The sequence below is a fragment of the Phoca vitulina genome, unplaced genomic scaffold (assembly GCF_004348235.1).
Source record: "Phoca vitulina isolate PV1807 unplaced genomic scaffold, GSC_HSeal_1.0 scaffold18, whole genome shotgun sequence".
NCBI classification, from domain to species: Eukaryota; Metazoa; Chordata; class Mammalia; order Carnivora; family Phocidae; genus Phoca; species Phoca vitulina.
Window position 1 is genome coordinate 18,436,611 of NW_022589721.1, and position 144,179 is coordinate 18,580,789.

The window sequence follows — 144,179 nt, forward strand, 5'->3', positions numbered from 1 at the left end:
AGGTCCACTCAGATTTTTGGTTTTTGTTTTTGTTTTTGTTTAAATGAGAGCTGCTCGGCAAGTGCACAGCTAAAAATAGTCCCTGCTGGCCCGGGAGACAGGCCACTGCTTCAGGGGTCCCTCAATCATTTATTCATTGAACAAAGAGAATTGGGCCTGGGTGAGAGGAGAACCCCATCACATCCACCCCCTTCTTTTATCCTCCCCTGTATACATTCTGGAACTGGTAAGAGGATGTGGATTGTTCTGAGAGTAGAAAGGGAAAGGGGAGGGGAGGGGAAGGGTGAAGCTTGGCCAGGGGAAAATACACGGACTTTGGAGTGACAGTGCCCAGGCTATGCCACTCACTAGCTGTGTGATCTTGGACACGCTACTCAACCTCTCTGAGCCTTGGGTTCCTCATCTGTGAAATGAGGCCCACTAATCTGTGTCTTCCTCAGCACAGATGGCCAGCCTGCTGCGAGCACTCAAGGATAGCCCAGTGTAGGAGAGGACAGGCTGGAATGTTCACACAGGTCTCAAGCACACAGTGTCTCCAACGTGAGCCTTGGAAATGGAACTTAACATGGCAGGCAATGGAGAGCCGCGGACAGTTTTCGAGCCTGGGTGTGAATCAGAACAAATCCCAGGGATCATTCCTCCCCTCCCCAGGCTGGTTTCAGCAGACTGGGCACTGGACATAGGTGACGCAGAACGGGAGAAGGGACTGAGGAGGGCCAGAGAGGAAGCAGGTTCAGAGGAGAACGTGGGAAAGAGGTTAAGTCAATCAGCATCAGCAAGAGTTGGCGGAAGGGCATGGAGCCAGAAGGGCACTGGGGAGAGAGTTTGTTAGGTTTGTCGTCCCGAGGGCTCCAGGGATTAGATAACCTCCAATAAAGGCAGGGTCGCTGAGGGTGTGAACTGGATTTCTTCAATGACCTTCAGAAGAGGAGAAGAAATTTCTTTTAATTTCTTTTTCTCTTCTTTGGGCTGTGCTTTTAAAAATCCTGCTCTCCCCCTGGATGGAGCCGCTTGGGCTGCAGCTTCGGTGGGTTACAGATGCTGACAGCGATTTTCCTCCAAATAGACAAGCCCCAGACAGACTTCTGGCTCTTCCTCAATGCCAGCCGTGCGAGGACCCCACAGTCCCAGTGTTCTGCAGAGTTCTTTTAGCAGACATTGTCAGGGCCCTACTTGATCCCCTTAGCCCTCCCCTCTCCCGTGAGCCTCTGACCGCGCCCCGGGGAGTCTGACCGCATGCCTCCTCTGGCTTCAGGGTTGTGCTGGGTGAGCACAGGGCAGGCCCGCCCCGTGGGGGTTAATGTGGGCCCAGGAGCAGCCCTCCGCCGATGACAAATGGAGGCTGGTAGATAAATTCTCACCCTTTGGGTAGGAAAATTCAAAGAGGTCCCCTAGACCATCTCCCAGGGGGCCCGGCAGGAATGACCCCAGATGGTCCCTCGATGTTAATAAATCCCAGATGGGCACCACAGTAGCCTGCTCGTAGCGTGCCCCGTGGTGGCTCCCTGCCTGTCCCATCCTGTCTCACTCCTCCCTCCCCGACTGGCGCTTCTTAGAATCACCTTCCAATGGGCTACTTATACTCGAATCCTGTCTCAGTCTGTTTCTGGCTGAACCCAAAGACAGACATTGCATTCCGCCGACATGGACTTGACCATGACCTGACCTGGAAAGAAAATGTGCCTTCCCCCTTAGCTGTTCCTATATTTCAAACACACCTGCTACCCCCTGCCCCTCCCGCTGGGAGACAGGTCCCAACGCCCCCGGGGCCCAGACACAAGGGTAGCTTCCTCTCCAGGCCCTCCTCCAAGCAGGTCGTGCAGCCCACAGACTGGAGCTTCTCTGGGGGGCTCTGTTCAAACACGACTGTGGCCAGCACAGTAGGGGAGAGAGGGAGCAGAGCAAAGCTTTTTCAGAGGACCGGAGGCCGGGAACTCGCTGTCTCTGGGAGAAGGGAGTATGCCTGGTGCACGGCTCTGCCTGGCCCGCGGCCAGCTTCCCTCCCCACGCTGGCGCAATCTCAGGGGCAACCTCTTTCCCCCGCAGGGGAGTTCTCGTCTTGCACCAATGGCGTTTGAACTGAGAGCACGGGAGGGGCCGAGGCCCCCGGGGGTGCTGGGAGAGCCTCCCTGCTCTGCATCGCAGGCCGGGGCCCCCGGAGAGTTGTGCAAGGCATGCGGGCCGGCTGCTGGGCGCGGAGGACGGCTCCCAGGGCTGAGTGTGCCGGGGCGTGGTGGAGCCGGCCCTCGGGCCCGCGGGCAGGGCGGTGGCACCCAAGATAAGCCAGGGCCTGGCCGAGAGGATGATCCCAGGCAAGTGTCGCTCAGGCCAGTGGTAAGTCACCTCGTTGGAGAGGGCGCGAGGCGTGGTAGGTGGATGCTGCGTGCTTCCCGGGAGCGCTGAGGGCTCCCCTCCCCGGTGGTGTGGCCCACTTGCCCTGACATCAGGAGGAGCTCAAGCCGCGGCCTCCTGCCCGCCACGACTCAGGGCCGGGGCAACATGAGCCGGTCCAGGCATGTGGGTAAGATCCGGAAACGCCTGGAAGAGGTCAAGAGCCAGTGGGTCCGGCCCACTAGGGCCGATTTCAGCGACAATGAGAGTGCCCGGCTGGCCACAGATGCCCTCTTGGATGGGGGTCCTGAGGCGTACCGGCAGGCGCTCAGCCAGGAAGGTGAGGTAGACTTCTTGTCCTCGGTGGAGGCCCAGTACATCCAGGCCCAGGCCAAGGAGCCCGCTTGTGCCCTGGAGCCCCCAGGAGGGGCAGAGGCAGGCCCCCGGGGAATGGACTCCCACTCCCTGCACTCAGGCACCTACTTCCCCATGGCCTCCGAGGGCAGCGAGCCGACCCTGTTGCACACCTGGGCCTCAGCCGAGAAGCCCTACCTGAGGGAAAAGTCCAGCGCCACTGTGTACTTCCAGATGGACAAGCACAACAACATCAGAGACCTCATTCGCCGCTGCATCAGCCGGACCAGCCAGGTATCCGTGGTGGGGCCTGTGTCTCCTTGGCCATGCGGTGGGGGGAGGAATGGTGCTGGCGGAGGAGGAAGAGGGGGGTGGGTCCTGCTCCAAGGCACGGAGTTCAGAAGACCGGGTCTGAGGATGGAGTCAGGGATGTTATTCTGTCTTGCCCTGGATCGCTGACTTTCTGATCCCACCTGTCACAGTCCACGTCCAGACCACCCCTACCCATCACTGGAATTCCTGCAGTAGCTTCTTGCCTGCCCCTCGTCTTCCATCTTGACCCCCACCCACCCAGTCTCCCTGTTGTAGTAGAGCACTTATTCTATGCTTCAAATCTAACTTGGTCCCTTCCCTGCTTAGAGCCCTCCATGGCTCCCAATTGCCCACAGTGGGAAGAGCAAAGTCCTTATGGCTCACAACCTCTCCAGCTCCTCTCCCAGCTCCTGCCACTCAGTCCCGAGGGAACCTGCAGACTCTCCAGCCCCCCTTGCTCTGTCTTCGGGGCTTTGCATGTGCCGTTCCCTCTGCCTGGGACCCCCTCACCTTCCCTGCTTTTCACCTGACGAAGGCCTACTCCTTCCTCAGGACGCAGCACCCATGTCCCTTTCTCAGGAAGGGTCTCCTGAACTCCCCCCTGGCTAGGCCAGGCGCCTCACCTCTGTGCTTCCAAATGAAGGGGCCAGTCCACTGAGGCACACGCTTGTCCCTTGTCCTCTCAGACTCAGCATAGACCTGTCTGCCCACAAATGACTGGGCAGCCCCTGAATCCAGCTGGTGGTCAGACAGAAGACAGAATAGGCAGAGAGAAGGTTTTTCCGCAGAGTATTTACATTTTAATAGATGACTTTAGAAGAAGAAAAATAGGGGCACCTGGGTGGCTCAGTCGGTTAAGTGTCTGCCTTCGGATCAGGTCATGATCCCAGAGTTCTGGGACTGAGCCCTGCATCCAGCTCCTTGCTCAGAGGGGAGTCTGCTTCTCCTTCTCCCTCTGCCCTTCCACACCACTCATGCTCTTTCTCTCAAATGAATAAATAAGATCTTTAAAAAAAAAAAAAAATTCATGGCCAGAGCTTGGCCGGTAGAATTTCAGGCACGGTGACGGGCATTTGGTCATCAGTTCTCCCATCCGGTGGCTTCCCGCTGCAGCTGGGGAAGGGGCAGAGGGACTCCAGCAATTGCTGAAGCAATCCCCCGGCTGAGTCCTCCCCTGTCCCCTCCTCCCCACCCAGCGAGGCTTCCCTCCCTCTGTGGCCCCGAGGCCCCTGATATGCTTTGTTTCACCAATACAGCATGTTATGAATTTAAGACAACACTTAAAATCCTGAAGATTTCATCTGAAAGTAAGAAGGTGGCGACCCCCTCTTTGGTGGGTGAGTCCCCTTTGCCACAGTCCCCACCACGCCCTCTTGTCCCAGGCCTTGATGAGCTTCCCCCACTTTGTTTTCTTTCTTTTTTAAAAAAAATATTTTATTTCTTTATTTGACAGAGAGACACAGCGAGCGAGAGAGAGAGAGAGAGAGAGAGAGAGAGGGAGGGAGAGCAAGCACAAGCAGGGGGAGCAGCAGAGGGAGAGGGAGAAGCAGGCTCCCTGCTGAGCAGGAAGCCCGATGTGGGACTCGATCCCAGGACCCTGGGACCGTGCCCTGAGCCGAAGGCAGACACTTAACGACTGAGCCACCCAGGCACCCCCCCCCCCCCAGACTTTGTTTTCTCTCAGGCCCCTGCAGGCAGAGTGTGTTGATAGTCTTCACACACACACACACACACACACACACACACACACACACACACACGGGCTCAGGGGTGACCTGACCCCACAGAGATGCCAGGGGGGCTGGAACCGCATCATAGGCTGTCCACGGAAGCAGGCTGTGACCCTGCCTCTCCACTCAGAGCCAGAGGGTGGGTAGGTTTGCATGTTCCCCCTATGGCTTCAGCCTCCTGAGAGGAAAGCAAACAGAGCTCCGTGTTTTCCAGACCAGTTTCCACTCCCTAAACTAGCAGGAATTCTCCCTCTTTCCCTCCGTGCTCGCATTCCTTTATTCCCCAAAGCCTAATTCATAGCCGGGCCCTGCACCCAGGATGGCAGAGCAGAACCAGAGGCCTCCCTCCCTCTGGGGAGCTCCCTGCCTCTGCCTGCCCATTAGGGGAGGAGAAGGGGACATGGGGTGGGAGGCAGCCCTGGGTGTGAGCAACCCTCTGTGCCCGCGAGGGGAGGACAGGGTGACTAAGGCAGGCTTCACGGAGGAGGGGGCCCCTGAGCTGAGTCTCAGAGGCTGAGTAAGAGGTGGTCAGGCAGAGAAGGAAGGGAAAGGGAGAGGGAGTCCAGGCAAAGGGCAGGAGGTGTAAGAGGGCTGGGTGTCCCGCCGGTGGGAAGACGTGCCATGGAAATGACTGGCAAGAAACAAGGAGGTTTTGCTCAGAGCTCTCTAGAAGCAGGGGGCGGAGCAGGCCATGCTGGACCACACAGGAAGCACCACGGTGCGTGGGGAGGCAGAAGGGGCCAGAAGAACGCATGGGCACAGGCCCTTACTGTGCTTTTGCAGGAAAGGGAGGGCAGGCAGAGCGAACAGCTTAGGACTGGCTAGTTGGAACAGTGTCAGCAGGCTCTGGGCTGTCGGTGGTCCCTCGTTGTCCAGGACCTCCTCCACCCTGACATTCTCGAGGCGGCAGGGTTTCCTGGTCCGGAGGAGCTCCCATCTGTCTGGCAGGGGGTGAGGGACTCTCAGCCAGGATTTGAGGTCCCCACAGGATGACCCTTGCCTGTGGGTAGAGCCCCAGAGGACCAGCATCCCCCTGGTGGGGCTCCTGGGTCTCTGTGCAGCTCAGATTCCCAGAGCCGGCCTGCCAGGCTTCCTCCTTCAGCGAGGGGTCGAAGAAGCACTTCCTTCGTCTCAGCCAACCCCACCCCAACGTGCTGGCCCAGTGGATTGGCCTACTTTATTTCTTTTTTGTGCCCCTAGAGGTGTCAGCACTAATTTTAATCCTTTTCCATACCCTGGACTAAAGCATGTTTACATAGTGTTATTCTAACATGATTCATACTTGCTCATAATGCATATAAAATCATAGTCATATTTTCACTACAAACAAGAATAAAAACCTTTGCTTTTTGCACCTGGTTTCATTTATATTATCTGGGCTCAGGGTTAGATGCAGCTTGAATGATAGCTAATGTTCTATTTTTGAGCAGTGTTTTATCGGTAAAGAAACTGAGGTCCAGAGAGGGTAAGTGACTTGTCCAAAGGCTCTCAGCTCATCGCCAGTAGCACGGCGGCTGGAGCCACGGTTCCCTAACACCCCGTAGAGCACTGTGGCCTGGACTGTGTGTGACCCCTCCGTATTAGTGTCCCAGGACTGCTGTGACAGTTACCACCCCGCTGGTGGTTTAAAACAAGAGATATTTATTCTCTCCTAATTCCGAAAGCCAGACCGAACATGAAGATGTCAGTTGGGCCCTCCTTGCTCTGAAGTCTCTGGGGGAGGGTCCTGTCTTCTGCTTCCAGCTTCTGGTGGCTGTGGGTGTTCCTTGACTTGTGGCCGTCTTACTCTAGGCTCTGCTTCTGTCTTCACGTAGCTCCCCCTCTTCTCCCTGTCTCTCCTCTGGGTGTCTTCTACAAGGACACTTGCCATTGGATTTAGGGCCCACCGGATAATCCAGGATGATCTCATCTTGAAAGTCTTAATTGCACCTGTGGAGACTTTTTCCAAGGGGGAGATCACGTCCACGGGTTCTGGTGGACATATCTTTCGGGAGGTCGTCATTCATCCCACGACACCCTGTAAGGTAGCATGACCACGCAGGGGACTGAAGAGGTTATGGGCCTTGAGTCAATCCGCCTGGGAGCCAATCCTAACAGGAGGCCAACAGGATAAACCTAGACATCGTGAGCCTGTTTTTCTAAGCATCCCTTCAATCATGACCTGGGATTATTTGCAAACATGGCCCCTTCTCTGTTCAATCTGTCACCAGCCCTGTCTCTGGGAAGCAAGGACTTGCTGGAACACACCTGGGGAGGATTTACTGACCTCCTGGGGAGAGAGAAGTGTCCCTTTCACCTATACCGCCCTCAAGGAGGACGCATTTCTCTTCCGGCAGAGAGGGCCTTGGTTGCTGTTGGCACCGTAAGTTTAAATGTGCAGAGACAATCATGTGCTGACAGGGCCACGGCTCTAAAGGAGCGTGGCCTCGCTATTTCAGCATCTTTTCTGACTTCTAACCTGGGCAGTTCCTTCCCCTGTCCGGACAGTCACATCATCTGAGCAGCAAGTCAACTCCACGTGGGTACCAGACATCTCCTTGGTCTGTTTCAATGACCCTCTTCTTGTCCTGGCTACTTCCCAGATGTTGATGGACAATATATCTACATATCTGTATATACATATATATCTCTATATTCCATATACATAATTACTATATATACTATATAGTAATTATTAGAAAAATGGTGGAACGTTATTACAGGTAATGTTGAAAACTGCCGTAGTGCCCAGTCCAAACGTGACTGCTCATTTTGGCTTTGTGCTCACTTATGTGTCTACACACCACTTTCCCTCACTGGCAATCATACCGGACGGACCATCATTTTGTGCTCTGTTAACCTTTTTCACCGAATTCATTCATTGCTAATACATCTGTGTCGAGCATGGATCATACAGCAGTTTTGCTTCAACATTTCGCCACGTCTCACAGTTTTTATGTGACCATTATAATTATCATTGCTAATGGCTGCCATATCCACATGTCGACATGCCACAATTTGGGTATTAGGACAGACTTTTGATTGGCTGACAGCCGTCTAATTCTGCTCTAATCCCACTGTGTGGGGGTCCCCACCACCGAGCAATTCTCAGCCACCAGCTGGGTGTCCCAACCCAACCCATGCCAGTCCCAAGCTCAGACTGGAGACTCCAATGACCCCCTCCTTGGGTTTGATCAATCTGCTAGAGTGGCTCACAACAAAGAAACATTTCACTTTCTAGATTACCAGTTTATTATAAGGGGTAGAACTCAGGAACAGCCAGATGGAAGAGATGCACCGAGCAAGGTATGGGGAAGGGCAGGGAAGTTCCACACCTTCTCTGAGCACTCTGCTCTCCCCAAATCACCAACCCAGAAGCTCTCTGAACCCATCCTCTTGGGTTTTTAGGTAGGCTTCAGTTACACCACGAATGATTACATCATTGACATTGGCAGTTGATTCAACCTCCAGCCCCTCTCTCTTTCCTTGGGGTAGGGGGTAGGAGGGACAGAAAATTCCAACCCTCTAATCACTTAGTTGGTTCCCCAGGCAACCAGCCCTCATTCAAAAGTCACCTCATTAACATAACAAAGGACCTTTATCTCTCCGCTCTCACCACTTAGGAAATTCCAAGTGTTTTAGAGCTTGGTGCCAGAAACAAGGACAAAGACCAAATATACATTTCTTTTTATAAATCACAATACCGTGGAAAACAACCCCAAACAAGTCTAAGAAGAGGAGCATGCATTGACATCTACAGTGGGAAAGTCAAGGGTAGGACTGGCTTCCAAGCATGACTGAAACCAGATGTTCGAAGGATGCTGCTGGCAATGTGCTTGGTCCTGCTTCCGCGGGGGTGACTTCATTTTCAGGCAGGCTGTCCCCACGTGGCGGCAAGATGGCTGCTAGCAGCTGTAGCTCCTCCTCCACGAGCTGAGCAACCCCCGCTCCTTTCCCCCAGTCCCCGCAGAAGTCCTGGGCCGGCCCTCATTAGAATAACTTAGGTCATGTGAGCAGCCCTGGGCCAATCTCTGTGGCCAGCAGGGGATGCCGTGCTCTCATTGGTCTGGCCTTGGTGATGTGCCCTCCCCGCGCCCAATCCGACGCCTGGCAGTGGCCCCGCCCAAGCCACGTTGCTTGTGGAGAAGTGATTGCTTAAAGTGAGATTGGCTGGCAACAGGAGGGGTGGGTCCTTTGCAGGCGGGCGTACGCACGTCTCCCCCTTTTGCTGGATTTCTAGGGCTCTCTGCCCCCCTCCCCAGGATTCTGTTATGATAGAGGAGGACTCCCTTCTGCATCCCACTGGGGCAGCTCAGCCTTGTCCAGTCGATCTGTAGGGTCTCCACGGGGATTTTGTTCGAGGCAGTATTCCGTGGCTTAAAAACATTTGAAAACCAGGGGCCATAGAGTGCCTTCGAGCTCCACATGGCTGAGCAGCCGTGACGTTGAATCCATCCCTCAGCTCTGAGCCTGCCTGGTCACCTCCTGTTCTCCTTTTCCCCTCCTTGTGCTCCGTCTCTGCCTTCGTCTCCTTCCTCCCGTGCATGCCGCACTCCAGCAGTGGGCCGGGAGGCCGGACGGTCAGTGGTTGGGCTGGACGGATGGAGTCAGGGCGGAGGCCTCCACTCCAGCTCTGTTCCCTCGAATGCTGCCCTGGCAGAGCCCCCCATCTCATGCTTTCTCCTCCAGGGCAGCAGCAATGGGAACTGCTCTCTTAGGGCCACCGGGACTTGGGAAGCTCTGCTGAAACCAGTTAGCACCTGGCCCCTGACTCTTTTTGGTTCCACCCCTCTGCCCTGGCCCAGGTCCTGGCCATCGTGATGGATATGTTCACGGATGTGGAGATCTTCTGTGACATTCTAGAGGCGGCCAACAAGCGTGGGGTGTTTGTCTGTGTGCTCCTGGACCAGGGAGGTGTGAAGCTCTTCCAAGAGATGTGTGACAAAGTCCAGATCTCTGACAGCCACCTCAAGGTAGGGGCCCCCAGTGAGCATCCAAAAGGGATTTTGTATTAGGATAGGATAGCTTACGCCATGCTAACAGAACCCTCCCCGCCCCCCATCTCAATGGCTTAACGTAGTAAAGGTTTATTTCTTGCTCAAAGTCCAGCGTAGGACAGACAGCCCTCCCTCATCCCGTAGTTACACCGTAAGGAATACGTGGCCTCCCAGATGGCCGTGGCAGGGAGAGAGCAGAGGGATGCTGCAGGACCTGACCTGGAAGAGATTGCCTTCACTCCTGCTTACAGCCTCACGAAGATACACGGGGGCTGGGAACCGAAGGGGGCCCATGGGTGTCTCGTGAGCAGCAATCTCTGCTGCACATGCCTTTTGTCCTCTTGGCTGAAGAAACCCCGTGGCCTCACTTCACAGGCCAGGGCAGCATCCACGAGTCAGCCCCGACGGGAAGCTGATCCTCTTGGACTGAACCCAATTCCCCACTGACTTCCTTCTTCTGGCAAGGAGAAGAGAAACCCAGAGATAAGGGTTCATTTAGTCATGTCAGATTTAGGGCAGCTAATTCAAGGTCCGATGTAAAACCACCCAGTGTTTATGAGCAGGCTCCGAGGAACAGTGGATGGGTGGGTCCCTTGGTGACCCCGCTCTAGCTCGGTCAGGTCAGCCTCCGGGAGACCCTGCCATCCTCCCTTTCTCCTGCGCGTCCCCTCCTCACTGCCTGGGACGCAGCTGAGTTCAGGCACCTCCCGGAGCGGCAGGCCTCGGTCCTGGGCTTACTGGGTCTGCTTGGCCAGGATCACACCTCCTCAACAGGAGGCCATCGACAGAGGTGCAGAGAGTCAGCGTGGGCCTTGCCTCCGTGGCCCATGCCGGCCACGCCTGCCAGTCCTCTGTCCCCCAAGGGACGGTGGGATTCGGCCCTCCTCTTAACGTGTCACAGAGCTTATGGAGGGGCTGGGAATCGCTGTTGGAAGCATTGCGCATCCCCTTCCCAGAGCCTGCCCAGCCACCAGGGACATTCAGGGGATCCCAGCAGTATCCTACCTTTCTGAGATACCCGTGCTTTACCCACCTTTTCATTTCTCCAGCCTCCCAAGGGTTCTGGCTGAGGGCTGGGGCAGCAGGTTCCTGGGGGCAGGGGAAGGGACAAACGGGGCCATGATTTGGGTTGTGGACACACCTTTCCTTAGGAAAATCTAGGGTCCACTGAGGTCTCTGCAAAGGTACCCCCTCCAGCTGCACTTCCCTCTGACCAGCTTGGGGTCAGGGACTCATGTCACTAAAGCCACTTATAGGGCAAGGCTGGGCTTGCCAGGCCTCTGTGGTCCCTGGGAGCCTAGATGGAGGGCTCCATGGACATTAGGCCCTCATCTTTCTTCTGTTTGCCACTTTGTTTAAATTCTACCATCTCCTTTTTCCTCCCCCCTTCCCCCGCCATGACTCAAATAATGTCAGGACAATGAAAAGAATTTAGAAAATTCAGCCAAGGGAAAAATAAAAATAGCCAATGAGCCTATGAATTAGAGATAACCCCTGCCTGTGTCTTGCTGAGCATCCTTCCAGATGTTTTCCTAGGCAAACGTGTATCTATCTATATGCATGTAATTAGTGAATGACGCCTTGACTGTCCTTCCAACAGAACATTTCCGTCCGGAGTGTGGAGGGAGAGGTGTACTGTGCCAAATCAGGCCGGAAGTTCGCCGGCCAAATCCGGGAGAAGTTCATCATTTCGGACTGGAGATATGTCCTGTCGGGATCGTACAGGTGAGCACGGGGTTTCACCTGCCGACGGCTTCGAGGAGGCCAAGGCTGAGCCTGGTGCAGAGCACCCCCAGCCGCTCAGGCACTTACCCCTCCCAGCCCTGGGCCACGCTGGGGCTGCTTCACATACATGAGGCTGGAGGCAGGACCAGCCTGGGCAGAAGGGGGACATCTGGACCCTTCGTGGAGGGGGCGGGGGGCTTCAGGGTAGAGAGGCACTTCCAAGTTTCCTTGCAGATTACAATAGGACACAGAATCTTCTTTTTCCCTCCTCAGCTCTCTCAGGCGTGATGGTAAAGCTATGCAATTTGTTTTGGGCTGTGTGTGTGTGTGTGTGTCCTACTTTTTTGCAGAAGTGTGTCCAAATTCCATGGACCTAAGGCTGGTGCTAGGGACTGGCCGTGGCAGCAGCCTAAACTAGGAGTCAGACAACAGAGGTTCAATTCCCGGCTCTGTAGCTTCCTGGCTGGGTGACCTTGGGCAAGTCACTGCACCTCTCTGTTCCTTCATTTATTCGACAGCTATGTAGAGACCCACTGGGTACATACCAGGCATGCTTCAAGGCTGGGGTGCGGCTCTGGAGCTCCCATTCAAACCAAGGAGATAAACAATAGCCAGTCGTGGCGGGCTTAGTCGGTAGAGCATGTGACTCTTGATCTTGGGGTTGTGAGTTCAAGCCCCATGCTGGGTGTAGAGATTGCTTAAAAAAAAAAAAAAGACCAGTACAGAAAAGAGACAGTCTGTATTTGCCCTTGTGGAGCTCATCATGCCGAGGTGGGGGTGGGGCTAGCTTGCCCTTGGTAGGGGCAGAAGGAAGCAGAACTAACCTTGTTGAGCTTTGTGTCAGGCCCTAGGCCAGGTGTGATCAGACCTTTAGGAAGGATTTAATCATGACAACCCTTTGAGGGAAGCATTATTCTTCCAATGAACAGATGGGGGAACTGAGGCACGGAGAGGGTAGGTGATTGACCCAGGGCCACCAGCTTCCTTGACGAGGATCCCCAGCTCTCCAGCGTCTTCCGGGCTTGTCACCCTAATAGGGGAGGGGCCAGGAGGAGGGGGGCGGCGGGCCTGAAGACATGCAGGGCCATTCCCAAGAACTGAAGAATCCAGCTCCCGGAGAGAGGGCAGGACAACTTGGTTTGCACTCAGCAGTCAAAGGTGATCTGCTTGCCAGCCTTGAGGACGATGCTTCTCCCCGGGTCTCTCAGGGTTGTCTCTAGTTAATACAAAACACAAGTCTCCATCCCATCTTTCAATGCAGCTGTCCCTGGGCTTCAGATATTTTGGCCCTGGTTGTAGACAGTTCTCCCAAACTGAAGAGCCCTGTGCACATCTTCAGCTGAGGGTTGGGGCTGAGGAGGGAGGGGTGTGCATTTCAACATTTAAGCTCTTGTAGTAAGTCTTACCCCAGCATAGGCACCGTGCCAGGTGCGGGGGACACAAAGCTTGTCTCTGTTATCAAGAAACATGGGTAAACGGCCACAGAGCGGTGTGGTGTGTGCTCTAAGATCAGCATGAGCTAAGAAGTTGCCCTGGGGCCAACCAGGAGGGAGCTCCGGCTTCTGCTGGCAGGTCCAGGAGGTTGGTGCCTTTGGGGTTGGGCCTTGGTGGGCACAGCATGAGAACCTAACTGGCCCTGATTCCTTTCCTGCCCTGACCCACACTTCCACCTCTGAGCTTTCTCTACCTGGAACAGAAAGATTTTAAAACACAAACCAGATCAGATCACTTGCATCCTTAAAATCCTTCCATGCTTGTCACTGCTCCTAGTAAAGAAAAAAAAAAAAATCATGCTTAGCATGGCCTCTGTCTGGGCAGGATTCTCCTTCCTCCCCAGTATGCTGTGGCCACACTGTGCTCCTCCAGGTCTCTCATGCTCTTTGAGGCCTCAGGGCCTTTGCACTTGCTGTGTATTCCCTCTGCTGGAGAGGTCATTCCTGCTGTCTTATCCTGCTAACTCCTTATCTTATAGTTTCCAGATCATCTCCTAGAGAGCCTCTCTGTGGACTTGGTTAGCCAGGATTGTAAACATGATGTCAGGCCCTGGATTGGGTCTGTTTTCTTCTCTGTTGTGTTCCTGGCATGAAGTACAGTTCATCCAGTGCCTGAACATTATATATGACCATAATATTTGCTGAATGAATGAATGAATGTCCACGTAAGGTCCTGGCCATCCAGTGTAGCTAGAGGAACAAAGTGTTTTCAAACCCTGTGCATCATTATCCGTTAGCAGGATATGAAATCAATTTACTGGATGATGCCTGGAATTTTTTTTTTTTATATAATGAAATAGGATAGAATAAACATACTGAGGGCACACTGAGGTAAGGAATGTTCTGGAAACTGTTGTGTGGTGATGTATGTGTTTGTATATGTGAGTAGGTCATGTATTAAATATATTTCTCCAAGATTAGCCATGATAAGTCTGAAGAAGAACAGGCAGGGAGGACTTGCCAGAGATCAGGACGCCTCGTGAAGCTGGAGTCATCATGACAACGTGGCATTGGACGAGGAGCAGACAGACTGACAGATGGAACAGAGCAGAAAGCCCAGAGACAGGCCCACCCATGATGGGGCGTGTCAGAGTGGTGGGGAAAGGAGAAACTGGAAAAAAAAAATAATTCTCTACACGGAAAATTGGATTCCACTTCATACATACACACACACAAAAAATCACCTTCTGATAGATTAAAAGGCCTGAAATGTCAAAAACAAACTTTAAAACTCTTAGTAGAAAAGAATAAATGAATATCTTTTAGACCTTAGCATAAGGATTAGGTGTCTTAACACAGACACCCCTCTTTTTTTTTTAAGATTTTATTGATTAGAGAGACAGGGAGCCAAGCAGGGGTAGTGGGCAGAGGGAGAAGCAGGCTCCCCGCTGAGCAGGGAGCCTGATGCGGGGCTTGATCCCAGGACCCCAGGATCATGACCTGAGCTGAAGGCAGACGCCCAACTGACTGAGCCCCCCAGGCGCCCCCAGACACCCCTCTTTTGTGTTAAACACAACACAAAAAAGCCTTGACTATAAAAGATTGCTAAACCCAACTATATTACGATGAAGAACTTTGGTTCATTGAAAGATAGCTGAAAGAAAGTGAAAAGTCAGATTACAGAGTGGGAGCAGGTTTTCATGATGCCCTGACAAGATTAGTGTCAAGAACCACAAAGAACTCCTGTGAATCATAAGAGCAAAGCAGCACAAGGAAGAGCAGGTGGGAGGCGGGAGTGGGCATTTCAGCCAGGAGCAAATGCATGTGAAAACATGAAGGGGTGTTCTGCATTATAAGTGACCAGAAAAATGCAAATCAAGGCTAGAACCGGTTACCATTTTATACCTTTTCAAGTAGCAAAAAAAATAAGACTGACAATACCAAATGCTGGATGTACAGGATCTTTTCTTTTCTTTTTTAAAGATTTTATTTATTTATTTGACAGAGAGAGACACAGCGAGAGAGGGAACACAGGCAGGGGGAGTGGGAGAGGGAGAAGCAGGCTTCCCGCAGAGCAGGGTGCCCGATGTGGGGCTCGATCCCAGGACTCTGGGATCATGACCTGAGCTGAAGGCAGATGCTTAACGACTGAGCCACCCAGGCACCCCATACAGGATCTTTTCTACATTGATGATGGGATTGCAAGTCATATAGTGACTTTCAAAAGAGTTTGGAATTTTCTCCTAAAGCTGACTATTCATCTGGTTTATAGTCCAGCAATTCCACACCTAGGGTTATTTCCAAGAGAATGAGTCCACGGGACAGTAAAAGATGTGTAAGAATGCTCCTTATAGTGCTGGTCACAGCAGAAATACTGTTGAAGCAATGGGAATGCTTGTCAATGGAAGAATGGATGAATAAACCATGATCTAGCCACTGGTGGAATATTATACAGCAGTCAAAAATGAATGAGGGACAGCAACCAGAGATAACTTGGATAAATCTTAGCAATATAATATTAAGTGGGAAAAAACCCCAAATATTACATATATGTTAAAAAACAACCAAAATATTTTCTTTCCAGAATACATAAGACATTTTTTTAACAGAGAAAGGAAAGTATGGGAACTATGACACAGGATTCGGGGTGATGATTCCCTCTTTTGAGGGGGACCTGGAAAATAGGTTGCTGGGAGGGACCATATGGTTAGATGCTAGCTTTTTATTTTAGGTGGTGGATTTGTTGGTGCTTATTACATTATTTAAAATAACTAAGTAAATAGCTACAAAAATTAAAAGGGGCCAGGAATAGACCAGTCATGAGAGATTGTGACGAAGTCAATTCCATGTACTAAGGGCCAGAAAGCAATAGAAATGACGTGTATTTCCTACCACGGGTGGTGATAAAGTGTAAAAGCTAGGGCATGGAATGAAGGCCACGCAGGGTGTGAAGGAGGGGAGACAGGGACACCAAGGGACCTGAGGGGGGTGCAGAGGCCCCTGGGGTGGAAGGCAGAGAGGGCGTGGGAGCCTGAAAAGTCTCCAGGGCACCCTTGGACCTGTTTCGTTGCGTAAAGCACACAGTTGCTTGGCCTAATCTAGTCTGATTTCAAACAACACAGGGTGACTGACATCTTAGTGTAGCCAAGAGTCCCGCTGTCCCCACGTTTGCCGCCTTCCCTGCCACCTGGCTGGCCCTAGGCTCAGCATCAGCTGCTCACCTCTCTGGGGTGTGTGGGTGGCTCCTGGTGGGAGGTGAGGTATAAACAAAGCCTCATTGTTCTTCCCAGGATTGGCCCAGCCTTGCTTGGGCCCCACCCTGCCTCACAGAGCAGGGACTCTGCAGGCTGGGCCGGGCTGGAGGTGGGGGGCTTGTCATTCCTGTTCCTGTGGGCCCGCCTTGTGTTCCCTCTTGCACCTCCTGAAGAGCATGGGATTCTCCCTCCCCTCCCACTGAGGAGCAGCCCACGTTTTGCAGCTGCCTTCCCCAGATCCCCCTTTGGTTAGAAGAGGCAGGGGTTCCCACACTTCACAGGGGGCTTCAGCAGCTAGGGGACTCATCAGCACAGAGTTGGGGACACTGGGACTCAGCTGTCGCTTAGCCGTTTGGGGCTTCAGCAGGGAGAGGTGAGGATCTGAGCACCAGGAGGGAACCCTGAGGCCAGAGATCCAATCTCTTGTCTTCACTGTTCACCTGCAAACATTTGCTGGTTTCTGCACCACGGTCTTGCCATCCGTGAAGCGGGTACCAAGGTGGCCCTCCGGGGGTTCTGCTGGGATGAAGTGAGCAGGCCAGAGGAGCGGAGGGCTAACGTTAAGTCGTTCCCCCGAGTCCTGCATGAGCCCACATCCCACCCCCCACCCCACCCCCCCGCTGCAGCAGGAGCCTCCCTGGTCCCACCCGTCACTCTCCTCCTCCCCTGCAGCTTCACCTGGCTCTGCGGACACGTCCACCGGAACATTCTCTCCAAGTTCACGGGCGCCGCGGTGGAGCTGTTTGACGAGGAGCTCCGCCACCTCTACGCCTCCTCCAAGCCGGTGATGGGCCCCAAGTCCCCCAGGCCGGTGGCGCCCCTGCAGCCCAGAGCAGGCCGCAGCCCCCCGCCTGGCCGCCTCAGTGGTAGTAGCTGCTCGGCCAGCGACCACACGTCCTCCGACCCCTTCAGCAGCCCCTCGACAGGCAGCAACCCCCAGAACCAGAGTCGGCCGGCGGCGTCGGCGCCCAGCAGTCCCCTGGCCCCCAGCCCCCCTCCGCCCCCCAGGCTTCGGCCCCACCATGGCCCGTGGGGGGCCCTGAGCCCACAGGCGCACTTCTCCCCGAGGCCCCTCGCCCCCGCCCCAGCTCCCTGCAGCAACCTCAGTGCCTACAGGCCCACGCGGCAGCAGCTAGAGCAGCTTGGCTTGCTGCCCCGGACGGGCCACATCTGGAGGCCATTTCTACAAGCCTCCCCTCATTTCTGATGGGTCGCTTCCCCCCAGCAGCCCTCCCAGGGCCGGGGCTGGGCATGCCTGGACTGTCTGGCCCAAGGACCCCACCTCAATGACTAGCAGCTTTTGAACTTGCTTCCCTTTGGACTAAAAGTGCTTGGACAACATCGTTGCCTGTGTTTGTTCCCAGGCCTGTGACCATTCACTTGCCAACACCCCCCAGTCCCAGGGGTTCCCTCTCTAGTTTGGCCTATGGAGCACATTCCAGAAAGTTCTAGGGAGGTGGGGGGGTGGGGAGCTAGAGGACAAAAGCATGAAAATAGAGTCCTTTTCTTCCAAAGAGCAGCCAGCGCTTTAATAATAATGTTTCCTGAATCTCTGTAATATAAGAAGGGGCAGATGCAGCCCAGGTTTCACATATGGGTAAACCGAGGCACTAAGAGGCAGACTGTGGGTGTGACCAAGGTACTCCTGTTTCCCAGTGCCCGGGAATGGCCCACTCTACAGAAGGTATGGGAACATTTCGGGATGTTTCTGGGAAGGGTGGTAAAGGCATAGTAGTGAGGTATCCCTGGGGCCGGTGAATTAGGGATAAGGCCCCAGAATGTGCCACTCTAAGTAGTGTGGGGTCGGTTGAAATTGTAGCCCCCAAGGATGGGGCAAGCCAGGGTGTCTATGGGATGGAATTGAGCCAGGCGGTTCATCAGCTCAGGTTCTGGCTTTGGGGAGCCTTGGGCTGGTCTCGAGGTCCCTGAGTCTGGGCCAGTCCCAGGGGCTTGTGTTGTCCAGGATCTGGGAACCGCCCTGCAGCAGCGCCCTGCAGCAGCGCAGGGCAGCCCGAAGCAACCAGGAAGGGTTCGGCATTGACCTTGCAGCCCCCTTGCAGTCAGAGCCGGGGACCATCTGGCTTGTTGACACCTGAAGCAAGGATGCTGGGCCCTCACAAGCCCCATCATTCATTCACTGTCACATTCACAGTGCGCCCTCTGTTCTGGAGGTGGTCCCAGATCTTGGGGTACAAGGAATACAGCAAGCACAGGGAGGGCCAGGCAGCCCAGTTTGGGGAGGTCAGGGGACACTTCCCAGAGAAGGGACAGTTAAGGAGGCCTGATGAACAAGGGCATTAAAGGTAGAGGGAGGGTTGGGGCCCAGGCTGTCCCAGCCTGACAGAAGTAGGCACAGAAGCCCCGCAAGCATCTTCCTGTTTCTGTGACCTCCCCCTGCCACCAACTCACCTCAGCAAATGTCTTCTCGTCGCTCGTCTCTGGCTCAGCAGCTTTGCCTTTGCCATGGAGGGCTGGGAGGACAGAGCCCTTCCTCCTGTTGGCTTCGGAACCCCAACAGCTCATGGCATCCCAAGTCACGCTCTCCAGAGGGTTCCTCCCTTCAGCCCATCCCCGTGTTGTCCAGTGTTTGGCAAAGGCAAAGGCGTCTTTGCTTCTGTTTTCTTTTACATAGCATTCCTGTCCTCATTTCACTTTTTTCCTCCTTAGTTCCTGAAAGTCCAACAACAGCAACAAACCCTTTGGTTCCTGAAGGTTCTTTAAACCCCGGCCCTGATGTGCTGTTTTCCTGCTGACCGCCGTAACGAGGTTAGAACAGTCGGGGGCTGCTGAAGGTTCTACACTGGATTCTGCAGTCTGCTGGGAAAGCTTCAGGAAGGTAAAGCTTGCCCGGGACCCAGAGCCCCCAAGGCCCGCTCTGCCTCTGCCTGCGTCTGGCTTCGTCTGAGCGGAGCAGAGCAGCCCTCCTGCCCCCAGGCACTCTCCACCAGCCAGGCGCCCCGCTGCGGCCTTCTGACGGGCTCACGGATATTGTTTCTCCTCCTCTGGACACTTTGTCGCGCGTGTGACCCCTGCCTGCCGGGACGTTAGCTGCGGTTTGCTGTGGCTGGAGGACGAGGAGCAGAAGTGAGGCTCACTTCCAGGCAGAGGCTCTAAGAGCCTGGGTGCAGTTGGCCATGCAGGAGCATGCCTCAGACGGAGCCCCCTCCACCAGCCCAGATTCCTGAGAGACTGGTGAGCAGGACCTCCCACTTCTTCCCACCGACCCCGCCGTGGATAAGTAGTAGGAGCCAGAAATAAACCTTTGTTGTGTAAGCCACTGAGATTTGGGGTCATTGATGACCGCATCATGAGCCAGCCTAGCCTGATACAACGTTAGGACCCGCTCACGTGAGGCTGGGCCGTTCCTTTGTGGGACTGGATTCCCAAGGGCCCCCAGCCCTGGGCTCTAACCCCAGACACTATTTCCACCAGACACTAGGAGAGTTTTACGCACACGGCAAGGGGCTGACTGAAGATCCAAACAAATCCTTATCCAAGTTTCCAATCCTCCCAAAGCCGATTTGCCCCGTCTTGAATTCTGCTCTGGGCTAGAATCACCCCTGTAGCTGCCTTGGCAGCCCTGCTCGCTGGGGGCCGTCCTGAACATACGGCGTCTCTACCGCAGTGTGAGATTCCACAGCGACAATGGGGTGCCCACCCGTACGTGCTGACACCATCTCAGCGCCAGGCAGAGACCCAGACTCACCTCCGTCTGGAGAACTCCGAAGTCGGCCCAGGCGCCAACACCCACCTGAACCACCACCACGAAGAACATGAGAGAATGAGAGAAATAGTATGATAGAGTTGCCCGGGGGGGCGTGGTGGAGCGGGGACGGATGGATCCCTAAACCCCACACCAGGGATTAGGGATCCCATTATCCACACGTGGGATTATCAGCCACCGGCTGCAAGTGTCGGTCCCCCAGGCCTCTCCTAGCAATTATCTGTTGTGTTCGTTTGGTCCTCACCAGATACTGATCTTTCATCTCCCAGTCTGCACTGTAAGAGCCCGGAGGCCAAGGACACTTTGCTGGCCCGAGGGACCCTAACCTCGGGGCCGGGCTGGTCCCAGCGCACAGTGAATGCCGACTGACTGGTCAAGGAGCTCTGCTCCTGCAGGGGACACAAACACTCAGCAGGGGACGACTTCTCTCCCCGGCCCTGCTCGCACCTTGGCGTGAGCCCCCCGCGCCCGTGCCCGGAGCGCCAGAGCCTCATCTCCAGGCGCTTCATTCTCTGGACCTGGTCCAAGAAGTTGTTGGACACAGAGCATCTGTCGTTCACTTTCTCAGCTTCCTCCTGAGGAGCGTATGTGTGTCAGAAAAGCTGGCAGCAGGGAGTATAAACACCACACACGCGCACGAGCACAAGCACAACCTCCTTTCTCTGGTGCCCGCTGGGTTTGGACTGAGGCAGACGTGGTGCGCCCCGAGCTGCTCCGTCCTTCTCTCCCCCGCAGGGCCTGGTGACCGAGGGGGTCCGCGCGCCGCGGGGCCTCGCAGACCTGGTGACCGAGGGGGTCCGCGCGCCGCGGGGCCTCGCTGACCCGACAGCCTGCAGAGAACGAGGAGGCTGACCCTCCCGAGCGAGGGAGCATTCCTCCTGCCCGACTCTGCCTTTGAACTGCGACACGGGTCTCGCCTGCCATCAGACCCGAACTGCCACACTGGCTTTTCCTGGGGCTTGAGCCTGGAGCTACACCCTGGGCTCGCCCGGGGTCTTCAGCTTGTCAAGTGCCCCCGCGGCCCTCGGGACTTGTCAGCTTCCATAATCACAAAGCCAGCTCATGTACTCCATCTCTCTGTACAGACAGGTGGCAGAGATATGGGTATAAATATGCACGTTGTTGGTCCTGTTGCTCTAGAGGGTTCGGACTTGTAACAGATTTGGCGCCGGGCGTTTAATGCCTAGTCTGCGAATGCAGCCCGTGTGAGGCACTGGGTGAGGGCTTCCGCATACCACCTTGGGGGGGGGGATGGTGCGGTGGACGGAGTCCAGCTGTTACAGGCCTGGCCGGTCCATCCGCCCCCCCTGCTGCCTGCCCCCCGGCTGTGCCCTCGGCACTCCTCTCCTGCCCTGCTGCGGGACAACGGACGGCCGAGTCAGCTCAGCCGGGCCTCTGGAGACGGCCGTCCTCCATTCCAGCTGCGTCTCTCCGCCGGCGGGGTCAGGGGCCTGCTTCGGGTGGCTGCGCTTCGAGAACGGCACTTCCCGACTCCCGACTTGCGAACCTCGGCGCGGGTGAGCTGCTCGCAGGCCCTGCAGCGCTGCCCGCCGTCGAGGGCCGAGCCCCGCACGGCCGTTCCGGAACCGTCCCTGCGGCCTCCGCGTGAACAGACGTCCGGTTCGCATTTCCTTGCCCAATTATTCTAGCCCAAGTCCTGGGCGGCCAGCCTTGGTTCCCACGCCAGAAGGGCCTGGAGTCCCGTATTTCACCGCCAGTTTGGCCCTTCGGGGGTGCCGGGAGCTGGGCGGCCCGTATGGATGGAAGCAGATGTGCCCCGGCTCTGAGAGCTTATCGTCAAGAGCCTCGCGGCCTCCAGCGCTTGCATGTTGCTAACCTGTGGTTTGCTGGGTCTGAGAGTGACCTGGGGGCGGGGGGTGCAGGCCTGTATGAGGGGAGACGGGAGCGGAGACTGGAACGTGAGAAGCCGTCAGCCATGCGAAAGGTGGGAAGAGTGTGCCCGACGGCCGGCAACCGCTAGCTGCAGTCGGCCTCGTTCCACGTGAAATGGGAAGCCCCGAAGAGTAGCAAACTCTACAACAGTGGGAATTGCCTAAGGCACTTGGGACATCTTGGGTATCCTGAGGCCACCTCCACCCTCCATGTTAATGCTAATATCCGGGGCTTTCCTAGACCCCAAAAACACATATTGCATGAAGCCCAAAGACTTTAAACATTTGGAAGTAAAATCAGATTTATCAGTCCAAAGCATAACCCTAAACCAGCCATTCCCCTGCTCAAGAACTTTCTGTAGCTGGTATTTGTCCCCTGAGCGAAGTCAAATTTTTGCCGTGGCATCGATGACCCCCCCCCCCCCATAACTGGATGCTGGCTCACCTACCGGGCCTCACCACCCATGTCCCTTCACACCCGCTCACCTGGACGACCAGCCTTAGTGTCCTCCAGGCCGTGGCTCTTTTCATCTCCCTACTGAGAAACCCAAGGTGCCTGCCTTTCGTTCCCCACAGAGCCCCGAGGTGCCTGCCTTTCGTTCCCCACAGAGCCCCGAGGTGCCTGCCTTTCGTTCCCCACAGAGCCTGCTACAATCTTTCCCCTTTCCAAGGTCCAACTCAGATGTTTCCGCCTTCCTGAAACTTCTTTGAAAGCCCAGCCTTCCTCTGTACTTCTGCAACACCCAGACCTCCCTCCTGCCCGCTATCTACTACTCACGTGGATGTCCCCTTACTTCTGCTAGAGAACGGAAGCTCTTGAAAGCAGCTGCTGCATTTTTGATTTGATACCTTCTACAATAATGTTCTATCAAGGTTTTAAAAAGGAAAGTCACATATAAAAGAAATAGCCTTCTAAGAAACAAAGCCTTATTCTAAAACCAAGATTGAAAGGACCCAAGTGGCCTGTCTTAGGATTCTTTGGTTGCAAGTAACAGAAACTGAAATTACTTCAATAGATTCTAGTAGATTCTAGCAAGATTCTTCAAGATTCTAGTAGCAGATTCAAGCAATCAACTTAGGACCACAAATGTTATAGCTTAAAACAACACAAATTACCTTACAGGTCTCTAGTTCAGAACTCCAACGTGGGTTTCACTGGGCTAAAATCATGGCGTCAGCAGGCCTGCGGTCCTTCCTGGACACCCTAGGAGAACATCCATTTCCTTTTCTTTTCTAACTTCCATAGGCCACCTGCATTCCTTGGCTCATGGCCCCTTCCTCCGTCTTCAAAGCCAGTAGCATAGAATCTCTCTGACCCAGACCCTCTCCTTTTGCCTCCATGTGATGGCTAACTTTATGTGTCAACTTGACTGGGCTAAGGGATGCCCAGATAGCTGATAGAACATTATTTTGGGTGTATCTTGAGAGTTTCTGGTTGAGATGAGCATTTGAATTGGCGAACTGAGTAAAGAAGATCACCCTCCCCAATGCAGGTGGACATCATTCATCCCACTGAAAGCTGCAATGGAACAAAAAGGCAGAGGAAGGGCAATTTTGCTCTCTCTGCTTGAGCTGGGACATCCTTCTTCTGTCTTTGGACATTGGCTCTCCCGGTTCTCTGGCTTTGGGACTCAGATCAAGACATACACCATTAGTCCCCTGACTTTCAGGCCATTAGACTTCTTAGCCTTGAGAAGTGGTCGAGCTATGAGAAGGTAAACCTTCCGTCCTCTTTCCAATTAGTTAGAGTCATTGAGTACAAATATGGCAGCCAGGTACCCACCTGTGTGGGTGAGAGGGTAGTTCCCAGAGATAGGGGGTGGGGTGGTTGTTAGCTCAAGGGCTAAGCAGACACAACACTGAAGCTTTAGGTGATGAAGTCACTGCCGAGGAGGGAGAAAAGGACAAGGGTGAGTCCCAAACAGATGCCAGTCCTCTATCTTCTCAGTTATAATCCTATATATATATATATATTTAAAATCCCATTTGGGAAAAAAAGCAGAGGCATTATGAAATTTAAAGGGGGACCTGAGCAAGTCTGGAATCAGGAACATCTTGTCTGAGGAGAATTCCTGAGCTGAGATCTGTAGGAAGGGGAAGCTGATGGCAGGATGGGAGATGGCAGAGAAGAATGTTCCAAGTAGAGGTAACTGGATGGGCAAAGGGCTTGGGTGGGAAGGTGCTTGGAGTCCTGGAGTCCAAGAACATGAGAAAAACCAGTGAGTTGGGGCGGGGGAGGTGGGCCAGGGCCAGACCACGCAGGGCCTCGAACACAGGCTTCATCAATGAGTTGGGAAGTCACTGCCAGACTGCAAAGAGTCTTTGCAAGATCCTTTGGCCACAGTATGAAGATTGTAGAGGTTTAAGAGTGTAAAGGAAAAAGGACTCTCACCAGTTCAAATACCAGGTACAAACTCCTCCTTGGGAGAAAATTTTGAAGACAGGCCTTTCGGGAGTCACAAGAGGCAAGAATTGCCCTTGGGTCCCACCCCACCCACCTGGAGTGTAGTCACCTCTGTGGTTCACCTTTGCTCACCTTCCCAGTGATTCATTCATTGACAAGAGGGTGGAGTGTCTAAGTAGACAGGCCTGAGATTTTTCTTTAGCATAATCATTGTTCAGTTAACGCTACCCTTCACCATCTGTGCTGGAAATGATCAAGATGACGTGTGTAATGAAACTCTGAGGTGCCCGGTATTCCTGAGTGCTCTTTCCTGCCCTGCATTACAGCTAAACATCACACTGCAGGCTTCTCACACACGTCACCACATTGCTGCCAGGAAAGTGAGGTGGGGCAGGTGTGTGGGAAGATTCCCGAAGACCACTCAGGCAGTTCGGGACAGCACAGATGATGGATCTGGGAGGACAGCCAGATGGCTGAAAGCTAAAAGCATGGACAAAGTTAGAAGGGCACTAGGATCGAGATGGGAAGCCAAGCCAGACTAGAGGGAAAAGGGCATTTCTAGGAAGCCTAGACTAACGGGAGAAAGGGGTTTAGCTCCAGAAGGAGAAACAGGCAGGGTGCTTCTGCCTTAGCACTGTGTTGGATCTCCGGGGGATTAAACTTTTGTGCCAACAAAATGAGATGCTGGCCAGTTCAGAAATTCAACAAATACTTCATGAAATGCCAAGTATTCTGCCCTGAGGATACCGATATGAAAGACAGTCCTAGTCACTGATTTTACAAAGTTTAAATTCTATCGTGAAAAACAAGCAAGCGATTACAATAGAGTAGGTAAGAACCAAGATGCAAGTGAAATAGTGAAGGAGCAAGAAAGAGGGCAACCTACCGCCACCTGGAGGTCAAGACTTCTGGGAAGCTGTAAGGAAGTGGAGACCTGGAAGGCGAAGAGCATCAGCCCTATGATGGGGGGTGGGGAGAGGTGCCAAACCAAACTGCCAGTGTGAAGGCCTAAATGCAAAAGCTACGGTGCCTCTAAAGCTGGGGAGCAGGGAAGGAGGGCGCCTGGGAACCAGAGGCTCTATCGTGAAGGGATTGGCAGTTCAGGCTCTATCCTGAGGGGCCATTTGCAACTAGACCATAAACTCCGAGACAGAGCCAGTGTCTCCATGGCAACCGCACAATGCTTGTCACGTCACAGGAGCTCCATAATGATTGTTCATGACTCCGTGAGTGGATGGAGGGCGATGGGGAGCTGTTACGAGGTTTCCATACTTTTTAATGGTTCCTAAAAATTACGGTGTCTATTAATCATACCAATCTTTTGTTTCACATTAGAGATAAATGACAACTTGCAATTACTAGTCAGGCTATAGTAGGTACTAAAAGAGCAGTCAAAACAGAAACAGAATCAGACGTTTGTCTGTTTTGGGAAGGGGCCTGCGAAGGGGTGAAGCAGCAGGTGAAGTAGAAGGGAAATCCTGAGGACCTGCTTCTTTGCCCAGGGCTGGAATTCTTTTCCCTCTGCTGAGAATAAAAAGCTGTGTGGGACAACACTTGAGGCAGTTTTTGGTTGACTACTAAATTCCACTCCTCATGAGGGAGCTCTTCCATTCCAGACGATGTGAGTAAGGTAACGGCCTTCTGTATCGAAGATGTCAGAGACTGTGACTATAATCCGTGTGTCTGCAAGGACAGGACCATCACCCTGTAGGACAGTGGCCCGCAGGCCTCATGTTTCTGTGCATCTGGTGAGCAAGGCACTAACCGCCCTTCATTCCAGACTATCTTTTCATCACGATGTCTGCAGAGCAAAGAGCCTCACAGGAGAGATGGCGTCCCCCTCTGCAGCACCAGGCAAGCGTGCTGACTGCTGCCCAGTAGAGAAGGCCCGAGTTTCTAGAATGCAGCCCACTCCATGTGCACGCTTTCATTTGGGCCTATACACAAACTCTCAGAGCCTTCGTAGACTTTGACACACCCTTCTCAGAAATGGTTTACTTTTTTTACATTTCAATATTCTTGTTCTTTCCTGATGACTTTACCTGAACAATGTGGATACTTTTACTGCTAATTATAACACAGTGCCTGTTTTTAAAAAAATATAATATCTAAGAGCCTCTTTTATTCACTTTCCCAATAGATATTTCCTAAAGGGACAGCAGGTCTAAGATAAGTGAATGGCAAAAGTCTATAAAGAAAACAAAACAAAAAATCAAGAAACTGAACACAGTAGAAATAATCTGGAAGAGAAGCTGTTTTTATAAAACATAAATAATCACTTTTAAATTCACTATATCCCATGATTAGCAGTGGATTCCTTATGAAATAAACAAGGACAATTAAAACAGTACAGGATGTTTTCTTTTGTTTTTAAAGGGACCACTAAGCCAAGATTTGTATCTCTGTATGGAACTGATTTTCAAAGGGACAGAAGTGGTCTTTGATCTTTCTGAACCACTTGTCTTCAAATTCTTTCGAAGATGCAATCACCAAGGCGGTCAGGGCTGTAGAGCCAACACATTTCACCTCTGTGTGAACCTCATCTTTTATTTTTTCTGGGACGATATCTTCTCCCATAACCTGCGAGAAAAAAAAAAAACCAAAAAACTATCCCAATAAAAAGGGGCAGCAGACGTGGAGTGGAAGACTATGCTATTCATCAAGGGTAAAGGATTTCATACCAAAAAACAAAACAAAACAAAAAAACCCAGCAGAAATACTTCAGCAGCCAGAGGGATTCTAACATATTGAAAAGAGGTTTGTTCAGAAGTAGCGATCCAAGGAGTACATAGGTAAAATACCCCATATTTCTCCTCTTATCTTCCCCCCGAGTGAACAAATCACTGAAATACTAATGTGGCAGCTATTCAGCCTACAGAGAGCGCCCGGTCAACATTCTTAAATCAAAGATCATCTTCTGCTGGCAAGAACGTATCTGCGAGTGCTTCTCCTCCTCCTAAAATAACCAGAAAGCGGAGCCTGGGCAGAATACTGCTGCTGGGGGGGGGGGGGGGGGTGGCACAGATTCTTCCTCTTAGAAGTTCCCAGAGAAGTCACAGGCAGCCAACAGGCGAGTAGCAGGTAGCTGGGCCTACCCCTTCCTGACCCAGAGAGACTCCATCCCTCGGGAGATGTCACAGCAACCTCCAGGACCGGAGGAGCTGGCCTGCCCTCTGAAGGCAAAACACTGCTCCCTACTGGTCAGAATCAGGCCCAGATCTTGTGTTCGTTTCTCTGCTAAGACATGCAAAAGTTAAGTTGTGGAAAGCTTGCACCTGAACCCACTAAGTGATCAGCCCATCTTTGGTAAGGACAGTGAACTAAAATCAAGTCCCAACACATTTCATATCGTTGGCACAAAAGGTTAGGGAGCCCTCTGGCAGGGATGCTGTAAAGGGAATTTAAGTCACTTGGATTTGGATTAGATGATGTCTAAGTTTCCTGAAAACCCTGAGATCCAATGTGTTCATGAACACTCAAATTATAATGCATTAGAAACCCATTCAAAGAATGGTTTCCACTGACTTTAAATCTTCAAAGACTACTTATTATTTGAGGCAAGAGCTAATGAGGTGAACAGCTTAACCAGGCAACTGTCAGCATTTATTAAAGCTTGGTACTTTCATCAATTCTTTTTTTTCATCAATTCTAAGACAATTTCTGTTTTGTGTTTTAACATCTCTGACATCAAGAGGTACTTTACAACACAGGTGTGGTATGGCATAAACGGCATCTTACTTTTCTTTTACTGGCCCATCAAATAATGATGTGTCTTACAACTGATAATTTCTGGGACTCAATGAAATGTAGTATTTTAAAATCTGGGATATAACACCAAAAGTCTTTTTTTTTTTATAAAAAAGAGAACTGAATAATAGTAATATCCAAATAATGCAATATCCCAAAAAGAGGGATTAGCAGGTGCATCATTCACAGCTGTCAAAATATCTGCAAAAATATTTGACCATATAAAAAAACTTAAACTTCTATATATCAAAAAAATCGTAAGCTTCAGAAAATACTGCAACATATAAAAGGTTAGTAAGCCTAGTATAGAGCTCTTAAAAAATTATTAAGAAAAACAGAAACATACGAATAGAATAATGAAGAAAAAGCATGACTAGGTATTTCACAAAATATAAATGGCCAATAAACATATGAAAAAACTGTTCATCTTAAGAGTAACCAAATAAGTAAATTAACACTAAAAAGAGCCATTTTCACCAATCAAATTGCAGATTTTGAAAAATAAGTTAATAGGTATAAAATTGTTTCTATAGGTCAAAATGATCAACTATTGACAATTTCACATGGTTCAACCTAATATCTAGGATTGGAGAAGGAAAATCAGTATTCTTATATATGATATGTAAATTGAACCAGCCTTTTTGAATCACAATTTGGAAATGAGCTTCAAGTCTTTAAAATGTCTGTATACTTTAACCTAGTGATTCTATTCCTAGTAGTCTATGCTAAAAGGAACAAATACACTGATTTTTTTGCAAAGAAATAACTTATTAAATAGGTACTTTATATCTTTTAAATGTTCAATATAGAGGACTTAAGTAAATAAATGATAGCTCATCAAAAGTTTTAACTGGACTACTATCCGGCCATTAAAAAGCACATACTCAAACAATATTTAAAGTTACGGGGCTAGGGCCCCTGGGTGACACAGTCTGTTGAGAGTCCGACTCCTGGTTTTGACGCAGGTTGTGATCTCAGTCATGGGATCGAGCCCCACATCGGGCTGTGCGCCCTGCGCTCAGTGAGGAGTTAGCTTGAGTTTCTCTCTCGCTGTCCCTTTGCCCCTCCCTAATATGTGTGCACTCTCTCTAAAATAAATAAATAAATCTTAAAAAAAAATAAAGATACAGGGTCACGATCACGTCACAATGTTAGGTAAAAATTACAGAGTATAAAGTGAAATGTACAGTTTGGCAATTCCTCCAAAAGTTAAACAGAATCACCATGTGACCCACCAAATTCCACTCTTAGGTATATATCCAGAAGAATTTAAATCGGGAACTCAAACAGATACTTGTACGCCAAAGTTCACAGCAGCATTCTTCACAATAGCCAAAAGGCGGAAATGATCCAAGTGGCATTTACCAGATGAATGGATAAACAAAACGTGGTGTGTATGTACATACAGTGGAATATTATTCAGCCATAAAAAGGAACGAAGTTCGGACACATGCTACAATATGGATGAACCTTGAAAACATTATGTTAAGTGAAATAAGCCAGACATAAAAGGGCAAATATTATAGATAGGATTCCACTATTTGAAATATCTAGTATAGGCAAATTCATAGACACAGAAGGTAGATTAGAGGTTACTAGCGGTTGGGAGGGGGGGGAAATGAGAATTATTGCTTAATGGTTACACAGTTTGTTTGGGATGGTGAAAAAATTTTGGAAATAGTGCTGATGGTTGCACAACACTGTGCATGTAATTAATGATCTGTATACTAAACCATGATTAAGATGGCAAATTTTATGTTATATATATTTTTTATCCTAAAAAAAGCAGAGAAGGGGAGCTGCTACAGAATAAAAGAGATATAAGAGACAGAAGAACCAAATACAGTCTGTGGATCTTATATGGATCCTTTAATTTTTTTTGTAAGTAGGCTCCACACCCAACGTGGGGCTTGAACTCACGACCCTGAGATCAAGAGTTGGACGGTCTACCGACTGAGCCAGCCAGGTGCCCCTAGATCCTAATTCAAATAAAACAACGATAAAAAGAAAAAAAAAAAGTATGCAATCAATGGATATTTAAGGACACAGGGTCATGCTCATGTCACGAAGTAAGATTAACAGAGCACAAAATGAAATGTACATTATAATCCCAATGAGGGCCTAGACATTTGTCTTTTTTAAAAAGCTCCACAGGTACTTCACATGCATTGTCCAAGTGGAGAACTACTATTCCATGCAGTCCACAGATACACTGAACATGGTAAGGAGAATGTCTTCTTTGTAAGGATAACCTTATTATAAGGAAACCTAAAATCTAGTTGAAAAGGTAAGACATATTCTTGTATTTTGTTGGGGGGGGGGTTGGCAAAGTGCTATCTATTCAAGCACTGACTCTCCCTGAGCTCAGAGGAGGGAGTCCTTGCCACAGACAGGAATGTTTGGGGAAAGCCTCCTAGAGGATGTGGGACTTCGGCCGGGTCTCTGAGGATGGGAATACAGTCAGTGGGTGGAGATGAGACTACCCATGGCAAGGCTGTTAGACGTGGCAGATGAATCTAGAGGATGCAAAAGATTTGTGTAAGGAATTACGAGGTCCTAAGTTTGGAGTTACTCTCTGGAAGGGCCTGGATATCATGTGGAGGCCCCTACACTAGACCTGACCTCCAAGGTGATGGGGACACACGTGCTGAGTTTTCGAGCAGGCAGGTAATACGCTCAAAGCGAGGCTGTGAGGTAAACCCCGCAGCAGCACTGTTTCAGACGGATCTGAGGGGAGAGAGCACGGATGCGAGGAGAGCCGAGCCAGGAGGTCACTGTGAGCCGAGCACGAGGTCGTAAGGACGAGCGTGCCGGTGGTGCAAGAGAAATGGAAGGTGGGCCTGAAGGAAGGGCGGCTGGGCGCCTGCTAGAGGTGAGACTGGAGAGGAGATGGCCCCCAGCTAGCGAGGTCCCAGCTCTGGATAAAAGAATGACAGACAGGACTGATGAAAAAAACAAAGTCTAGAATGAAGAGATGGTTCTCTCCAGCTCCTCTCTGCTAGATACTGACAGAAGACTGACCAGAAAGTGTTTTGATGAGCAGCTCCATTTTAGAACTTTGTACCTGAAGTGACAGCAGGATCATCAATCATTTCAGATGAGTCACTTAGGAGGTAACTAGTCTGAGATGTGAGACTAGTGTTTCAGAGATAGGACTAGAGATATAGATTAGAGGGTAATACCAACCCAGAGGTGACAACTGAAGCCATGAGTGTGGTTACGATTTCTGTGGGAGATGGCAGAGAGAACAGAGAACTTAAGTGGAACCTCAGAGAATGTCATGACTTAAGACACAGGAAACTAGGAAGTTCCAAGAGGCAGAGGAATATTAAGAATACAGGAGAAAATCAGACTGCTGTGGTCCCTCGGAAGTAAAGGGAAGAGTAAACAAAAAGCAGGTGGCCAACAGCTATGGACACCAGAAAGATGAAGGAAAACAAAGACTAAGGAAAGGCTACAGTAAACTTAAGAGGGACAGGCTATCTGCTGCGCATGTCTGTGGGCTCAAAGGAAAGGCTGAAAGAGGCTCAGAGAAAAGTGATAGGAGACTGTGGTCCCATAAGAGGGAAAAGGGGTCCAAGTGGGCGCTTAGTTTAGAGAAGGAAGAAAGAAGGCTGGCACTTTAGATGAGCAATAAGTATTTCTTGAAAGAATGATGTTAGGATGGATATGGATATAGACTTATTTCATGGGAAAAGTACCTGAACTATCAAGTTTCAGTCACATACTAACAGGAACTAGTGTGAATAACTTAAATAAAAACACAGATAATCTCCAAATGCTATCTTAAGTAATTTCAACATCACTTTTAAAAAAAAGCTAATAAAGTTTAAAAAAAAAAAAACCCAAAAACCCTGACATTTGAATTTCTCTGCAACCATCAAGGTAGCAGAAAGGTGGAACAGAAAGAAAATGGACTTGTAGTGGGCCAGGCTCCAGTCTAGCTCTGCAGCTTAAAATGTGGGGCAGGTGCCAACCTGTCTGAGCCTCGCTCCCAGCTCCACCTGTCCCCACAGGCTGTTCTGAGTGTTATGAGGACAAATGAAGGAAAAACGTACAGAAATGCTGCAAGAAATGTCAACATTCATTCATTCGTTTAATCAGCACTCAAAAAACAATAACTGGGCATTTATGATGTGCAAGCAGGCAGGTACTAACAAGCACGGACAGGAAAATGAAACAGCCCCCGCCCCTAGCACCCTGCAGGAGAAAGATGACGAAGAGGCCGCTTTCGCGGATTAAGTGATCAAAAGGCACGTAAAGCAGGGAAAAAGTCCCTTAGTAGAGGAGATTCGGCTATTTTTTAAAAAACGGTACTGGAGCCAGGAAATATACCTCTGCTGCCTTGGTTCACATAAACCCACCTCAGCTATCAACAGCAAAGTGTCTTCTTTGAAGCTGAACGCTTTCATTTTATCTTCAATTTCCTGCTGAGTCCTTAAGTTCCTCTCCAAAGCAAATGATGTTTGCTGAGGCTGAGTGAGCTGAAGCAAGAGCCTGAAAAACAGTAAGTCCCAACATGTGTGCAACAGGGAAGGCAAAGCAGTGAGGAAATGTTCGCAGAGAGCACAGGTATTGGGCTGGATGGGAATCCAACTAGGCTCAAGGAAGGTACTCACCTTCATTTGAATCCCTAAAGCTTCCCACTTGAGCAAATTGAGCAAACTGCACTGGAGAGTCATCTTTTCTAAAATTCATAGACCAATGCTTCTCAAAGAAATCTTTAGGGAGAAAAACCTCAAAAGGGCTTCCTGTAGAAGTCAAGTGATTGAAAGCACAAACAATTTGGAGTGAAAAGGACAAGCTTCCCAATCAAAGGCTCCTCCTCACAAAATGTCAGGATGTGCTCCTTTGAAGTCAGTGTTCTGTGACCCTTGAAATCCCCCCGAACCCACAGCCACTCGACCTCAAGGACTAATTAGATCCTGCAGCATACTTTAATTACCAGAAGCAGGGTCAAATCTTTGACAAGCCTCTGATGACCTCCTTGGACTGCCTCACCACTAACTTCCCATCATAAGCATAACCTGGTCTTCTCTTTCCTCCTCCCTCCTGTCCTTGCCACATGCTCCTTCTCTTGTTTTTTTAAAGTATTGAATGTGGGGACGCCTGGGTGGCTCAGTCTGTTGAGCAGCCAACTCTTGATTTCGGCTCAGGTCATGATCTCGGGGTGGTGAGATCGAGCCCCACATTGGGCTCTGTGCTCAGCAGGGAGTCTGCTTGAGATTCTTTCCACTCCCTCTGCCCCTCTCCAGGCTCCTGCGCACTCACACGTTCGCGGGCGCGCGCTCTCTCTCTCTAATAAAAAAATAAATCTTCAAAAAAATATTGAATGTGTAGATTTTCCAGTTTCCCTCAGGCCTCACTGGTCCCTATTGCTACTCCCACTAGCACTCAGCTCTCCTGTTCACTCATTCCATGTCTTGAATGGACCACTCACTATTCTAGGTATTGGGAGATACTGGTAGGCAAAACAGCTTCCTGCTTCATGGAATGGAAGGAGAGAGATCACAAATAAGATGATTTCAGGTAGTGAGGAGTGCTGTGCAAAAAAAAAAAATCCAAGCAGGGTGGATAAAGTATCTGCTTCAGGTGGAGCAGTGAAGGAAGGCTTTTCTGAGTTACCACTCAAGCTAAGACCAAATGATGAGCCAGCCACCACAATATCTGGGGGAAGAAGGCCCTGACACATGAATTAGCTTAATGTGTTTGAAAATCATGAAGATCACTGTGGCTGAAACAGAGAGACAAAAAACTGTAGTAAATGAGAAAGGTCAACATCTCGCAGGCCATGGAAAGAAGCAGGGCATTTATGTTCGGGCAATGGGAAGTCACCGGAGAGTCTGGTAGGAGAGCATGCTCTGACCCACATTCCCCCAACTCACTCAAACCTGCTTATGTTACCTACCTGACCTCTGGAAGCATGTACATTTGTGACCCCTTTTATCTCTGATGTCCTTGCTTTCCCCTCTTGCTCCTGAAAGTACTTGAAAATATAGCTTACACTTGCCTCTTCCGTCTCATGTTCATTCAGCCCTCTGCCCTATGCCTTGTCACCCACTGCTACTCAAACTGCCTTCTCAAGGGCTGCAAATGACCTCCTCACTTTCAAATCCTCTCCTCAGAGTCGATCCTACCTGACTTCTCACCATCATCTGGTTGCTCATCTCCTTCCTGAAACTCCTTCATCTCTAGCTCCCTTCTTCTGAGCTCAACTCGTCCTAGGGAAAAGCTCCAACGGGATGTCCTATAGGTACTTGAATCTCAGCACATTAAACCAAAATCTTTACTTTCACCCTAAGTCTGCTCTGCTCCTCCTCCTGTGTGTCCTGTCTCCTCAAAAGGTGCCACCATCCACCCATACACCCAAGGTAGACTCTTGACTCGTCCTGGACTCTCCCCTCCCTGTCTTTCCCACACCCTCAGCTGGTCACCAGGTTCCGTCTATCCCATCCTGCAGTGATGTCCATGTCCTCGTTTTATTACCAGTGCACTATCCTAGGTCAGATCCTCATCGACACCCACCGATGACTCTACAGCTCCTTCACTGGTGTCTCGGGATCCCAACTCCTTCCTCCAAAATCCCCTCCCAGCCACCAGATCTCTCTCTCGAAATCACAGCTCTTGTCACACCGCTTGGACATTTAAAACCTTCAAATACTATTCAGGCCTTCAGCATAAGGACCAAATCCTTTAAGATGACATTTAACATCTTAGGCTAACAGAAGTACAGCCTTTACTGAATGCTGCCCGTGTACTGGGCACTACACCAAGAGCTCAGACACGTGAATTCAAACCACTCCATGGACAAGGCATTTCCCCCTTTCTCCATGAAGATGAAGATGAAGGAACCAGAGAGCAGAGAGTTTAAGTAATTTGTGCAAGGCCAGACCACTAGCAAGGGGAGGGGCCACACCCGTTCACTCAGTAACAATCTATTAGGTTGCTTACGGTGAGCCCTGACCCCCCACCCCCTCACCGTGTCATCCTGGATCGCGGTCTGCGGCCCCCTCTCGGCTCCACCACCAAGGCTGCTGTCACCGCACCTCCTCTGGGACGACCCTGTGCCCCAGCGGCCCTTCCACCCCGCAGGCTGTGCTTTCCTCCACTTTACCTAGCCTGCCTCTTCTCATCTGGGGAATGGTCCAGAGTCAGCAAGATGCCCCGGAAAGCACACAAGCTGTGGACTCAGAGGCCGGGGTCCCAATCATGGCAGCATTTCATGGCTGTGCCACTTTGGGCGTAATGCTGAGTTAGTTCCCTGGTCTCTACAAGGGGGTGCCAACGTCCGCCCCACGGAGGGGTAGGATTAAAATGAAACAACGCATACAAAGCTCCAGTACACCTTTCTCTCTATAGCTGATGAAGGTTCCCAGAAACATCTGGCAGAAGCGTCGCTCCCCCAGTAAAGCTTCCTTCTTCCTGCTACACTGGACAGCTCCCGTAGGGGTCTGCTCCCACTACCAATACCCCGTTAGTGCCCGGGCCACCTGTCACTGACCACACGTGTACTGTCCTCAGCACACTGAGTGGTGTAAGGAAAGGGCCTTTAAAAAAAAAAAAGACTTACTTATTTTTAGAGAGAGAGCACGAGCGGGGGGAGGGGCAGAGGGAGAGAGAGAATCCTCAAGCCGACTCCCTGCTGAGCGGGGAGCCCGACTCAGGGCTTGATCCCATGACCCAGAGATCATGACCCAAGCCAAAACCAAGAGCCAATGCTCAACCAACTGAGCCACCCAGGCGCCGCTAAAAGGGCCTCTTTTTAAGAATCTTTATGATCCCAGCACCCAGCATGTGCCCAGCATACCACTGGTTCAATGTACTTCTGAATCAAAGTAATGTAGTCAACACTAAACATTTGCTGAATAAAGTTTACAATTTGCTTCATAGATAGCATTTCTCAGTAAGCCTCACTGTTAATATTTCTAGAATTCTCCAGAGTTAAAAACAATAACAACACCACCACTCTTTTGGCATCACCTGAGACCTAAGAGAATCTGTTTCTCTCATAAAGTATAGAATTTGGTCAAGTGTATGTTCCCCTTTCCCTTAAACTTTGTTTTCCCTTAAACTCTTATAACTACGGATTTAAAGTGTTTGAAGTCCCTAAATCATGGGAATTCTCTGTAGAATGAGTTAAACATTGTTTATTCATATTGTCAAAAGTGATCCAAACACAAGAGCCAATTTTTGTCTTTAGTAGATCTCTGTGGAACCTACAAGTGAAAAATTCCTTGTTTAAAATACTTCTTCCCCTTTGTCAATGTTTTATACATTTAATTTTCTTTTCCTAATTTTAATGTTTTCCAATTTTAACATTTTATCTTGAGTGATGATACAAATCATATTCTTGAGCAAATATAGTTTTGTTTCTAAATCTTACATACTAAAAGGACATGTTCAAAGGATTCCATCTAGACCATAGGGGAAAAAAAAAGCTAAAAAACAAGCCAAATGTCTATCCTAGGACTTTTTGAAGCTTAAAATTAGAAAAATCACACCTTTACCCTGGGCCTAGTACCGTGTGCTGTTTAATCCATTCTTCACTTACCTGGTTCGTATAAAAGAGGCACATGCTTTCATCTGAGTCTCTAGCAACTCTGCTTCTCTCTTCTCTGCCACGTGGTTTTGAGTATTTTTCAAAGCTTTCTCATTCTTCTGGTTATTACTACTGCTTGCTTCCATAGAAAACACAGAGCTCTCAGGCAACGTTTCAGGAAAACACAAAAGACAGTCTTTTCCTGAGTGTGGAAAGGAGGATTTGATAGTTTTGTCACTGGAGGTGAAATTGTTCTGTTTCTGAGATGACGCACATAATGTTGACAGAGCTGGCCCCAGATTCAGGTAAGCCTCTGCCAATTTGCCCCAGTTCCAAGGATCAAACGGATGCAAAGAAATTAGTTTCTGTAGGCAGAGAACTGTTTTCTCCAAGTTCGGCAGACTTGAGCAAATAGCCAACTGGAGGTACAGCACAGTGGTTAAATGGTCTGTGTTAGTTGCTTTATTTTCCTAAGGAGAAAAAACAATTAAAAACTTTATTATTTTTTTAAGATTCTATTTTTAAGCAATCTCTATACGCAGTGTGGGGCCCGAACCCACAACCCTGAGATCAACACTTGTATGCTCCACCGACTCAGCTAGCCAGGTGCCCAAGAGTTAAAAACTTTAAACTGCGGAACGTTTTCCATGTAAAAACGGAGATGCCTAAAAACCCAAGTTGTGTATATTGTAAATGAGACGTATCTTTCAATAGCTACAAGTAGAGACAACTGTTTGAAGCTATAAACCTAGAGAAACACATACTACCGACCAAAATAACCACCAGACACTCCCAAACATCCTGTCATAACCATAGCATAATTCATGTGACAGTGGCCTGACAAAATTCAGCACCCAAATCATAAATGTCAGTTTATGTTCAATTTTTATTGTAATCTTTACTGTCTTAGCCAGACAGCTGAAAGACCCAAGCCAACTTTTTTTTACCCTGGGGTAATGGTTCCATTTTAATATTCCAGGCTTCCTAATAATCCAAATGGCAGTTTCCTTGAGGATTCAAATGGACTCCATTTCCAAATTTGACTTGGCTTAGACATCTTAAACAGGATAGCCCTGAAGCTCTCAGTGTTTCATGAGGCATCATAATTGAATCCAAATGCCGTCCCTGTTAACCATTACCAAGGCCAATTATTTTTGGCCAGAAGGGGTTGCTTGGTTTCCTTCTGATCAGAAAATGCTTTTCAAGTCTCTTTAACCAGAGCCACCACCTCTTGCCTAACTTGACATATGGCAAAAGCCCTGTGGGTTAGGGAAAACAAGGCTTCTTTTTCTACGTTAGTCTGTGGAGAGCAGATGGCAGACTAAAATTACCTTTCAGTTAATTTTAAGCCTAAAGAAAACCTGGCCTACTAGTATCCAGATCAAGCTCCTGCGCACAACATTACAATGGGCGAGAAATGCAAGTAAAACTACCCAGTATGCAGCCTGAAGAAACAGGTCAGTGAGTGAAAGCTTGGGGAGAATCTAAATATTTATATATTAAGTGATAATACAGAAAATAAAGCTCCATGCGACCTATCTGGTGATACTGCACCTTCCCAATGACAGAATACAACTGGTTTTATTCATACTACTGTTTTGTATTCTGTCCTTCCTAACAGACCATTAGATTCCAAAAGGGGTTTTTGTTTTACTTTTTAAAATTCATTCATTTCAACCTCAATCAGCTCTGACCACACATAAAATTCTTCTCTGAGTTTTCCCTTCAGAAAACTTCTACAATTTTTTCTTTTTACTTTGTTTTAATTCCAGTTAGTTAACATACAGTGTTATGTTAGTTTCAGGTATACAATATAGTGATTTAACACCTCCATACATGCCCCTCTGCTCATCAAAAGTGCAAAAACCTTAATCCCCAACACCAGGTTCACCCATCCCCCCACCTCCACTCCCCTCCCCTCTGGTAACCATCAGTTTGTTCTCTATAGTTAAGAATCTGTTTCTTGCCTTTTGACTTCTCTCATTTTTTTGCTGTTGTTGTTGTTCATTGCTGAATTCCTAGTACAGAGCATAGCCCCTTGGACATAACACATGTTCAGTAACTAATTAATCTTCATGTCTTTTATTTATAAGGAGAACAACACATACAGATTTTAGGAAATGCTACCTTTCTTCTGCAACTAGTCTATAATGCTTTTTATGCTGTTTAGTAACATTTCATATCGAGAATGTATGTTGGGGTAGAGGCTGTTACATACAAACCATGATTTTTTTTTTTTAAGATTTTATTAATTTATTTGACAGAGAGAGAGAGCACAAGTAGGCAGAGCGGCAGGCAGAGGGAGAGGGAGAAGCAGACTCCCTGCTGAGCAGGGAGCCCGATGTGGGGCTTGATCCCAGAACCCTGGGATCATGACCTGAGCCAAAGGCAGACGCTTAACAACTGAGCCACCCAGGTGCCCCCAAACCATAATTTTGATGGGAGGGTTTTTACAGCATAAATAGTAAATAACTCTCTGGAAATTAAATTCCATTTAAATGACTTCGTGTTATTTTTCCAGAATAATGCAACTCCTTCTGAAATGCAATAATGATGACAAGAGTTAATATTTATTGAGTGCGAACATATGCCAGGCACTATTCTAAGCGATTTACTCACTTAATCCTCATGACAATCCTTTAAAATGGATTCTACCATTATCCCCATTTCATCGAAGAGGGAACTGAGTCACAACAGAGAAGTTAGGGAACTTGCCTGAAGTCACACAGCTAGTAAGTAGCAGAGCTACAGTCAGCCATACCAGAAGGCAAAGAACGAAGGGTACTTTAGAAGAGCTGACGCATGTTAGCTGGCTTAGGATTCTCCCTCTAGGTGAACAGTGTATGTGCACGGTATGGATATGCTTCATCTGTCACCTTAGCACTGAACCCAGAACCGGGCACGTGGTGAGACTGAAATCAATGTTTGTAGAGTGCACACATTTAAAAGAGTCATTTACCGTAGGAAAGCAATGTCCTTAACCACAGCTTATCACATAAGCGTATCAGTTACTGTAAGATGTTTAATTATTTAAATAAGAAATAAAATATAAGTTCTATTACAAATTTTGTCCAAAAATCATGAAGAAGAGAGATGAATTAGAAGTTGTGAGCATAAAGTGTTCATATGCCAACAGGCACTCCAGGACGAGCTGTCTATTTTGTTCAATGCTGTATACCGACCTGTCCCCCACAGAACACGAAAGGATGATAACTACCGAGACAAAAACAGAAACAGGACAGAGCTAATAACAAAACAGAAAGGTCTGTAAGTAGGGAAGAAATTTTAAAAATAAAACAAAACCCAGGGTACCAAGCAGTGAGAAACTGCAAAATTGGTAGGCTCCACTGAAATCATGTGAAGAGACCCAAAAAAGGGGGAGACCCACGGGCCTACACTGCTGGTTCCTTCCCCAACAGGGTGCCTAGAAGCCTGATGGGCAGTTCTCAGTCCTGCCAGGGGAGCTGAAGATCTTCTGACTGGTCCTTCCTCCTGCTTCGTAACATCCCAAGCTCTGGACACCTGGCATCTGCTGACAGGCAACAGATGTTTCTCTGAGCCGCAGAAACAGACTTCCGAAGCTGGAAGGAACCACAGGAATGATCCAGACGCTAACCCTGCTGCCACCACCTTCTGTAGGTTAGGCAGGGAGGAGCAGAGCAGTGACGTGCAAGAGATGCCAGGAAGAGAGAGGTGACAAGAGAGCACAGAACAGGAACGAAGGACCGGGGCCTGATGTCTAGAAAAAGGTACCAAAAGGGCCAACGCTGCGGCTAATTTGCAGACCCGGGCGACTGAGAATGAACGCTGTTAACGCTGTTAAACACCAAGTTCACTGTTTGGGCCATGTGCTTCCTGAACAAGGTAATCTTACCCTCCGGCTTGAGAATTAACGCACATTTATTAGAGGGGAGAAAAAGAACAAGACGCAGCTTGTTTTCCACATCCCAAAGACAATTTCTAAGGTTTGCTCTCACTGCAAGAGGCTGAGGTCGCAGGCAATGAACCCCATTGGCAAGTAAATTTAGGGATTTTTCTTAGTTAATGACATGGAGGAGGACGGCTCAATTGCATGCATACTTTAGGCTGACCTCTGGTCGGCCTGATCTGCAGGGTTCAAGATCAGTGTCTGGGTCCCTCATTAATTCCCTCTGAGGAAGAAAACTGGTCATCTATAAACTAAGATTGGTCAACTTAGACCAATCCTCATATAAAATTTAAACACAGAAAAACCAGAAGTAAATAAAAATGCCTTCATCTGAAAACAAAAACAAGCAGAATCTAGAATTGCAAATAACTGCTTTTCTTTACCCCTTTAAAAAAGGATTCTGCGAATTCCATTTAAGAATAAAAAAGGCTGTTAAGGTTGGCTTAGTATGATATTTAGGGTTTTTTGGGTAATTTTTTTCCTGTTTACAAAAGTAATCCATGTTCATTATAGAAATTTTGGAAAATAAAATCTTAAAAAAAAAAATTTTAAGAGAAAAACATTACTGATGATCCTCCTACTCTGAACACTTACTCCTAACAAGAGTAAAACCTTTTTTTTACAAATGAGATTTTCAGGCAATGAAGAATTTTGAGCATAACACAGGAAAGAAAAAAATATTACAAGAAAATGACTGTCTAGAGCTCCGAACTGTTCATCATTATAAAGTTCTTATACCACTAAAGATTTTCTTCTACTTAAGCAAACCCACAGATTTTGCTGCTAGCAAGTTTTTTTGTTTGTTTGTTCTTTTGTTTTAGAAAACAAACTATTCAACAATCCCAGGAAAGCGAAAGGAATGTAAGCAGTGAAACCACTTACCAAGTTTGTAGCAATCTCCAGTGCTTCTGTGTGCCTTCCCAGGTGGACCAGACACCGAACCTGGCCTTCCTGGACATCCCTTTTCATGGTAAAATTCGTAGATGGCAATTTTTCAGAGATACTGGAATACTCTTGCAGTGCTTTCTGCCAATTATTTGTTAAATAAAGGAAATGAAGAGAAGGGATAAAAAGAGAGGCAAAAATATAGAAGAAAGGATTCAGTTATAGGGATGATTTTTTCTTGGCAGAATATTATTATAACCGACTCTACAATGAACTGAGGAAGACTTGAGTATTTGTCAGTACTATTTTTCTAAAAGGTAGAAAAGAAATGGCTGGAGAATATAACCACTACTACCATGGGAAACACCGTGCAGTAGGAAGAGCATTTTGGAGCCAAACAGACCAGGGTTTGAATCCTGGTTTTGCCACTAACTTGCTATACAACCTTCCTTCTCTCATCAGCAAAACAACAACGACTCTTGTGAAGAAGAAATGAAATTTTATATGTAAAGCAACCTAGTATCTACTTGTTCTTCCCTTTTCTCACACATTTTGGGGTGCTCTGCCCCTGTGACTCCATGGGGCATCTGTGCTAGAGGCTCCCACAGAATGAGGAGACACAGAACCTGGGGAAACAGACCTGCAAGGATCCCAAAAAGATCACTATATTGTAGGCAAGGAAACAAAACAAGTGATACAGAGCCATGTAGAAAAGGACAGAAACTTGGGATTCTGAGATTACAAACACTTATCACAGAAGATTAAATTCACCCTCACAAACAACACGTTCATAACTAATATGCTATAACTGATAGAACAAGAGCCTATTTCAAGTAGTGCAACCTTATATATGTTGAATTCTACCTGATACTCTTGCCGTCTGTAGGCGAGGTCCCCTTTGAATTTCTTCAAAGTTAGAGCTTCAACATCATCACTGCTCTCTGTTTCTTCATAAAACCACTAGAAATTGTGAAAATAGCATATTACAGAGAATTAAGTTATGCTTTTCCCCCTCATACTCAAGTCAAAGCAATTTCCCATTCATAATTGATTAAGCCTCAAAAATTGACATACTTCTGGGACGCCTGGGTGGCTCAGTCGGTTAAGCGTCTGCCTTCGGCTCAGGTCATGATCCCAGCATCCTGGGATCCGAGCCCTGCATCAGGCTCCCTGCTCAGCCCAGAGCCTGCTTCTCCCTCTGCCTCTGCCCCTCCCCCCAACTCATGTTCTCCCACACTCTGTGCATGTGCTTTCTCTAATAAATAAATCAATAAAATCTTAAAAAATATATATATTTCTTTAGGATGAGACTCACAGGAAAACATCCAACAAGAAGAATGACAATTTTAGCAATGGCTCAGTTTTCAAATTGAAATTATCATGAGTAATAAACATACCAATAATAAGAAACCTCTCAACTGAAAAAGCAGCACAGACATATATGGTTCTATCTAGAGCATTTCAAGATGGAGTCGTGGTGCCTGGGAAGCTACATTTTAACCAGCACAGTTCCCATTGCTTCTTTAGACTGAGACAGGTTTCCCTGTAGAGACATTTTTAGAGTGGATGGAACAGGGATTGACAACTCTTTATGGAAAGGACAAAGGAAAGAGGAATTACCTTTGCTTATAGCGCTTTTATGAAAATATCATAAAAGCAAAAAGTAGAATCTAACCAAAGAGATTGAAATTAAGGCTACAAGGAGGTTTCCATTCCAATCAAATGCCAAGGACCTGTAGAAGAGAAGTCTGAGGAAATGCCCATCTGGAATATTTTATTCGCTCTTCTACTGATAGAAAGGAAAGCGAGACTGGCATTTCTCGGCTAATGAGTAAAGAACATTAAGATGAGAAAACAGGTGTAACAAAAAGCAGTCCGGGGGTGCGGCTGCGCGGAGGGGCCGAAGTTCAGGCCCCTGGGCCTGAGAGGTGCGGGGAGACGGGGAGACCCGGAGACTGGGCGCCGGGTGGGGGTGGGGGCGATTGGCGTCCGACAGAGGGTAGCGAGTGTGGGGAGGGCAGGGAGTCCCCGAGTCCCCAGTGTAGCCCGCAGATGAGCTCGCAGGATTTTCCTTATATGATCGGGCCCGTTGCTGGCGGCGCCGCTGGCCCGGAGCCTGAGAGGATTATGAAAACGTTTCAGGCGAGGTGTGGCTGGGGACCGGCGCGGGGAGATGAGGGGCCGCGCGCTAGGCTGGAGATGAGGGAGACTTAGGGACGTCTCTGCCGCTGTACCTGTGAGCCCTGAACTGTGAGCCCTGGTCGATGATGGCGTGACCACTGCGCAATCTGAGTTCTAGGAACCAGGTGATGGAGTGAGTGCTGAGAACTGAGACCCAAAACAAAACAAAACAACAAAACAAAAAACAAAAAGCAGTCCGTGTGCCAGTTTTTCCAGCTTCAAAGTAGTAGGTCAAGCTCCCTTTTACTCACAGTAAAACAACTGAGGCTGAACGTAGTCTATCCCCAGGTTAAGTGCTATCAAAACGCAACTGCATTTGTGGTGGTTCTACCATCATGTCAAAATCGCTTGGTTCTATTTCTAAAAGTGTTGCCTGGGTATCACTACCCTCCTATTATCTTAGTAAAAGTTTCTCTCCTTCGCCTGATCCATCACAGCGAAGAAAGCTGGTAACTGCTGTTTTTCTGTCGTCCCTGAAGTACCATGTAAGTCAAGTCCATGTCCTGAACCCGTAATTTCCCTTCGTGCTCTACGGCTCTCCAGTCACAATGCCGATCCCAGCTGAACAAGAACTGCCGAACTGCAAACCTTCATGCAATTCTCATGATCCCACTGGGAAATGATCAAGAAAAACTGGCTTTCAAATGATTGTTTCTATTCTCCCACATAACCTGAGGCCTGCAACCATTCGAACAGGGATGGCTTCAAATCCCCCTTTCTGGTACGAGAAAGGAGGGAAGAACTGTGAGCAAGGGTGGAACAAAGAGGTGAAGTGCTGGATAAGGCTGACCTCTGTCCCACAGAGACAACAGAAGTCTTCTAACCCAAGCTCCCGGTTTTATACCCAGGGAAATCAACATGACTTGAATAAGGCTTCTTTGAGTTTACGAGCAGCATCATACACCAAACAAATCCTAAAGACAAGTGATCTTTGGATTTTACTTTGTAAGTGTAAGCACATCACACCTGACCAAGTATCTCACCCATTTCACTCCACAGTAACCCTGTGAGCCAGCAAATATTATTTTTCCCAAATTACAAATAAGGAATTAACACCTTGGAAAGCAAGTGGTAAAGCCAACGCTGCAATGCAGGGTCCTATCTCATAACCACGGCTTTTAATGCTGCACACATAACTTCCCAAGTCCATTCCTGGTTTTAGTCTACACGATCAACTAGTATATGTAACTTTGAAAGAATGTATGTGATAAGGAGAAAAGATAAGTTAAATGAAACAAACATAATTCAGGGGCACCTGGGTGGCGCAGTCGTTTGGCGTCTGCCTTCCGCTCAGGTCATGATCCCAGGGTCCTGGGATCGAGCCCCGCATCGGGCTCCCTGCTCTGCGGGAAGCCTGCTTCTCCCTCTCCCACTCCCCCTGCTTGTGTTCCCTCTCTCGCTGTGTCTCTCTCTGTCAAATAAATAAAATCTTTAAAAAAAAAAAAAAAAATCTCATTTAAAAAAAAAACAAAAAAAAAAACAAACATAATTCAGTAATTACTGAGCACCTGACATCTTTAAGTACAATGGGTTTTTTTGTTTTTTGTTTTTTGTTTTACTTATTTATTTGACAGAGGGAGAGAGAGCACAAGCAGGGGGAGTGGCAGGCAGACGGAGAAGCAGGCTCCCCGCTGAGCAGAGAGCCCAGGACCCTGGGTCGGAAGGCAGACGCTCAACCGACTGAGCCACCCAGGCGCCCCCTAAATACAACGGTTTTAAGGAAAAATGAAGACAATACAGATAAAGGAACTTAGCACAGTGCCTGAAACAGGTTAAGTTTCTGATACATAGTATTGTAGTTCTTATACATGAGATGAGATTTACATACATGCAATAACACCAAGTAATATTCTACCAATTCAAAATATTCACGGAGTTCCTGTTATTAACGAAAACTGCCAGGCACTGGAGGACATAAAGTTAAGCCCCCACTCTCCTGTGATCATTTAGCACTCCGGGTCGAAGAGCTTTAGGTTACTGACAAGTGCTGTAATACAAACTGAATGGCGGGGGGGCGGGGGGGGCACTCCAAGTCAAACATATTTGCTCGGAAGGAGGAATCAGAAAATACTTCCTGGAGGAGGCGGCATTCAAGGTGTGCTCTAAGAAATGGATACAATTGAACGCTGTGACGATGCGAGCGGGGCTGACGTGGGTTGGGAGAATCATTGAACAAGGGCAGGCCCGTGGGTGGGACGTCGCTGTCTGGGGAGCAGAGAAGTTTTGGAAAGTGGGCGGTGGCCGGATTTCTGGGGCCCCTGACTGCCCGGCTGCAGATTCAGTGAGGGCGCACAGAGTTACTGAAGATTTCAGGATAGCGAGCCTTGGCGACACCCGCCAAACGTCCCGTGCGAGTTAATCGCCGACAGCTCGGGGCCCAGTGGGCCGAGCCCACCGGGTGGGGCTCCGGAAACGTCCCGGCCTCGTGGGGTAGGGGGAAGACAACGGGAGGGGAGGCCTGCGGGGGCGCAGGGTCGGCCGGGCGAGGCGGCGGGCACCGGCACCGCGAGGACCTGGGTTCCGTGGGCGGCGGCGCGGGAGCCGGGCGTTTGAAGCGCTCCCCGCCCGGGACCCGCGGAGGCCAGGCCCGGGGTCCGGAGAGAGGCCAGCAAGCCCCGCCCTCTCACCTGCGGCTCGCAGCGCTTGGCGCGGTAGGACGCCGGCGGTCCAGGCCGCCGCTCCCGCCTCTCTTCGAACACCGAGTCCTCGAACTCGCCGCCCAGCAACCAGCACCCGGTCTCCATGGCGCGCTCGCCGCCGGGGATCGGGAGGGGGCGGTGCCTAGAGAGGCGCCCTCGTGCGGGCCAACGCAGAAGGGGTGGGGCCGCCAAGGCCAGGGCGCGGCATGCTGGGACTTGTAGTTTGGGGGGGTGGCAAACGGGGATTTGGCCGGCTGCTGGCGTGGAGTCACGGTGGAACTTAGACTTTTATCTGACTCACAGACTGACCGAAGCCGGGGACAGAGTGTTTGACTGCTCGGTTTTAGGAGATGGACCCAGAGGTCTTTACCTGCACGCATCAAAAAGCCCTGGCTCCAGGGTAGCTTTTTAAAAATTCCTCCGTGGCACTGTGTTAAGCACATTTTTTGCACTTTGTATCCTCTTCCAACAATTTATGAAAGGCGCAGGGGTTCCCACTTTGCAAATGAAGCTAATGGGGTTTCGAGAGAGGTTAAGCAACGTGCTTAGGATCCATTTTTCCGTGGCTAAGAGCTGGGAAATGCAGAAATCAATCACTAGTCTCCTTGTCTCTAAAAAGAGACACCGCCACCACCACCAATAACAAAGACCAGAGAATTCACGCATTTATAGAACGGAGGACAGAATTTACTCTGGATGCTCCATCAAAGACTATTAATTCTACCTGGAGAAAAACACCAAATTCCAGAAGTCTAAAACTAATATTTACTAGAGTTCTTATACATTCCTGGAGACTAGAAAATTGAAATTATTGACAAAATGCTGGTCAATATTGCACAGCACAATATTACTGTGACATATTACACAGCAGGTTTTCCCTGGTTTTCCTCCTATTTCTCCTCACTCACCTGTTCCTCTTCCACCATTTGTCTTACAAGTTTCTTCCTCCAACCCAATCTTCTATTCCACAAACTCATCCTGGGAGAGCATAATCCACTCCCCAAGGTTTCAAAATCCATCTCTCTACTGATCACTCCTCAAATCTAGAACCAGCCTGTGTATCCAATAGCCTTGAGTGGAAGGCTTCGCCAGGACAGCCTCCAGACATTAGCTACTGATGCATTCATCCATAGAAGGGAGAAGAAGGAGGAGGGGGGGAGGGGGAGGAGGAGGAGGAGAAGAAGGAGAAGGAGAAGGAGAAGAAGAAAGTTTGTTTTCCCATCAGAGATGTAATAATCCTAATTAGGAAAAATTCAGAAATTATAGAAAAATAGAAGAAAAAGAGGTATCCATAATATTATCATCCAGAAGTAATGGAGTCTAAAGAGGGTAGAGATATTTGCCCTAATCCTAATATGCCCTGTTCTAGCAGAAAAGACAATACAGCATAATGTTGAAAGGGCCTCAAGCACCAGATTTGTCTGGGTTCATGATCCTGGTTCAGTTATTCACTAGCAGTGTGACCCAATTTGTGAAATGGGCATTGATTAAAATAATGCACGTAAAGTGCCTATCAGATAGCAAGTGAGTAATATGTGTTCATTCAAAATTCCTGTTTCAGGTGCAAAGTAAGAAGAAACCAAAGGCAGGCAGAGAGAACCTTTTTTCAGTTTTTTTCTTCTTTTTTAAGGCTGTTTAGTTTTGAAATGTCCACCCTCTTGGGTCCTGTGCCCCCCACCCCACCCCAGCCTCCTCCTGGCCCAACTACCTGAGCCAGATATTCTGCTGCAGTGGTCGAGAAGGCACAGCATGGCAGTTTATGAGTAAGAGAGGATTCTTTGCCCTTTGAAATCAGGATAACTGACCTCAGGGGTTTCTTGCCTTTTTACCACTCAGAACCCTTTATTTTCCCCCAGAGGGAAGGATTTGTGGAGGATTTGTGCACACAATAAAACTGCATTAATTAACTAATAATTGCTTCATTTTCCTTTAAAAAATTGAATCCAAGTCCTATATAACAGCCAATACAAGCTTCTGCCCAGCCCGAGCCTACCAGCATTGCCTCAGTCTGTGTTAGGGTTTTAGCTGAAAACAAAGAGGTAGCTGTTAGGGACCCCAGGAAGCCTGGGGAAAGGTTAAATGTGATTAACATTGGGCCTTTGGCAATAATGAAAACAGCTCAAAGGCCCCTATCAGTATTGAGGACCTGGCATCTGGACCCCAAGTTTTAAATCACTGCCTCATTTGATACAGAGACCCTAGGATAATGTCATTTTTATTTATTTATTTTATTTTTTTAAAGATTTTATTTATTTGTCAGAGAGAGAGAGGGAGAGCACAAATAGGGGGAGTAGCAGGCAGAGGGAGAAACAGACTTCCCAATGAGCAGGGAGCCTGATATGGGGCTCGATCCAGGATCCCAGGATCATGACCTGAGCCGAAGGCAGACGCTTAACTGACTGAGCCACCCAGGTGTCCCAATAATGTCATTTTTTTAAAAGAGAGGCGTGCAGGTGTGCCTGGGTGGCTCAACTGGTTAAGCGTCAGCCTTCGGCTCAGGTCATGATCCCGGGGTCCCGGATTGAGCCCCTCCCTGCTCAGCGGGGAGTCTACTTCTCCCTCTCCCTCTGCCCATCCCCAGCTCAGACTCGCTCACTCACTCTCTCAAAAAAATTATAAATTTAAAAAATATTAAAGAAAAAAAAAAGAAGGGGTGCCTGGCTGGCTCAGTAGGTGGAGCACAAGATTCTTAATCTTGGGGTTGTGAGTTCGAGCCCCACACTGGGTGTGGAACCTACTTAAAAAAATAAAAAGAGGAGACTAAACCAATAAGAGAGAAGGGCATTTTGTAACTATTAAATACAACTTACATACTTGGGAAAAGCTAGGTGTTGGGCACTGTTAGGAAGTAAAAGGGAATTCTGCAAGTGTTTAAGATTCTGTCGGTTGTGATAAAAATCTGTTTTTATAGATTTTTATTTGTAAAAATCTGATTTTTGATTAAGGGGTGTGATTGAGTTCCCTACTGCAAGATATCACCTCCTCCAGGCAGCTCTCCTTCCTCTTTCCTCTAATTCCTCCATGCTTTTATCCATTGTGGCATTTACCACACTATGGACTGTTGGAAACTAGAGATGGTGTCTTTCTCACCCTTGGAAACTCAGACCTCAGGCAGACCTTGGCCCAGAGCTGCTCAGTCGATGCTTGTTGAATAGACAGGAAGTGGCAGAAGGAGCAGACAGGAGAACTTCTCAGTCCTAAGTCACATATTGAGGTCCTTTCTGAGAAGGAGGGGAGAAACCAACATTTATTGAGCATCTATTATGTACTAGGTTGTGCTGTGGACACCCTATTAACTTCATTTTAAATAATTCTCACAATATCTCCCTCTGAATTAGACATTATAATTTCCATTTTTGCAAAGGAAATACGATCTGAGAGGTCACTTGTCCAGGGTCCCAGGTAGTGAGTAAAAGAGACCAGACTCAACATCAACTTTATCTGACTTCAAAGTCTATGTTCTTAACTATCCCCCAAAACCAAAATGGCAGGGTTTCATGAAGACATGGAGAACTGAATCCGAGGCTGGCTCTCCCTGCCTCATGTTCTGAAGGATTAGGGGCTCTCATTTCTTCTTTCTGTGTCTCTGCAGAATGGCTTTCTCTGGGCGCCTGGGTGGCTCAGTTGGTTAAGCGACTGCCTTCGGCTCAGGTCATGATCCCAGGGTCCTGGGATCGAGTCCCACATCGGGCTCCCAGCTCAGTGGGGAGCCTGCTTCTCCCTCTGATCCTCTCCTCTCTCATGCTGTTTCTCTCTTGCTCGCTCTCTAATAAATAAATAAAATCTTAAAAAAAAAAAAAAAAAAGAATGGCTTTCTCTGCCTTGCTTGCACACATTCCAAGATGGCCTCTGAAACCTGAGCAATTCAAGCCCCCAGAAGAAAATCACAAGCATCACTCTGTGTCTCCATTCCAGGTCATTGGCCTAGAGATTCTACTGGCCAAAGAGTGAGATGCCCTTGCCATTTCAAAGAGCTGAAGGCTGAAGGTTCTGGTGGTCTCCTGGTGGCTCAGGGGCAGCTGTGGGACTGGGAGGTGACAGGAAGCCAAGTAGACAAACATGTATGATCTATGGAATTGGCAGTCACTGTGCCAGGCAGAGTGCTGGGGGTCTTCGCTCTGGCCTTGGCTGGGAGCCCCTGGGCTAGACTCTAGTCTCTTGGGTACATCATTTCACAGCCCCAGGGGTGCTTCCAGAGTGTAAGACTGTTCTCACTATACTTAGAAATTACAGACCTCTACACCCATCCCAGTCTTGAGCCCCGCTCAATTTCTATTTCTGCCTCTCAAAGATACTCCCTTCCAGAACAACAAAATATTATCTTTGACCATAGGCTTTAACCAAGGGTGGGAAGACTGGTTGTTTTCAAATTGGTGTTGGAGTTACCCAGACATCCAGATGTTCTATGAAGCAAGAGGAAGTTTTATTCAGCCCTCAAAACCTCAGTGTCTGAGGTTACTACTTTCCTTCCTGGCCCAAGGGAGATGTTAGAGGTACTTTGAGAAAAGGGTGACACTTCACTAACTATACATTCCTTAGTCAGGCATTCAAAGCCATCTCCAGTCTGTTACCAAACTCATACTGTTTTATTATTTGTTTTTTTAGTGTTCTTGTTTCTACAACTTCATTGAGGTATAATTGACAAACAATCAACGGCACATATTTAAAATGAATTTTGACATAGGTATGTATCTGTGAAAACCCCCCCTACCCCACTCAAGATGATGAACATATCCATCACCTCTAAAGGTTTTATCCCTTCCCTACCTTATTTCTTTAACTGAATCCTGCTCTGCAGCCAGGCTGGTCCTCTCCAGAATGGGCCTCCCACATTGCCCCCACCCCCAAGTCCTTCCTTCATCTTGCAACCTTCCCGACCTTACCAGGTCCCAGCGCACCATTTCCTTCGTCAGTCCCGCCCAGTGCCCTGCCACCATAACCAAGTGGGATTTATCTTAGGAATACAAGAGTGGTTCAACATAAGAAAATTAATCAATATAATACATCATATTAATAGATGAAGGGGGGGATCCATACAATTATCTCAACTGACGCCAGAAAAGTCACTTGGCAAAAATCCAGCACCCTTTCACGATGACACCTGTCAGAACACTAAGACTAGAACTTCCTCAACATGATAAGGGACATTCATGAAAAACCCACAGATAATGATACTTGATAGCAAAACTGAAAGCTTTCTTTTATGATCAGGAAGAAGACAAGGATGCCCTCTTTCACCAGTGCTATTCAACATAGTATTTGAAGTTCTAGCCAGAACAATTAGGTGAGAAAAAGAATAATAGCTGTCCAGATTGGAAAAGAGTAAAACTACATCCATTTAAGGAGGACATGATCCCACATATAGAAAATCCTAAAGAATCCACAAGAAAACTACTAGAGCTAACAAATGAATTCAGCAAAACTGCAGGTTACAAAATCAACAAACAAAAATTAGTTGTTTCTATACACCAGCAATAAACAATCTGAAGAACAAATTAAGACAGCGATTCCAATAACAATAGCGCCTAAAAGAATATCTATGAATAAAATGTAACCAAGGAGGTGAAAGACTTGCACACTGAAAACTACAAAACTTGCTGAAAGAAATAAGACCTAAATAAATGGAAAGGCATCTCATGTTCATAGATAGGAATACCAAATATTGCTAAGATGTCAGCACTACCCAAAGCAATCTAAAGAGTCAACATAATTGCTTCCATAGTTCATAATTCAAATTTTCAATAACTTTTTTTCCAGAAATGGAAAAGCCAATCCTCAAATTTATATGAATTGCAAGGGACCCCAAGAAAACAAAATAATCTTGAAAAAGAAGAAAGTTAAGTACTCATACTCCTGATTTGAAAACTTACTATAAACCTACAATAATCAAAACAATGTGGTCATGGAAAAAGGATGGATATATAGACCAAAGAAATAGAAGTGAGAGTCCAGAAATAAACCTTCACATATATAGCCACCTGATTTTTGAGAAGGGTGCTAGGTCCATTTAGTGAGAGAAAGATAGTTGCTTCAACACATGGTGCTGGGAAAACTGGATTACCACAAGCAAAAGAATGAAGTTGGACTTCTACCTCACACCATATACAAAAATTTACTCAAAATGGATTAATGACCTAAATATAAGAACTGTAACTATAAAACTCTTAGAAGAATATGTAGGGGTAAATCTTCATGACCTCGGATTTGGCAATAGATTTTTTCTTACTAAGTAATCTCTAGGCCCAATACGGGGCTTGAACTCACAACCCAGAGATCAAGGGTCCATGCTCTACCAACTGAGACAGCCAGGTACCCCCGGCAATGGATTCTTAGATATGACATCAAAAGCATGAGTACCAACAACAATAACAAAGACAGATAAATTGAACTTCATCACAATTGAAAATTTTTTGTGCATTAAATGACAATAGCAAGAAAATGAAAATACAATCCACACAAGGGAGAAAATACAGTCAATTCTCATTCCTCTCAATAGTTATGTTCTATTATGTCACCATGAACACTGAATTAGTGAATACTGAACAAATGCTCCTAGGGTTAAGATCCTGGGAGCTTTTGATCATAACACTTTCGTAAACTGATCAATACATAACCTGTTCTATGTGTTTTTCTGTTTAAAAATACCTTATTTATTATACACTGTTGATTCATTAACATTGAACTCTCGGCCAAAAGCAGTATAATTCATGCCTGAATGAAGCTTGTCTAGTATGTATTTTCTCCATAAGGCACCTCACAGCCTTCTTGCATTTACAAGCACTAGACAGCACTCCAGCACTACACTTGGGGGTCATATTAAACAGCGAAATCACCAACAAAAGACACAAAAATACTTAAAAAGTGGCACTAACAGACTACAGAAAGGATGCTTTCTATAATCTGAGAGCTGAAATAAGAGGCAAAGCACCACCTTTTTTTTTTAACTTCATCTGGGAACATGCAGATTGGCAACTCAAATGTTTTGCCACCATTCACATGTGCATGGATGAGCACAGAAGTGCCATGAATATTTATTTGGGGATTACAAATACATTTTAGTGAGTAGTCAAATTTCTATGAACAGAATCTGTGGATAATGAAAATTGACTGTATTTGCAAATCATATATCTGATAAAGGTGTCATATAGAATATACAAAAAACCCCTAAAACTCAACAACAAAAGGCAACCCAATTACAACTTGGCAAAAGACTTGAACACACACTTACTTCTCCAAAGAAAATATACAAATGGTCAATAAGCAGATAAAAGATGTGGAACAGCATTAGTCATTAGAGAAAGGCAAATCAAAACCACAAGATACCACTTCATACCTATTAGAATAGTTATAATAATACTTTTTTAAAACTGAAAATAAAAGGTGTTGGTGAGATTACAGAGAAACTGGAGCCCTTGTATGTTGCTGGTGGAGTAAAGTGGTTACAGACACTGTGGAAAACATTTTGTCACTGTGGAAAAGTTTGATGGTCCCTCAAAAAATTAAACATAGAATAACTATTTGATTCAGCAATTCTGCTCCAAGATATATATCTGAAAGAACTGAAAACAGAGATTCAAACAGATACTTATATGCCCATGTTTACTGTAGCATTTTTCTAGCCAAAAGGTAGAAACAACCCAAGTGTCTGTCACAGAAGAATAGATAACAGAAGAATCAACAGAAGAATAGATAAACAAAATGTACACATGGGGTTGTTGAATCACTATGTTGTGTACCTGAAACTAATGTAACACTGTGTGGCAACTATACTCAAACAAAACAAAAAACAAAACAAAACACAGATACACTCTGGAATATTATTCAGCCCTAAAACGGAACAGAGGCACCTGGGTGGCTCAGTCGGTTAAGCGTCCAACTCTCGATCTTGGCTCAGGTCTTGATCTCAGGGTTGTGCGTACAAGCCCCACACTGGGCCCCACGCTGGGCGTGGAGCCTACTTAAAAAAAAAAAAAAAAAAAGGAACAAAGTTCTGATATACTACAACATGAATGCACCTTGAAAACATGATAAATAAGTCAGGTACAAAAGGAAAAGTATTGTATGATTCCACTTCCTTGAAATATCAAGAATAGGCAACTTCATAGAAACAAGGTAGATTAAAGGTTACCAGGGGCAGGGGGGAAGGGGGAATGCAGAGTTATTGCTTAATGGTTATAGAGTTTCTGTTTGGGATGACGAAAAAGTTTTGGAAATAGTGGTGATAGTTGCCCAACATTGTGAACATAATTAATGCCATTGAATCATACACCTAAATAGTAGCAAATTTTGTTATGTGTATTCTACCACAGTTTTTTAAAAAACTCAGTTAATAAAATGGGAAAAAATCACTGAAAACTACTAACCACTACTAACTTTTATTCTGTATTGAAGGACATAATCAACCGGGAGAAGAGGAATTTTGCTCTGTCAAATAAATATATTTAAAAGCTAGCAAACATCAGAGCAGAATGAAGTGCCAATTTATAAAAGAGACAGAGGGGAAAATTACTACTAGTTATTTATGGCTATACAAAGTTGACATATTGCAAGGGAAACATAATATAAATGTATTATTCAAAGGCTTCATTTCCAATACTTGACATTTCAAATTTGAAAATATGAAAATTGTCAAACAAAACTCAGACCACATTAGCAATGGTTTAAAAAAGGGAGCAATTTAATTATTATAATACAGAGTGCTTTAAGAAGTTTTTGAATGTGTAAAAGAAAGAACAGTTTAGTGCATTAAATTGTTACAGTCTTTACATTGCTTCTTCTTAAAAAAGTTAACAGTAGTATGAAAAAGCCACCCACAAAGCCAGCTGTCTGAGTGAAGAAATCAGCTAAATTGCAGCATTTTGGAATTACTAATAAAGCTATAGTTAAAAAATAAAAAGTTTATAAAAATGAAAGCAGCATGCATATTCAAGGCTTTTTCATAACATTTCATTAGCTGACAAACATTTAGGTAAAAACAAGAGCTTAATATTATTCATTAAATTAGACAAAAGAAACTGGCCAAGCCCACTACATCCGGTCATTCAGAAAAACATTTTAAAATCCAGAGCTAATTAAACTGAACATTTTTTCTATGAAGAAAGCACATTTTGAAAAACAATCCTATAGTCACAAAAAAAGGGTCCTTCTCAACATGAATGAACAGCACCGGTCTTTACAACGTTTATAAGTTAGTATGAACTTTCAGTCTCCTGATATGGCAAGAGTTAACAGTTAACACTCCCATGATTCATAAGTGAAAAGCTAACCTTTAACTCATTATGATCAGTTCAGAATTTTTTCTCTCTTCACTGAAATTGCTACATAAAGTAGAATTTCCCTGAAAGATAATTCTTGAAAATTCTGATCTGATAACTGTACAAACATTTCTGATTTCTATGATTGTAAGAAAACACTAAGTATATATTTACTATATGGTTCTTCTTCACATTTTTGGTAAAATATTTCAGAGTTTCACCCTATCCAAATTCTTATGCCATTTTCTTCTCCTTCTTCACTATTGATTATCTTTAGTTTAATACAAAGCAAATTCAGCTTCTAATAAAAAAAAATGAACAGATTATTACAGAGTAATAGTGGTATCCATGAATGTGTTCAATTAAAGATCCAATCATTAAGGGCCAATGATATCACAAAATCTTACTGTTTCAACATGTGTCAATAGGCTGTTTTTTTCACTTACATTGAAATTGTACAAGCCCACACACAAATTTTAATCTTAGTGCAGGGCCTGATAAATAAGACATAGAAATAAATCAGGTTTTTCTTTTTCCTGTTTCTAACAATTTTTACTCTGTAAAATGTTTGGTCACTCAAAGCTATAAGCTTAATCACATATCAAAGAATACAGGCAATAAGGCCCATCTTACTAGACATACAGTATTAAGCTGGACAAAATATGAGGACAAGCTCTAGTGGTCATTAAACCCCCTCAGAAAGTCTAGGAATCAGAACATCTCCATCATATCAGAATAAAAATGTACTATATTAAAATTCGAATTTTTACAAGTTGTTTAATTAGTGTTCTATTTACATTGCAGAACTTCCGCCAAATGCAGTAGTTTAACTTTGGCACAACATTAAGTTCCATTTCTTTTGGATATTGGATCCTATTTTTTGAGAATGTGTATGCCCCAAAACGTTTTCAGTGTCATCAAAGATTGGGCCCATTCACAGTAAATCAGACATCTTGCATTGAAGAGTTGATTCTCCTCCAACGTTTTAGGCAGCTATAAAAGAAAAACATAATAAAAAACTAAAATTTTAAAGAAAACCATATTTTAATGTTTATCAGTTATGAAACAAAAATTATACAAATTAGCCATGAAAATACATCCTCTGTATTTGCTTATTACCACTGAGATCACTTGTTATATACATCTTGTTTAAAGCACTAGAGTTTGTGTGCAACTCCTATGTATATGTTCTGCATATAGACATTTTCACCTATATGTAATAATTTATAAAAACAATTATTAGTAGGAAGTATATATTTCACTGTCAGTTTTTGTAATAAACAGACTGAAATCTAAAGGCTTTTGTAATTTTTTCTATTTATATACAAGTCTGGCTTGTGCAAAAGATATATATGTATTTCACTTTTTGCAATAACTATTTTGGAAAAATTTTGGTTACTTATTTTTGGTAAACTGAACCGTATTTAAGTGAAGAAATAGCTATTAAGAGGAAACTTACGGTGAATCCTTTTATAAGATGAAACATTTTCTTAAGCCAACAGTAACTTACTAATTAATGTATTTTATAATTTTAGACTTTTGAATATTTTTAAAAAGGCATGCCTGAATATGTACCATGAAAGTGCATGTCTAACATATATGATACGATTTTTTGAAAACTGTGGCTTTGTATGTATTTTTTTGATCATAGTATCATTAGAGTATCACTATAGAACATGAGAATTATCCACACAAACTTAAAGTCAAAAACTACAAAAAAGTTCCCATTATTTTTAAAAGATTGCAGCTCCTGCAGAATCACTGCTGAGGTTACTACAACCACAGGGACAATTCACTGCAGCAACACATTGGTTGATTTAATCTTGGCTGAGTGAGGATTCTTGTGTTTAGCAATAAAAAAAATGCCTGTTAAAAATATTTTATGCATCTGGGTCAGAAGAAAGCCTGTCCTGAAAATTTCTGACATTAGGAAGCGGAGGACTGTACTTTAGGATAAAGCTGCACAAAACTGTTTAACTTCCTGTGACTTACATTATGCTCTATAACCTGCAGTGAGATTTACTCTAAAATAGGTGCATTTTTAGTTTCATCTGTTTTTCTGCTTGAAAAAAAATGTTAATGAAAAGAAAGCCTGGAAAAGGACTGCTAAGCAATAAGAAAATTGCCTGGTACATATTAAGCTCTCTATAAATAATTGTTTAGCAAAAATAAATAAAACCAGCAAGGAAGACATGGGGGAGTTAAGGAAATACTGCGCAGAATAACAAAGCATAAAAGTAGAGGATGGGTAGGGATGCAAACAGCTAAGAAAGTAAGTAAATAGGCTCATATGATAATAAGGATCTATGTCTCGTTTCCTTCTTTACTGTTTGAGAACACCACAGTAATTTCTGATAATAAAATGCTTTTGGACTACTGATAGACATATACAAACATTTCATAACAAGTGTGTTATTCTCAATAGAGTATAGTTTTATCCTAGAACACTCCAAAACAGAGAGTAGAAAAGAACAGAACTATGCTATTAAATTCTAAAAGTATTAAGAATTGAAGTCCTAACTCCAAATCAGGTATCTGATTTGCAGCGACAGTGAAATTTCAATTAATTCAATCTATAAAAGAATTAAAATTTAAGGAACATGCCAAACCTTTCAGATTTAAAGCATATTTACTCGTTCTTTTATAGCAAGAGATGTATTTTTAACCAAATACAATGTTTCTGCTGGTAGCAGGTTTATTTTCTATCAAAGAATGAAAAGACACTTTAGGCAAATGAGTTAATTTAATATCAAATCTGTTATTTACCTTTTGATCTCTAAGACAGAAATAATTTATATCACAGTTTTCAAAAACAGATGCCATCTAAGCAAATATGAATTTACACAGAGCCTAAAACAGACCTTTGGCTTTCAACAAAAAAATTACTGAATAATTTTAACATATAAAGCATTTTAAACTCTAGTTAAAAACCTAATAGTTTGGGGGCAATACAATGAATAAAAAAAGATACCCATTTTTCACCTAGTTTCCTAAAACTGAGCAATCCTCACCCCTGTGGTAAGTCTGTCCTTCGGTACACTTTTCCCCTTCTTTTTAGTTTTCGTTTTTGAATTCTTTCCTTAAATAGGCAAAAAATGAAGCTTTAGTGAAGGAGGGTTGCAAGCAATACATTTTAGTTATCTTTAGTATTTGTGAATCCCCCCCACCACCAGTCTCCCTTCTCTGAGAATGGGCAACTTTCCCTTAAAACAAAGTGAAAAAACATTTTATATAAAAAAAGTAAATAAGTAAAGCAGCATTAAATTCTACATAATAAACGTAACAATCATAATAATCAGACCACTCATAATGATCACATATCTCTTGGCCACAGTCACTGTCCCTAGTCCTCTTATTAGCTAAAAGGAAAACCATTTTAGAAAAAACTGTCAAAAGTGAAGGTGTCAGATACAAGGGGACTATTCTAAATGTATGTGGTTGATGAATATACACTCAGATTAAAAACTTACATTTCAGTCATCTGATTTAGAAAGCTTCCGCTTCACATGTCGTGGGGGTTCCCAAGTGTCACTATCATCTGTTTCTTCTTCGTCCTCTTCCTGATCATCAATAACTTCATCTTCCTCCTCATTTTCCTCAAATAATTCTATACCCAACTCTGATCTTCTCTGTCTTTCTGCAAACCACTCTCTGACCTGCTCATAGCCCATATGTGATTTGTTCACGAGTTCGTCAAGGTCTTGCTCATTAAGAAATTTGTGCTTCAGGTAATAATCCTTAAGTATTGCAGTTCCAGTTTTAAATTTTATGAGTGATGGCCCCCTGTCCCAGTTGTTCATTCTCTTGCTTCCTCTCGGCCGCCCACGTGGTCTTCCTCTTCCCCTTCCTTTGGGTCTCCCTCTCCCCCTTTTCCGAAGGGAGGACAGACCATTCATACTACTTGAATTGGCACTTTGATAGTAGTAGTACCATTTTAGGTTTCCATTTTTCCAAGCATAACGGGTGTCCCCAAACCAACTGACAATGTCTGTTCTAGCAAGCCCGCTCTCTTCGGCCAACTTGTCATACTCTTCTGGCGATGGCCACTGTGTTCGCACAAAAGCACTCTTAAGCATGTGCAACTGCTCGGGTGTTTTTTTACAGATCTTGCCTGTACTCCCTGGCTTAGGTGCACCAGATTCATCTCTGGGAGAAGTTTCTCCGGCTTCTTCTTTGGAACTACCTGCATTATTTTCCTCTATTTCCATTTTCTCTTCCTTTAAAGCTTTTGATTTCTTCTTCTCTGTAAACCAAGCATCAATTTCCCTCCTGGTAAGTTTGGTTTGCGCTCTTAACCTATTTAATTCTTCATCTGTGAGGACAGAGCTGTTGAGAAAACTCGCCTGAAGGGCACGAAGCTGCTCTGTGGTCTTCTCTTTAAACTTCTGGGGAGTGAAGTCAGGAAAAGGATTCCAGGATTGTTTAGGCTGTGAAGTAACAACAGTCGGGGATTCCGTGGTTTCATCACTGGAGTCTATAATGATAGTGGTGGAGGAATCATTGTTGAGATGTAAGCACTGATTACTCTTTGAATTTCTCTGATTGTACCTTGTGTCACTAAACCATTTCTTAATCTCTCCTTTAGTCAGGCCTGTGATTTTCATAAGTCTGATAATTTCTGAATCGTGGGGAAACTGATTTTTAAGGTAGCTGACTTTCAGTTCGGCCAGTTGCTCTTTAGTCTTTTTTGCCCGAATGCCAAATGAGTCAGGGTTTGCCGCTGCGGTTTCGTGTTTGACGAGCTGGGAAGGTGGGATTGCCGCTGTGGCTGGCTTTGTTTCTGCAACTGGCTGCGCGGCAGGTGGCTGACTTTTTTGTACATTTGTTTGATTTGGAACCCCCGCCACGGTCAAGGCTATAGGTGCTGTGACCGGCAAGGTGTTTGCTCCAGCTACTTGCGTGAGGACCAGACCTGGCTGACCAACTATTTGGCATGTCTGTAAAATGGATGGTAAACCATTACTCCCTGTGGAAATGTGTGTAGGGATAACAGTTATGGTCTGAGGTACAGTGTGTACTGTTCCATTGAATTGTTTCCTTCTGGCCTCCTCTACTTCCTCAGGAGTCCAACTAACACCATGTTTTAGGCGTTGGGCTGAAAACCATATCTTGATCTGTTCCTCTGTGTATTTTGCTTGAGCAGAAAGAACAGTAATTTCTGACATTGTTGGATAAGGGAATTTGTTGTAGGTGTTAAGCAAAAGGGGGTTGTTATCCAATGCAGCATTGTAGGTGGGAATGCTATTAACGGGGATTAAGACTTTGGGAATCAAATTGGAATTCTGCTGAGCTGATACAGCGGTGATCACCTGTGCTAACCCAGGAAGCACTGCTGCCGGGGTCACCACTGTGCTGGCAGTGTTCGGATGTATTCTGTTCACAATGGAAGTACTTGTATTCGATTCAGAAGCTGAAGAACTTGGATTTTCCACAGTTTCTTCACGGTCTGGTTTGATTTCATTCTCTTTGTCTTCAGGAACGTCCTCAACTGAGTTGTGGTGAACTGTAATCCGTTTGTTCTCCACTTTATTTTTCATCATCTTCATAATTGGAGTTTTACTGATAGATATTCCTGAAGAAGAAACTTCTGTAGGTTCAGCTTGCTCTGAATTCTCCTCTTTAACAAAACTACCGTCAAAAGTCAGATCATTTATTGTCTGTTCAAAGATTGTCTGGTTATTTCGTTTCACCATAGTCAACTTAAAATTCTCTTCTCCTGGGTGATATTTCAGATTATGCTCAGAAAGTGCATCATACCTTTTGGTAAGAAAATTGCATTCGACACAAACATAGGATGAATTTAGCACTACGTTGGGATGTTCTGAATCCACATGAAAAGTAAACATATTTAGATCTGGGGTTTGAAAAGTACAATATTTACATTCATAGCCACCTTCAACTTTTTTATTTTGCTGATTGTCAGAATCCACAGATTCATGAACTTCTTCATCACTTGAGATACTCTCTGCTCTGGTGTTTTCTACAGGTGTAAGTACAGGAGGACCTTCATCCAAATCTGATATCAACTCGAGGTCTGGATCCTGTTCACTGGCAAGGACCATGCAGGGTGTTGTGGATTTTCGCCTGCTTGCCATTCTGATGTTATGAGGAAAATCTCAGTGGTGATCAAAAAGCATTGAGGCTTAAAACCGTTCAGTATTCTTCATTTGAAAACGACGGCTTTTGGTTCTTCAAGTCCATTTTTGTGTTCAACAAGTTTCATTAGCAGCTTTTTCATGGTGCAATCAAGTAAAGAGCTTATTGTTGGCAGATAAAATACTGTTGAACTGCTGAAATTTTTGAAGCACAACTCCAATTACCTACATTAAAATAAATTTAAAAATGTGTTTAAATGCGTGATTATGATCTTTTAAACAAACTGCAGTTATATTTCACTTACATGAAGTTGTTGGATAGCTCAGTTATAAAGATCTAGAATAAGACCAGAACCAGGAAAAAAGTCCTCTAAGGATCAAAATACATGTCTCCAAGCCAAATCACTGAAGGTCACATAATGTACTCATGGTCAGCCCCCAGGCCTCTTTACTTGGATTTTTCAGCCACCTGTATATTGACAGGGAAGTGGGAGAAAAGTCTGCTTTGGCAAGCACGCTATTATCAATGTGAAATGATAATCTGTTAACAAGGGAGGAAATTTAAAACTATAAAAAGCAGTCACAGGTACCCAGAGACTATGGCCATTAAGTGTATAAGAAATTCAACCCATCACTTACGTCCTCTTCCTCCTACTAGTCTGTTTTATCATTCCAGTAACATAGCCAAGTATGACAGAAGCAGCAAAGATGGATATGAATGATCAAAGTTTTAGAAACATTATTCGTTTTTTTTTTTAAGATTTTGTTTATTTGACAGAGAGAGACACAGTGAGAGAGGAAACACAAGCAGGGGGAGTGGGAGAGGGAGAAGCAGGCTCTCCGCTGAGCAGAGAGCCCGATGCGGGGCTTGATCCCAGGACCCTGGGATCATGACCTGAGCCGAAGGCAGACGCTTAACAACTGAGCCACCCAGGAGCCCCTAGAAATATTATTCTTCATCATTCTCCACAATGCTACCAGGATTTATAAAACATACCTGATCACATCAGTTTCCTGACGTAAAGTTTCCCCAGTGCTGGAAGAATGAAGCCCAACTCCTTAAGCCACGTGTAGTTCTCTTCACACCTGCCCTCAACCTCAACTTCCTGACATCTCTCTCCTGACTCCTATTTCTTATGCTTTGGGCACAGTAGACACAATTGCTGTTCCAGGGGCACACAATGGAGGCTGTTCCCTATGGTAGGAGCCTTGTTTGTGCACGCTCTGTGATGATCTTTATCTGCCCTATAGATCTCTCCCTTTAACTTGGATCCGACCTTCCCCTCGGTTCATCTTCTAGTCTAGTACTTACCGAATTGTGGCAAAGGAGTGTTACATTTCTGACCTACAACCTATCCATACTCCTGATCTCCTTACTATAGGTGAGTCTCAGTTTTCCAAGGACCTTTGTATCTTCAATCTAATGTTCTTTGAATGAACTATCTTGGCTGACTTCTCATTCATTTCTGTATCCCCACTGCGTACAAAAAGCCTAGAAGGAGGGACTCACTAAATGTTTATTAACTTGAACTAGAATGAATAGGAAAACAGTCCTATGAAACTCAACATGCCCTGCCAAATTATGGAAAAAGCCCAAATGTCCATCGACTGATGAATGGATAAAGAAGATGTGGTGTATATATACAATAGAATATTACTCAGCCATCAAAGAGAATGAAATCTTGCCATTTGCAGCAACATGGACGGAGCTAGAGGGTATTATGCTAAGCGAAGTAAATCAGTCAGAGAAAGACGAATACCATATGATTTCACTTATATGTGGAATTTAAGAAACAAAACAGGGGGGCACCTGGGTGGGTCAGTTGGTTGGGTGTCTGCCTTCGGCTCGGGTCATGATCCCAGGGTTCTGGGATCGAGTTCCGCATCAGCGGGGAGTTGGCTTCTCCCTCTGCCTCTTCCTCTTCCCCCCTAACTCATGTTCTCTGTGTGTGTGTGTCTCTCTCTCAAATAAATTAATAAAATTTAAAAAAAAATAAGAAACAAAACAGATGAAAATAGGGGAAGGGAAAAAAAAAGGAGAGGGAAGCAAACCATAAGAGATTCTTAACAATAGAGAACAAACTGAGGGTTGATGGAGGGATGTGTGGGATGGGCTGAATGGGTGATGGGGATTAAGGAGGGCACTTGTTGTGACGAGCACTGGGTGTTGTATTTAAGTGATGAATCACTGAATTCTAGACCTGAAACTAATATAATCATATATGTTAACTATTTAAATAAAAAATTGAAATAAAAAAAAGAAACTCAACATGCCTGAGAGCATCACCACAGAGAACAGTAGCTGAAATTCACAAGAATGACCATGACTTATCAAGAAAAAGTGAATCATGCTCATACACATACATTTTAATAATTTTGTACCCAAATATTTGAAATAAAATTTTAATGCTACATCAATGAAAGGCAGTGTGCTTCTGAAGTCTAACCCAAAGGAAAATGACTAAAATGAGTTAAGTGGTCTCATTTATTTTCTATCAAAAATTAGAACTATTTTCATTTATTAGTATAATCCTTGTCCTAGCTGAACTGAGGAGGAAAAGTTTACTTTAAAGATTATAAAGCAAAACCTGGTCCGTATGAGGAGATATACTGACTCAGGAAAAGGAGAAACATCACCAAATTTCCCATATTATAAAATAAAAAGCATTAGCTTAGTAATAATAGTATCCTATTCTCAAAGAATCCCTATTCTCAAAAGGTGTCATTCCTCCCCTCCAGAAAAAGCCTCTGATCTCTAAGGGAATATGAGGAAATCACTGATATTTAGAACTATTTCTTAACTAAATATTATACACTAAGCTAATGCCATCTCTCCTATTCAATTCAGTAGGATTTTAACTATTTTGTTCAAGTGCTAGTATAGCTGTTTGATCTTTTTTTTGTCATTAGAAATAGGGAATTCCTCAAATAGTTTGAAGTAAGGAAGAGCAACAAAGGAGCAGCACCCACATTTTTGGCCGTGAAGAACTGTTGAAAGGCAGGGGAGTAAGCTATTTTGTAACTGTTATTCTCCTAGAATCTCAGATTATATTTAATTGGGAGTATACTAATAGTTAAAAATCAAAGATAGGTTTTTTTCTGAAGCTACCTTTCCTTAGTGATGGTTTTCAAACTTTTTGTTGTAAGCAGCAGAGCCCTTTCTTCAAACAAAATTCTATGAGAAGCCTTGGGGCAAAACAGAGAAAAGAACAGCTGTCTGGTTGGAGAAGTAGAAAGGCTAACCTACTTCCTGACCGCATCCCACGGATCCTACAAATCCTACTTCTACCTCTGAAGGGTTCTGAGATGTGTTTGAAAGCCTGTGCCTTAAAAACTTAACTACTCTCAAGACAGTGTATCAGTGTCACCAAAAATCCTTCTCAGCTTACCACTGCTGAGCCATGAAATTTGAAAACTAATCTAAAGTGAATTTAATGTGTCCTTCAGGTTGTTTCACTATAGAAGGCAGGGCGTGGGCACCCAGGGGTAGAAGAGAGTAGCCAGTACTAATAAGAGATACAGAAGAGAAACTTGAGGAGCTAAGATCCCTTTATCGTCCTATTTAAAAGCTTAAATATTTTTTGCTAAAGTCATAAAAATTACAAAATATTCATAGGTTATTTTACAATCTAATGATGTATATGCACCATTGTGTGTTTTCCTTTGAAAGCACTGGTTTTGGCAATATAAACTTAAATAAGCTACTTAAAAGAGAAACTTTAAAAAAAAAAAAGTCTTCAGTAATGCAAGACTCAAATCTGATTATCTTGGGTATTAAAGATGGCCTCAGCTCAGGTTACTTCTATACCCAAATACACAGACCCAACAAACACTCTTCCCACTTTACTCCTGAAACTGTTTACATTTACCTAACAAAACCAGAGTCACTATATTATTTAACGTATTTCTAAAGGGAGACAGAATTCCCAAAAGAAGCTCAAGATTTGGTCCAATGGCTCAGTTCTACCCTAATGTATACAGCTCAAAAATAGGCCAAAGCGCAAAGGCATCCTCATGGTCCCGATTATATAAAGACATGATTTGGGGGGAAGCAGGGAACTCAGTACAAATACCCCATTTTTATGACAGAAGAAACCCAGGCCCAGAGGAATACATTCACAGAGGCGCTGTGATATAGGATCAAACCACAGGTTCTGGAGTCTCCTCTGTCACTCAGTGGTTCAGTGACTATAGAAGTTACTCAGTATCAACCTAAGTTTTCTCACCTATAAAACCAAGATTCTTCATTTCAACAAATTCACACAACTATTTGTTGGATGCCAACCATGGGCCAGGCACTGTGTTAGGTAGTACCCTACGGCGATGACTGTGACCGACGGCCTCAGGTCTGTCAGGTACTAGCAGTTGAGTAAGAAAAACAGGCAGTAAATTATGACTTAAAATAACTGTGATCAATGCAATGAGAGAGGAAGTATCAGGAACTCTATGAGCACACTGCAGGAGGCTTCTAGAAAGGAAGCAGAAAAGGTTGCCTTGGAGAAAATAAGAAGGGTGCTATCCACCTCAGAGGCCGACGAAATAAAAATGCTTCACACACTGTGATACAAAGTAGATGCCTAATTAATGTTATTTTCCAGTCTCTGAAAAATTCTTTTGGGAGATGAATGCCACTTATTTAGTATTATCCTCTTTCTCTCTCTCTCTCTCTCTCTCGAGCAATTTAATCAGCTGACAAGGCACACAAATTGAATGAAAAAGCGGAAAGGGTAAAAAGTATAAGAATTTCTTTGGTGTGGGTCCAATTTATCTCCTTTTATCATTAAAGTGCAATGCAGCTGAGACAGGAAAATTGCCATGCAGAAATCGCTATTAGCTGACAGGCATCTCATCCCCTACTTGAAGGTCAAATAAAAACAGAGCTCAAAATCAATTTGGGGAACCTTGCACTATTTACCTGTAAAAAGGGGTAGAGTTCAGTTGCACAACTGAGTAGCTAGCTAGGTGGCTTTGCAATTAAAACACAAAGTAAAGACTGCCAATAAGATAAAAAATTATGCTCTAAATGCATCCAGCACTATAAATATAATTATATTTGAAAGCGATTTTCAGTAGAAAAATGGTAAAAACAAAATAAAACAAAAAAACCCTAATCTGATCAATTGTTATATGATCATTAAAAAATGGTAATCAAGAGTAATTAAGGAATATGAAAAAAATGGCTTCTCAGTCTTTTGGCTTAAGATCAAGTGTAGGAATATGAAAAAATATCCATTTACTGTTAAATTTTTTAAAAATCAGAACAAAATCTGCATATTAACTATAAAGTAACTATGGGAAAATATGTAGGCATATGGAAAAAACTAGATGAGAATATATAGAAATGAAATTTTCACATGAGATTATGGGTAAAATTTTTATTTGTGTGCTATTTACAAATTTTCTTTAATATTATTATAACATTGCTTTATTATAAAATACAACAAACAATTTCAAGGCCTTAAAATTGCAAATAGACTAGAATATTCCGATGGTCATTTGTCTAGAGTTGGAAACAAAGTTTACTTTCTATTTTTAAGGAAAAAACATGTGCTACATAAAGGTTTTTTTTCAGGGGAAGCAGAAATCCCTGAGTATGTATAACATTCAAGTGTTTTCCATACATTTTTGGGAGCCGCTCCATGGTCTGAGAAGTCAAACTAGTTCTACGAACCCTCAAGTGCACTCAGAATCTGCAGCGTATGGATCTAGGTCAAGCCAATTTCCATGGTTCTATCTGCATCCTGACTCTTCTTCTGAGGGTAGGATACTCCTTAAACAATTCATGATTCTTAATTCATCAGAATAATGACAACAAAGTTTCTCTACAGAAAAGCATTTAATGAAAGTAAAATTCATTTTATCACAGTATAAAAACTGGGGACAATCCTAACAGCAGTTCTTACATGGTCAAAAAGAATGTCTACTTAGCTCTCTACTATACATCCCCAGGGCCCAACACACTGCCTATCAAGGCCTCATTAATATTTGCTGGAAAAAAAAAAACACCTTTAAAATTGTGTATTATAACATTTTACTTCATTAAACACTCAGTTATAGAGGAGTTATAAAGAACAACTGCGTTTACTTTATAGTAGATTATTTCCAATGGTAAAATCCTTACTAATAAAATTACCTTAGTCATTAGAATATTAAAACATCTTCATATATAGACCATTCTATTTATTAAAACATAGCAATGAGGGGTGCCTGGATGGCTCAGTCATTAAGCGCCTGCCTTCGGCTCAGGTCATGATCCCAGGGTCCTGGGATTGAGCCCTGCATCGGGCTCCCTGCTCAGCGGGAAGCCTGCTTCTCCCTCTCCCACTCCGCCTGCTTGTGTTCCTGCTCTCACTATCTCTCTCTGTCAAATAAATAAAATCTTTTTTTTTGTTTTTTTTCAAATAAATAAAATCTTTAAAAAAATAAAATAAAATAAAATATAGCAATGAATATTCAACAAATATTTACCAACACCTATAACTCTGTTGTAACAAATCAGCTTTATGTATCAGTAGTATATGTCTAAATTTGTGGACTGTTTAAGAACGAAACAAGGGAGGGGCACCTGGGTGGCTCAGTTGGTTAAGCGACTGTCTTCAGCTCAGGTCATGATCCCAGGGTTTTGGGATCAAGCCCCACATTGGGCTCCCTGCCCAGCGGGGAGCCTGCCTCTCCCTCTCCCTCTGCTTCTCCCCCTGCTTGTGCTCTCTCTGTCAAATAAATAAATAAAATATAAAAAAAAAAAAGAATGAAAGAAGGGAGATAAATTCATTCACAGAATTAGTCCTGCAGTGAAATTCAGGAGAAAAGTGTCCCTGTAAAAACAGCAAATGCAAATCTGAACTTAGAATCATTATTTTTCTATTCCTGGAGAAAACTGTACGCTAATGGTGTTCTACATTTTTAAAGAGATTAAAAAATAAGTTCTCAATGTAATACACTATAAATAGTAAATTGTTTCAAATTCTATGCTTAGTGTTACAAAAAGTCTAAAATTTTTTATAGTTAAGCAGAGCCATAACTATACTGAATTTCCATGCCTCTATTTTTTTTTTGGCTGTCTTGTACTTCAAATTAAATTATTAACAGACAACAATTTATTTGCTTCATTAGCCACAAAAGCATATTATATTGGTAAGATTTTATGTGAATAAAAACAACTTTCATACCAATTCTTAGTCAAATATGAACACATAAAATAACTATAATTTTTAAGGATTATGTTAGTTTTGAGCTGGTACTAGCTAAAAACTGTTCCCAGAGTAGCTAAAATATAAACTGATAATCCTTTGGGATATGTATTCATACCTATACTGAGAATTCTTAGAACTCTGTATTCTATTTAGTTTCACTTCTTATTCTCTGAGTTCTATTTAGCCAACTGAAAATACTTATTTTTACATGTTTGTATTCAAACTAAAAGTTACAAATCCACCAAAATCACAGAATGCATGAAATAATAACAGAAATAAAGAATAAAGGGGTCAAATTAAAACAAAGAATATCCACCATGTTAAAGAAAAAAGTGTCTAAGAAGACGCTTTCTTTAATTAAAAAAAGCTAAACAATTTTGGCCTTTTTACACTTGAGGCATTTCTCAAAACCAAAATGTAAAAATACTTAGAAACAATGGTCAAGTTCTTAAAAAAATTAAATGAGAACTCTGACAACCCAAATTTGTATCCACAGCAAATGTTTTTAAGAATTATGGTAACCTAGAATCATTACCTAAGAAATAAATCTCAAGAAAACTACCAAAATGGTCTCAAGACAATCAAAATTCGAGTATCAGGGTATATACAGACAGGAGTAAATGTGATAAAAAGGAAAGCACTGGAGAAACTGTGGCCAAAAATCATCTAATTTCAGAAGATCCTTTTGCTAATGCTAAACTAAGGGCTTAAGGGTTTAGAAATTCTATCCTCTCTACCTGTTTTTTTTCCACCTGAGAAAGCCAACCTTAATACTGCTAAAGATTAAAAGAAGAATCCAAGCTGGACAGATTTCTCCTGGCAAGCGCTGACTCCAGATTTGAGGAGTGAAGTGTCTTTTTGAAAGGTCTCTACAACACTAACATCCTGGTTTTCTACCTTCTGCTGGCATGTAGGTAGGTATGTAAATATTGAGTGTGATACATAAATAAGTACTATAAAGAAATCTCCTATCTTTGTTATTAAAGTTTGTAGTATTACCCCAAAATAATTGTTTTGCTGGAAATAGTTTTCCCCTACTTTTCTCAAGGAGGTATGTTAAATCTTTCACAGTCTAACACAAGAACGCTATTCTTGATTATAAGTGAGATTATCATTGAGAGGCCGAAAAACCATTCATCTGTCTGTTACCTTCCCAATTTATAAAATAACTGTTACATGTTTCAGTCAAGATGTAATCATTCAAGGGGCCCCTGGGTGGCTCAGTCCTTAAGTGTCTGCCTTCAGCTCAGGTCATGATCCCAGGGTCCTGGGATCGAGCCCAACATCGAGCCCCACATCGAGCCCCACATCAGGCTCCCTGCTCCGCGGGAAGTCTGCTTCTCCCTCTGCCACTCCCCCCGGCTTGTGTTCCCTCTCTCACTGAGTCTCTCTCTGTCAAATAAATAAATAAAATCTTTAAAAAAAATACTTTGAAAGATAATAGTAATTGGTATTGGTAATGTCAGCTTGTAAGGACTCTAACAATTTTTAAAAAATGAAAGTTGAACCACCACATTAATAGCTGTGGAATCTGGGGCACCTGGGTAGCTCAGTCGATTGTGTCCAACTCTTGGTTTTGGCTCAGGTCATGATCTCAGGGTAGTGGGATCAAGCCCCGGTTTGGGCTCCACACTCAGCTGGCAGTCTGCTTGAAGATTCTTTCCCTCTGCCCCACCCCCCCCAACTTGTGTGTGCACATGCACACACACTCCCATTCTCTCTCTCTCAAAAATACATAAGTAAATCTTTAAAAAAAATCTTTCCTAGTACTTGCTGGAATTATCTAAAATAACAATTGGACTAGGGATGCCTGGGTGGCTCAGTCAGTTGAGCGTCTGCCTTCGGCTCCCGTCATGATCCCAGGGTCCTGGGATCGACTCCCACATCGGGCTCCTTGCTTGGCGGTGAGCCTGCTTCTCCCTCTGCCTGTTCTGCCTGCCGCTCCCCCTGCTTGTGCTCTCTCTCTCTCTGACAAATAAATAAATAAAAATAAATAAAATAAAATAACAATTGGACTAAAGTGTAACTATTTCAACACTATAGTATGTGATTTAATGCTTCTTATAAAAGCCAATTTATGCCAGTTAAATAAAATATAAAAGTAATTATGTACAAATATATTCAAGTATTTAAATACTGGCATGCTTAACCTAAAACAAAGTATTTAATCATCAATATCCTAATTTTTAGAATTATAATTAACTATTATTAGTAGACTATATATTGGAAATACATTTTCAGGAATTATTATTTTAAGTCCTGAAGCATTTTTCTGGATATAGGTAAAAAAACATTAAAATTTCTAGATCAATTTCCCCACACTAAAGTTCTCTGCCCTTATGACCTTCATTTGTCTTATTTCCCACTGTTACCACAGCACCAGTACAGTGCCTGATACACAGTGTATTTTGGTAAATATTAATTGAAAAATCAATCATTAATATACCACATAGATTTATCATGAAGTGTGATGCTGTTTCCTTTGAAATTAAAGCAGCCAATACTCCTATATTTTTAGTTTGAAATTACATTTCTTAACAAAGTGTCAAGAGTAAGTGCTGCTTTTTTAAGAAAAGCTTTTAAGACGTTAGCCAAATATAGGATCATGGGATCTAAAGGAAGCATATTCAGAATCTGAGTTTTACCATAACCAAAAAATAAAACACATACTTGCCATAGCTTCTTCAGCATTCTGTTCTTTGACACGGAGGGTGTCCCTTCAAATTAGGTGTTTAGCTCAGGCCATCATTACCAACAGGTCTGACGTACCTATCTGCCATTTCCTACAAAAAAAAAATATCATCACTTTATTATTCTAGATATAATCCAGTCTTAGGACTTTAAAGTTTATGCCTTCACTTTTTAAAAATAAATGTAATTTTGAAAAAAAAATTTAACTGCCTCATAGAAATTGTAAAAGACTCATTTAAATGCCAAACCCAATATTAATAAGAAACACAAAATTTAAAACATTCTCAAAAATTCTATTTATATTATATGAAACCACCAAATACTGTTTTCACTATTATGTTATTTTCAATAAAAATTTTCAAAATGTGGGGTGCCCGGGTGGCTCAGTCACTAAGCGTCTGCCTTCGGCTCAGGTCATGATCCCAGGGTCCTGGGTTCGAGCCCCGCATCGGGCTCCCTGCTCAGCGGGAAGCCTGCTTCTCCCTCTCCCACTCCCCCTGCTTGTGTTCCCTCTCTCGCTGTGTCTCTCTCTGTCAAATAAATAAATAAAATCTTAAAAAAAAATTCAAAATGTAAATATATGCAGTCTGAGTATAAAAGCTGAGATGAAGAAATTGGGAATTGTAAAATATTAAGTACACAAAACTTATGAAAGACAGTTAGTTAAACTAAGAGGTGGGAGGAGGTGTATGTTTATATATTTACACATAAACCCACTGATATCTGTATCCTAATTTATAATACATTAATTGGAATGGAGTGGATTATTAATGCTGGCAACAAGCCAATACAACTTAAATAAACTAGTGGTATTCTACCCCAAAGCATGTGGTATCTAATAGAATGACCTGTGTTATTTCATTTTTGCAAGAAAGCTACTACCAAATGGCTTTTCAATCAGTGTGTTGTGAGGCATCAGACTGTACAAACAAACAAAATCATTCTCCAAAAATTGAGATATGTGTCCAAAAATGTTGTGGCATATTATTCAGAGTACTTAGACCAATCAGGAAATTGTAATAAAAACTGTAATTGCTTCTCTTAATAACAGTAAATAGTATTTTGGGAGGGTTGAAGCATTTTAGCTGTTGTTCTTTAAGCACTGAAACTCTGTAAACCACGTGAATAAATATTAAGGAAGATGATCTTCCAATACCTTATCCTTTGATTCTGTTCTTATATACACGTTCATGAAGAGGCTCTTAAGAAACAATGTAAATACCCCAGCCCTTTAGTAAAATACTTCTAGGTTAAGTTAAAGCTTAGGCTGAATAGCTACACTATTTTCATGAAAAGGAAAAGAGCATTTTCCTGGTAGGCCCAGTGGAGCATCCTGCTATCTGCAGCCTGGGATTCTACAGTTTCATTTCCTGGTATCTCCTTGTTTGGAAACTCCTTAGCTATCCATCTACAGGATGTGGACTAAAAGAGAAGATCGGAAACAGCTGCCAAAGACGGGAAGTTATTTTCCAAAATGAATTATTAATATTATAGGAAATTGGTAACGTATTTGAATCCATTCTTGAATCACACAGTAATTGCAAGATGTTTTACCGAACGAGAGTCTCTTGAGAAGAGCTGCTGAGACATGTAAAGGCACAAGGCAACTACAGGAGCAACAAATGAGCTCCTTGATACTTCTGGATGAAAAGCATACTTGCCTGATGTTATTTCAGCTCCTGATACTGACATTATTTTAAAATACTTCTAACTCAAAGTATCTTTTTAAATTTTAAGGTTAGAATGAACTTCAAAAAAATTAAAGAAGTCATCTCAGTCATATACATTATATAATAAAACAGATGAGTTGTTTTGGCAGAAGATGAACTGTAAATAAAGATGAAGAGCTTGGGCTTTGGAACCAGACTGCATGGGTTCAAATCTCAGCTCTGTCACTTACTAGCTGTGTGGTCTTAGACAACTGGCTTAGCCTGTCTATGCCATCGCCCCCTCATCTAAAATGGGGCTCTACTAACATGTATTTAAAATAACACATGTAAAGTGTTTGGAATATTTTCTGGCACTTAGTGAGTCCACACTTAGATTTTTCTGACTTTTATTTAAGGTATTAACTTTAAGTTATACAATAAAGAAGTCTTCACATAAACTTTGCTAAATGTTAAGACATTATAAAATATTTTTAAAGTCTGGGCAACAATCAATCAATTTTATTTTCCATTTCATACCTTAGAGCATATTAAGCAATGCTAGAACAAGTTGGCTTTAACAGGTAGACATTAATCAATCATAATTTATATCCTCCACCCCAATATACACATACTTCCTCTGACCTTAGCTTCAAGGAGAATCATTAATGTATGACACATTTTAAAAAGTGTTTCACAGGGACGCCTGGGTGGCTCAGATGGTTAAGCGTCTGCCTTCGGCTCAGGTCACGATCCCAGGGTCCTGGGATCGAGTCCCGCATCGGGCTCCCTGCTAGGCGGGAAGCCTGCTTCTCCCTCTGCCGCTTCCTCTCTCTATCTCTCTCTCTGACTCTCATGAATAAAAAAATAAAAAATTAAAAAAAATAAAAAATAAAAAGTGTTTCACAGAACTAACAAAGCTCTGACATAAATCATCTTATTGTAGTCATGAAGAGAAATTGTTCTCTCCTCCTCACTTTCAAATACAGTCCACACCCAGCAAAGTTTTAAACAAATTTCTTTTTGACAATATTAGAAGGTAAAAAGGAATAGACTTAGTATAGAAGAAGAACATAATTATGAGTGAAGTGCTTAGAAATATCAAAATCTTGGGGCGCCTGGGTGGCTCAGTCGTTAAGCGTCTGCCTTCGGCTCAGGTCATGATCTCTGGGTCCCGGGATCGAGCCCCACATCGGGCTCCCTGCTCAGCAGGGAGCCTGCTTCTCCCTCTCCCACTCCCCCTGCTTGTGTGCTCTCTCTCTCTCGCTGTGTCTCTCTGTCAAATAAAGAAATAAAATCTTAAAAAAAAAAAAAAAAGAAATATCAAAATCTTTCTATCTCCTTTCATTCCTCACAATAACCAAAAAAAGAGAAAGAAAGACCTTCAGGAAGGTGGAAAAGGGAGTCAGAAATCCTATGAGAAATATGAAATCACTAAAATTTAATGACAAAGTTCTTTTATTTAAAATAATATGTATATGGCTACTACTTTAATGTTTTGGTTTTTTAGATAGGCTTTGAGAATACTATTTTTTAAAAATCTATATATAAAAACTAAAAACAAAAATCCTGCATAAAAATTTTGACTGCCTTGGGTGCCTGAGTGGCTCAGTTGGTTGAGCAACAGACTCTTGGTCTCAGCTCAGGTCTTGATCTCAGAGTCGTGACTTTAAGCCCCATGTTGGGCTTCACGCTAGGTGTGGAGCCTACTTAAAAAAACAAGTAAAAAATGTTGACTGCAGGGGGCCTGGGTGGCTCAGTCGTTGGGTGTCTGCCTTCAGCCTGGGTCGTGATCCCAGGGTCCTGGGAACAAGACCCGTGTCAGGCTCCTTGCTCCATGAGAGGCCTGCTTCTCCCTCTCCCGCTCCCCCTGCTTGTGTTCCTGTTCTCGCTATCTCTCTCTCTGTCAAATAAATAAATAAAATATTTTTTAAAAAATGTTGACTGCCTTGAATAAATGTCATTCTTAACCTGCTCATAAAAACTTCTTTCCCAAAGTATATAAGGTTTGGATCAAAGGTATATAAGACCATCTTACTACCTCTTGAATACAGCACAGAATACTGATAATATAAACTGCAAAGATTAAGTATCTTTTAAGGTCAAAACCTGGCAACTACATAAACATTTACATAATTTACTTTAAAAATTAACTGTATAAAATACAGATCTCCAAAATGTAAACTCAAATGTATATCCTGATTAGTAATCTAACTCAGCAGCTTCAGCCATTCAAATTTGGTTACTCACAACCACAAAAATATCAGCAACAAGGATACAATAAAATAGATCAGTAATATTATGGAAACATTGGCTATTATTCAAAGGCTAGCATTACAGTTTTTTCCCCCCTTCAAGTAAATGTAATTTAAATTACTTTTGAGATTACATAGGATGATTTAGAAGGATTTTAAGTTAGAAGAAATTTAGAAGTACAAGTGAATGTGTTACACTGGCTACAGTGCAATAGATATTTCCGAACACCTCCCTAAATTAACGTAGCTTAGGGGGTGCCTGGGTGGCTCAGTCCTTAAGTGTCTGCCTTCGGCTCAGGTCATGATCCCAGGGTCCTGGGATCGAGCCCCGCATCAGGCTCCCTGCTCGGCGGGAAGCCTCCTTCTCCGTCTCCCACTCCCCCTGCTTGTGTTCCTGCTCTCACTATCTCTCTCTCTGTCAAATAAATAAATAAAATCTTTTAAAAAATAAAAAAAATAAAACCTAGCTTAGGCACTGAAGTTTAACACTGCTAATATTCAATACTCAGTAGAGTCTCTTGAGCCCAAATCCACAATGATGCAATATACATAAAATGGTTATCTCCTCAGCTACATTTTAATCATTTTATTAATTTTAAGAGTATTTCCATTTAAATATAAAGCCATGATTAACAGCAAACTGAATCCCTAATAACCCATTTTTTGTGCCCAATTAACCTTATAAGAAAGAAAATATAAATACATTATAACATCACCTTTCAGTCTTAATGTAAAATATAATATAAAAGGGAGAAAATCTCCAACATGAACCACCTCACCTATGCTATTAAGTTCACTAATAAAATAACTGTAAAACTTTATTCACATTTATTGAAAAAAAAAAAAACAACCTTACAAGTATCACCAAAGGTGAAATAATTGCTACATCATTCACGAACTGTCCTCCACATCAAGTGAAATAATAAGCTCGCTATAAGGGAAAGACATCTACTATTAATGAGTACAAGCACAGCACAAGCACATTTATGTTTTCAGCCTTAGCATATTTTCAAACCATCTGGCATCAGTGCCACTCTGGTTCATCCAGCCTAATCTGTTCAGAATTGAATACAAAACTAGAGCTACATGCACTTTGGGGAAACCAAAGAATAGCTCACATGTATAATAATACTCCAAATGTGCAGCTCTCAACTAGTTGATACTTGAAATGTGTTTGAGAAGACATTGCCATGAAAGACATTAAAGCTCTTTTAAAAATACTAGAATGGTTCAAGAAATCTGTATGAATCATAGCTGTCAGCAGGTACCCAAGTCTTTCTTTTTTTCTCATTTTAATCCTGATCATTAAATAAAGCATTTGAAGAGATACTTCTACAAAACGATTCACTGATAAGAGAAATGCTATCATTTCTATACTGAAAGAACCCAAGACTTTACATTTGATTTTGCATAAGATTAGTCAGCTTTGCCCTGAAATGCTTAAGAGTAAGGAGAGACAAATTAAGAGGAAAAAATATTCATGAGGGCCCTTCTACATCCTGTTATGCATTATTGTCTTTGGCAGCACCCACATTTCTTTTGCTTGAAATCAAGAGTCAGAATTGCTACTTAAGAAATTTTTTAAAATCTGTGGATATACTAAGGCCACTATCCCTGTTAAAACCAACTCCCATTCATCCTCACTGATGGCATAAAAACAAACGACTTTTATTTTTTTTGGATAATCTTTCAGACACAAAGATAATTCATGTAACACATACAACACAAGTTAAAGCTTTCAGACAAAGACTGAGATACAATGACCAATACCAACGAATCTAAAGGAGCACTTATGTAGGTGGGTACACACGTACCCTCCAAACCCACAAATAGGCACTCTTCCTGGAGGGAAAACGGCTTCTTCCTCCCTGTGAACCCTGTATCTCCCAATCCTGTGATTTCCCCCGTTTCTGTTATCCTCTTAACCTCTAAGAGAATTGCTTTTTCAAGTTACATGGAATTCCAACCTAGTCACATTACAAACTATCAGCCTTTTTTTTTTCTTTTTTCTTTTTTTTTTTAACATTTTCCCCACAAAGATTAGCTCCTTCTCATGCTTTTCTTCAGCTCTGGGGTGTGATGACAGAAAAGCTCTGTGGAATTCCCACTCTGCCCCATTTCTACCCTGGATTCCTCCTCTATCCACCCCTTTCCCCGCTTCCTACTTCCCCTACCCTGAGTCTCTCTCATTGAAGCCTGGCCAGAGCTCGCTGCTTCGCTAACCTAAACTAAGGATATCAAGCGGAACCTTCTCCTTCTCTGGGGTTTTGCTCTTTCCTTACTGCTATCTACAGAGGGGAGAGGTGGAGGGAGATGCACGAAACAAAGAATGTCAAGTCCCTTTACCTAGAACTTTGGTGCAAATCCACAGGGAAAGGGCATCCGCCCGGGCTCTTCTTCCCTGCCGTTAGACCCCGCTCCCGGCGCCCTCACACCTCCTTCCCAGCCCTTCATCCCCGGCCAAGATTAGGAGATTGTTCCCGTTAGGCCCCGAGGCTCGGAGGAGTCCCTGGTCGGCCTCCCTTGTCTCCCTTCTGAAAGGGACGGATAACGTTTCCATTCTCTTCAATTAACTTCTAAGTCCCAGTCTTCCTCAAAACGGAATACAGTTCTTAAGGACTCAATTCTGAGTCTGGCCCCAAAGTGGGGAAGGGCCTGACCCCGAAATGGGTGCCTAGCCTTCTCTGAAGTGGGGTACAGCCTCCCCCGAAAGATTTCCCGGGGCTCCAACCCCAACGCCAATGCGTTCAGCTCCAGCAAGCGGATCGCTCCCTACTCTCCGAGAGGCAGTCCCCAACGAGGCCACGCGCCCCCTCAGGGCAGGCCTTCCGACCTCCTCTAGGACCCTCAACCTCGCTGGGCTCCTCCGTCCCTGCGGCGCTTCCCGCCCCCCCACAACCCCCGGAGGCCCCGTCTTCACTCCCCTCAACAGTCCCAAGTTGCTCAGTGCTCTCGTAAGGACGGGGGCTGAGATTTTCCCTCACAGAGTGCACCCCGAGCTCCGTCCACGGCCGCAGACACCCCGAAAGCGGGAAGGAGCCTCAGGGGCCGTCCCTCGGTGGCCATTCCCTGGTGCAGGCAGGCCGGGTCCCTCCCCCTCGGACGCCCCGCGCCGCGTCCGCTTCGCCACCCGCCGCCGCCAGTGCGCTGAGCCCCCGGGGTCTCTGCCCTGGAGCCGCCCTCCTCCGGTCGGCCCGCGAGCCGCTCGCCTTCCCCGGCCGCCGCGCCGCTCGCGGGCTCTGCGCTGCCGGTTCCCCCCCGCAGTCCCCCGGCGTCCCGGCCCACTCGTCCCGGAGCCGGCTCGCGCCGCTACCTGCAGGGGCCGCCGCGCCTCTCAGCGCCCCGCCGCCGCCATCTTGCATTTCAAACCGGCTGCACTTTTCAGGGAGTCAACTCTGACCTGTGAACCCTACACCCGGAACCGCTCGGCGGGCCGGCACACGGCCTCGGCAGCTCGGCGGGCCTCGCGGAGCGCGGAGGGTCGGGGGTGGGGGTGCGACGCGAGGCGCGCGCCCCTGCGGCCGACCGGGGGCGGGGAGGGAGGGAAGGAGCCGGCCGAGGCGGGGCCCTCCCGCGCGCGCGCCGTCCGCGCGCCCCCACCCCGCTCCGCGCCAGGCTCTCCACTCCCGGACCCCGCTGCTCCCTCGGGGTTCGACCCGAGCCTCTACCCTTTGGATTGGCGCACGGGGAGGTAGGGAGCCGCCCCGCCCCTCTGTCAACATAAGCCCCGCCCCAGCCCGCGATAGCCCCGCCCCCTGTCAGCAGAAGCCCCGCCTTCTCTAGGTCTCGAAGCGGCCCCGCCCCTTGCCGCCGGTAGCTCCGCCCGCTATCAACAGAAGCCTTGTCTTTACTCAGGTCAATCCCCGCCTTCTGTCACTTGTGGCCCTGCCCTCTGGGCGCTCCGCCTTGCTACTGTCACCACCGGCTCGCAAGAAACGCCCCTTGTCATCGTAAGCCCCATCTCCTGGTGGCAGTCCACCCAAGCCCCGCCCCTTCGTCGGAATCCCCGCCCACTGTCAAAAGAAGCCCCGCCTCTCCGAGACCGGTCTGGATTCCAGCCCGAAGCCCCACCTTCTGTCAACCGCCGCCCCGCCTCTTCTCGCCTCCGGGTCTCTACTGCACCACCAACCGCAGCTCCACCCCCTGACACCGAAAGTTCAGTTCTGCTTCACTTCGAGCTGCTGTTGAAGACGGAGCCACCCTTTGCTCCCCGAAAGCCCTCCTTTCCCCCTTCGCGAGCCACTCTGCTGAAGGGCTTTCTTTTCAAGCCGTGGTCTTCAAATTCGGACAGCTTCCATGTGAGCTAGTCCCGCAGAGGGGGCCAGCCAAGGACCCCAGGCTTTGGGGAAAACCGAACGGCGTCACCACGCCTCCTCACCCTCCCATCACTTTCAAAATTATGAAACGTGCAAACCAAAGCGAACAGAAACGTCTTACCCTCCAAGCTACTCTACACAGATTCATGGGCCTGGACGCTGGACCCTCCGTTCTTTGACAGCAATGCTCCCCTGAGCCACGTTAATCCTAAAATGTGCAGTTGCTTAAAGTGAAAGCCTGATTTTTGAAATCAATGTACACCATCTTCTTTATTTGTATGTTTCATCTTAGAATCCTAGAACTTGAGGAAGCAGAAGCAAGCAAAGCTTAATGATCTTATAAACAGAGGTACTCAACCCTACCATACTCAACATCCTGTATTACAACAAAAATGTAACACTGCTTTACTCTCCTGGAATTAAATTTACAGATAATGTAAACACACCAATAAGTTCAATAAACCAGTGTAATGTTATAAAGGTGGAAAAAGAGAAAGTAATTTATTCTAAAATACTAATATCAATAAAAATAATAAAATATGTTTTTCACTATGTAAATACTCTGGCCCCAACATGAGAATTGCGGAACAAAAACTGCCCCTACAAAATCTCAGGACGCCCCGTAGGGGGCAGTACTGTGCCCACTGAGAAACTGCTAAGGACTTCTTTCCGAGGAAATGCTTCAGATACAGAAATTCATTCTTTTGTTCATACACTTAACAGCTAGGTTTTTGAGCACCAGCGTTCGCCAGGCGCTTTGGGAGATGCAAAGCTGAGACGCAATATTTCTGTCCTCAAGGAGGCTACAGTCGAGTAACCAAGTGAAAAACATGAGCATAAAAACATCAAGGTGAGAGGGAGAAGAGATCAAGATGGAATACAAAAAGAGATCCCTTTTAAGGGTATGGACTGATGAATATAAATCTCACCCTCTCTCTCTGCCTTTCTCCCTCTTCCTTCTTCTCTCCCTTCTTCCCTTTTTCCTTCTTTTTCTCCTCCTCTTCATCTTCTTTAGCACTAGTTTATAGAGTCACCTCCTTCTCACTATAAGCTGTCTGCCTGGTTCACTGCCCGATGCTAGCAGCCCAGAGTCCTCCCAATTTAGGGCCATGCCCACAGGGCAGTTCCGTCCAGGAAAACAACTTCAATACCACAGCGCTTAGAACAGTGTCCTTGGCTGAATTGCTGCCAATTATTTGGTATCCTTGTACAAAGCAAGAGTGTTACCACCCTCAAAAAAAAAAAAAACAACAAAAACCTGCTTACAGACCCAAGCAATATGAATATATGTTTAGCATAGCAGATTGTGCCAGCCCACATAAATCTGTTTAGAGATCATGCTCACAGAGTAACTTGTTTTTATTAAAATAAACTCATTTGTAAAAATTGTAAATATGACTGATTTCAACAGCTGTGCGGCTCCAGAAGTAAGTTTTGAGCCATGGATTGGCACAATTAGAAGAGTCTAGATTCTGTCTGCATATGTTTTGCAGTTTGTCATACACAGTCTGGTATGGCAAAAGTTCAGTACCGCTAGAGATGAAAAGTTGTCCAGCAGGTTTTTAAAAAGCACAGCACTTTTGCTATTCAGAGCCTCTTCCATATTTGGAACGGTGAAAAAAAAATATTTGTAGGAAATGAAGAGCTTTGAATCCAAAGTTCTAAGCTCTGGTGTCATCTGAAGAGGAATAGGCTTCCAACAGCACTTTTTTGTAGTAGTTCCTTCTGTTATTATTTTTCCTTTTTCTACTTTTGGTGACAACGTCTGAAAAACATGATAGGGTGAAAACAGATTGGCCGAGAAGACGTCAAACGAAGACACTTTAAACTTTTAATTACAGGTAGGTGAACTCAAGAATTTAGCCTGAGTGAAATACTCCCACAGTGCTCTCCAATGGCTAGTTCCGAAGGTAAACAAAAACGTTCTGGCTAAAGCTGGTTCAGACTGAACAAACTTTCAAAGTCAGGTTAGGGTCAAGTCATTTCCTATTTCTCTGAATGCTGGCTTTGTGAAAATAGGAATGTTGATAATAACAACAGTAAAAACAAGGTAATATTCTTAGTAATGCTCTCCGCATTCCGCTCCTCCCCTGTTTCTGCATCTAGCCTAAGACTATACATATAGGACTATGGGACTACCGATGCAAAACGAGAAAAACAGGAAAAACTGATTTCCCAGTATTTATTCAAGGAGTAACATGTTGATATGCTTTTTTTTTTTTTAATCATGGTGTCATCTGGGTTGGTTCAATCATTGCTATGTACTCTATTTTCACCAAAAAGTTAGTGGCTATGTCAACACTATCTCTGAAAAAAAAAAAAAATGGTGCCAGTGTTATCTTTTTTGACCTAAAATCTTAGGACATAAGTAACCCTAGAGGAATACCCAACTAAAAAGCAATATTAGAGTGAGAAGATGAAACACTTCACTGTATTTCAAAGTCTTAGCAGAGGAGTCTACAGCGGCAGCTCTTAAACTTTAATGTGCGTGAAAATTACTGGGAACTTTGTTTAAAATGTAGATTCTCAGACTCTGCTCGTGGGACAGTCGAATTCTGTAGGTCTGGGATGAGGCCATGACTCTCCCAGGCAGCTGGTGACGCTCAGGTAAGTGACCTGTAGGCTTCACTTTGAGAAACCGTGATCTAGAAAAATGCTTATAATCGAGAAAAAAGTGATTGCATTCTTGTAGAACTAAGGGTTACAAGCCATCAAAGGTCATTATCTCTGAGATATCTGTTCCTAAAACTGTCGGTTGGTTGGACATCAACACTGAAAGGGAAATTCTACTTCAGTCTTCCAAGAACTTTTGGACCCATTGCAGACGTCCATCTTCCAGGGAAACTCACGTGGTACACTAAACACTGGGCCCTTTAGATACACTGTCTCGTTTTACCGTCCTGGCGTCTCTGTGAAGTAGTTGGTATATGTGCTGCTGAAGTGAGCATTCTGTGAAGTAGTTGGTATCGCTTGAAGTTAACATGATGAGGACTCCAAGGTTTGGTTGATCTTGGCTGGACTCACTCATGCATCGTGGTCAGCAGGTGGGTCGTCCGGAGGCTGCCTAGTCCCAGGATAGATTCCTTCGTGTAGCTGGCAGTTGGCTGATGCTCAGTGGATTGTCTAGGTGCTGGCTTATCTAGGATGGCCTCGGTCCTACCTCCAGTGGGTGGCTGGCTATTGATCATAGGGGTGACTGGGCCACTTGTGTCTCATCTTCCAGTAGAATGTAGCCTGGACTCCTTTACATGCACAGAGTTCTAAGAAATTGAGAAGCGGTGTTTAAGACTTCTTACGGCTAGCCTCAGAACCGACACACTGTCATTCCTGCCACATTCTACTAGTCAAAGCGAGTCACAGGGCTCGCCCAGATGCTGCCTCTTGATGGGAGCAGCTGCAAAGCCACACTGCAAAGGATGAGGCTACAGGAAGGGTAAACAATTGTGGCCATTTTTTGTAATCGATTTTCCACAGTAACTATATGACTCAAGGCAGGTTTCTTAACTTCTATTTCTACTCATCTTCAAAATGAAGATAAGATTACAAATGTTGTGCCCTGTCTCCAAGGGTGGATAGTTCATGCAAAGGGCCTGGCTTTCCTTAATTTTTCGGAAAATATTGGCCAAGATAATGCTGATGCTGCCCTCTAGGGTCTTCCTAGCCTGAAAGGCTTATGAATCTGCATGACAGAGAGAGGAGGCGGATTTTTTTGGTGACCTCGTAGGGCAGGACTTTGGCCCTGATTTTCTCTGTTGATTTCATGCTGTTCCACTTAGCACTCTTCTGGTTGTGGTACAGAAACCCATTCAAGCTAGCTCAATAAAAGAAGCCAAAGCTACTGTTTGTTCCTGCATGTTCACGCCATCCTCTCCTCCTTTGACTCTCCATTTAAGACTCCTCTAGAACATGTCCCAGCCAAGTGGCCTTAGCCCTGGAGTCCAATATGACTGTTCAGCTTTGTTCATTAGAGCTAAATGGCCTGGTTCTTAGTGTCCCAATTCCAAAATCTAAAGAGAGAATCTGCTTGGTCCAACACATCTCTTCTTAAAAGATCAGTTTAGTCTAATCTGCTATGGCAGGAGGGTGGACAGTCTTGGGGGGAAGGGGCAGCTCTATGTGGGCAACAGCTGTGAGCAAAAGCAGTTCCTTCAGGAGATGGCCGTGAGCCAGCAGACACAATGATTCACATTTCCTGGACACAGGCAGCCTTCTCTAATATTTTAAATTACCTTCCCATCAAACAGTCGAAGTACACAACTTCAAGGACTTTATAAAAATCCACCTCATCTCTGAACAGCTCTTAATGAAGTGGAGGTAGGTGGCTATTTCTCCCACCCACTCACCAAAAACCTACCACAAGTTTTCGCTGTAAGCAGATGTGTATTAGTTTGCTAGCGCTTAATCACAAAGTACCACAGACCACAAAGGACACTGATGTGGCTTACACAACAGAAGTATATTTTTCTCACAGTTGCAGGGGCTACAGATCCAGAGGTCAAGGCAGGATTAGTTCCTTCTGAGGGTTGGAAGAGAGCTATCTGTTCCAGGTTTCCCTTTTCGACTTGTGGATGGCTGTCTTCTCCCAGGGTCTTCACATCATCTTCCCTCTGTACTTGTCTGTGTTCAAATTCCTCTCTTATAAGGACAACAATCATATAGGATGAGGGTCCACCCTAATGCCCTCATTTTACCTAATTCCCTCTGCACAGACTCCATCTCCAAATACAGTCACATTCTGAGTAGGTTAGAACTTCCAACACATGAATTCTGAGGGAGACACAGTAATTCAGCCCAGTGTGAAAACAGTCATTTCTATAAACAGTGTAAATGGTATCTGAGCCTGTTCTTTCCATTGCAACATCACTGGGCTTATCTACAGTTCCGCTTATCAGAATGCTCTTCAGTCCCTGAGAGCATCCAGTAACTACTTATTGACTCTTCGTCTGTCATTATAAATGAGCCTTCTTTAAAACTCCAACTCTGTGAAAAAGTGGTCATACTGTGTACTTTTTGAAGGTGCTTTTGAAAAAATTCTGTTATCAAATAGCATTTTGTTTATATGTTGCCTAAGAAAATGGTTCTCAACCCTGGGTAGACAATAGAATCATCTGGTGCTTTTATTTTTTATTTATTTATTTATTTTTTAAAGATTTTATTTATTTGACAGAGAGAGACACAGCAAGAGAGGGAACACAAGCAGGGGGAGTGGGAGAGGGAGAAGCAGGCTTCCTGCTGAGCAGGGAGCCCGATGCGGGGCTCAATCTCAGGACCCTAGGATCATGACCTGAGCCGAAGGCAGACGCTTAACGACTGAGCCACCCAGGCGCCCCTCATCTGGTGCTTTTAAAAAACAGACCCCCGCCCCTTCACCAGTCCTACCTCTAAAGATTCTGATTATTTGGTTTAGGTTGGGATACAGGCACTGATTTTTTTTTTTTTAAAGCTTCCCAAATTATTCTAAAGTAAAGCGAGTTTTGAGAACCACTGGCTTCAGATAAAACATAGGGGAGGCAGACAACTCTTATAAAGCACCTCAACCTGCCAGGCCCTGAGCTAGGAGCTTTGCTATGTAATTTAATTTTCAAAACAATCCTATGAATATTAGTACTATGTCCTCCATTTTTCTAGACAAGAAAACTGAGCCTCAAGAAGATTGCCTTACTCAAGTCCCACAAGCTGTAGAGGCAGAAGGTTTATTCAGGTTTAAATATTGGGAAGGAGGAGCCTAGATAGAGCTGGAGGTTGGTCAGGACTTTTCTATTGCGGAGACAATCAGCACAGAAAAACACAATTTTTGGCCACTTTTAAAAAAACAGATCTGGGGGCGCCTGGGTGGCTCAGTCAGTTAAGCATCTGCCTTCGGCTCAGGTCATGATCTCAGGGTCCTGAGATCAAGTCCCGCTTCGGGCTCCCTGCTCAGCAGGGAGTCTGCTTCTCCCTCTCCCTCCGCCCCCCCCAATTGTGCTCTCTCTCTCTCTCAAATAAATAAAAATCTTAAAAAAATAAAATAAAAATTAAAAAAACAGATCTTACTTTCACACTGATTCTTCCATCACAAGCCTCAACAACCATCAAGGGAATATATTTGTCAGAACAGACGAGGCTTTGCTGCTGTAACAAACCCACATAAATCTCGGTTTAACATATCATGATTTATTTCTCATTCAGCAAGTTTTCTCATAGCTCTCAGTGACTCTCTGGGTCAACTCCTACCAAACGGTTACTCGAGGTTCCAGGCTGCTCCCTCATTTTGGCTATACCTTTCGGAATACATGTCTTCCAGGTTGCTCAGGTGGGGTTGGGGGGGGGGAGATTTCTACCAGCTATCAAATGTTTTGGTTTACGAGTGACACATGGCACTTCTGCGTAGAGCTCTTTGATCAGCCCTAATCACAGGAAATGTGGGGGAGCACGAGGACATTTTGGTGAGCAGCAAATGTCTCTGCCACGTTACCTCAACAAAAGGCATCTTTTTTGGAGAACATGTTCAAAGAGATTGAAACCCATGTTTGACTCCACGGGCCCTCCTTTCCCACTGCACAGTGAAGCCTACAGTCCATTCTTCTGTAAAGGCAAACCTAAATTCTTAACTGAGGTAGGAGGCACTTTATGTGTGTTAACATGTAATTTTGCCATATTATACATTCTTAGGAGACAGAGATCATATCTCATTTTTCTCTCTCCTAATGCATTGTACACAGTAGGTCCTCAATAATACTATGTATGTACACATATACATAAATTCAGCAAATATTAATTGGACAAGATAGACATAGTTTCTGCTTTCATGACTACCATTAAAATACCCTAATAACAACATATTGGTTTTGTGTCTTGTCATTTGTAATGTACTTTATACCATTATCTTGTTTTAATTATGAATGTCATAAATTAAAAATATAGACCAATTAGCTTGGGCTTCTCATTAATTTCTCAGCTGTTTTGTAGGTCAGATATTTTATTATCTACCTCCTTACACATTTCTTTTCCCCCCGTTTCATAGCTGGATGAGAGGTATGTCATTTATAGCCGGCAAGGTGATACAATGCTATGCTTATGTTATTATGCATGTACTCAGAGGTTACACATCTCTTTTCTGATCATGCAGAGATATGCAGACTCTTAACAACTTTTTTGAGATATACTTGCCCAAAGACAGTTGAGGGACAATATAAAAATTTTTCAGTTTAGATACACAAGGATATTTTTTTTCTGATTTGTGCCTTCCTTTAGATACTTCACAGTTCATAATTAAGAATTATATCTTAAAAGCAACTTTAAAATTTTTATAACATATTTTCATCACCAAAGGAATATAATCACTTTGCAGAAACTTAAAAAAAAAAACAAAATCTGCGGTAAGAACGTATCTACAGGTCTCCCTAACTACTATTAGCATTTTGGTGTATTTCCAGATTAGCTATTTTTAGATGAAAGAAAATATGTTATCTTTGTTTTTTCTCCTGCAAGGTTATTTCATGTAAGAATATTAGAAAACTGTCATTTTGGATAGACATTTCCATTTAGCTAGTATTTTAGTGATTATTATTTCATGCAACAGCTGTGAGGTGAAGGTTCGGAAGAAACCAGGGAATTCATTTGAGTGATGATGGTAAATTACATTTTCTCCCTAGTGGGGTGGGGACGGAGACTTAGGAAAAATTTGAGGAAGAAACAGAAAAGAGACATATGCTGTGGTCCTAAATATAAAACATGTAAATTGAATGAAAAAAATAATTACAGAACATAAGATTAGGGTAACTTATTTTTCTTCCTAAATAATTAAAGCAAAAGCTTGTGTCTTTTTTTAAGACCCTGATTTTCCTAAATATTCACCACAGTAAATAGCTATAATTAAGATTCATCACACGTAATCAGTTTCCAAATTATTTCACGAATACATTATCTCCTGCAACAGGCCCCTCCTTTTCTCCCCCAAGTCAATCTTTAAGCAAGCTGAAGTTTCACAATGGTCCTTTAAACCAATATTTGTAGCTCACAACGTCTGCATGTCCAGGGTGCCCAATGTTTGGCACGCTTTGATCCAGTAAATGTTTTAGTCCCATATATTTTGGATGTTTAAATCACTTTGATTTGGCATGTGGTCTGAAGGTAGTGGTATTCCAAGAGCCCTCTCACTGCATGTTAAGTGCTGTTCTCTGACTCTCAGCCAGAGCTCGGATGTTGGCAGGGTTGATTGCTCAAATGTAGTGATTTCATTTCCAACCTTTGCATACTAAAATTACGTAGCCCAAACATGAAGCTTCCAGATTTTTCCTCTTGAAAACAGAATAAAGACATCATTTAACATTGCTACAAAATAATTAAGACAATCTTTGAAATGGTAATGCATTTGAAAATTGTTAAGCTGTCACAATACTGAGGAACTTAATGCTGGTTTGTGAGGTTCAATAACAGCTGAGAAACCAAACAAAAAAAAGTATAGTTGTTTAGGGAATTTCCTATTTTCCTACTTTTACCTTATAAAGGGAGTGTCATAGATTCGGTTCTCCCTAAAGCAGACCCTGAATACAGGATGTAAGAGCAAGTGGTCATTTGGGACATGATGCCAAGCAGTACAGGCAGGGGAGAGAAGCGAGACAGGGAAGGAAGCTACTAGTAGAGAGGGAAGTTTCAGGATCTAGGGCCCAACCCCAGCGGAGACTAGAGACAAAGTGTAGAACACACCTCAGGGGCCAGGGAGCTGGGGTGTTATTATCCATCAATGTCACTGGCAGCTATGGGATGTTGTCCTTTGTCACTCCCAGCCTGCATCCAGCATGGCCCATGAAGACACCCTCGGTGGGGTCACGGATACCGGCAGGAGGCTGCCAACGGCACATACCAGAATGTGGAGTGCCAAGGCCGTATGAGTAGGGCACCACAGCGTCTGGTTAGGGGAGGTGGTTAAGAACATAGGTTTCAATCACACACACCTAGTAGAGTCCTGCTTTTGCCACTTACGTGTGAAATTGAGTAAATTACTTCATCGATCCGTTTAATTTGTAAAGTGAAAATAATACAGATTTTTACCTCCTAGGGTCTTTGTAAGGATTAAATCAGATACTGGGTATATACTACATCCAAGGTGAGAGTTCACCATACGTATCAAAGAACTGACTCAATATGTCCGTCAACTGTGACTTTTTTAACCTCTATGACAGACAGCTCTTGGGGTGGCTTCTGGTTTCGCCCTTCCTTGTAATGGTGATTTTCTTTAACAATGTCTGAATTATGTGACCCTGGCCTCTGGCCATAGCTAGGGGGAACATCAAAACCAATCCAATTCTTTGATGAGGGGGGGACACTTTGTATATGTGCTGCTGAAGCAAGCATTTGAAATCTGAAATGGAATTGGGGCGCCTGGGTGGCTCAGTCAGTTGAGCATCCGACTCCTGATTTTGGCTCAGGTCATGATCTCAGGGTTGTGGGCTGGCCTCTACACTCAGCAGGGAGTATGCTTCTCCCTCTCCCTCTCCCCCTGCTCGTGTTCTCTCTCTTTCTAAAAAATAAGTAAATCTTAAAAAAAAAAAAAATGGAATCAATGAGCATGGGTGTCATTGTTGTGTTACATTAATAGCAACTATTTTAAAAACTCCTGCAAGATCTTGGTGCAGCCCTGGTTCTCTCCACTGACTTTTAGTTTTTCTGACCATCCATGAGGTAACTTACATCCTTTCAAAAATATGCCTTTTTGCTAAAGTTAGCCAGAGAGAATTTCTGTTGCTTGCAACCAAAAGAATCTCAACCAGTAAAATCCATCTGTTCTTAATTCAACACTTTAACTGATGACTGCTCTCTCATCAATATTTATATATAAACATAATTTAAAAATACATATGAAACAATTTAATTACATATAAATTATATATTTATATTTTATGCATAAACATAACTTTTATTAAATATGTAAATATTATTTTATATATGTAAATATTCCAGAGCTAGTGAAAAACAAAAATGAAAAACCCCACAACCTTCCAGTCTTTCCACAGTCATTGTACGGATGACCACTGCTGCAAAGCTAAGACACACTCATTAGATGGGTTTCAATTTCATGACAATGCCCAATATATGGACAATTAACTGTTAGCAAACTGAAGTGAAAATCTGTTTTTTTAAAAATTTATTTATTCTTGGGGTGCCTGGGTGGCTCATTCAGTAAATCATCTGCCTTCTGCTCAGGTCATGATCCTCGGGGCCCTGGGATCGAGCCCTGCATCGGGCTTCCTGCTCCATGAGGAGTCTGCTTCTCCCTCTCCTCCTGCTCTCTCTTGCTCTCTCTCTCTCAAGTAAATAAATAAATAAAATCTTTGAAAGAGAGAGAAAGAGAACCTGTGCAAGTGATGGAGGGGTGGCGGGGGGCGGGGCAGAGGGAGAATGAGAGAATCCTTAAGGAGACTCCCCACCCAGTGGAGAGCCCTACTTGGGCTTGATCCCATGACCCTGAGATTATGACCCGAGCCAAGAGTCGGGATGTTCAACCAACTGAGCCACCCAGGCACCCCGAAAATCTGTTCTTTTACAGCCTTGGAGCTGTATAAATCTAACAGAAGCAGCTTCTAAAAATATAATCAAGATAATTTTGTATCTTTTTAAAAATTAGATGCTGTTAGCTAGATCCTACTCTTTTTCTGAGGTATGGGTTTCCCTTCACTATAACCCCCATGGACCTCCATTTTCTGTCAACTTTATATCTTCCTATTCTGCTTCTTATCTTCTGATTTCCTTATCTATTACCAGTCATTCGGTCAACTGATACTTATTGTCAACTATGGACATTATGTAAGTGTTGGATCTGTAAACATAAAACAAAACAAAATAGTTCCTGACCTAAAAAGCCTATAATCTCATGGTGAGACAGATGTTAAGTAATCACTATAAAATATATAGTTACAAATTATGAAAAATTGTCATGTACGAATATTGGGGATCAAGTGGAAGATTAAAATAGGAAATCTCATTTAGATTGAGGGGGCATCAGGAAAACTTCTCTAAAATGATGACTTTTATGCTGAGAAATGGAGGATATAAGTAGGAGTTAGACATGCATTGGTGGAGGGAAGGGCATTCTAGACAAAGGAAATAGCATGTGAAAAAGCACAGAGGTAGGAAAAAATAACTGAAACAAGGCTAAGAGTGGCTGGAGTGTTGCAGCCAAAAGAGTGGGGAGATGAAGCTGAGAGGTTGGTTGGAGCCATGAGCATCTGCAAAGGAAGCACTAGTCAGTAAATGGTATCATAGATCTAAGATCCTTAAAGGAATATTCTGACTACTAAATGGAGAATGGATGGTAAGGGAAAGAGGAGAAGCAAGGCCAATCAGGAAGCTCTTGCAGTAGTATAGGCATGTGACTGTGCTGAGGTGAGAGAGCTAGTGGAAGAAAGAGAGAACTGAGAGGTATGTGGGAGGCAGAAAATCAGGACTTGGTGATAGACTGGAAGTTGAAGGAGAAGGAAGCTTTAGGTTTCTGGCTTCAGCATTTGGATGGATGGTAGTGGCATTTTATTGATAAGAGGAATTCTGAAGGAACAGAAGGTTTCAGGGAAAGATCAAGATATGTTGTTAGTCTCTAGTTCAGGAAAGGGATTATGGACTGGAGACATAAACTTGGGAGTTGCTGAAATACAGGTAGTATTTAAAGCCTTGAGAGCAGGGAACACCATGTAGAGAAAGAGTGTAGAGTGAGAAAAGAGCTCAGGACCAAGCTGTGGAGAAGAATATGAAGGTTAAGGATAGAGAAAGACCATCAAAAAGGCAAAAGACAAAATAAATAAAAAAGCAGAGCAGTCCTGGAATCTGGAGTGCAGTGTTATAGCAGGCAGGGGAAAAAAAAAACTTACGAGAAAGATGTGCTCTATGCTAGGAAATGATGCCAAAGGGTAGAGTATGAAGACGACTAAGAAGTCCATATTTGAGTCAGTGAAATGGCAATCATGGGTCCCCTCAGTAAGAGCAGTTAAGTATTTTTGCAACCTGCTACGCCCTATTCCAAATGTGCCCTAACCCCTGACCAAAAACCAAAAGAAAACAGAAACTACTTTTTGCTTTGAAACTTACAGCACTCCTCCAAGGCGAGAAATTCCTCTTCCTATAAAATTGATTCAGAACTCCTATTATTTCCTTCCCCATCTTACTTTCATATGACAGCCTCATTTCCGGAGGAAAACTCCTCTCAAGGAAAGGTTCTTCTCACCATCATTACTTATAGACAATATGTCACCCCTCCAATTCTGAAGGCCAGAAACCCAAAGTCAGTATCATCAGGCCCGAATCAAAGTGTTGGCAGGTCTGTATTCCCCTGAAGGAACTAGTGGAGAACCTGTTCCTTGCTTCTTCCAGCCCCTGGAGGTGGGCTGCGAGCATCTCCGTGGCTTGTGGCCGCATGACGCCCATCTTTGACTTGATGGTCATGTTGCCTTCTAAGATCTTCTAAAATCTCCCTCTGTTCTCCCTTCCATAAAGATACATGATTGCATTTAGGGCTCAACCCAAATGATCCAGGACAATCTCCACATCTCAAGATCCTTAATTACATCTAAAGACCCTCTCCTTTTTTGTTTCAGAGAAGGAAATATTCACAGATTCCACTGATTAGGATGAAGATATCTTTTGGGTGGCTACTTTTCATAAAAGTTATATAACAAGCGTGGACTATAAAGGCTGTATTCCTTTTTGCCTCCTGGCATCCCTATATTACCGGAAAATCAAGATATTTCCAACTGTATTCAACTCATCCCTAAAATCGACAACTCTCCTTTATTATTGTCAGTATCCTCAAAAATCCCCTGGGAGTTCATCTTTACAACTATGGAATTATCTTTAATGTGCGCTCTATTAACAAATAAGGTCTAAGCCTTCCTTTGCAAAAATGCCTCTGAGGGCTTCTTTTAGACTCTCTTGCCTCTAGGCTGTCACTTTTCTAGATCATCCAAGAAAATCTTTCAAGTCCATTTGATCATGCCACCTGTGTATACTCAACGACTCCGTGGCTCTATTTTTTTAGCTTTTACTTCCTATGAACAGCAAGTCCCGAGTAAGACCTTTCAAGACCCTAAGCATTGAAAATATTAATGTCCCTGATTCTCTATGTATCCTATATGCCTTTGTTGGCTAAGAATTGCATTCCATTATCAGTAATAGAGATCCACCTAACAGCAGTTTAAACAAGGAAGTTTCCCTTTCAGTTAAGAAGTCCAGATGTAGTTAAGCATTGGACTCTCAATTCTCTGAAGTTATTATGAGCCAGGTTCTTTCTTCTTATACTTGTATGAAGTAGGGCATGGGTTCCATCTTTAAGGTCACCTCATAGTCCAAGACAGCTCTGGAGTTCCAGCCATTATATATATACATATATTCTAGGCAGCAGGTAAAAGGAAGCACAGAAAGCCAGAAAGTGTTCTCATCCCCTTCCTTCCCAGCGGGTTTCCTAGAAATTGTGCACACTTCCCTTTCTATCTCCTGTGGTCACACAGTCACATTTTGCTGCAATGGAAGGAAACATAATTTTCCAGCAGGACAGATTGCTCAGGGTATTGTTTTAAGGAATGAGAGAATGGATATTAGGAGTTAAACTGGCTATCTTTTCCTCTATGTCTTAATATAGAGTGAGTTTTTATCCCCATAATATCCCTCAGCAAGAAGTAGTTACTCAAGTCCTAATAAAGTCCCTTATATTATGGGGCACTCTCTCAACTGCAAAAAAGTACTGTATATGTGTGAGTGGGAGGGTAGTGGGGAGAAGACAAGTAAATCTGAAATACCCTCAATTAATCCCACAGTGCATACCTATCAGGATCCCTGATAAAATCAGATTTAAAAAAAGGCAGAAGGGGGAGCAGAAGAGCTTCCCCATGCTTGTAAGTAGGCTGTGCATGCTGATCTTCCAAAGTACAGTATTGAAAGGGAAGGAAAAATGATTTTACAGTGGAGAAACCTGAGAAACGCTATTTCCGCCATGTGATCAAGGTCAATCAACAGCCATAAATCACACTGACAGTATGTAATCTGATATAATCACTTTACTTCTGTGATCTTCCTCCCCCAAATCCATAATCTCAGTCGAATCATGAGAAAAACAGACTAATTCCAACAGAGGGCTATCTTCCAAATATCTCAAAGTTGTTCAGTCATCAAAAACATCCCTATCTATTACTGAATTATCTTTTGGTTGTTGAGCTTTTTATTTTTATTTTTTAAAAGATTTTATTTATTTATTTGAGAGGGAGACAGTGAGAGAGGGAACACAAGCAGGGGGAGTGGGAGGGGGAGAAGCAGGCTCCCGGCTGAGCAGGATCCCGGAACCCCGGGATCATGACCTGAGCCGAAGGCAGACACTTAAGGACTGAGCCACCCAGGCACGCCTGGTTGTTGAGCTTTACTAGCCCTTTGAGATGATAGTATTTATAGAAGAGACATGAGGGGTTTTCATTTTGATGAAGTCTTATTTATCTGATTTTCCTTTTGTTGTTAGTGTTTCTGCCACATTTAAGAAATCATTGCCAAATTCAAGGTCAGAAAGATTTGTTCTTGTTCTCTTCTAAGAATTTCATAGCTTTAGCTCTTAAATTTAGGTCTTTGATCCATTTGTGTTAATTTTTGTATGTGGTGTGAGGCAGAGGTCCAACCTCATTCTTTCGCATGTAGATATCCAGCTTTCCTAGCACACAATTTGTTGAAGAGACTATTCCCATTGAATGGTCTTGGACATTATTTTAGAAAATCAATTGACCACAGATTAATGGATTTATTTCTGGACTCTCTATTCTACTGATCTTATATCTATCCTCTGTGCCAATACTACATGGGTTTTATTGATGTAACTTTGTGTAACTTTTAGAATTGGGAAGTATGAGTCTTCCAACTTTCTCTTCTTTTTCAAGATTGTTTTGGCTATTCAGGGTCCCTTGCAATTCCATTGTGAATTTAGGGCTGACTTTCCCATTTCTGCAAAAAAAGCCATTGGGATTCTGATAGGTATTACACTGAATCTGTAGATTGCTTTGGTGGATATTACCATTTTGACAACATTAAGTCTTCTAATACATGAATACAGGATGTCTTTTCATTTATTTAGGTCTTTCTTAATTTCTTTCAGCAACATTTTGTACTATCAGTGTACAAGTCCTGTACTTCCTTGGTTAAATTTACTCTAAGATGTTTTATTATCTTAGATGCTATTGTAAATGGAATTGCTCTCTTAATTTTTTTTTTTTTAAAGATTTTTATTTATTTATTTGACAGAGAGAGACACAGCGAGAGAGGGAACACAAGCAGGGGGAGTGGGAGAGGGAGAAGCAGGCTTCCCGCTGAGCAGGGAGCCCGATGCGGGGCTCAATCCCAGGACCCTGGGATCATGACCTGAGCTGAAGGCAGACGCTTAACAACTGAGCCACCCAGGCGCCCCGCTCTCTTAATTTTCTTTCTGGATTGTTCATTGCTATTATATAGAAATACAATTGATTTTTATGCTGATTTTACATCCTGCCACTTTGTTGAATTTATTAGTTCTAGCAGATATTTTGTGAATTCTTTAGGATTTTGTACATATAAAATCATGCCATTCGTGATAGCTTTACTTCATCCTTTCCAATCTGGATGCCTTTTATTTCTTCTTCTTGTCTTAATTACTATAGACTGATTGCACTTTTAAGCAAAAAATTATAATGCAATTTCAGCATGATTTTGAAAGTCTACATAGGAAATGTATACATACTACTTCCCATGTTTGTAGACAGTATATCATGAAAAGGACAGGAAGCACACTAGTCTTTGTAGCTAATGAACATATACCATATCAACATTCCAGTGTCAACAGCATTTTAAATTATGCATGGTAATAAAACAGATTTCATACTTGTTTTGCACTGGATTATCTTTAGGGTATTTTAAATAATGAAATAGAAACAAGTTTGAGAAGCAATTTTTACCTTTAAAATTTATTACAGAAGCTATACATACAAAATGAAATCCTCTAGATACAAAACATGTATCTGGAGTTATAATAAGCTTCAATAAAAATGAGTATGTGTGTATACATAAGTGCAAAAACATATACTGCTTTACATTTTTTCAGTGACTGGCATTGCTTTGTGCATTATATAAGAGGATATCTATTCGTTAAGGGATCTAAATTCCTGGGTTTTATAAGGCTTTAAATACAATATCCAGATAAATCAACAACAAAAGGCAACTCAACTCGGAAACTGTTTTAGAATCCAGAATCTCTCATATGAGATCGTTATCTCCTATTCCCTTGAAGGAAGTTTCCAACTGTTTTACAAACTAATATTAGAATGTCTTTGTAAAAAAACAAAACAAGAGAACATGCATGGCAGTGAATGATTTTATTGCTTTTAAGAAAGAAATGTATTTTTGGTATCATTAATACAAAATTTATAATATTTATATTTATATAATTGTATATAAAAACTATCTATAGAATACAACCTAATCACAAATTTAGAAAGATATAATAGAGTTTTCAAATATAAAACCTTTGTGCTATTAAAAAGATATTGAACAAAGTAGATATTAATACATTTGCTGTGTGTATAATCATAAAAATAAACCAAAAAAATATTTAAAATCTTTATTAACCCAAATTAGAATTATAAAAATGTTTATCTAAATTTTGGCATTCAAGTACAGAAGTTGTTCAGGGCCTTCCCACAAATGACCTGAACCCTGGCTTTTAAGTAAATGGGGATAGAAAGCTAAAGGCAAATAGGAGATGGGCATTGAAAAAAACAAAGAACAAAAGGATGGCAAAGACACAAAGACACGATGGTTAAGTAAGTTTCTAGTCTGATACAAGAAAATATTTTTAGGAAGGAAAAACGTTAAAAGTGCTTAAAACAAAAAAATGTCAATGTCACTAATTACTCTTAAGTGCCATAAAACATTAGTTATTAAAATAACTTTTATTAAGAGTTGGCCATACTTCAACTACTGATACACTACAGAATTACTATTACTACAGTGCCTTGTTCAAATTTCAAATATTTATCAGTCATTTCTGTAATTTATCTTACACATGTACATAAATACCAGAAAAGTTTAAATATTTTTATTTACTATTTTAATCTTTTCCTTAAAGATGCAGGATTTCATCTTGTATCACTTATATGGACATGACAAAAGTGAATTAAATAGCAACTGAATATAAAGAATACTTGATACCATGGCATCATGATCTGGAACAACTGAAGTTTTCTACCTCTTGCTCCATTTTCTAGATAAAGGGTAAAAAGGAAAAATAGTAACTTTCAGTATGAAAAAAGTTAAAGAAACATTACTCTATTGCTATTGTTTTACATCAACAACCTCAAGAATATTATTAACTCATGTATATATCTGAGAGAGAAAATGGAAATTTAGTTCAGGATTAAGACTATCACCTAAACTGATATCACCAATGGGACTTCATTATTTAAATCCCTCTGAAATAAGTCTGAGATGCAGTCATCTTATGTTAAGTTCAAACAGTTATAATCAAGGCACTAGTGTATTTCTAGATACTAATATTCTGTATTTTATAGGTACTAATATTACATACCTATCGTACTATGTAGGTACCACAGTATACTTAGTAGATATACTAATTACTATGTATATTATATACTAGTAGGTACATCAGTATGTACCTCCTAATAGATACATTATACTATAGATACATGGTAAATAGATTTATTATAGATATACTATATTGTTATAGATATATACTATATTGTTACCATCCAGTATCTATTTTTAAAAATTAGTACTAATGCCCACTATAAAGCAAGATTAAGTAAAGACACATAGGTCTATCTTAAGGCTATCTTGAAAAAGAGCTATGTATCTTCATTAATACACACACAAAATAGAGATTTTTCAATCTACTGATACTACAGTTCCAATGTTTATTGAAGAAACACAAACTAGTGAAGTGCTAGATTTCAAAAAGTATAGAACTTAGTTGTATATAGAAATAATCCATAGTCCATATATTAAAAAATGGTCTTTAAAAATTCTTATAATCTTATAATTTCTTATATAGATTAGCTTACCTGAATAAGTGTTGTTTTATCATAGTCCATGCGATGCTGATAAATACACTGGCTGATTACTGCATATAAATTTTCCAACTGAAAAATATTGTATTCTTGACTTTTTTTAACAACAGTCTTCAAAAGATTCTAAAAGAAAACATGAGTGTTTACATATGTGAGAGATAAATTCCGTGAGATATTTTAATTTTGAAGATTTGGGGAATTTTTAGCATATAAACCAGAAGAGGGCAGACCAATTACTTGATGAGACATGGTGGCCTCTGAAAGTGGCTCTGATACTTACCGGTAGTTCACTTCACCATCGTTCTAGGATCCTGGCCTCTGCCCTGGGTAACTCCCAACCTAAAAACTATAGCTGAGGAGGTGGCCAATTTCAATTTTAGCCATAAATCTCTACAGACAAATTAAAATATAACCTCAAACTAGATTAATAAGAAAAAAAGCAACATTTTTGCAGGGTATTTTATGGCAATGCAAGTACATTATAATGTGAAACAAGAGATAGTACATAAATGATGAACCACCTCACTACTTCAGTTCTTTTTTTTTTTTTATGATTTATTTATCTATTTTAGAGGAAGAGAGTGAGAGAGAGAGCGAGTGAGTGAGGGGCACAAGGCAGAGGGAGAGAGTCTTAAGCAGACTCCACGCTGAGCGCAGAGCCCAATGTGGGGCTCGACGTGGAGCTCGATCTCACGACCCTGAGATCATGTCCTGAGCCGAAACAGAGAGTGGGACACTTAACAGACTGTGCCACCCAGGCGCCCAGTTCTTTTTCTTAATGACTGAAGTGGACTCACTAAGTTCTGTGATCCTTTAAGTCCGGCCCTACAAGGACATGCCATTACCTCTCAGTTAACAACAACAACAAAAAAAGCCATTATGGTTGAATAAAAACCAAATAAATTGGTCACTGATGACGGTCAGAAAACAATGTATACGGGCACCTGGGTGGCTCAGTTGGTTGAGCATCTGACTCCTGGTTTTGGCTCAGGTCAGGATCTCATGGATTGTGAGACTGAACCCTGTGACGGGCTCCATGCTCAGCAGGGAGTCTGCTTGAGATTCTCTCCCTCTCCCTACCCCCCATGCTTGCCCTCTGTCTCTAAATAAATAAATAAATCTTAAAAAAAAAACCCAAAACAATGTATAGGATCAATAATGCAGACAAGTATGTTACAAACCAGAATATCAACACATTAGCCACCTCCAAACACTGCTTTTATGAAAGTTATTCTATACCAAGTTCACCCTTTTATAAAAGATCATTATTTATTGCATGTCAAATTGACACAATGTACTATCACAAGTCCATTTTTGGTGGGTTCTGTTACTAATCTGCACACCGAAAGCATTATGATTTCAATTTACATACTTTTAATCGTTCATGGTCCACGACAAGTGAGGGTGTAGGCTGGGAAAGAATTGCCAAAGCCTTTTCAACACTGATGAGCTGCTGTTGTTCTACTTGGGAACGTCTAGCTCGAGTCATTCGCAGAACACACATTTCTAGAATGAAAAGTTAAATAACTATTATGTGGTTCACAGACATTAAGTTTAAAAGAAATATTAGGCAGATTAAATAGCAGGACATATTTACTAAAACACAAACACCAACCCTGGTTTATTGGCTCTGCTGTAAGATTAAGATGCTGCCACTTCTACTCTCAAAAAAGAAAGAGAAATACTTCTCAAATGGAGTATTTCAAAGGACCCTCAGCAGGATCCTTTGCACAAGATTACTTCGGCATGAGAGTCCTAGAATGTAAAAGCTGGAAGGGACCTCAGTTATCTAGGAGTGGCAAACTACCACCCATAGGCCCAATCTGCCCTACTGATTAAAATAAAGTCTTATTAGAACACAACCATGCCCATTTTACATATGTGTGTCAATGTGGCTTTTCTAACAGAGTTGAGTAGTTGGGACAGAGATTGTACCACTAAATATTTACTGTATGTCCCTTTACAGAAAAAGTTTGCCTATCTCTGATCTAGAATAATCTACTCACTGATAGATACGAAAAATGAGGCCAAGAGAGGTGAAGGGACTTTTTTCTAAGGTCAACTACCTAACTGTTAAGAGCCAGAACAAGAACCCAAATCTGTTGATATGTAAACAGGTACCTATCCCCCATTAAATAGTGTTCTTTAAAAAAAGATGATAAAAGAAAAATAAAACAATTCTGAACCCAAACAAAACATACTACATTATATAGCCAGAGATTAACATTTAAAATATCCACATTGAAAAGGCTATATCCTAGTCTATCCTGCTATGATTACTCAAACACACTAGAACTCATTTCAAGGAAGTCCTTGAAAAAGATTTGCCTACAGTTTATGACACTGAAAAAAAAAAAAAAAGTCTCATGAACATCTTCAATACTTGTTTTTGACCAAAATGAATTTTTTAACTGTTATCCCTCTTTTTGCTTTGTAAGACTAAATAATGTTTGACTTTTCCAAAACCCAAACAAATCTACTGCTAAAGATCCAAGAAGATCCAGATAGAAGACAATTCTAAATGAAAAACTTTGGTGAAAGGATCATTAGAATAAATATAAATAATCTTGGACTTAACCCCTAATAGAAATAGAGCAATGATAGTAACATTTGTTCTATATCACTCAGCCAGAATTACAGAAAACTGCTGATTTTGCTTAAAAAGAAGAGGGTATCCTGCCAGTTTTTGAAAACTGTATAGCCAAGCACTTTGCTACGTGCTTTAGATGGATTATTTTATTCAAGTTTCAAAATATTTCATTACCCGACCACTATCTACCCCAATATTGCAGAAGAGAAAAGGGAGACTGACTGGTCAAGACCTTGCCCAAGCTCACAAGTTACTAAGTAGAGGACTAGGGTTCAAATCCAGGTCTATGTGATGCCACACTGTGCTTTTAACAATAGTGATTTACAAGATCAACAGTTATTAAGTAAAGAAATTGCTATTTTTCCTAATTAACACCTACATTCTGAAAGACAAGGAAAAGGAATAAACTGAGATGGTAATTAGTCATTTAAAAACTTTGAGTGAAAGATTTTTAAACAATGAATCATGGAACACTACATCAAAAACTAATGATGTACTGTATGGTGACTAACATAACATAATAATAAATAAATTAATTAAAGATTTATTTATTTGAGAGAGAGAGTGAGTGGGGAGGGGCACAGGGAAAGGGAAAGAGAATCCCAAACAGACTTTGAGCTGAGTACGGAGCCCGATGTGGGGTTCCATCCCACGACCCTGAGATTGCCACCTGGGCCGAAACCAAGTCGGACACCCAACCGACTGTGCCACCCAGGTGCCCCAAAACATCTTTTAAAATTAAAATTAGTAAGTTGCTTTAATTGAGAAAGACTTACCTTTTGCTTCATTTTCATCAGAAATATCTATTATCTGACAGCCAGAAGCATCTCCATTGCAAACAATTTTATCTTTCTTCACTTCTGTGCATGCTGGGGTCTTCCCAGATTCTTCAAGTTCATTTTCAATACCACAAATACTTGAATTATTATTCCCCAATTCTATTTTGCTTTCAGAGGCATTTTGGTGCTTCTCATTTTCTTCCACTGAGGACTCTCCTGTGTTTCCAGTCTCATTGTGGTCTACACTTGTATCTTGATTTTCCTCTGTATCACTCTCAATTTTGTCATCTGTGACATTCTGGCTCTCATCTTTCACCTGTGAAATCTTCCTTCGTTTTGTTATGGTGCCTAAGTACCACTTTGACTTTTTGCGGATTTTTCTCTTCAACTGAGCTTCAAAGAATTTAAAGAAAAAGGATTAAAAGAACATTCAACAATTTTCTAAAGTCTAAGTAAGTGAGTGAAAAATACCTCCTGAGATATAAGAGGGTAGAGAGTTTGAGAAACTGCTGTAGTTTTTTATGGTTGGAACACAGAAACAAGGGTAGAGAGTACTGTGAGAAGAAGCCAGAAAGTGGGCAATAACGTGTCCTTCTAAAGAGTTTGGATTTTATCTCGAATAATTTTAAGGAGGGCAATGATATGAACTGTATGATGACCCCATAACAACAATCGCTGTGCGATGAACTGGAGAAAATGGCCTACACTTACTGAGTGCTCACCACGTGGTGGGGACTCTTCTAAGCTCTTTGTGTACTGACCCCCTGAAATTTCACTTTCACCGGATCAGGGTTGCTACCATTATCAACACTGTTTTACAGATGAAGAAAACTAAGCTATACAGAGCTGAAACATTCTGCCTGGATCAGATACAGAATAACTACACTGTGATATTCTGTTTGGGAGATTCGTCCATACTGTTGCATGTGCTTGAATTTTAGTCATTCTCACTGTTGTATAATAATCCGTATTTTCCCATTCTATTGTCGGTGGGCATTTGGGTTGCTCCCAGTTTTGGGCTATTATAAATACTGGTTCTAAGAACATTCTTGTACATGTCTTTCAGTGAACATAATGTACGCAATCCTGCTGGGTGTACAGCTAGGGATGGACTGTTCTAAAGGAGACACTGTCCATGTCCCCAATTTCCATACACATACTTGCCCAAAGCTGATGTGACCCAGAGCCGCTGGTGTACAGATCTCTTGCTTGTCTGCCTTCTCATCCTCCCTTTCCCAGCTGCTGTCTCCCATTTTTACAAAAGAAGGGCTTACTCTATCTCAAATCACTTACCCCAGGATGGACAAGCACGCAATACAATAAGGTAATGTTCCAACCCCCGCAACAAACACACACACAAGCACACAGAATTTTAAAAATTCTGTTTAAAAGCATCTGAGATCTAACAAGACACCGAGGAATTATGATACCAGAATCTGGAAAAACAAATGAATAACTGAGAGTCTAAGATGCTGAGCAGAGTTGGGACATTCATAGGGCTTAAAGAACAAAAACTGGAATTAAGAGCCTGCCAAGGATGGGAGGCCTTGGGAAAACCCATGGGCTCTGGGTTAGTACCCTCTGGAGTTACACCCTAAGAATAAGGAGGAAGAGGAAATAGACTAGAATTTATAGAAATGAAAATCAATTTCAAATCAGTCAATCCGCAGTTAGATGAAGGTGAGCTGGGACTGCAAGTGGCATATCATTATAAACCTGGATTTATTTCAAGAATGCAAAATTGCCTTAACATTAACAAAATCAAGGTAATTTACCACAACGATATAGAGGAAACTAAGGAGAAAGTAACTGGCATCAGTAGAAAATAAAGGCCGGTTTCATAAGTAAAAGTTACCCAAGGGCACTTACCAGGAGTACTGCAAGCCACAGGAGTACTGGTTGTCTTGAGTTTTTCATTCTGCTCCGGATCTGATCTTTTATCACCAGCAGAGGTGGAATTTTGCTTTGGCATCACATGATAGTAAGATGGGGCATATTTGGACGAGCTACAACCTTATAGACAGACATGGGATATCAAGTCAAATGTCCAGATTTCAAAACTACATGAAGGGTTAATGAAAAGGACTCAATACACTACATCAGAGGCATCTTTTTTCTGATGCTAAATCATTTTCCTACCTCTCTTCTTTCTAGATTCCCGAATTTCTTCACAAAGCTGCTCGAAGTCTTCATCAAGTTCTTCTTTAATTATTGCATAGGCCGTATCTCTTAAAGCACAGGCTCTATGCCTAATAAGACGATCTGACAAATGAAGAAAGAATTCAGTTTTAAAATCTCTCCTTTCAATAACTTACCAAAAATAAGCTCAACATGTTGGGCTAAGATTATAGTCATTAAAATTCCTTTTTTACTTTTACCATGAATAGTAAATGTTACTGGAATTGTATTATTCTGTTTTTGCTGTTAATCTAATGTTCTGGACATCCGACTCAATACAGCAGGCTAAACCTAAACAATTTTATTGCTCTGCCCTATCTAGCCCCCCTTGAAATATCAGGGAAAAAAAAAATCAATCAACAGCAAGACTATACGACAACATGACAACAACAAAAACAGCAAGGAAGGCTATCGGTGTCGTTAGTGAGCCAGAGATGTAAAAGAATTTTAGAAGATAGAAAGGATGTTATTGCATTGACACAGAAACTAAACAGACAATTAAATAGCAACCTTACACAGGAAACACTGGAAAAGTCCCTATACTCAGAATCCAAGCACCGTAAACTGGAATATTCTCTGAGGCAGAGGGCAGATAATAAGTGAATGTAAAACTGGGCGCCTGGGTGGCTCAGTTGGTTAAGCGACTGCCTTCGGCTCAGGTCATGATCCTGGAGTTCCGGGATCGAGTCCCGCATCGGGCTCCCTGCTCGGCGGGGAGTCTGCTTCTCCCTCTGACCCTCCCCCCTCTCATGCTCTCTGTCTCTCATTCTCTCTCTCAAATAAATAAATAAAATCTTTAAAAAAAAAAAAAAAAAAAAATAAGTGAATGTAAAACTGCTTGAACAACTGGATCAGTTCCCTCACAGGGAGGTAGGCTGTAATATTCACACCCAGGTGGGAGTTGGCAGCAATAGCTAGAATATCAGGATTCTTCAGGGGATTTCTAACATGGCATTTGGGCCCAAAGAAGGGCAAAGGCAAAAGCCTAAGCACTGGTTCCCCAAGTGTGGTAGCATCAGTGTCACCTGGAAACTTGTCAGAAATGTAAATTCTCACGTCCTCCCCTACATCTACAGAATCAGGAACCATGGAAATGGGGCCCTGCAAGCGGCATCTTAACAAGCCCTTTAGGAGATGCTGACTGCCCGCGGCAGGCATACCACTGGTCTAAAGTAGTTTTAGATTGTCACCGTGGACAGGAGACGTAGCAGCAGCCTGACTGTAGTGATACAGAAAAAGCCCTCAGCATCCAGGGTAAATGCTTCCTTCTTTCTACAATTAGGGGTGTTCTCAGGTTGGTAGCCTGCTCCCCAGGGTTAACCTACAGAACCCTGAACTACAGGTTAAAGCCTAGGGGAGGAGAGGGCAGAGGACTGGAAGCAGAACAGTGAGCTTTTCAATTGTTGAAGAAACTCTCAGTAGGTCCCTATGCTAATCGGTCTAATTTATAAACACTACCAACTAGAAAACAGAAAGCCAATGTACTGGGGGAGAGAGTTAACATAGCAAACGGGACTATTAAAAAAAATTATCCACTGAGAGAGTTAAGGACACTATCCACAAAACAAAAATAGGAAGCTAGGAAAAAGAAGCACTGAAGAAAAATATTTTTGGATAACAGAATAAGTGTATCAAGTTGAATATCATTATATATATGAACAAATATATTATTTAAAAAATCCTTACTTTATAAATTTTATTTTTTTTAATAGATTGCATAGGTGAGGACAGAATAGGTATATGTATAGAAAAGGTCTAAAAAGATCCCCAAACTTAACAATGTCCACCTTTGGAGAGAGGAAATGGGGGACTTAGTTTTCATTTTTATTGAAGCGTAGTTGACTTATATTAGTTTCAACTGGACAACACAGTGATTCAACATTTATATATGTTATGAATTGATCACCATAATAAATCTAGAGGGCTTAGTTTTTAAAATATTATTAGCAAGTCGGGGTGCTGGGGTGGCTCAGTCAGTTAAGTGTCCACTTGGTTTTGGCTCAGGTCATGATCTCAGGGTCCTGGGATGGAACCCCACGTCAGGCTCCAGGCTCTGAGAAAATGTTTTCAAACCTTTTTTATTACAGAATGTTTATTTTCCACTTGGAGAAAGAGCACTGATAAACAAAGGAAAGAAGCTAAGTTGTTATGCAATTCTGTGTCTCGTTAGAGGATACACCAAGGAATTGTAAATACAGGTATGCTGCAGTCAAAGAAACCTGCATTCCAATTCTGCTTCTGCCACTTCCTGGCAGTATGACCCCGAATATGTTTTTTAACCTCTCTAACTTCATTTTGTTCTAAATGGCACTGTGAATGTAAAATGTTTGTATCACCTGGCATAAAGTCAACCCTCACTAAATGTTAGCAGTCCCTGTCCCCCCCGCCCCCAGGGAGGAAAACAAACCCACTAATGCTCACCTCCAGGATCTCTATCTGGATTGTATTCTAAAGCATTACTACAGATTAGATCAATATCACTCAAATAGTCTTTCACAGTCAGATACTTGTGGAGATCAATTTTACTGATTACAGATGAAAGGTCCATTGGTTGCTTTATCACAGTGACATAATCAGGAACCTAAAATTCAAGCAAATGACCAAATCACTAAATTAACTCTGAACATAAAAAAAAATTGAGTCCAGTTGCTCTGCCAGGCAATATAGGGCAGAGAGAATAAATATATAAGAAATAACGATAATGTATTAATATGAAACCTTTGACTCTGTTTTGTATTTACTCCTGTTCTTGGGCACCTGTATCTCCAGTAATATCTTAGACCTCTTTCCTTATCCAAATGTCACCCATCCTTCAATGTCAACTTAAGACTTCACACTTCACTCTCCAGATCATTTTAAACTATGTAGGTCACAATATTATGTAGCCTTACGTCAATCTTAAATTATGTCTAGAATGTTTGGGTTGGCAGACAAAGTTAACTGGCTACTCTTTGGAGGAAAGGAAAATGCATTACATGGCTTTTAAGTCTCCATGTGCTTAGGACACTACTCGGTATATTCTACATAAAGAAAATAAGCTCGGAGTATAGACAGGGAACCACATAAACAATTCAAATATTCTCTAATTCATTATAGTTTAGAACAAATTTGACCTAAGATTAAATCAATACCTCATCAGGGTCAACAGGTTTAGTAAATACTCTGAATCGCTTGTCAATAGCAAGCCGATGTGTAACATTTCTCAAGAAAATCCTCAGTTCTCTAAATGTATCTTCTTCTTGTTCTTCTAGTCGTTTCACTTCCTCTGCTGTCAGTGGTCTTGGCTCAGGTGGTGGTGCGACAGGGAGGACCTCCAAGGCCTGCAAAACTTCACACGAACAGAAGATTTTAGTTACTACTCTCCCATCATAGCAAGGCTGACAAATGATTCAGGGGCCAGGCTTTCAGGGGTTATCCTCCTTACATCTGCCGGGAATTAGAGGATTTGAAATACTCAAGTGCTACCATAATCTCTATCGCTAGCTCCCCTCCAGCAACAATTGGTAATTTATTTGTAATGTTAATTCCTAAGTCACTACCTCTGTTCCATTTTAAGATCAATTAAGAGGCTATTAAAACTTTCAAAATGCATTATTTCCAGCACAAGAATATTCTATTAAAAAAAGCTTTTTACGAGTTAATTTCTGAACTAATAAAAAACTGTGGTATGTTTCAAATGTAGTAAGTTTAATTTTGTTTAAACAGATATGCACTGAGTATTCAGGATAAAAAAGGAGTATGAGAGTGATGCCCCAATAAATTGACAATCTATTAAAGGAGTAAGGGACAATTATCACATCATTGTAATGTTATATTAGTAGTATGAAAAAAGTACACTGGGTCAAAATGGTAGAAAATTAATTTTGCCTAGATATGTTAAAGAGGAAAAAAATGAATTATAGAAGGACAAGTAGTTCCTTAGGCAGAGATAGGCAATGAGGATAGAAGCATTACTGACAGAGAGCAAGCATAAATGAAATTATGAAAAGACAGGAATATGATGCATGTGGTGTAAAAACAGAGTGTTTGCAAGGAAAGAGATGGCGGAAGGAGGGGAGAACAAAAGTGCCAAAAACGGGCTTGGGAAGACAGGCTGGAGCTTTACTATGAATTCCAGCTGAAATTCTCCATGGACTGGGACTACAGTAGGAAAGTCCTTGTATGCTTTAAGATCTTTAGTCTACTTTAATGGGAAGCATAGAGATTTGTAAGCAAACCTAACAACTGAGGTTTTGAGTTTGTGTTATTAGAAGATGACAATGCCATTAATATTTTATTCCCACTTTCTCGAAATTATTATACATTAAACTTTGATAGAGAAACTAACCTGCTTTCTTTTTTGATAAAGGAGGCTTAGCAGCTTGCTTTAGAATTAAATCTTCAAAAAATTTTGTTCGTTCTTCTTTACCAGGTAACTGGACATTGAAAATTTCTCCATAATCACGGATAAATAATTCTTGCACCTTAAAAAAGAAAATACATGCATTATATATGTGTATACATAATACTATGCATATATATCATTCAATGCAACAGTGGGTTATTACACACATATTTTTAATGACCTGAACTGTGTACTAGATGTTTTTATTAAAACACAGATCTTTTATGTATGCTAGAGTTAGATATAAATCATATATGCAAAAGAGTAGGAGTTAAAAAGTAGGGGATCTTCTTTAAAACTCAAGACTCCAAAGTATAATTCGTGTGGCAAGTGACATGGCAATAATTTGATTTCAAGGGTTTTTTGGGATCAATTAACTCACATTCACAACCCAAAGTGAGATAGGATAAGAATAAAGGCTAGGGGGTGCCTGGCTGGCTCAGTTGATAGATCATGCAACTCTTGATCTCGGGGTTGTGAGTTTGAGCCTCACTCTGGGTGTAGAAATTACTTAAAAATGAAATATTTAAAAAGAAATTAAAAAAATAATAATAAAGGCTAGAAAATAACAGGTGCTGGTGAGGATGTAGAGAAATTAGAACCCCTGAGCTGATAGGAATGTTAAAATGGTGCAGCGGCTATGGAAAACACAGAATTACCATGTAATCTAGTATACAGATCTGAAGAGCTGAAAAAAAACAAAAAACAAACCGCCACTCAAACACATACTTGTATACCAATGATCATAGCAGGATTATTCATAGTAGGCAAGAGGTAGAGACAATCCAAATATTCATCACTAGATGAATGGATAAAAATGTGATATATACATAAAATGGAATATTATTTAACCTTAAAAAGGAGTGAAATTCTAATGCATGCGACAACATGGATGAACTCTGAAAACATGCTAAGAGAAATAAGCCAGTCACAAAAGGACAAATACCATATGAATCCACTTATACAAGGTATATAAAATAGGTGAATTCACAGAGACAGAAATTTATTGTAACAGAGGTTACTAGAGGTTAGATAAAGGAGGGAATGGGGAGTAACTGTTTAATGGGTATAAAGTTTCTGTTTGGGATGATGAAAAAGTTCTGGAAACAGATAGTGGTGATGGCTGCACAACACTGTGAATATACTCAATGCAATGTACTTGACGTCACTGAATCGTACACTTAAAAATGGTTAAAATGGTAAATTTTATGTTATGCATATTTTACTGCCAAAAGAATAGCAAAAGAGATCCCAAAAGGATGTTTCTAAACAACCTCTTAACTTTTCCACTATTTTTTTTTAAAGATTTTATTTATTTGAGAGAGAGAGAGTGTGAGCGCACAAGCAGGGGGAGGGGCAGAGGGTGAGGGACAAGCAGACTCCCTGCTGAGCAGTGAGCCCAATGTGGGACGATCCCAGGACCCTGAGATCATGGCCTGAGCCGAAAGCAGACTTTTAACCGACTGAGCTACCCAGGTGCCCCTCCCCCCACCCAGTATTATTATTAGAGGATAATAATGTTTATTCCTTGTGTGATGCTTCTGTACTTTGATTTGGGTATCTTTGATATATAGAAGGTTACACTCATAGCTTTTGCATAACCTGATTTACAGGGTCTTCCATGCTCCCATATACGAAAATGTTCCTAGTATGTTATATGAAGCTTTTCCTATTGCCTCAACATCATTTATGAAATGTCTCTATCTTTGCTAATTCATTTACTAAATTACTATGTAAATAAGAGTCTAATGGATTTTATTACATTAATTTCTCCATGCTGGCCCAAATTCCAGTTTTATTTCTAATTTTGTGGTATGCTTTAATATTTGGTGGGCCAAGAACCTCCTCATAGCTTTTTCAACATTTTTTTGGGAAATTCAAGCACTTTTTCCTTTGACACTGATTTTTAGGATCCTACCTATTTTGCTGGGATTTTTACTGGAATTTGTGCCTTTTCCCCCTTTCTGGTGGCCTGGAAGTTATATGCTGTATTTTTTTTTATTGTTAAAAGTTTTAACAGATATATCTAAGCTTTTTCTAGCAAACTGTAAGGTTAGTCAGTATCTACATATCAGACAAAAATCTGAATGTGCATTTACTTCCTTATTCTCCTTTGCTATGTCCTTCCTGCCATTACTAAATTCAGACCAAGACCAACTTAGTTTCACATTCCTTAAAAAATTTTTTCTATCACAATTTTGTGACAATAAGTTTTACTATTTTCTTTGTTCACTGCTTCTTATATGCCACTTCTACAAAATAAAAATTCAAGAGAAATAATCCTTTAATAATTAATTCTTTCAGTCAAGGGTTTATGGGTAATAGTTTCTTAGGCATGGCATATTCAAAACTGTCTTTGGGGTGCCTGGGTGGCTCAGTTGGTTAAGCATCTGACTCTTGATTTCGGCTCAGGTCATGATCTCAGGGTTGTGAGACTGAGCCCTGCATCGGACTCTGCGCTAGGCACGGAGCCTGCTTAGGATTCTCTCTTTCCCTCTTCCCCAGCCTCTCTCCCTAAAAATCTTTGTTTTGTTCTCTCAAATGCTTACTTTGTTGAGAAGAAAATCAAAAGTTTAAAATTATTTTCCTTCAAAACTCTGGAAATAGGGGTGCCTGGGTGGCTCAGTCTTTGGGTGTCTGCCTTCGGCTCAGGTTATGGTCCCAAGATTCTGGGATCGAGCCCCGCATCGGGCTCCCTGCTCTGCGGGAGGCCTGCTTCTCCCTCTCCCTCTGCTTGTGTTCCCTCTCTCACTGTGTCTCTGTCAAATAAATAAAATCTTAAAAAAAAAAAGATTCTCTCCCTCTCCCTCTGCCACTCCCCTCCTCTAAAATAAATGAATAAATCTTAAAAAAAAAAAAAAACTCTAGAAATAAATATTGCTCACTTGTCTCCTTAGTAGCTAGTGTTACCAATGGGAAGGTAGAAGCAATTTGATTTTCAGTCCTTCCTGGTAGTAGTCTTTCTCTCAGTAGATTTTAAAATTTTCCTCTGTACTTCTGACATCCTGAAATTTTATCTGGATGTGGGCTTTTTATTTTTTTTAATTTAATTTAATTTAACGTTATGTTAGTCACCATACATCATTAGTTTTTGATGTAGTGATCCACAATTCATTGTTTTTGTATAACACCCAGTGCTCCATGCAGTACGTGCCCTCCTTAATACCCTTCATCGGGCCAACCCATCCCTCCGCCCCCCTCCCCTCTAAAACCCTGTTTGTTTCTCGGAGTCCATAGTCTCTCATGGTTCATCTCTCCCTCCGATTCCCCCCCCTTCATTCTCTTAATGTCCTCCATGCTATTCCTTATGTTCCACAAGTAAGTGAAACCATATAATTGACTTTCTCTGCTTGACTTATTTCACTTAGCATAATCTCCTCCAGTCCCATCCATGTTGATGTAAAAGCTGGGTACTCATCCTTTCTGATGGCTGAGTAATATTGCATTGTATATATGGACCACATCTTTATCCATTCATCTGTTGAGGGCATCTCGGCTCTTTCCAAGTTTGGCTATTGCAGACATTGCTATGAACACTGGGGTGCATATGGCCCTTCTTTTCACTACATCTGTGTCTTTGGGGTAAATACCCAGGAGTGCAATTGCTGGGTCATAGGGTAGCTCTATTTTTAATTTTTTGAGGAAACCCCACACTGTTTTCCAAAGTGGCTGCGTGGCTGTACCAACAGTGTAAGAGGGTTCCCCTTTCTCCAACCTCTCCAACATTTGTTGTTTCTTGCCTTGTCAATTTTTGCCATTCTAACTGGTGTAAGGTGGTATCTCAATGTAGTTTTGATTTGAATATCCCTGATGGCTAATGATGAACATTTTTTTCATGTGTCTGTTAGCCATTTGTATGTCTTCTTTGGAGAAGTGTCTGTTCATGTCTTCTGCCCATTTTTTGACTTATGTTTTTTGGGTGTTGAGTTTGAGTTCTTTATAAATCTTGGAAATCAGCGCTTTGTCTGTAGTGTCATTTGCAAATATCTTCTCCCATTCTGTGGGTTGCCTCTTTGTTTTGTTGACTGTTTCCTTTGCTGTGCAGAAGCTTTTTATCTTGATCAAGTCCCAAGAGTTCATTTTTGCTTTTGCTTCACTAGCCTTTGGAGATGTATCTTGAAAGAAGTTGCTGTGGCCGATGTCAAAGAGGTTACTGCTTATGTTCTCCTCTAGGATTTTGATGGATTCCTCTGTCACATTGAGGTCTTTCATCCATTTTGAGTTTATCTCTGCGTGTGGTGTTAGAGAATGGTTGAGTTTCATTCTTCTGTATATAGCTGCCCAATTTTCCCAGCACCATTTATTGAAGAGACTGTCTTTGTTCCATTGCATATTTTTTCCTGCTTTGTTGAAGATTATTTGACCATAGAGTTGAGGGTCCATATCTGGGCTCTCTATTCTGTTCCATTGGTCTGTATGTCTGTTTTTGTGCCAGTACCATGCTGTCTTGGTGATCACTGCTTTGTAATATAGCTTGAAATCAGGTAACGTGATACCCTCAGCTTTGTTTTTCTTTTTCAACATTTCCTTGGCGATTCAGGGTCTTTTCTGATTCCATACAAATTTTAGGATTGTTTGTTCCAGCACTTTGAAAATGTCATTGGAATTTTGATTGGGATGGCATTGGAGGTATAGATTGCTCTGGGTAGCACAGACATTTTAACAATGTTTATTCTTTCGATCCATGAGAATGGAATGTTTTTCCATCTTTTTGTGTCTTCTTCAATTTCTTTCATGAGTGTTCTGTAGTTCCTAGAGTATAGATCCTTTGCCTCTTTGGTTAGGCTTATTCCGAGGTATCTTATGGTTTTTGGTGCTATTGTAAATGGAATCGTTTCTCTAATTTCTCTTTCTACAGTGGCATTGTTAGTGTATAAGAAAGCAACTGATTTCTGTGCATTGATTTTGTATCTTGCCACATTACTGAATTGCTGGATGAGTTCTAGTAATTTGGGGGTGGAATCTTTTGGGTTTTCCACATAAAGTATCATGTCATCTGTGAAGAGAGAGTGTTTGACTTCTTCTTTGCCAATCTGAATACCTTTTATTTCTTTTTGTTGTCTGATTGCTGTTGCTAGGACTTCTAGTACTATGTTGAACAACAGTGGCGAGAGTGGGCATCCTTGATGTGCTCCTGATCTTAAGGGAAAGGCTCTCAGCTTTTCTCCATTAAGGATGATATTCGCTCTGGGTTTTTCATAGATGGATTTTATGAACTTGAGGAATGTTCCCTCTATCCTTATACTCTGAAGAGTTTTAATCAGGAAAGGACGCTGTGTTTTGTCAAATGCTTTTTCTGCATCAATTGAAAGGACCATATGGTTCTTCTCTCTCCTCTTATTAATGTGTTCTATCACACTGATGGATGATCCTTTTAATGTATTGTTGAATCCTATTAGCTAGGATTTTGTTGAGAATTTTGGAATCCGTATTCATCAGGGATATCAGTCTGAAATTCTCCTTTTTGATGGGGTCTTTGCCTGGTTTGGGGATTAAGGTAATGCTGGCCTCATAGAATGAGTCTGGAAGCTTTCCGTCTGTTTCTATTTTTTTTTTAAGATTTTATTTATTTATTTGACAGAGAGAGACACAGCAAGAGAGGGAACACAAGCAGGGGGAGTGGGGGAGGGAGAAGCAGGCTTCCCGCGGAGCAGGGAGCCCGATGTGGGGCTCGATCCCAGGACCCTGGGATCATGACCTGAGCCGAAGGCAGACACTTAACGACTGAGCCACCCAGGCGCCCCTGTTTCTATTTTTTGAAACAGCCTCAGGAGAATAGGTATTATTTCTTCTTTGAATATTTGGTAGAATTCCTCAGGGAATCCATCAGGCCCTGGACTCTTTTTTTGGGGGAGGTTTTTGATCACTGCTTCAATCTCGTTACTGGTTATTGGCCTATTCAGGGTGTCAATTTCTTCCTGTTTCAGTCTTGACAGGTTATAGGTTTCCAGGAAGGCATCCATTTCGTCCAGGTTGCTTAATTTATTGGCATATAGTTGTTGATAATTTCTAATAATTGTTTCTATTTCCTTGGTGTTAGTCGTGATCTCTCCCCTTTCATTCATAATTTTATTAATTTGGGTCCTTTCTCTTTTCTTTTGGGTAAGTCTGGCCAGTGGTTTATCGATCTTATTCTTTCAAAGAACCAGCTTCTAATTTCGTTGATCTGATTTACTGTGTTTCTGGTTTCTAATTCATTGATCTCTGCTCTAATCTTAATTATTTCTCTTCTAATGCGTGGCTCAGGCATCATCTGTTGCTTTTTTTCTAGTTCTTTAAGGTGTAAAGTTAGTTGGTGAATTCTGGATTTTTCTATCTTTTTGAGGAGGCTTGGATGGCTATGTATTTCCCCCTTAGGACCGCCTTTGCAGTATCCCATAGGTTTTGGACCAATGTGTTTTCATTCTCATTGGTTTCCATGAATTGTTTAAGTTCTTCTTTGATTTCCTGGTTGACCCAAACATTCTTGAGCAGAGTGGTCTTTAGTTTCCAAGTGTCTGAATTTCTTCCAAATTTTTTCTTGTGATTGAGTTCCAGTTTTTTTTTAAGATTTTTATTTATTTATTGAGAGAAAGAGAATAATAGAGAGCACAAGAAGGGTGAGAGTCAGAGGGAGAAGTAGACCCCCTGCTGAGCAGGGAGCCCAATGCGGGACTCTATCCCAGGACTCCAGGACCATGAGCCAAAGGTAGTCGCTTAACCAACTAAGCCACCCAGGCGCCCTGAGTTCCAGTTTTAAAGCATTATGGTCTGAGAATACGCAGGGAATAATCTCAATCTTTTGGTATCATTTGAGACCTGATTTGTGACCCAGTATGTGGTCTATTCTGGAGAAAGTTCCGTGTGCGCTCGAGAAGAATGAGTATTCTGTTGTTTTAGGGCGGAATGTTCTGTATATATATGAGGTCCAGCTGGTCCAGTGTGTCATTCAAAACTCTTGTTTCTTTGTTGATTTTCTGCTTAGATGATCTGTCTATCGCTGAGAGTATTGAGGTCTCCTACAATTAATGTATTATTATCAATATGACTATTTTGGTTAGCAATTGGCTTATGTAGATGGCTGCTCCCATGTTGGGGGCATAGATATTTACAATTGTTAGATCTTCTTGTTGGATAGACCCTTTAAGAATGATATAGTGTCCTTCTGTGTCTCTAACTACAGTCTTTAGCTTAAAATCTAATTTGTCTGATATAAGAATTGCTACCCCAGCTTTCTTTTGAAGTCCGTTGGCATAGAAGATGGATCTCCATCCCTTCAGTTTCAGTCTGGATGTATCTTTAGGTTCAAAATGAGTCTCTTGTAGACAGCATATGGATGGGTCCTGTCTTTTTATCCAATCTGCAACACTGTGCTGTTTTATGGGAGCATTTAGGCCGTTCACGTTGAGACTGATTATTGAAAGATATGAATTTATTGTCATCATGTTGCCTGTTAAGTCCTTGTTATAGTTCTATAGATTATCTCTGTAGATTTCTGTTCTATATCACTCTTGGGGTCTTTCTCCTTTTATAGAACCCCCCTTAATGTTTCTTGCAGGGCCGGCTCAGTGGTCACATATTCTTTCAGTTTCTGCTGCTCTTGGAAGCTCTGCATCTCTCCATTCTAAATGACAGCCTTGCTGGGTAAAGTATTCTTGGCTGCATGTTCTTCTCGTTTAGTACCCTGAATATGCCTTGCCAGGCCTTTCTGGCTTGCCAGGTCTCTGTGGATAGGTCTGACGTTATTCTGATGTTCCTCACTCTGTACGTATGGAATCTCTTCCCCCTAACTGCCCTTAAGATGGTTTCCTTGGTTCTAAGATTTGTGAGTTTTACTATTACATGCCGGGGCGTTGGCCTGTTTTCCTTGATCTTGGAAGGGGTCCTCTGCCTCTAAGACACGAATGTTTGTTTCATTCCCCAGATTAGGGAAGTTCTCAGCTATGATTTGCTCAAATATATCTTCTAGTCCTCTCTCTCTCTCCACCCCTTCAGGGATCCCAATAATTCTTACATTGGAATGTTTCATGGTGTCACTTTTTTCTCTGATTCTCTTTTCATGGATCTTGAGTTGTTTCTCCCTGGCCTCCTCTTTATCCTTCTTTTCTATCAATTGGTCTTCTAATTCGTTCTTCTGCCTCGCTTACCCTGTTAGATTATCTAGATTAGATTGGATCTCATTGATAGCATTTTTAAGTTCTGCCAGTTCAGCTTTCATTTCTGCCCTGAGAGACTCTTATGTTGCCATTAATCGATTTCTCCATTCTAGCTATTGTCTTCACAACTGCTACCCTGAATTCCATCTCTGACATCTTGGTTATATCTGTAACCATTTGTAAATCTGTGGCAGAAATCAGAGTCTCTGAGTCTTTCCTATTTTGTTCCTCCTCCTAGTCATTCTGTTGAGGGGTGGTTGAAGGAATGTAGAGAGTCCAAATTATTGACCACAACCCAAGATGCATCTGTTTTATAGGGATCTTAGGGTTGTTGACCCCTTGTTCTCCCAGCCTGTCTTCTGGGGGAGGGGCCTGCTGCACTGTTACTCAGGCAACCTTGTTTGGGCAAGAGTTGCCCTTCCCCCTGTGTGTGGGGGGGGAATGGGCTCAGTGAAAACCGGTTTGGGGGGGCTTTTGTTCTCTGGCAGCTTTCCGCGTCTCTTCTGAGAGAGCAGAAGAGATCGTTTCCAACCCTCTGCCTCAGAGGAGAGAGATCGCAGTCAGTTCTTCAGTGAGCTCTCCAGGCCACACTATCTCCGTTTCTCTGCAGCGTTCTGGGTTGTGAGACCCTCAGCAGCGCTTCCAGTCTTTGCCTCCAGGTCGAAGCACTTCTCTGCCCTTTGTGCTTCTAAAACCGCCAGCCACCCCCAGTTGGCATGCATGGCCCCCGCCGCTCCAGGTTTCATTCCGGGGGGGTTGCCCTAAAGTCCTTTCCCTGCCACTACCTGTCTGCGAGTCTCTGCCCTGTTCCCAACACGGGAGGCTTTCGCTCACCAGTGTTGCAAGATCCCAACGGCTCCCTCCCCCTTCCGTTTATCTTCCGACATCTGCCCGCAGAATCACGGCTCCCTGCTTCATACCTCGAAACCAAACACCTGCGATATTCTGTTTGTAGGGATCCAGATACATCTTACATCTCAGGCTGATTTCGTGGGTGTTCAGAGTGGTCTGATAGATATCCAGTTCAATTCTGGGGACCAGTTGGAATAGGGTTCCCTATTCCTCGCCATATTTTCCTCCCTGCTGGGCCTTTTTATATCCATCAGTTAGAACACAGAAACTTTTACATCTGAACTTAAGGTATTCTTTAACTCTACAAAAGGTTTTAGTGTGTGACTATTTTCTCTTCTACATTTATTTTCTCTTCCCATAAGCCCACTAAATAGGTGTTAGACCTGAATTGATCACCTCTATTTTAGCTTTTTTTCCTCCCTTTTCAAATCTCTGTCCTTTTGTATCATATACCATAAGAATTCCTGCTCTCATGATGTTCCATCTCACTAATTGCTCTTCATCTGTGTCTGCTCCTTTTCAAAAGCCTCATGGAGTTTTTTTTTATTGGGGGGGGGGGGAGTTATTTCATTCATAATATCTCCAATTGGTTCTTTTCTACAACAGTCTATTGGTAATGCATGAATATGATTATTCATTGAGCAGTCTTTCTCAAATACTTATTTATAAGCTCATCTTTGCCTTTGAATTCTTGACTTTCCATAGATGCTTTTTCTGTTTATTCTAGCTTCTACTTCCAGTGATTATGAAGAAGCTAGTTTATCCTGGAAATAGAACGTACCTGTAATTTGCTTTCTGGGCAACAGGGTCTCCCCATTCTTCCTGATATTGGCAGCCATAGCTAGTTACTGCTCTGACACATTAATCTTTGGGCCCACCCTCACTGCTCTAGCTAAGGATGAACAACTCTGCTGATTGCTGCTTGGCACGGCCAGAAGTGAAGAAAGCCAGTTAACTCAAAGTTGTCCAAGGGCTCTTTCAATTCCTTTCTAGCACTGACTCAGAGCTAGAAACTATTCCCATCTTTCAAAGCAGTCCTCTCATGCACATGCTTTGAACTGTGGTTACCCTCATCAATCTAATCCCCATTGCTTTTCTTCCATGGATTCATGAAAGTTTCTAATCTATTCATGACCTTCTTTCTCATTTTTCCCATACTGCTGAATTGTTAAGTGCTCATGCATGTAGGTACTCTGATTGCAGTTCTGATATGGACAAACTTTAATGCAGCTAAAAATGGTACACAGTGTTCTCATTTATTATATAGAACAATGCTACCTAGACAGTGTCACTGAACCACTAAAAGGCTCAAAGTGGAGTTGTTTATTTGTATCCATATAAATTAGATTATTCATTTCTTAAAATAAACAATTCCTGGTCCTGTGCCCACTCCTCCCTACCATGCAGTATGGTACTGGGATACTTTACCCAATTTACAATTATATGCTTAGGAAATATTACTCTAAGAAAACAGAGAAGCTATTCTTTAAAAAAAGATCTTTGAGTGCAGAATTCCCACATTCTTGATAAAGTTATCTTACATTAAACTGACTGGTTTTTCAACCTCCCTACTTCCATATAAAGAATGCTCAGCTAGGGGCGCCTGGGTGGCTCAGTCAGTTAAGCATCTGACTCTTGATTTCAGCTCAACTCATGGTCTCAGGATTGTGAGATGGAGCCCTGTGTCGGGCTCATGTTGGGTGTGGAGCCTGCTTGAGATTCTCTCTCCCCCTTCCCTTTTGCCCTTAGTCCCGACTCACACGTGCTCTCAAAAAAACAAAACAAAACAAAACAAAAGCAGAAAACAAAAAAAAACTCAGCTGGTTTGTCTTGTTATCAAGAGTATAAACTTATTATCTTTGTTTCAAACTTCAGAATGATTAACAAAGTTTTAACTGACTAGGAGTACAATAAGCCCAATGGTATAATGTGGCTACTAAATAGTAATTCTTCTTTACTCTGTTAACCAGAACACTGCTAGAGTAATTTATCCCGAGTACAACTTTTCAAAAGGAATATAAAGACATTCAGGAGAGTGACTAGAATTTTGAAGAAACTAAAAATATGTGTTGTGTGGCAGAGCTTGCTATTATCAAGCCCACGTTCTCTTCTTGGGCACACCGCTCTGTTACACTTCCTAGTCTCCCTTGCTATTAGGTAGAGCCAAAGAGAATGGGACAGGAAATGATACACATCTTTCAGATCAGGCACATGAATGGGCCACTCCTTTCAGTGAGGTGGAATGAAAGCAAGCTGAAAGCTACATGATGAAAACGAGAAAACTCTCTCAGCCCAAGTGTCTGAAATGACTACGTGGGGGAGGATAGACCTGAATGTAGTCACCTGTGTAGTATAGTTAAGTGAGCGAGAAATAAACTTCTGTTTTATTATAACACTAAGGAATATACCGTATCATAGAAGAAATGTTTAGTGTGAAGAAGCCTGGGTCCAAGTGGGGACATACAAATAAATGTAACAGGATTCAAATATACAAAGAGTTGTCGTGATGAAAATAGATTTGACAGGTTCTATATAGTACCTGGAAAACAGAGATTAAGATAAGGAAGCCCTTAAAAATAAGTTGATTTTTTAGGAATCAGGGCTAACAATGAACAGTGAAGAAAGTGTCTCAACAAAGCTGAAATATCCACATAAAGAAGTCAATATAAAGGAAGAGTCCAGAACTAGATTAACTAAACTAGAAGCCTTTGAGTCTGTAACATACACATAATGTTTATTTCCCAGCTTATTCAATGTTCAGTTGAATAATTCACAATCAACTATTAAAACAGAGCCATCAGGGACAACCTGATCTCATTTCCTTCATTCTGCTCTTCACTCACTGTGCTCTGGCCACCCTGGTCTTGCTGTTTCTTCCAACACACCAAACATACTTTTGCTTCACGGTCTTTGCACTTGCTTTTCTTCTGCCAGGAAACTTTGCCCCTCAAATGCCCAACTGGGCTACTCACTGTCTTACTTTTTCAGGTCTTTCCTTAAAAGTCATCATCATCTTTTTTTTTTTAAGATTTTATTCATTTATTTGACAGAGACACAGCGAGAGAAGGAACACAAGCAGGGGGAGTGGGAGAGGGAGAAGCAGGCTTCCCGTGGAGCAGGGAGCCCGATGCGGGGCTCGATCCCAGGACCCTGGGATCATGACCTGAGCCGAAGGCAGATGCTTAACGACTGAGCCACAACAGGCGCCCCAAAAGTCATCTTCTTAGTGAGGCTTTACCTAAGACTACTTAACATTATGACCCTAACACACTCTTTTGGTATTGCTTAGCTAAATTTTTATCCATAGCAATAGGTTACTATGTATTTTATTTAGTTTTCTCTCCCCCCCCAATTAAAATGTATGCCCTAGGAAGACAGAAATTTTTGTCTATATTTTTCAATGCTATATTCCCAGTATCTAGAACTATGCCTGTCAAAGAATAAGTACCCATTAAATATTTAATAAAATATCTGAATTTATCTTCCTACTCACATTCTTAAAAAAATGCAAACCAATTTTGTCAAAGGTATAGAAAAACTTATTCACACATAGAAGCCGATAATATGCTTATTATGTACTCTGAAAATTGAAAGGTAGGAAAAAAAGTCTTACTTCATGTACTCTTATATTCTGCTAGGAGAAAGAAAGGCAAACGAATAAATAATGGAAGGTGGTGATAAGAACAAAGTAGAGTAAGGGAAAAGTGATGGGCAGAGGAGCTGATCACTGTAATTGAGAAACTGATCAGGGAAGGTGTCTGAGAGGTGATACCTGGGTAGAGACCTGAGAAAAATAAAGAATCATGCCAGGCAAATATCTAGAAGAGTATTCCAGGCAGAAAAAGCATGAACTTCTGTCACTGGTAGTTGCCTAAACAGGCACAAACTTGAAAGACAGTGATTTAGTGCCATTAAAAATTTTAAATGTGCATATTCTTTGATTAAGCTAAGGTTATTATACTTTTAGGAACAGATGCTAGAAAAATACACAAAGTAATGCTCATGTAAAATAAAACTCAAGGATGCTTACTCTAACAGTTCAACAGATAAAAACTAAAACACTACCAAAAGATCTATGAACAAGAATCTGGATAAAGTTTTGGTACATCAAGACAATGGAAAAAGCCATGCTACTTTTTAAAAGTAATGAGACTGTGTCCTGAAAAATACATTATATATATATATAAATACATTTTATATACACACACATAAAGCAAATTGCAAAGTAGTATGCAATAATATGTGTATATATATATACATTATATACACACACACACACAAAGCAAATTGCAAAACAGTATGCAATAGTATATGTGTGTGTATATATATATATATATATATATACATATATATATGCACACACACACACACACAAAGCAAAATAGTATGCAACACATAACTCCTATTTTTGTAAGAGGAAAAAAATTTATAATGTAGCCCTACTATACACATACATATATATACATACCATCCTGCCCAACAGGTCTATATACCAGATAGTTAACATGACATTTCTGATAAGAAAACTTTTCCATATCCTATTATTCACCTCTGTAGCACTTGAAATTTTTATAATAAATTCTTAATAAGTCTCTTTCTAAGTACAGTGATTTCTCCCCCTCAAATTACCTCTTCTGGGAGAGCAGAATGGGGTTTGTCAGAAGTTGCAAGTAATAAAACTGGAGCAAATGAAGGAATATTCTGTAACAACGTAGTAAATGTGGCTTTGAGTGTTGGTCCAACTATTTCCCACCACAAGTGGATATGAGGAACATACACTATACTTGGTGCTGTTCTCTTAGCTTCACGAATCATCTAGTAGAGAGGAAGAAAAAGTCAGTACATTAGTAATGCTCACTTTATTAGTTTGGAACAACATTTAACTTCCTACAATTATCATATAAAGCCCTCAAGTTTTTAAAATGCTTCGCCCAGTCTCACAATCTTATTTTTAAATGTTTTATGAAATTCTCATTTGTAGGAAAACATGGTTGCTTCAAGCAATTAGAAAGAAAACAGCTTAATCAATCTAGAAGACTTGTGTTAAATATAAAAATATAAAACTTTTACATTTGAAAGATTTTAACATGGAAATAGCAAAAACAGAAGCAGCAGAAAATCTGAGCACAAACCACATAGCATTTAGTGTTTTAAGTACTTTATTCACTTAATTCTCACACCAGCCACACAACGTAAGTACTATCATTACTTCCATTTTGCACATGGGGAAAACAAAGCAGAGATCTAACAACTTCCCTAGGGTCACACAGATATTAAATGGTGGAAATGTGATTTAAATCCATACTCTTTAATGACTAGGCAATTACATATAGTTCTATTTCATAAACCTGGAGGTAGAAATCAGAACGACAAGAAAAAAGTTCAAAAACGATAAGGCAATTCTAGATTGTGCCTCTGGAAGATTGTGTTCTCTTACAGCTTATTTGGGCAACAATGAATTACCTGGGCACATGTTTCTTCAGGAGATGTAGCACTGACTCCAAAAAGAACAGGAATGTCTAATGTATATACTGCAAATTTTTCCAAAGCATGGATGACAGCTGGTGCCAAATGAGAACCTTGCCCAAAGCCTGGTTCTCCCACTATCAATATTCTTGGTCGAAAAGACATAGGTTGATAACATGCATTTCTGAAAGAAATTAGCTTTATTTTAGAAAAAGCAAAAATTTAAATTTTCCTCCCAAATTATCCATTTTTAACGCTCTTAAGGTAAAAATTTTGACTATGTGGGTGGTCAATCCATAACAGCATGGTTCACGTGGTTTTTGGAAAGTATCAACCTCCACAGATTTTAGGAATACTTCATATATAGTGAAATTTCTACTACAGTGACAACTGTAATGATAAAAATATTTGATGTTTTAACTTAAAAAAAGATCAGTTAGCATCTTTTATCTTTTTCAACCACCATCTTTTAGTTTTTGGAAATTCACACACCAAAAAATTATATATATTCATTTGCAGGAGAAATATATACCTATTCAAATGAAGAAAATTAAAATTTTCTTTTGTCTTAAAGGATTTTTGAGAAAGCCCATTCTCATATACAGATGGAATATCATCATCACTGTATGCCAAGTCACTTTCTAGCAGAGGACATGAAATATCTATAAAACAAAAAAATTGCACATTAGTAACTTTTCTGGATTGCAAAGCAAATGTTTACCTAATGCTTTGGTTAGCAAATCAATGTAAATGAAATGTACAAGAGAATTTTTAAGAATCAAAAATATCTATGTAGATATGAGTAACAAGTAAATATAAAAAGGCCATTTCAAACTTAAACAGATTTAACTGAAGGCAATCTGTGAATCTGCGAAGTAAATTTCCTTCAAATATCCAGGCAAAGCATGACTAGATTCCTTTCAAGAGGCTCTTTGTATTATTATTATTTAAAAGTTTTATTTGCTTATTTTGAGAGAGGGAAAAAAAGAGCGCATGTGGGAGCAGGGGGTAGGCAGAGAGAGAGGGAGAGAGAAACTCAAGCAGACTCCGTGCTGAGTGCGCAGAGCCTGACACAGGACTTGATCCCAAGACCCACCACAAGATCACAACCTAAGCTGCAACCAAGAGTCAGATGCTCAACTGACCGCGTCACCCAGGCGCCCTGAAGAGGCTCTTTTCTAAAGAAACATTTCTGGGATGTATAAAACATTTAGCTTTACTGATTATGAAAACTGACTTTAAATGGCCAATCCAGTTGCATACCTGAGTCTAATGCTTTATTTGTTCTGATTTCTGCATGTGGAAATACTCTCTGCAGGGCTTCTAAGATCTTGTGAACGGTGCTTTGCAGGAGAGGTTTCACAACAGTGGACAATGCCTGCCCAGGTGATGTCACAGCTCTTTGGGCAGCTGGTATCATCTTTTGCATAGCTACCTCAAAATCCTTAGCCGAGATGTTAATTGAAGAGAGATCCAACTGTAGTTTCTCACTAGTAGTATAGATTTGTGGGTAGCGTCGACGCAGAGCACATAAAGCAGCCTCAGAGCATATCGACTTAATATCTGCACCACAGTATCCTATCCAAGGCAACCAAAAAATTTTTAAAATGTAAATCATCATCCTAATAGCATGACCATGGTTGAAAGAAAATTAAAACTTAACCTAGCAATATAGTAGGAAAATATTTAAAATAAGGCTAAAAATCTCATTCACCCAGTGAACTTATAATGGTAGTAATAGCTATCAACTTTTGCAAGTGAAATGTACAAACACTAAGTATAGCATAGCATTCAAGAACAAGAGTTTTAAAATTAGACAGACTAGGGTCAAATTCTGTTTTATCATTTACTACATGTATGATCTTTGGAGAATCATTTATGCTCTCTCAGCCATTTCTGCATCTGTAAAATAGGGATATAATGCTACCTACTTTACAGGACTGATGTGAGAATTTCTTGAAATAATGTATGTGGAATGCTTAACAGACTAGAAAAATGTGATCAGCAAAAGATGGCTATTATTATTGTCTAACTTTGCTTTCAAATTCTGCAACAGCCAATTCATCAAATATCTCTAATATCCAGGATTTTGTAAGAAAACACGCCACAAATAAGAGATTAGAAACAAACATAACCTGTATTTCTTTAAACATAACGTTGCAAGACTACAACTTGCTTCATCTCTGAAACGCATGCATTTTATCTTTTAATGCCTAAAGCAATGTTTACCAACACAGTTTTCTGCTAGTTCTTCTAGAAATACGTCCAGTGGTTTAGGATTCCAATCCCTTGTGTGAATCTTAAGAATTTCTTTTCGAGCCTACAAGTAAGAACAATTTAACTTTTTTAATAATAAAGTGTTATTCAGATTTGAATAATTTCAATTTAAAATAATTTTATCTAAAATTAAAAGGAAATCAATACCTATTATAATAAAAATATGAAACACTAAAAAAGAAAAAGATGTATTTGTAAGCATTTAAGTTTATGTTAAAGAAGATTTGCATTTATAGTGCTCAAGTTCTAGTCACCATAAATGTGTACAAAATTAAGTAATAATGAGACTAGTGTTCATTCTGGTACGTATTAAAAATTGTGTTTTTTTAAAGATTTATTTATTTATTCCAGAGAGAGAGAGAGCACCAGTGGGGAGAGGGGCAGAGGGAGAGAAGCTGACTCCCCGCTGAGCGCAGAGCCTGATCTCATAACCCTGAGATCATGATCTGAGCTGAAATCGAGTTGGATGCTTAACCAGCAGAGCCACCCAGGCGCCCCAAGAATTGTTTTTAAGAGTACTGACAGCTCTACTCATATTTCCCTGCTTGGTTCTCAAAAGATTAAGCGGCTTTAAAATAACTGGGTAGGATTATAAGGTAGTATCCATGAAAAAGCCAATGTTAATAAATTGACTAAGGACTGACTATTCATTAGGCCACATGTTCTGACGCAAAATAAAGTTGTATGGTAACAACCAAAGGCTATGGTCAAATTGAGAATTTTTTTTTTAAAGATTGACTGATTGATTTTAGAAAGAGAGAGCAAGAGCACATGAGTGGGGGAAGGCGCAGAGGGAAAAGGGATGAGAGAATATCAAGCTGACTCTGAACTGAGCCCGGAGTCCGTTGCAGGGCTTGATTTCACGACCCTGAGATCATGACCTTAGCCAGAATCAAGAGTCGGATGCTTAACTAACTCTGACTGAGCCACCCAGGCGCCCCTCAAATTGAGAAAATTTTAAGAGTATTTTTAGGGAAAGCATTATTTTATTAAAAAAAAAAAAGAATAAAAAAAAAAAAGAATAAAAAAAAAAAATCAACTTCTTTAAATAAAATAATGCTTCCCTAAAAATACACACATATATATTTGGATGTTAATCACATATGACTTTTGCTTCAGTACATACAAAACTCAATCTTCAAATTTTCACTGTGCCAAGATTTGTCTATGATATGGGCAACATATTCTGTCAAAATCTGAATAATGTTAAATTCCTACATCTTTGTCAGGTAGGCTGAAAAGGAATTCTCTGTCAAAGCGACCAGGCCTTCGCAAAGCAGGATCGATCGAATCCAGTCTGTTGGTTGCACCAATGACCACAATTTCTCCTCTGCTGTCCAATCCATCCATAAGAGCTAGCAGGGTGGAAACAATGGAACTAAATGTAAAGATAAGAGAGAAGAGATTAAACATATGATGCTAAATATATATTATTTCTTCTTTTGCTAAGATTTAATAAACATGTGAACAAATTTTCTCAGAGCATGCCATTACTTCCAATAGATTTAAAAACTGTAAAATAACACACTAAATGGCATAAAGATTAAAATCAATGAAAAACATAAATGGCCTTTAGAATGCCACAAATGGATCCTGGAAGACATTTCATAAAGCATAACTTCACAAAGGAACTTGAGAGTTCCCAAAAAAGGATACAACATAAAAAAAAAAAAAAGTAGACAAACTGTATCTAAAAAATGGTCCACTGTATACACATTATCAAAGAACTCCCAAATAAAATAGAATATACATAAAGCATAAAAAATAGAACTTTAATTACATTTTAATTATGGATAGAGAATAAAACAATCTCCACATCTTCATCACCCACTTTCTTTCTTTTTTTTTTATTTGTCTCTACACCCAACATGGGGCTCGAACTCATGACCCCGAAATCAAGAGTCATGTGCTCTTCCGACTCAGTGTCCTTTTTTCTAACTTAATCCAATAGTTTTTTGAGAAAGAAAACCCAAAAAACTTCATACAGATCATTTAATCCATACACATTTCATATTAAATACTTAATGTATTTATATCTGAGATAAGGGCTTTTGCAAAACTCCACAGTACTAGGACACCAATGGAAATGACAATAATCCCTTAATATCACCTAATATTTAATTTTCCTGATTGTTTCAGAATATCTTTTTCCATTCCATTCTTTTTTTTTTAGAAGATTTTATTTTTTTATTTATTTGACAGAGAGAGACACAGCGAGAGAGGGAACACAAGCAGGTGGAGTGGGAGAGGGAGAAGCAGGCTTCCCACAGAGCAGGGAGCCTGATGTGGGGCTCGATCCCAGGACCCTGGGATCATGACCTGAGCCGAAGGCACACGCTTAACAACTGAGCCACACGGGTGTCCCATTTTAATTTCATTTTTTAAGCCAAGACCCACACACTGCACTTGGTCAAATGTCCCTCAAATCCTTAACGGTTCCCATCGAATCTTCCTTTCTTTTTATTCCTTCATGCCATTTATTTGTTGAAGAAACTGGGTCATTTGCCTTGTAAAATTTCCTTTCTACATTCTGGATTGGGCTGCTTGCTTCCTGATAGGATCCTTTAACCTGTCCTCTATCTCTCCTATTTCCTATGAACTGGCAGTTAGATCTAGAAGCTTAACAGATGCAGGCTGAACTACTTGGGATAGCATATATCATAGGAATATATCATGTACTTGTAATATTGTATATGCAAGAGGCACATAATGCCAGTTTTTCCTTTAAGATTAGGGGACTGGGTTTAGGTGAGGTGTTATCAGTTTACTACATTCATCATTAACTTCACTATCAACCTTTTTACCTGTTTTTGCAGCTGCTGATAATTATTGCTTAGATCAGGGTTTCTCAATCTTGGCACAATTAACATTTGGGTCAGATAACTCTTTGTTGTACAGAGCTGTCCTTGGCACCGTAGGATGTTTAACAGCGCCTGTGGTCCTCACCCACTAGATGCCAGTAGTGGACGGCCCACCTCTTCTAATTTTTGACAATCAAAAATGTCTCCAGACATTTGTCCCATGTGGGGGGAGGGGCAAAATCCACTCCCAGTTGGAAACCACAGGTCTAGATCCACTATTTGCGAAATGGTGATTTTTCTATTTCAATAATTTTCCTTGCATTTATAAACTATGATTTTCCTATAAAGAACAATGTTATTCCTTCAATTATTAAATTACTCTGAATCATGGCCTGAATCATAGTTATAGGACAGGAAAAAGAAATGCTTGATGCATTTTCTTTATCAATTTTCAGAGTAATGAGTCACTATTTTAGCATCCTCTCTAGTGACCAATTAGGTTTTTATTTAAAAAAATCATTAAAAACTGACAGTTTTTAGGTATTTGATGCATTTCACTCTGTTGTAGTCATTATTTTTGATGCTCAAATTACCCCATCTTGGCCAATAGAAACTCCTTCAAAACTATGTCATTCTGATGCGACTCCGGCAGTTTCTGATTGCTCCCTTGCTTCCAGGCATTACACGATATTCCAGGCTTGTCTTGCTTATTTCCAGACTTATTTCCACTATCCACCATCTCTCCTAAGAGCCTAGTATTTAGAGAACACATTTTGGTTGCCAGGGGTACAAATTTAATTGGATTGTAATAGCTTCTAGGCCTTTTAAAGTATCCAGAGCTAGAAACTATTTTTTCTTTAAAAAAATTCATTGTGAGTTCATACTGATACTACCAATTCAAAATAAAGATTTTAAGGTTTTGATATATTTTTTAAGATTTTATTTATTTATTTGACAGAGAGAGACACAGTGAGAGGGAACACAAGCAGGTGGAGCGGGAGAGGGAGAAGCAGGCTTCCCTTGGAGCAGGGAGCCTGATGCGGGGCTCAATCCCAGGACCCTGGGATCATGACCTGAGCCGAAGACAGATGCTTAACGACTGAGCCACCCAGGCCCCCCAAGATTTTTTTTTTAAATTTTTTTATTGTTATGTTAATCCCCATACATTACATCATTAGTTTTAGATATAGTGTTCCATGATTCATTATTTGTGCATAACACCCAGTGTTCCATGCAGAACGTGCCCTCCTCAATACCCATCACCAGGCTAACCCATCCTCCCACCCCCCTCCCCTCTAGAACCCTCAGTTTGTTTTTCAGAGTCCATCGTCTCTCATGGTTCTTCTCCCCCTCCGATTCCCCCCCTTCATTCTTCCCCTCCTGCTACATTCTTCTTCTTTTTTTCTTTCTTAACATATATTGCATTATTTGTTTCAGAGGTACAGATCTGAGATTCAACAGTCTTGCACAATTCACAGCGCTTACCAGAGCACATACCCTCCCCAGTGTCCATCACCCAGTCACCCCATCCCTCCCACCCCACCCCCCACTCCAGCAACCCTCAGTTTGTTTCCTGAGATTAAGAATTCCTCATATCAGTGAGGTCATATGATACATGTCTTTCTCTGTTTGACTTATTTCGCTCAGCATAATACCCTCCAGTTCCATCCATGTCGTTGCAAATGGCAAGATCTCATTCCTTTTGATGGCTGCATAATATTCCATTGTGTATATATACATCTTCTTTATCCATTCATCTGTTGATGGACATCTTGGCTCTTTCCACAGTTTGGCTATTGTCAGGCCCCCCAAGATTTTAAGGTTTTAATTTAACTTATTTTATATTTATATCCTCTTTCTCTTAGGCTAAAAATCATATTTTCTAAGGCATTCACAAACTTACTTATTTGCATTATCTTACCGTATTATTACTAACAAATAAAAAGCACAGTTTAATCATGTAACTTTTAAAAATGCTTAATTTAACAGAAATGTTTACGCTCAGATTGTTTAAGTCTTTGGTTAAAAAAAACCAAAACCAAAATTTGCACACATTAAATTCCATACATATATATATATACACACACACACACACACACACACACATATATATATATATATATATGAAATATATATATATATGAATGAAAGTAGCAACCTGGTTTTCCCAATACCATTTATTGAAGAGACTGTCTATCCTATATTCTTACATACAGTTAGTCTCCACTGCATATTTCTGCCTCCTCTGTCACAGATTAATTGACCCTATAGCGTGGGTTTATTTCTGGGCTCTCTATCCTGTTCTGTTCATCTATTTTTGTGCCAGTGCCATACTGTTCTGATTACCATAGCTCTGTAGCATATTCTGAAATCTGGGACTGTGATACCTCCAACTTTGCTCTTTCTCAGGACTGCTTTGGCAAACTTTGAAACTGGACCACTTTCTTACACCATTCACAAAAATAAACTCAAATGGAAAAAAGACCTAAATGCGAGACCAGAAACCATAAAACTCCTTAAAGAAAACATAGGGAGTAATTTCTTGGATGTCAGCCTTAGCAATATTTTTCTAGATGTGTCTACTCAGCCAAAAGAAACCAAAGCAAAATTGAACTATTGGGAATACACCAAAATAAAGATTTGCAAAGCAAAGGAAGCCATCAACAAAACAAAAAGGCAACCCACTGAATAGAAAACGGTATTTCCAAATGATATATCTGATAAGGTGTTAATATCCAAAACATATAAAGAACTATACAACTCAACACCAAAAAAATCCAAATAATCTGGTTAAAAAATGGGAAGAGCACATTCTTTGAAAGAATAGACATTTTCCCTAAGAAGACATACAGATAGCCGACACATGAAAATATGGTCAACATCACTAATCATCAGGGAAATGCAAATCAAAACCACAATGAGATATCATCTTATACCTGTCAGAATGGCTAATATCAAAAGACAAGAAATAGTAAGTGTTGGCAAGGATGTGGAGAAAAGAAAACCCTCATGCACTGTAACTTAGAATGTAAACTGGTTCAGCCACTATGGAAAATAGTACAGAGGTTCCACAAAAAGTTAAAAAATAGGGGCGCCTGGGTGGCTCAGTCATTAAGCATCTGCCTTCAGCTCAGGTCATGATCCCAGGGTCCTGGGATCGAGCCCCGCATCGGGCTCCCTGCTTGGCGGGAGGCTTGTTTCTCCCCCTCTCTCACTCCGTCTGCTTGTGTTCCCTCTCTCGCTGTGTCTCTGTCAAATAAATAAAATCTTTAAAAAAAAAAAAAAAGTTAAAAAATAAAAATACCCCCCCATTTAATCCAATAATTCCACTATTGGTTATTTACCCTCCCCCAAACCCCACTAATTCAAAAATATATATGTACCTCTATGTTTATTACAGCATTATTTACAATAGCCAAAGTATGAAAGCAACCTAACTGTGCATCAATAGATGACGGATGGGTAAAGAAGAGGTGCTATATACGTATACAATGGAGTATTACTCAGCCATAAAAAAGAATGGGATCTTGCCATTTGCCACAACATAGATTGACCTAGAGAAGTCAGTCAGATAAAGGCAACTACCATGATTTCAGTTATATCTGGAATCTAAAAACAAAACAAACAAAAAACCAGAAACAGAACCATAAATACAGAGAATAAACTGGTAGTTGCCAGAGGGAAGGGGGTTGGGAGATGAGCAAGATGGGTGAAGGAGATTAAGAGGCACAAACTTACAGTTATAAAATAAGTCATGAGGATGAAAAGTACAGCATGGGGAATATAGTCAATATTGTAATAATGTTGTATGGTGACAGATGGTAAATACACTTATCCTGGTATGAGCACAGCTTAATGTATAGAATTGCTGAATCACTGTTTTACACCTTAAACTAATAACACTATATGTCAACCATCCTTCAATAAAAAATATATGTATGTATTTAAGATGGCATGTGCTTCCCAAATTGTGCTATCATTTTCTCCAATTCCTTTTAGAACTATTCCAAAACACAGTAAGCACTCAATTAGTTTAACACAATGAATACAGTATGGCTGATGATGACATGGATGACATGTGCCATGTATAAAAAGTTTGTATGATTACTGGTAGGGTATTACAGACGCAACTGTTTTTACCATAGCATTTAACATTTTAATTTACTGAGAGCAACAAATGAAATTGCGTAGCATCAAGTCAAAGAAGGCCACCAGACTACAGTAAATATTGTTAGGTATTAGAAAAATAAAAACCTATCTATCACTCACATTATTATGTCTTGTTTCTCTTTATATTATTCACAATAAAAAACCTATACTGGCATATATGAAGGCATGCAAACATCTGCTTTAGGGTATCCCAATTAAGCAATTATGGATAATACATGAGACCAAATGAAAAGAAGTTTTGAAAAACTGAAGAGGAATGAGGATTAAAAGTAATTTAGATTCAAGCTGAGGCAGGGGCAAGTGCCCCACCTTGGGCAGTCAGCTTGTCACAGAGGAGGTGCAAATTTCCCATCTTAAACATGGAAAAGTTGGCCTAATCTTTGAATCTCAAACTAGTAGTCATGCACTAAGACATATTTTGTTTGGTCAAGGCAGTGTCTTAAAAATACCTGAATTAGTTGGCAACGTTTAAAAGATACTTAACACAAAAATTTGAACATAACATTTAAGAAAGAGAGCAAATTCATTTTTCAAGTCTGAGTCAGCTTCTGCACTTCAGTTAACAGGTTGGGGCTAAAAACAACTGGCTGCACTCTTATGATTAGCCGCTCACCTACATTCCCAACCTTGGCCCCACTTAACTATAGGCCTGCCTCACTCATTTCATTTGCCTTATACCTCATTGGCCAGTGGGCTTTTAAGTTTGTATCATGAATTAAACCTGTAACCAATATTTTGATACTGTGCTTGTGAACACCTTGCCATGCAGAACAGGTCCATTTTTTCTTTTTGTACTATATATTAGGGTTCTACCAAAATAAGGAAACTATTGGTTTGTAAAGTATCTTTCACTATTTAACGTTCTATTCCTCATGCCACATCAATACAGCTCAGAGTACAAGAAGAAAGGCAGAAGCGCCATCAAGCAAGGTTTACCTGTGAATTTGATCTTGCCTGCTTGATCGTACTGGTGCCAGACCATCGATTTCATCAAAAAAAATAATGGATGGGCGCATCTGGTAAGCCTAGAAAACAGGTCCAGTGTTTGCATGTTATCATGAGTAACTTCAAATATATAGACTTAATATGAGCCATTTTAATACATTTTCATTTCAACTTGCTTACAAGAATTTATTAATAATTTATAAATCTAAATGCAAATCCAAGAACTGTATTTTAAGGATCCAAACTAAAATATTAATATATACAATTTAATTTTATTTGCATTCTCAATTGGAAATATTCAAAATACTGGTCATATACCTTAGGTTTCATATAACTATAGTTATTGGGACACATAAAATTATCTATTCAAGACCAACTGTTGAAACAAGAGGAAGACCAGAAGACAATGACATCGGCTTCCTCCCGGTCAGGATGGGAAAACATTTAGCAAGATGCCATAGTTTTGTTTTTTTTTTAAAAAGTCTATTTCAATAAAGTCAAAGAAACTCAGTGAGTTCTATAAAGAGATTTAAAAGCATCTGCAGCAATATGCCTCAGTAGATCAGAATGTATTATCTCACAATGTGCTGTCAATACAATCTGGGATATGAAAATGAAAGTCACTCTAGGGCAGAACTTATTTTCAACTCACATAATGAGACAATTCACTACTGCTAAGTATGAGAGTTCAGTCTCTCTCTAGATATGAGACCTACAACTCCAAAGAACTTAGATCCAATTATTCCTTTGTCTTTTTCCTATAAAACTGTTCATCATAGGTCAGTATTATCTTGACATACAAAGGAAAATAATCCATAAAGAGTATGTATTTGTTCTAATTCTTCGGAGTTTATTTCTATGAAACATGATTAAATACAAGACTTATCTAATCCTTACATACTTACATCTACGTTGATTATAGGTCTGTGTAGGTAATTTTAATATCATACCTGATCAAATAGTAATCGTAGTTGTCTTTCAGACTCTCCTACCCATTTACTCAGACAATCAGCACCTTTCCTCATGAAGAATGCTACTCTCTTATCCCCTTGACTGCACTCGTTGGCAAGTGCTCTGGCAACCAGAGTTTTTCCAGTTCCAGGTGGGCCATAAAACAAACAACCTCTATAAAAGAATAAGTATTATTTTAGTACTACATTAAAAAGTAGACTATTTAAACAAAATTAGAAACCAATTTCATGAATGCAGTTAATTAGTGAATAAAAAAGTAAGTAAGACAACTGAAATATCGTTTCAATCCACAGAGTACAATTTAAAACCTGAAAATATCAATACTACAAAACTGAAACTAATAAAACCCTTTGTTTGAAACCTATTTTCTTTTATTCACTCATCATGCTCATCATATTACTTTACGTTGCATAAAAATAAGTCACTCTTAAAAACCCTTGATAGTTTATTTTTGTAACATATCAGGGGGAAGAATAGCAGATTTCATCTACAACCTCTGGTTTCACTGCCAGTAACACAGCACCAGAAGTTTTGTAAGAAAACATGACGGGAATGAATAGAAAAGAAAGTTAAGATAAGAGAGCTTAAATAACTGGTGTTTGGGTGGCAGGGACTAGGACAATGTAAATAATTTGAAATCATTCTTGGTGACATCACTGTAATGGGGTAATCTATAGTTTTATACATATTTCCCAAGTTATTCATTGCTCTTTGGCTAGAATTCCAAAAAAAAAAAGGACAGTCCTCATCATTTTTATTAGAAATGTAAAAAGGGTACAGAAATAGAACACGTCAGGGATTAAGTGCTACCAAAGTAACACGAAATAATCAATTTCAGATCATCATATAAAAGTAACATTAAAGAAGATTCCAGAAAAGCAAAAATGACAAAATAAGAATTGTGGGAAAAAATTCACAGTAATAGATGAAATCTATCAAAAGAATAATATATAAAAGAAAAATAAGAAATGGACATGATCAAATGCAGATAGAAAAAAACAAAGCAACTGCTACAAAACAATACACTAATGGAATAAATAAATGAAAATTTCAACCTACAAAGGCCAAGGCAGGAACAGATTTTTTAAAATGTATCTATTGAGCCAACAATGTCATTTGTGAGGCTGTATCCTAAAGAAGGAATTAAGGAAAGATTCACACAAAGAGGAAGCAATGAGATATTCATTGTGATAATAATTTAAAAAAACCTAAATAGCCAGAAATAGCAGAATTGATTTTAAAAAAAAGGGATACATCCATATAATGGTATATTATTCAGCCATTAAAACAGAAAGAGAACACACCATATGAAACCAGTAGGTTAACAAAATCATATATTTGATTTATTATAAGGGTTGAAATGTATGTTATAAGGAAGAGGAAATGAGAAAAAATCGGGAGTTCTTTTTAAATTTACTAATTACTTTTTTTTACAGTAATGTAGTATTTTATTCTGTCCATTAATAACTAATATTTGAGAACATTTATAATATTAATGGAACTTTAAGAGAAGTTCTACTTTTTTTACATTTCAGTATTGGGTATTATAAAAAAGTCAAAATATAGGGGTGCCTTGGTGACGCAGTTGGTTGAGAGTCCAACTCTTGGTTTTGGCTCAGGTTGTGTCCTCAGGTTTGTGAGATTGAGCCCTGTGTCAGGCTCCATGCTCAGGGTAGAGTCTGCTTAAAACTCTCTCTCCCTCTGCCCCTCCCTCCCGCTCTCACTCTTTCTCCCTCAAATAAATAAATCTTTAAAACAAAAACAAAAACAAAATATGGCCAAAATTATTAGGTTAAAAACCTTATAATTAATGCTTGGTGTTAGTCTACATACTATTCAGTTTTTGGCATAAAGTTCTTTCGCTATAAGAAAGAACATTTTGGCTTACTTCACTAATAAATAAAACAGGAATATCTGTTTAATGCTGGGATGGCCTCTTTTTGGTATCTCTTCTGCTACTGATTTTTAGCATAATTATGTGTGGTTGTATGAATGGACTTGAGTGGACAGAGGTACTCATCATGTTTATTCCAAATAAGAGTAAATGACTGATCATGTTAGTAATGAGGAGATAGAGAGCAATGCAACTGCCCTATATTTTCTAGGCCGGTAGGTTTAGCCTAAGGAGGTTAGCCAAAATTCAGGAATAAAAGCCCACACAAAAATGTAGTATGGAGCCAAATTGGGAGCTTAAGAAAAGAACAAAGCTGTAGCTTCTTCTGCTGCTCCTGGTGCCGCTTGTGCGCTCGTTCAGCGTGGACCTGGTACCTCTTTTGTGAAGCGGCAGCTGAGGAGACTCTGGCGCTCGCTGCGGCCGCCGAAAAACCCAAGGAAGGAGTCAAGACTGAGAACAACGATCATATTAATTTTAAGGCGGCGGGGCAGGATGGTTCTGTGGTGCAGTTTACGATTAAGAGGCACACACCACTTAGTAACCTAATGAAAGCCTATTGTGAACGACAGGGTTTGTCATGGAGGCAGATCAGATTCCGATTTGATGGGCAGCCAATCAATGAAACAGACACACCTGCACAGCTGGAAATGGAGGATGAAGATACAATTGATGTGTTCCAGCAGCAGACAGGTGTCTACTAAAAGGGGAACCTGATACTTTACTCCAGAACTCTGTTCCTCCAGACCAAGAAGACATTCTCAGTTAGAAAGCAGCTATTTGGTTCCACCACATCCTGACTACTACAGTATAGTCTTCTCTATTACTTCATTTTCCCCTGCCCCATTCCTTTATTGTACATAAAGTAACTGTGTACGTGCACAAGCATATCGCATTTTTTTTTTAACTAAATGGCCAATAGTATGTTTTGATCAACATCAAATGGAGATGGGATGGGGGAAAATACTGCTTCTGTGAAAATACCCCCTCTCTCCGTTAGTGGCATGCTCAGTCAGCTCTTATCTTCATATTCCAGTAAGTTATTTTCCTCTGTTTAACAAAAAAAAGAACATAAAAATTCTTGCATACCTTGTTTGATTGGAAAATTTTAATGTTTTTCATTTATCATTGTAAAACCAAGGACAATTTTATTTTGTACGTAGCTGTTACATGTAGGGCAATCTGTCTTTAAGTAGGGATAAATTACTCTAAAAGAAATGAATCCTAGACAGTTTTCCCTTCAAGTTAAGTGTTTTGTTGTTTAAATAAACTTGTTTAAAAAAAAAAAAGAACAAAGCCATAAATTGCTCTTTGAGGCAATGCGGATGGTGAATTTTCCACCATTTTCCTTGTGGCTTTGGGCAATCTTGGGTCCTCGAAATGCCCACCCGTGCCCCTCCTGACAGCTCTGCCACCTCAGCCGCAAACCACAGCAGGGCAGAGAGGGAGAACTGAGGGAGAGACCGGGTCGTGACGGCACCCCCCGACCCAATTTACTAAATTACTTTAAGTACTTCTAATACTTCTTATAAGCAGCAAGGGTCATTATTTAATATTAATATCTTTCTAGTTAAAAAAATTAATTTGCCAATGTCTGTGATTGAGGTATGGTATATAACTTTTATAATGGAAAAGGGAAAAAGCTTACTAATTTAAAAAGTTTACTTAAATCAATGTTTCCATACAGGGTGACTCAGGAAGAAAAGTTTCAGAAGGAAAAAGGAATCAGGGACTGGGGTTTAAATATGGGTTAATAAGGTATAAAAACTAGAAGAAAAAGGAAAAAGATAAAAAAGTGTGGTGATATGACAGCTAAAATAAAGTAGAGCTCCCAATAAGAAAGCTAATTTGTGGGGTGCCTGGGTGGCTCAGTCCATTAAGCGTTCGGCTCTTGATTTTGGCTCAGGTCATGATCTTGGTCGTGAGATCGAGCCTGGTATCGGGCCCCATGTCAGGCATGGAGACTGCTTAAGATTCTCTCTCTTCCTCTCCCTCCGCACGGCTCCCCCCACCGCCCCCTCTTTCTCTTTAAAAAAAAAAAAAAAAAAAAGGCTAATTTGCAAAACACCTCTTGAAATTTAGAGGTAATGTATCTCAAGGCAGGAGAGAAGGGTTGGGTTGAAAATTGAGGAGGATGGAATAAGACATTATTAAAAAACAGTGAGACCACCCCTTTTTACTGCTCTGTGCAGGCAAACTGCTTGGATAGTTTACTTTCTGATACAGGACAAGATGAGATGTGCTGCAGAAGTTAATTTCAAAACTCCATGCTCAACAGTGTAGACTACTAACCCTTGCTCAGGCCTACTGCTAAAATGCTGGCAGCCAGGCTCATAAGCTTCAGACAGAAAACTGGAGGATTTGTCTCCGGTGGGGAAAAACACACCTAGATACTGACTTCGCAGATTTCTGGTAAAAGAATCACCACCCACCAATCACCCTAAGGTGAGGCCTACAAATTAACAACTCTACAAGTGAGCTTTTAAAAACATGCTCCATTCTTGGGGCACCTGAGTGGCTCAGTCAGTTGAATTCCTGAGAGGAGACGAAATCCAGGTCTCCTACTCCTCCGCCATCTTGCTCCGCCGTGGCTCAGTCAGTTGAGCGACTTGACTCTTGATTTCAGCTCAGGTCATGGTCTCAGGGTTGGAGATTAAGCCCCATGGGGGCTGCTCAGCATTCTGCTGGAGATCATCTCCCTCTGTCCCTGTGCATGCCTGTGTGTGCACTCTCGCTCTCAAATAAATAATCTTTTAAAAAAAAACACCTTCACCCTTAAATATTAATAGAGAGCCAAGGATCAGTAGACACTTAAGGAAATCCCCACTAGACACTTAAGGAAAAAAGATCAAAAGAGATAAAAACAAGAAAAAAAAGTAGATTAATCTAGAAAGTCCAACATTCAATTGACATGAATTGAGGGAAAAGAAAACATGAGAGTGGAAAAATTACTGAAGAAGTGACACAAAAAAACTTTCCCAGAAATCAAAGGACACATTTCCACATTGTAAAGGCAGAGGTCACGTACTGCATGGAGCACTGGGTGTTATACACAAACAATGAATCATGGAACACTACATCAAAAACTAATGATATATTGTATAGTGACTAACACAACAAAATAAAATAAAATTAAATTAAAAAAAAGTGGGAGGGGAAAAAGACACATCAACAGACTGTGGTTCAATGACCATTCTCAAAAAGAAAATAAAAATAACCTCTCGTGCATTCTTTATTCTCAGGATATTGCTAGAATGTACTCCATCAAAACACAGCTGTAAAAAAAGATCCTAGGGGCACCTGGCTGGCTCAGTTGGTTGAGCGTGAGACTCCGGATCTTGGGGTTGTGGGTTCAAGTCCTACGTTAGGTGTGGAGATTACTTAAAAAAAAAAAAGGTCTTAGTTGATTCCAGGAAGCAGGGAATCCAGCACTGAAAGATGAAGGAAATCCCACCGAGTGTGATGAGAAGTCCCAAAGCTTAGTTGTGCTTCAAGACTAAGAATAGCCAGTCTGGATGGAAGCAAGAGAACAAAGCTCCAAGATGTGTCTAGAAAAATAAGGAGGAGTCAATAAATTATTCGATATGTTTAACTGTACTGAAGAGTCTTATCTCTAGCAAAGACTCTGTGCATGAACTGAAAAGTACATATAAAACTAATTACAAAAAAATCCTAAAGAACAACAACAACAAAAAACCCCACCCACAGGCAAACAGTATTAAAGCTGAGGGGAAAGAGGAGAGTTGTAAAAGAGAGAAAATGTAGTCATAATATACTATATATGGCTCAGCTGTAAAAAATATTCACATAATCATAAAGCACACACTGAAAATTGATTCAACAATTTTATATGTGCATAAAGAAGCTACCAGGAGCATATAAGGACGGGGAAGAAAATGTATATATATGAGGGGTGGGGAAAGCAAAAGAGCCTGTTCATGTTAGAAGTCAATAGATTCTAAAACAGACCAAAAATTACAGCATGAGCATGTTTTTTTTCTTTTTAAAGATTTTATTTATTTGACAGAGAGAGAGTTAGCGAGAGCAGGAACACAAGCAGGGGGAGTGGGAGAGGGAGAAGCAGGCTTCCTGCTGAGTAGGGAGCCGATGCAGGCCGATCCCCGGACCCTGGGATCATGATGACCTAAGCAGAAGGCAGATGCTTAACGACTGAGCCACCCAGGCGTCCCCAGTATGAGCATATTATTTAAATATGTATTTAAGTAGATAAACAGGAGTTAGAAGTAGCTGGCTCTGGAAAGTCGGGAGGAGGAAGAGTAGAGAAGAGACTACTATCATTTTTTCGTTTGTGAGACTTACAGTACACTGTGACTTTTAAAATTATGTACATGGTATAAATCTGAAACTAAATTATGAAAGTGAAAAAAAGTAAAGAATATGTATGGGAAGAATTTCACTAAATGTAGGAAAAGCCTTGGAAATTATTTTTCTTTTCATAATCCATTTTGAAACCATTTTTCAAGCTAAACATTAAGAAGGTAAAAATATTCAAAGTACCCAAAGCATAATAAATTACTATAGGCCTGAAAAATTTCAACAGAAAAGTGTTATCTTTCTGGACAATAGTAGCATAGCCTCGATTCTGGCTAAAATAAAATGTACACTTAAATTACCTTGGAGGTTGAATTTTGAATTTTTCAAAGACTTCTGGATAAAGTAATGGAAACACCACCATCTCTTTTAGAGCTGCAATATGATTAGACAGGCCACCAACGCTATCAAATCGTACCTGATAATGGAAGGGAAACACGGACATTCTCAGATTTGGAGTCAAAGTTAAAATGTCATTCCATCCCTAAACTATACTCATCCTATACACAGTCAAATGAGTAACAGCATTTTAGCTGTAGCCTGAAGATTTGAAAAAAAGAAAAAAAAAAGTCTGTAAAATTTCTGATTTATAGAAAATTGGTTTAACTTTAACTAAAGCAAACAGTATGTATGTTCAAGCATACATTTCAAGATAGTACTCACTGAAGAATCTAGTTGCATTGGATCAACATCCGCAAGACTTGCTCCAATCTTCATTCTATCTTTATAAATTCCTTTTAATTCATCTTTCCGAAAATTTAGCGGGAGGCACCTATTTAGAAAAGATTTAAAAAAAACACCCCATCAGTTCACTTTTCTCCCCCAAATTCCATGTTAAAATATGGATATTTTCCTTTTTAAAAAGGTTAAATTTCAATCACAGCCATTGTGAAAATATGTATTTCAACTTCCTCATTTTCTTTGTAGGTTGAGAACTTCAATGTTAGAAATCTCTGAAGTTTTATCATTAAAGATATACAGTCAAATGAAATACCACTGTTCAAGATGCCACAGCACCATAAAATAATTCATGTTTGGGAATCCAGTCTGTATCAATATACCTTATAATGACTGTGCTTAACATATACAGAATATTTACTATTTGCCAAGCTGTTCTGGGGGCTTTACATGCAATTATTCATTAAGTCCTCATAACAGTCTTATGGAGTAGGCATTATTATTTCCCTTATTTTAAAAGAAAACTGAGGCATAAAAAGGTTAACTAAAATGCCCAAAGTCACACAAAGTGGCAGATCCAGGACTCAAACCAAAGCAGTGTGTCTCCAGACCTGCAACAACTCTGCTACAATACCTCTCAGCAAAACATTCACAGTCCACCAAGCATTTGGCTCCACATCAATCCTCTCAAGCAAGAACGAATCACTGCTTTCCTAACTACTTTCAAAAATAGTTATGGTAGATTACACAGAATACACCTAGAAGAACCTGCTTGTTTCATAGATGGAGAATGCAAACTGCTCATGCTAGAGGCTGAGACACTTACGTCAGAGCACCTAAGCAAAGAAAGATGCTGCAGCTGAACACAAGTAAAAGCACTCCAGACCCACCCTGAGTGCCAGGTCCTGCTAGCCCCAGACTCCACAAGGAATTTACGCTGTGAAATCGGAGATGGACACGTTTTAACTGTGGCTTTGTAATAAAAGGTATTTCCTAAATAATCCTTAACAGAAATATAACTGCATGCTATAAAATCCACAGGATTAGATGCACATTTCTAGGAATGAAGGCAAAGAAAAATCCAACTAGTCTAAATAATACAGGTTTGTGGATGATCTAACACATTGCTGCCAACAGAAGTGAAATGCAAGTCAAAATGTAATTTAAAATTTTGTTTAGACACACTAAAACAAAAAAGGAAAACTAATTTTAACAATATATTTTACTTATCTAAAACATACCATTTCAATATGCAAAATAAATATTTACAAAATTGGGATATTTTACATTCTTTCTTGTACTAAGTCTTTGAAATCCAAGAGTACATTTTTTACAAAAATTTATAATATTTCTCAATTCAGATTAGCTACATTTCAAGTGCCTAATAGCCACATGTAACGAGTGACTACCACATTAGGGCAGATCTAATGTTATAAAAGAACAGAGCTTAGGATACAAAGAATGGTTGGTTTGCAAATCCCTTCAATTATTATGTTCTGTTTCATCAAACATTACTTTCTACTCTATAAAAATATTATTTTATTAGGATACAAGCACTGCATTTTTCACTCACCCACCCACATCTGTAAAATGGGAATAATCCTTGCTGTGAACTTACATATGAACTTACGAATGTACATGAACTTATACTACAGAATAATGAAATGAGTAAACTCCTTATTTTCCTAAAGAGTTCTACAATAAGAATGCACTATTAAATTATTATAAACAGAAAATACATTTGAAATGAAAAAAAAAATTTATTTCTTCACGTCAGTATTTACCAAGCACCATTTTGAACTATACAATGGTTGTGTCAGAAAACATATGTTCTAATCTATTACTAGTTTCACATACAGGTATTTCAAACAAGATGGCATTCCGGTTTATACATTAACCTCTTACTTAATTCTTAAATTTGATCAAGCTGTACCTATTCCCAAATTATTCAGCCTTCTCAGCACTTAAAAAAAAATAGCTTGTAGTTTTAAAAGGCATCAGTATGACACTTACCTGTTGATAGCTCTATTACGGCTCCTTTTTCTTCGCCTCTCAAAGTGTTGTTCATCTTCAGAAGAGGAAGATGAAGTAGAGTCACTACTGTGGATTGCATGCCTTCGCCTAAAGTAAAGAGGAAAACTGAAATCATGATGAAGGAGGGCAGGAAAAACAGAGGCGTAAGATGCAAACATCAGAAATACCTAAGGATCCAAAAAGGTTTATCATAAAATCAATACGTTTGCTGAACCAATGAAGTAGGCTTTGTTGGTTGAATCTTTTTGAAAGGAATAAAAGAGTTGGATAACAAGAGGAAGGGAAAAAAAAAAGATAGGCAGGAAGCTGGGGTAGAGCTGACACCCGTATGTTCGTTATGATAGGACATGGTTCAGGCAGAATGACTTCTTAGTCTTGATATAAATCAATTTTCCTCAAAGAGAAAGGTGGGAAAAAGAGGGTTTTAGACTCTTTGGGACTGTAATTTCAGAAAGTATTTTCAATATTATACTATATATAATTTCACATCTGGAAGGGAATCACCTTTTGAAATGCCAACCTTAAAAGGAGAACACGAGAGTTTTTATGTAAACCAGAAAGGATCAAGAAGTTCAAATACAAGGAAACCAGTGAGAAATAAGATGGCCTTTTATCTACAGTATATCATCAACTATAAATTTACAACTGCCACTTAACAGCTGTGTAAATGTGGATGAGTTACCTAAACCATATAAGCCTTAATTTTCTCAGTTACAAAAAAGGGATAAGAATATAATCAAATTCTTAGGCTAGTTGGTAGTATTAAATAAGATGCCAAGTGCTACAAATATTGAAAAAAATTTTAAATCACTTCTACCTTTGCATTGTTGCAAAAGACCCACAGGAAAGACTAAGAATCTAGCTGGGAAAGCCTTTAATTGTTCTATTGCCTCAGGGTTTAGAGCTTTTCCTGAATTAGAGTGCAATCATAGTAAGTAGGTATTTCCAAAAATATAAAAGGTTCACAATCTATTATCTGCATAATGTAGGTCCAGAATCTTGTACATGGAAAACAAGTTTCTCCACTATTCACATAGCAGGATCTGACATGTCATAAAGGCAATTCATAGTCTCTATTTGTCCCACTTACAATGATTATTCTTATGTTCTGCTATAGAACACATCTGACTAGGCGTTACTGGCCCAGACACTCCTAGAGATGTTAATGTTGCACATTACCTTTGTAACTCCCCCCTGCCCTCCAACCTGAATTCTGAAACACAAATGGCCCCAAGAGTTTTGGCTAGGGGTTATAGAAACACAGACATAAATGAGAAAGTGATCCTCCACTGTCCACCTCTCAAACATGCCCAAGACCATTTTTGTGATCAGCCTGAAACTAAAACTATCTAGCACAAGTCTGCAATTTTATATGAAAGATGAATTTAATATTCCCATTAATATTACAAAAAGACTAACTTGTAAGCACATAATTCATGTAACTGTGTGAATTCAGTATGTATTCACATAATTAAGACCAACTTCACAATTAATAAAAAGGACTAACAATTATTAAGTGCTTCTTGTACCAGTTAGTAAACATATTATCTCATTTAATCTTAAACTTTGGACAAGTACATATGGCATGCTCATTTAGAGTTGAGGCCAATGTGGCTGGCTCACAGTTTAGACAACTTGCTCAAAATGAAAGAATGAGACAATGATGGTGTCCGAATTCAAACCGATGTCTTTCTATTCCAAAAATCCACATTCTATATATACTGATTTCCAGTTGTTGATTTCACAAACCAAAAGAGTTAAAGTATAGTTAAAATAACAAAAACATACAGCAATCAATGAGCCAGATAGTATCTTAAATGCTTTACATGCATTAACTCATCTCACAATACTGTGAGAGAGATAATATTGTCCTCCTGATTCTATGGGTCCAAAAACTGACACAAGAGACGGTAAGTAACTTGCTAAAGGTCACTAATAAATGGAACAACTGGGCTTGCAATCTGGGCAGTCATAGTCATGGGCCCAGGTTCTTCATAACTATACTGTAGAAAGGCCATTATTTCAGTTTTAAAAAGATTCTAAACACACATACCCACATTCACTTATTTTTTTTTTCCACTTTGCTTTTTAAAAACATCTGAACTTCTGGCATGGATAAGCACTGGGTCAGCGCT

At 41.9% G+C, this 144,179-nt stretch overlaps 4 protein-coding genes, 2 non-coding genes and 1 pseudogene across 9 annotated transcripts in view; 3 read left to right on the top strand and 4 right to left on the bottom strand.

The window, feature by feature from the left end:
* Positions 1 to 2,499: 2,499 nt before the first annotated feature.
* FAM83A (family with sequence similarity 83 member A) lies at positions 2,500 to 17,322 on the top strand. Its single transcript, XM_032415469.1, has 4 exons — positions 2,500 to 2,979; positions 9,512 to 9,679; positions 11,304 to 11,428; positions 16,788 to 17,322. Exons 1-4 carry the CDS (start codon positions 2,500 to 2,502, stop codon positions 17,320 to 17,322), a joined length of 1,308 nt encoding a protein of 435 aa, XP_032271360.1.
* Positions 17,323 to 25,545: 8,223 nt separating this feature from the next.
* CUNH8orf76 (chromosome unknown C8orf76 homolog) lies at positions 25,546 to 46,180 on the bottom strand. The gene is made up of 6 exons (XM_032416048.1): positions 46,043 to 46,180; positions 42,099 to 42,194; positions 41,232 to 41,375; positions 36,434 to 36,891; positions 32,247 to 32,379; positions 25,546 to 26,715 (listed from the first exon to the last, which is right to left on the bottom strand). The coding sequence occupies exons 1-6, from the start codon at positions 46,157 to 46,159 to the stop codon at positions 26,518 to 26,520; spliced, it is 1,146 nt and encodes a 381-aa protein (XP_032271939.1). The 5' UTR covers positions 46,160 to 46,180; the 3' UTR covers positions 25,546 to 26,517.
* LOC116639647 lies at positions 43,260 to 43,400 on the top strand. The gene has a single exon (XR_004300894.1).
* On the top strand, positions 43,493 to 43,571 carry LOC116639646. The gene has a single exon (XR_004300893.1).
* An 8,248-nt stretch (positions 46,181 to 54,428) lies between the features above and the next one.
* Positions 54,429 to 80,558, bottom strand: ZHX1 (zinc fingers and homeoboxes 1). 3 transcript variants are annotated; one of them, XM_032415831.1, is made up of 4 exons: positions 80,434 to 80,558; positions 71,267 to 71,379; positions 58,779 to 61,628; positions 54,429 to 56,301 (listed from the first exon to the last, which is right to left on the bottom strand). In XM_032415831.1, the coding sequence occupies exon 3, from the start codon at positions 61,401 to 61,403 to the stop codon at positions 58,782 to 58,784; it is 2,622 nt and encodes an 873-aa protein (XP_032271722.1). In that variant the 5' UTR covers positions 61,404 to 61,628; positions 71,267 to 71,379; positions 80,434 to 80,558; the 3' UTR covers positions 54,429 to 56,301; positions 58,779 to 58,781. The 3 variants fall into 3 exon arrangements, with proteins under 3 accessions (XP_032271722.1, XP_032271723.1, XP_032271721.1); XM_032415832.1 differs by lacking the exon at positions 80,434 to 80,558 and adding an exon at positions 78,502 to 78,705 and having other exon boundaries at positions 71,271 to 71,379; XM_032415830.1 differs by lacking the exon at positions 80,434 to 80,558 and adding an exon at positions 78,502 to 78,705.
* A 14,854-nt stretch (positions 80,559 to 95,412) lies between these two features.
* The window catches only part of ATAD2 (ATPase family AAA domain containing 2), a 73,932-nt gene continuing 25,165 nt past the window's right edge, over positions 95,413 to 144,179 (bottom strand). For both annotated transcript variants that reach the window (XM_032415864.1, XM_032415865.1), the window contains exons 9-28: positions 142,024 to 142,131; positions 139,996 to 140,104; positions 139,635 to 139,750; positions 133,088 to 133,262; positions 132,129 to 132,217; positions 125,440 to 125,599; positions 124,174 to 124,264; positions 123,208 to 123,522; positions 122,477 to 122,606; positions 121,942 to 122,128; positions 121,108 to 121,293; positions 107,435 to 107,570; positions 106,239 to 106,435; positions 105,529 to 105,688; positions 103,069 to 103,191; positions 102,799 to 102,942; positions 100,927 to 101,322; positions 98,933 to 99,066; positions 97,555 to 97,683; positions 95,413 to 96,737 (exon numbers count right to left, since the gene is read on the bottom strand). In XM_032415864.1, coding sequence (XP_032271755.1) covers positions 96,693 to 96,737; positions 97,555 to 97,683; positions 98,933 to 99,066; positions 100,927 to 101,322; positions 102,799 to 102,942; positions 103,069 to 103,191; positions 105,529 to 105,688; positions 106,239 to 106,435; positions 107,435 to 107,570; positions 121,108 to 121,293; positions 121,942 to 122,128; positions 122,477 to 122,606; positions 123,208 to 123,522; positions 124,174 to 124,264; positions 125,440 to 125,599; positions 132,129 to 132,217; positions 133,088 to 133,262; positions 139,635 to 139,750; positions 139,996 to 140,104; positions 142,024 to 142,131 — 3,130 coding nt within the window. In that variant the 3' untranslated portion in view covers positions 95,413 to 96,692. The remainder of the gene's footprint in view (positions 96,738 to 97,554; positions 97,684 to 98,932; positions 99,067 to 100,926; positions 101,323 to 102,798; positions 102,943 to 103,068; positions 103,192 to 105,528; positions 105,689 to 106,238; positions 106,436 to 107,434; positions 107,571 to 121,107; positions 121,294 to 121,941; positions 122,129 to 122,476; positions 122,607 to 123,207; positions 123,523 to 124,173; positions 124,265 to 125,439; positions 125,600 to 132,128; positions 132,218 to 133,087; positions 133,263 to 139,634; positions 139,751 to 139,995; positions 140,105 to 142,023; positions 142,132 to 144,179) is intronic.
* Positions 134,946 to 136,344, bottom strand: LOC116639462 (annotated as a pseudogene).

Excerpts from the sequence above, each read along its gene's own strand:
- FAM83A (XM_032415469.1), top strand. The coding sequence starts at position 2,500 with ATGAGCCGGTCCAGGCATGTGGGTAAGATCCGGAAACGCCTGGAAGAG. Across the intron at positions 9,680-11,303 it reads TCTCTGACAGCCACCTCAAG|AACATTTCCGTCCGGAGTGT; the intron begins GTAGGGGCCCCC and ends TCCTTCCAACAG. Across the intron at positions 11,429-16,787 it reads GTCCTGTCGGGATCGTACAG|CTTCACCTGGCTCTGCGGAC; the intron begins GTGAGCACGGGG and ends CCTCCCCTGCAG.
- CUNH8orf76 (XM_032416048.1), bottom strand. The coding sequence starts at position 46,159 with ATGGAGACCGGGTGCTGGTTGCTGGGCGGCGAGTTCGAGGACTCGGTG. Across the intron at positions 42,195-46,042 it reads CCAAGCGCTGCGAGCCGCAG|TGGTTTTATGAAGAAACAGA; the intron begins GTGAGAGGGCGG and ends CACAATTTCTAG. Across the intron at positions 41,376-42,098 it reads ACAGACGGCAAGAGTATCAG|AAAGCACTGCAAGAGTATTC; the intron begins GTAGAATTCAAC and ends AATAATTGGCAG.
- ZHX1 (XM_032415831.1), bottom strand. The coding sequence starts at position 61,403 with ATGGCAAGCAGGCGAAAATCCACAACACCCTGCATGGTCCTTGCCAGT.